This window comes from Microtus oregoni, unplaced genomic scaffold, assembly GCF_018167655.1.
Source record: "Microtus oregoni isolate MIOR12 unplaced genomic scaffold, Mior012 000026F_ref0000081, whole genome shotgun sequence".
Lineage (NCBI taxonomy): Eukaryota > Metazoa > Chordata > Mammalia > Rodentia > Cricetidae > Microtus > Microtus oregoni.
The window spans coordinates 3,183,049-3,327,227 of record NW_024543085.1 but is presented as its reverse complement, the minus strand read 5'-3'; the positions used below and the strand labels follow the sequence as shown (position 1 = coordinate 3,327,227).

General features: G+C 41.6%; 3 protein-coding genes across 3 annotated transcripts in view; 2 read left to right on the top strand and 1 right to left on the bottom strand.

The window, feature by feature from the left end:
- Asb4 (ankyrin repeat and SOCS box containing 4) overlaps positions 1–6,717 on the bottom strand; it is a 42,981-nt gene extending 36,264 nt beyond the window's left edge. The window contains exon 1 of the mRNA XM_041675652.1: positions 6,386–6,717. Within this exon, the coding sequence (XP_041531586.1) occupies positions 6,386–6,584 (199 nt within the window). The 5' untranslated portion in view covers positions 6,585–6,717. The remainder of the gene's footprint in view (positions 1–6,385) is intronic.
- A 63,483-nt stretch (positions 6,718–70,200) lies between these two features.
- Positions 70,201–101,733, top strand: Pon2 (paraoxonase 2). The gene is made up of 9 exons (XM_041675548.1): positions 70,201–70,379; positions 82,952–83,022; positions 91,743–91,798; positions 94,710–94,875; positions 95,572–95,698; positions 98,597–98,797; positions 99,401–99,482; positions 100,203–100,331; positions 100,952–101,733. The coding sequence occupies exons 1-9, from the start codon at positions 70,306–70,308 to the stop codon at positions 101,108–101,110; spliced, it is 1,065 nt and encodes a 354-aa protein (XP_041531482.1). The 5' UTR covers positions 70,201–70,305; the 3' UTR covers positions 101,111–101,733.
- A 5,160-nt stretch (positions 101,734–106,893) lies between these two features.
- Positions 106,894–139,470, top strand: Pon3 (paraoxonase 3). Its single transcript, XM_041675664.1, has 9 exons — positions 106,894–107,030; positions 108,509–108,579; positions 116,041–116,096; positions 121,597–121,762; positions 130,357–130,483; positions 132,557–132,757; positions 134,294–134,375; positions 134,600–134,728; positions 139,165–139,470. The coding sequence occupies exons 1-9, from the start codon at positions 106,957–106,959 to the stop codon at positions 139,321–139,323; spliced, it is 1,065 nt and encodes a 354-aa protein (XP_041531598.1). The 5' UTR covers positions 106,894–106,956; the 3' UTR covers positions 139,324–139,470.
- Positions 139,471–144,179: the final 4,709 nt, after the last annotated feature.

Here is a 144,179-nt window from a genome sequence, read left to right as displayed (position 1 = left end):
CTCACTCACTAAAAGGAAGCTGCTCTAGACTGCATCTGTAGCATGTCACATTGCTGGCGTGGAAAAGCATAGGTTTGCCTATGGTGTTTCTTCTTCCTAAATTCCCAGCAGCGCGAACAGAACTTTCCTTGCCCATTTATCACATGGACTAGTCAGTCATCTTGGCTTTTGAAAAGAAAGTCTCATCTGTCTCCTATAATCATAACTGTTAATTGGGGAGTCAGTCTCACAGACCGCGGGATCCTGGAATTTCACCAAGCCTAAAGAGGAACTGTTTCTAAAAATCCACTTTTTCTACACGGCATCATTGGGGACTGACTGTGGGGACAGGTGACTGCAGGCTCAGGCTCTGCTTATGTCTGCCTTTAATCTATCTGCACTTCAGAACTTTGGTGGTAGAGTTTGAGATGGGGTTGGGAGAGTCTGGACAACTCAGCATGCAGCAAAACAGGAAAGCCAGCTGGGCTGAGCAGAGAACAGAACAGCCCTTAGCAAGGAGTCCACCCTGACAACCAGGCTGGCACGGAGGTCCTCTATAGGAAAGAAGCACACTTATCCTCGCGGAGCCCCAGATCTGAGGTCACATGCACTTCTGAAACCGAAGATGAGCTGTGCCAATCCATGTGCTATTGTTAATGCCATGCGCACGTGCCTGCGTGTGCAGGCACACACACAAGCACACAACCACCAATAGTCACAGCATGCCACAAAAGAAAGGGGAGTGAATTCACTGCGTACACTAGGCTTTTCTCTCACCGCACACCATTCCTGGGCCATTCAAACCTAGAATGCGAATTTCTCCTGGTGTTTATCTTTGGAAGGCCCCACTCTGGGCACTTGTGCAGAGACCTGTGGCCACTGAACTGTATTCTCAGACTGCACAGAGGGGCAAGCTGGAGGGGAAGAAGAAGAGGAAGACTAAGCCATTGGGGGAAGTGTGTGAAGAAGGTGCTGCCTCCCTCTGGGGAAAGTCACTCATATTCCCTTGTGTACAAGTTGTAGGTATAGGTACCTGTTCAGGAATGCTAGACTTCAGCAAAGGGTTCAACTGCAAAGGGGCTGAGACAGGAACAAGGCCCTTCCCTAAACAGACTGCACTCTGAACCCCCTGTACAAGCCGTTGACACAGCGACCTGTAGCATTCAGTGCCGTTGCTCCCCTTCCTCACACCGCGATATGCCATCTGCTTACTCAGTCCGTCTGCAGTGCACCTCATGCCAGAGTCCTGGCAGAGCCTGCACGGAGGATACTTAGTGTGGGTGGAGACAGAATGGTGGGACACACTGTGTTCACACAACCACTAGTGGCAGGGGCCATGCTCTCTGAGTCTGCTGTTGGGCACCTATGCTGGCTCCGTAGCTCAGGAGTAGCACATGGTGCTGGGATCCATAGGGCGTTGCAGTGATAGACTGGCTTGTGCCAAACGCAGGAGAGTTGGTGAGGAAAATGCGATCTTTTTTGTAGATACCATGGAGCTTTCTTTAAGCCATAAAAGCGAATAAAGTTATATTGTTTGCAGAAAATAGACAAGACTGGAACGTGTTCACAGTAAGCTGTTCTCAGAAAGGACGTACTCTCTCATCGTGTTCCTGGATGTCATGTAGTGTATGGACGTATGTGTGCAGACTTAATGATGTGGATATGACATTGTCCAGGGGAAGAAAATAGGGTGGGGACAGAAGAGAATATGGTTGGTTGCATATCATCATATATGTATGTGTGTATATATATATATATATATATATATATATATATATATATTACACACACACCTGTAAGAAAGAAACAAGTTTAAAATGTAACAAAAAAGTCTTTTTTAACTATCAAACTCCAGTCTCCCCTCCCTATCAAAATCTGCCGGAAACTGCCTCTGATCTTCAGTTCTCCCGACACACCTAAAAATTCTAAAGAAATTTTAGAAGTTTCACACGTACAAAAATATGCAGACCTAACCCTCATGTACACTTCTGAGTGATTCATTTAAAACTGAAGATGGAGTCATAGTCCGCAGAGCTAGGCAGAAAGCCCCTCACTCAAGAAACTTGGTGAGGAAGGAAGGTCTACAGCCCACTTTAGAAAGAGGACATAGTTTCGGCTCACTTGGAGAGGACACACATCTCTGGTTAAACTAAAGCTGGGCCCAGGCTCTGCGACAGTTATCAGCGCTAATGTTATCAACAGAAAACCAGCCCCATGCTGGAGAAGCCTCTGGCTGACACCAAGCTCGCACACACTGCTGTGGCTGGATTACAGACATTTACTCTGACCGTGTCCGCGTATTTACACAGCCCTGAAGGAATATAGACCCAAGCGCAATTCCAGGCTGCTGTTTTGCTAGCTAATGTTTTCGGGATAATTCGCAGAGACTCCTTAGAGAATGGGAGAAGCAAACAAGCTAGAAACATAAAGTTTTGAAGAGAGAAAGTTTTCTAGCAACTAGGAAAGAGGAAGCTTCTGGGCCGTAACAGAAAAATAGGAAAGCTAACTTTGTGAAAACAGGAGGAAAAGGGGTGAGAAGGAGATCATTTGTTAACAATAAGAAGCTCCCACGATAACTTTGGACATCAGCTGCTACTTAAGAAACTAGATAGAATGTCTGCCAGAAACTTTCCAAGTGAAAACAAATTCATTGGTTATTTTAATTAAAAATATGATTACCATGCCAGGCACCGGAAGAAGGTGTAGGTCATAAACAAAGCACTTAAAGTGCATTGTTACACGGATTAATAAAGGGTGTTCATTAGCCTTGCTGACTAGGGAGTTCCCTACCAGAGATTTGTTGTCCCGTATGTCTCAGGAGGAAGCCAAAGCACACAACTGTAGCATGCAGAAGAACCAGAGTGTATAGCTGGGAAAAGGTTGAAAAACAGCCGTTTTGACATCCATCCATGGCTCTGGTAGAGAAGCTAACAGTGGGAACCAGCGTGATGAGGTGAGACCTTACAGACCTCTCATTTCACGTTGTCCTGAAGAGTTTTGACTTGTCTCAGAATGAAGGATGTCAGGACAGCCCTTAAAGAGTAGCCTGCTGGTCGCATGCAGTAGTGAAAAATTCACTGGGTATTCATGTGTCATTGTATTTTAAAAGGGTGACCTGGGGCCTGGGGCCATCGAGGTGGCTGAGCTAGGGCTCCTTGTCAGGCTTGAGCACCTGAGTGTGAACTTACTCACGACTCACGTGGTGACATGGTGGAAGGAGAGAACCACCAAGCGTCTTCCCACCTCCACATTCACACAGTGAATGAATGATCAAAAGTGAAATGATGGTCCAGTAGGTTCTATTTTGATTTTTTTGTTGTTGTTGTTGTTGCTCTCAAAACTGCCCGTCTCTGCCTGCTCTTCCCTGGGAGTTTCCCCAAAGGCAGGCCAGCCCTTTTTGATTGTTAGCTTTGCAAAGTGAGAACAGTGGACTTTTTAAGTGAGCAAACTGAGATTTTTCTCTGAAGATTCCATGGTAAAGCTGAGGACGGCAGGGTGCTGGGGAGAGAGTAACCTTTGACTGGAAGAATGAGTGCTAAGGTAAACCCCAGCACAGCACAGACTGAGCATTGCTGTGGGCACTGAATTAAGTGTGGCCTTCACTGGGTGAAACTTTTTCAAGAAGAAAAGAGCCCTCCGACCGACTACCTCCACTCTCCAATCCTTGCAAAATACACAGTCTCTTAGGGGAGTCATTCTTTAATGACTGGTACACTTAATCCACTTTAGCCTAGAATTTGGGGATATTTACATCCTACGTCCATTTCTTTGCCAGTGGCGCTCTGAGTTCTGCGTCCATCACTCACACAGTGACCTCGACGTTAGAGGCACATGCTGTATTTAGGAACAAATTCAACCACTCTTTGAAATCCCGTGGAAAAGAATATAACATGATTCAAAGGAAACTAAGATTACCTAAAGGTTAATTGCAGACCAGCTAACTCCCTGACGATAATCAACTTTTGAATAAAGAATAATTTTCTCAGCTGTGTAAGAAAGTTTAAAGGTGACCATATCTGTCGCCCGGATTTCATGTTGCTTCATTTATTCTGCGAAGATACCTGAGCAGGAGGTACCCACTCTTTGAGAATAAACCACTATGTCCCCTTTCTGAGAGTGGGTGTGAGTGGCGGGGCTTTCCCCCCTCTTTTATAAACATGAATCAAACTCACAGGGGGGTCTTGTGACGTTTTCTCTTTCACTTTTAGGAGTACAGCCTTCCCTTGTACTTAAAAAAAAAAATCAAAGAATAACATGTAGCCTTTCAATGTCCTAAAAGTCTGCTTTTACTTAATGAAAAAAAAAAGTATCAGAAACAGTAACCCAGCCACACATCTTTCAAAGCCACAGAGGTGGTTCACGTCCTTTAGACAAACCCCAGAGGAGCTGACTGAATAACTAACTACCCAGTTGTAGACCGCCCAGTCCCTCACTGTTCTGAGAATTCCTTTGTGAGGTGAGACACTGATATCAGCACTTAGGCCCACTTTACTGGGCCAGCAGCTAGCGTTCTATTTACCGCTTCCATGCCTACCCTTAGGAGTGAAAGGGCTGGCGTGAAGCCTGGCGGCACCTAAAACAAGTTCCCAGTAACTTTGGAGAAAGTGGGAATTTTACCCTAAGGCGTACGACTGGAGGCAGAGCCTTACTCTTCATGATAAACAGAGAGTAAAGTTATTTCTATACACACTGTGTGCCCGCATGCACGCTGCTTTCATGGACGGTCCCAAAGCTATAAATTTCTGACAGACACCTCTGGAAGACTGGGACTCCCTCTTTTCTTTGGGGGACAGTTTAAATTTCTGCCCCTGATTGAAAGCCACATTCCAAGACCTGAATGCTAGAAAAACAGTCATCACCATCAATAAAAAGTTAACTCCATAAGAACCACAGGAATTCGCTTATTTTGACAATGGAAACACAGTTTCTTCCCATCTGGGGGCTATGACACCGTGAGAAATGTCAGAATCGCTGTCTGCTGGCCAAGAGTACACACCTCCAAGTTCCCTTCTCAGAACTTGTGAGTCTTTGGGCTGTCTGCAGGTTTACCTACTCTGGAAATAAGAGAAGGTGGTCTATGCAGCTCAGTGTCAAGGAGATTATCCCCTGCCTCGAATCTAGGTCTAACTCTGTGTGACAAACATAGACTTTTTAAAATCTCTTCAAATATCCTTATCATTTAGATAGTATCATTAAAGTCACAAGACGCAAGCCATCTAATTATGTAGCATATAAGTTTTTTCCTTCAGCAGAATCCCTTCAACTTTGCACAAAAGAAAATTAGACGCCTTCATTTTTCAGACAAAACATCCATGACAATTAATCATGAAGCACAAATCAAAAACGCAGCAACTGGTCCCCGCTGTTTTATGCTTCCTCCAGAACTGCAGAGAATTAGGTAGAAATAAATGCTGCTAGCATTTGTATCTGGAAATTGGTGCCTCTAATGATTGTGTATGAATAGAAAACAGATTTATATTGGGCATAAACATATACCCCCACCTCCATTCCCAAGATTTTCCCACCTCTTTTCTTAGGCAAAAATGAGGGTGAGCAGATTATTTCTTTGCTCACCAGATGGCCTAACTACTTAAGTTTTCCAATTAACTAGTTGATTTGAGAAATCAGAATGAGTTTGTTAATCTATTTCTTATTTATTAAGCAGGAATTCCAGAAAGTAAAAAGAAACCTTAATAAAAAAAAATTCTGTTCTAATTGTCATTTCCCTATTTTTTTTCTTTATGTACAAAGCAGAGATTCTGAACTGAGCCCTTGAAATTTTTTGAACTATTATTGTAGTACAGCGGAAAGGAAAAGGAAAAGTTAACTTTGTGATATTTTGACTTCAGCGTTTGTTTCTGCACTGAAACCCACAAAAATGACGCAGACCATGGAGGTGCCTGTGGCCCGGCTTTCTCCATTCATTAACTCTCTAGGTGGGAAAGAATTCCCCGTTTTCATTCACACGGACATAGAGATGGTGTATCTGTAACTGACTGTTAGCAAAGACTCAGCAGCCTGACCCCCAACAGCCGTATTGTCACACGCGAAGACCTCAGCAGTCTTTAACGAGAGTCAGAGATGTTTTCTTTATTCTATACCACTACAGTCACAAGAGAAGACCTAACACGCCGTGCATGACAAATGCAGCCACCCAGGGTCCCGAATTCCAGGCACGAGAATGGAAAAGAGCAGTCAACAGAAATGTGCACAGACAGCGATGTACATAATACATAAAACAGCCCAAATGCATTCTAGTTTTAAAAGGAAGGAAAGATTAAAAATTAGAAACAATGTCTAAACAAGCACTAATGTTAAGAACAAATGCTTTGAAGACAAAAACTGACCTACTGACCTAAAAATCCATTTTATAACAATTTCACAATTACACCTCTACAATTTTTACCTTGTTTGTAAGATGCCAAAATCATATTCTCATCTTCAACTTCAAACACTGTGTCCACATCTAATTGCCTCTGGATTAAAATAGTCTCCAGTTTTCTGAAGTCATTTGACTTTATTGCCTCCAAGAAATTTTTCTTAACTAACTTGGCAGCTCCAGCTTTGCTGCTAGGGGTGTTGATGCCGTCCGTCCTCTGCGCCATGTGGAAGCTGAGCCGAGATTTACCAGGAGAGCAGCACCCAGCACACAGGCAAGCCCGCAGAGTCCACAAACTGCCGGCTAATTTTATCCCAAAGTTATGCTGATCCGTTCTATTTATATAGGGATCATTTCAAACTTCAAAATATCCTCCCAGGCTGTCACTGAGTTTTCAGGTCGTTTGAACTGCAGATGCGTAAGCAAGTCCCTTCCGCAGTGCGTGGTGTCGATGTGAGGGAAGGCTCCTGTGACACATTTGCGAGCCTGAGTTGTCACAATTAGTTCTTATAAGACCAAAGTGAAAGTGTAAGGTTTTAAAAGCTCTACAGCGCTTTATGTTTCCCCCTCACCAACAACATCTGGTGCCTGGCTGGAGCGCTGCTTTCTTATTCTGACTAACTAATAGCCCCAAATGAGGATTTGGTTCAGTTGTTGATACACGTGCTCCTGAAAACCTTTAATGATTTTGTGAAATGAGCCTGTAAAATTGAGCCGAATTATGCACATCTAAAAACAAACAGAAGGGTTGCCAGTAACCCAGAGTTGAAAATTTTCAATATTATGAAAAAGCAGGGTAGGCTGGTGAAGGGAGTGGGGGAGGGTCAACACTTTAGGGTGGGGGGGAAGAAGCTGAAGAAACAGGACAAACAGGCGCAACAAGTGGGCTGAGCGAGTGTCCCTGAATGCTGATTTTTTATTTCTCAAGCCAGTGAGGAAAAGCTATGTTTGTTTAGACAAATTACAAATACAAATACAGACTTGATGCTACTTTTTTATGCGAGGGGGTGGATTTGAAAATGTGTGAATCGGGTATGCAGATTGTGTGAAAAAAATAGTGTTGGTGCTCAAATAATACAATGCATAATCAATTGACACTGTCTAACACATCCTCCTTTGTCTGGTGTGTGTGTGTGTGTGTGTGTGTGTGTGTGTGTGTGTGTGTGTGTGTTGCTGGGGATCAAACCCAGGGTGTCTCACATAGTCTTTTTTTCTACTAAGCTAGCAGCATCCAATATCTCTAAAACTTTTGTTTTAAAACAGTTCAGACATAGAAAGAGGAGCTAGATCAAGAGACAAGAGACAGAAAGAACAATGGAGCCAAATGAGCACAAAGTAAGTAGATGGAAAATGAACCTGGGAAATTAACACTATGTAGTTACCTGGTAGATTTAAGTTTTTGTTTTTTTTTTTTCAGCTCCTCTGTGTTAGTTTTTCAACAGAAAAAGTTGAAGAGAAAGATATTTAATTCTATTTACTGACCATCATTAAAATTAGAGAACTAATAGGAAGTTCTAACTAGACTAAAAATTAGCTGTAATTTATATATTGTGAATGGATTCAGAAAATCCTTGCAGAAAAAAAAAATAGCAATGTGAACTTTTTACATTTTCTAATGGTGCAGAAGTCTATGAACGGCATACCTTTTCACTGGACATGCCCATATGTAACATAAATACGCAAAACTGCCCAGTCCTGAGCACACAGCTTATCAAATCATAATGACTTGAGCATTCAATACCCTGACCCACCAAAGAATAAACCAAGCCCACCAGAAATCCCCATCACCCACTCCTGAAGTCAGAACACTCACACCAGCTATACCCACTGCCATGACTTCTAACACTGTCCATTAGTTTTCCGTAGTTTTTACTTTTATTTGAATTTTTAAAAGCTTGTTAGTTTAAGCTTTTGCTGTGTGTTTTCAAGTGGTGATGGCAGCAAAACTGTGTGTTTGGGAGCAGGAGACCTGGAAACTGCAGGGAGCAGGAGTGAAGAGACTGGAAGGACTTGCTCAGCCTTGGGTTTAGTCCCCAGGGGACCGGTAACATCACTTTCTGCTTCTGATGAACTTACATTGAGACTCTTATGGAAGAGCTGCCTGAACTTAGCATTTCTTCAGCACACGCCTACTGAGTGCTAACTGTATGACCGTGACTTATCCAGGGCACTGGAAATACAGCCATGAGAGAAACAGACGAGTCACCACTGACGTAGATTCTTGTGTGCTAAAGGCCTGGGTGGTGCTGTGGCCTATGACTCTCCGCTGCCTGCCCAATGGATTTTTTTTTTTCACAAAGTTGGAAACTTTCAAAATTTTATACAGAATCCCTGGTTCGTGACAATTAAATAGATCTGATACCCTCTCACCTTTATCCCCCATTTTACTTGTCAGTAATATAAAGAGCAATTTAATTTTATTCCAGACAAAATACGGTCAATCTGAGCCAGATACGTAGCAGCCTCTTTAGATGAGTAGTTATCACCCTAGGAATTAACTGTGTCTTTAAGAGTTCTGACTTTCCCTGGAAAGGGACTTCCAGGAAGAAGTGGTATGCGCAGAAACAATATTTAAAACACCAATATTTAACACCTAGCATAGACATTAGCATAGACGCGATGCCATAAATTACCAGTATGACCAGACCCTTGTGAGGCTGGGGGAGTAAAGGAGGCCTGAATGGGCTCATTGTCTTCCGGCCCCTCATTCCTGAACTCTATGCAGTGTCTCCCGTTAACTGGGTCTTATTTGGTTTTATTCCCATTATAGCTTCCTCTGGTCGTAGAATATGTGGTTCCAGTATTTGCCTCTAGTGATGAGGTCCTCATCCACGGTAGCCACATGGCTACAACCAATTCAGAAGCTGTGTGGCTTTTATCCAGAAACACCATTGATTCTGCAACCTCTCATCCCCAACCCATATCCGGGGATCATGAAGAATGAGGCTAGCACACTGAGGAATGTGAGCAGGAATCATTAACCCCTGGATCAACTGGTATCTCTGCTCATAATCCAGCAAGACTCCAGTCTTCCTGGCTAGAAAAAGCCACACTGAGACTGTTAATTCCTCTGTTACTTCTGCTTTTTCTCTCGGGGTTAACTAGCCCATTGATCTCCCTCCAAAGATAGCGGGATTAGCATTGCATTGTAGAAGAAAGTCTATCATTTGACATCCTTCCCCCGCCCCCAGTTCTTGTTTGGCTTTAAAAAAAAAAATGCAAGTTCCTTTGGTAAAATAACTCAAAAAAAAAAAAGTTGTTTTCTTATTGCTTCTGCTGCTGTGGCCACTCACTGTCTTTTAGCTCAGTTTGGTTTGGCGCTGAGGACAGAATGCACAGCCTCAAGCATGCGAGACCACCTGAACTACACATGGCCTGCTCTCCAAACCCTTGTTCTCTTAATACCCGATTTGTAACATTTGTCTTTTTCAAACTTCAGTTTCATAGCTGTACAAGGTGAGTGTGTCTTTGTGAATTATTTTGAGAAAGCAAAGTTCATGTGAAGAAATACACAAAATTAAGAAAATTATTTCTACCCTACCGCTAAAAGCAAATTATTGACCGCTTTATCCAAAAACCAAAGAATAAAATTTAGAGATTATTTCAATTAAAAAAACAAATGATTTAATTAAATTACCCATCTAAGTCATTGTAACGTATCTGAAATATTGTGACTGATGAATGAAAGAAAGAAAGAAAGAAAGAAAGACCAACATAAGTCTTGTTATTATCATCTAGACTTAGCTTCAAACAGCCACCCATCCCTTCAGTGACAGGAGGCCACCCTATAAAATGGCCGTGTTTTACGGCATCTAGTCTGGCCTGTCAGGAACCCCCCCTCTCTTTGGCTCTGAAAATGAAAACTCACAGACAATGTATTCTTTTGTTAATGTTTCATAACATGCCTCAGATAGTGTCCTCTGGTCTTGATCGTAGAAAGAACTCCAACACATCAATAATGTTTAGGCAAGTGGACCCAAGGAGCCCCTTGCACTCCCTGGGGTGCTAAAGCAGCAGGCACAAAGACCTGGTTGCTTGTTTTTTCAATGACTGTATATAACACAAGCTACCCACTGTGTGTCATCTTTGGAACACAAATGACCCCGTGGTTTATTGTGACCTCTTAAAGCATGGATTTCAAACACTAGGAGGCTGCAATTGTTAAGTGCAACTACAGGGAAGAAATAAGACGCCAGACTCCTAAAACATATTTTCCAAAGCTAGAATTCCTGTGAAAAGAGAATTCCCTGGGCCCCTCTGACTTTCCAGCCGATGAATCAGGGTACCCTTGCTATGGGCTCACCGACACGCATTCTGAGATTGCCCGATAATCCCATTCTTATCTGTAATACTTAACGGGCTGCTATGTAATCTCTCAGGACACACTGCATTGTTTTTGTGTCTGGCATTGTTTCATATATGTTTCAGATTAAATCTTTGTATTGACAAACGCAGTGGAAAATTCCGGTTGTAGGATGGGTTTCAGCAGAGATCAAATCCAAAGTTTTCTATATCAACAGGCAAGTGGTTTAGTACTGTAATTGAAATTATTGTCACCAATACAATACAGTGCAGAAACCAGGAAAACTGAGGACCCACAGTTATATGGAACTTTGCAAGGACAAATGGCAAAGGAACCGCAGGTTCGTGGTTATTTTTTTTCCTAGCTAACAAACAGTCCAAAAATTTTTTGGTTTGACACAACCTTGTAATCATTTATAATCTTGCATGGCAAGGCTTGTCGTGGCCCTGTGCTGTCTGAGCCCTCAGGTGAAAGATTTGCAGGCTAGGGGTTAGCTGGTAGCTTCTCAACCTGACTTGGTCAGTTAACTAACAAGTTAGAGTTGGTTTCTGTCCACACAGTCTCCCCAGGAGCCTATCTGAAATCCTCCCAACATGGTGGTTAGCTTCTCCTAGAATGAAGGAAAACGGAGGTGAGAGAGTGAGTCTTGTTGGCTCTTTAGGGGGCAGAGCTTTCTGGGCCAAATCAACAGGTTCTGAGCCCCTAAGGTCTGGACAAGATGATGGACAATCTCCATGTCTCCAAGGATGTCTTTCTGCAGTCAATGAGAGGCGTGGGGCTGAGAGGCACGTGTTTTGTTTCCTCTCTTCTATTTCTCGAACCCAAGCTCAGTTCTCACCAGGCTGCCTGGACCAGCACCTCGAAAGTTACTGTCTCACAGCTTAATGCACACTAGCCTTTCCAATTTAGGGAATAGTGATGGATTCTCTTTTTCCATAGAGAAACAATAAAGTACAGAAGAACCCCTTCCCCATCCGTCACCCACATTAAATATAAAAATAAACAAACAATACCAAAATTTCAAACTATTTTGGGATTTCAATGGGCTATTCTGGGAGGTCACTGGCCAAGGATGACATTCCCTGAACTGGAGGCCGACTGGTCGAGTTGCAACTAAACTTTGTAACAAGACTTACCAGTTTCTTCTACAGAACACAGCAGCTCATAGGAATAATTCCTACACTTGTAATAAACAAATGACTCGAAGCGCAGCGGGGATTTTGGACACGGACAAGCACTACAAAAGACTGTGCCTGTCCCCAAGCTCACACAACAGCGTTGACTGTCCTGAGAAAGAGATGCTGGTCAGAGTGGGGGCCCAGACAATGACCCTGGCTCATGTACTTGAAATATTCAAAACACGAAATTCAAAACTTTACTCTTTGCTATGTTTTAAAATGCTTTCTCCTCCCTGGATATAGTATTTTAAGCATTGGCAAAGGTTGGTATTACTTTACAAAGGCGGGAGGCCTTGCCTGCGTTTCTGAAAACCTTCGACAAGGCAGCCAGCTCCTTTACAGACCGCGCTTGTCCACAAGCTGCGTCAGGTACCGCCTTCTGCCAGTTGGGGGCGCTAGAAGAACTTCTAAGCCGCCTCCAGCTCTCAAGTTCGGTGCATCTCTACGGTCTAAATTACAAACTGGAAGGCTGTGTGTTTCTCATAAAAGTCTGTTAAACGGTTCCCACAAATGACTGAGATGGTTGTTTTGTAAACGGCAAGATCTAAAGTCCCGCTCGCGCCTCTCCTCTTAGAACTCTGTTTGTGGACTGGCGGTCCCCTCTTCGGAATACTGAAGTGATCACTTAGCTGCTTCTCGGAACTGGTTTGCAGACCATCTGCCTTTCATAGAAGAGTATTCAAACTGCATTTGTAACTAATTCCCTTGAGCGTTTCCGGAGGCCCTTGGTTCCTGGCACAATGCTACATTTTCCCTTTCAAAGCCCATCTTTCATGGATGATGGACGTCAGAATAGCTAGATTGACACAAGCAATAACCAAGCACTGGTCCACCTGAATTTTTCCTCCACCTAAATTTTGACAGACTATACATTTAATGTCCTCTTTGACTACAAAAGGGCCGGGTTCTTGAGACAAAGCCCGAGCCGGCAGTGGGGGCATCAGCTGTGTGCGGGGTCTCCTAGCAACTGCCCTTCCAGCCTTGTTTAAACACCAGAGCTCGCTTGTTTTTCCACCTTCACGCCAGCACACACTTCACAAAATCAACCCATGGGAATAATTCGCCATAATTCCGTCTCAATCCAAACACTGACCCCACAGCTGTATTCCAGGCAGAATTTTCATTCTCTCTTTACTTTTGACAAAATTTTGAGGCCAAAGGATAGTTAGGGAAGAAAACTGCGCTCCCTTCTCATGCGGTAAAGAAATCGGGCAGGTTTCTAAACTGTCTTTCCTAAGATTCCGGGACGCCCTTTAACACCAGATTTCACATAAGCTGAGAAGATGTTCTCAAAGATCCATCGATTTGACTTTACATTTTGGAATAATGCTTAACATATTTCCCTGAATATAAAGTAAAATCCACATTCTTGAAGGGAGATTTGTTGGGGAGGGGGTGGGGGTGGGGTGGGGGGATGAGGGTGGGGTGGGGGTTGGCTCATGCAAATATAACTGCAGGGCTGGGGGACCAGTGGGGAGAAGAGATTCATGGTTTTCTGTCTGTATACAGATTTTCTTGCTATGGGGCAGCTGAATTGGAACTGAAAAACGGCAGGTCAGTCCTCCTCTGTTAAGAAAATACAGAACCCACATCATCTGTTTGTTTATTCGAAGATGTTAATTACCAAGTGGAGTCCAATTTCACTTGTTTGGGCGTTTTCAGCACCATAATAACTCCCTCTAAGAGTTCATGTTTTGTTCTCTCTGCCTCTGCGTCATAACAAAAAGTCGGCAGCTCCATGAAAGTGGCATTCTGCTGCCTTTAAGTGGGGAACATGGGAGGCTTAGCAAGTTTGTGAGGTGGCCAAAGGCTGTTTTTTTCTGCATGTTAGGATTGATATAGTAACTAGATAATTGAGTCAGAATCTGGACCAGAGTTCAGCCTTTGGCAAGTATTTGAAGAATTCATCTTTTGGAAAGGAATCTACAGATACAACCTCAAGCAGCAAAGCTCTTCTCAAAGCCACAAAGAGTATTCTGGAGGGAATCAGAATATGAGCTGTCTTGTCACACGAGACCGCATGATGGCAGTATTCCTTGAAAAATGAACCTGGGAAGACCAGCTGCTGTAGCTCAAAAAGGAGGTTAAAAAGAAAAAGGAAAGAGCCAGTGCAGATTAAAAAAAAGAAGAAGAAGAAGAAGAAGAAGAAGAAGAAGAAGAAGAAAAAGAAAAAAAAAGAAGTCTAGATTAAACCACAAATGCAGTTAAAAATTTAAAAATCCATACATATGAACTATTTCTTTGCTGATCAAATTTTCCTTCAATGAATTTCACTGCTGAAACTCTGTCATTGGTTTATATAATGAATAATCATTTCAAGGTGTGCATCTAGCAAACACGTAAAGTACAAAGGGAACAGTAACAGTCCGTTTGCTCTTTGTCCTGCTGAGCTTCTGTGAAGAACTGAGCTGCAAATGAATCGGATGTGTTTTCTCCTAATGTCTTCAGTAGTTTCAAGACTCACGATCTTATAAGTCTGGTTAGGGCTCTCGGGAAGCAAGACAAGCTTGTTTCCCATGCTCAGAATTGTCCTTTTAGGTTGATAATATTCCCCATAACACTAGAGTGAGATTTCCCGAGTCCCTTCTGAAATGACATGAAGCCACAGAACGAGTTAAAACAGCAGCTTCTGGCCGTCAAGGCCCCAGGCAAGACTGTGAAATCAAAGATCTGTCCTCCTCTCCCTGTCCTGTACCTTTCTAATGTCTAAAGCTGACCCTCAATAGCTCCAAAAAAAAAAAAAAAAAAAAAAAAGAGCTGTTTTTCTCCAGAACATTTGCATTTCTCCATTCATTCTGGGTGGGTTTCTTCCTTACACACGACTACGAGTATTCTGTAAATGTTAGAAGAACGTATGACAGCCACCTGCACAGGCATTCTTAGGAACAAACACCACGTATATGCCTCTGTACAGTAAGTGGCCTTGCTGAAAGCTATCTGATGGGTTTCTGGCTCGGCTGGAAGCCCTGCCCTCCGCACACCACGATTCAAAAGCTACTGGGTGTTACTGGAATCGAAAAGGCAGAAGCCAAACAATAGTAAGAAGGATGCAGTCCAAACCCCAACACTTATTGGTAGACAAAAGAAAGTACAGCACTAACTCATACAACACAAGTCTGATCTACAGAGATCCAAACCAGAGTTGGAGAGACATGGGGCATTTTAAAAGCGAGAAGTTGTATCACCTTGTTTGATGGCTCAAGAAAGACTTTAATGAAGAAATGGTATTTGAGATAGGGATTTGATAAATAGAAGCTAAGAGGCTAGCCTGTTTCTAGAGACACAAGCCCCCTCCAAGACACTTTCTTTCTAGCCTTCACGAAGATGCCATGATGGTTAAATACAAGGAGAGAAGACCGGGGGAAGCATGCAACCCCCTATGCCAGAAAAGAATTAGCTCTCTACAGGAGCGATGGAAGATAGCGCTGGGAAGACAACTTGGATTTATAAATACTCCAGTAGAATTTTAGTCCTGCTGTGAACAGCTCGCATAAGGGAAATGCCACACGGAGCGCATGCTGTGCCTTCAGGCATCGTTTCTGTTTCCGGTGGGCATAGCTAGGGACTGTGTAGGCAATGAGTCACTGCTTATGACGCACGACCACACACTGTCCTGTTGACAGTCTACATGACAGTGGACTGTCACGTGTGGAGGTGCTTTAGAACCAATATTTGAAGATACTGTTATAATAGCTCACCAGGCTGATAGTCTGGTACCTAGAACTTGCCAAGTGTCAGTGATGCTGATCTGGAAACCACAGAAGCTCCAAAGAGTATTATAAAAGCTCTACTGGGGAGTAGTCCATGTTGCAGAAAGCCAACCTCAGAATCATCCCCAGAAGTACCTTCCGAACCCCACTTCCTCTATTGGGGAGTAGTTCGTGCTGCAAAAAGCTAATCTCAGAATCACCCCCAGAAGTACCTTCTGAACCCCACTTCCTTTATTATTCTGTAATTCAGCGAGTGACCGCAAACTTCCTGCGGTTTGTTTGTTTGTTTGTTTGTTTAATATTAGGCTTATGCCTTTGGCATACAGAACATTTTACTATTTGAAAACACTGTGCCCCTAATGACACAAAAATCAATTTTTAAGAATTTGTTTCATTCCCATCAGTTGTACACTCAGCTCAGCAGGCATAAGCAGTATTTAGAATAAGTTGAAGTGTCTAAGCAACAGCCATGTGTGATAGTGGATGGAGTCCTGTGTATTCGAATGTTCCAGCACTGGGGAGGCTCAGACAGAAGTGACCAATAGAGTGCACGGTCAGCCTAGACTACCTCAAGATAAGCCTGGCTACATAGTGAGACCTTTTCTTAAAAACTAAATAAGACGCCGGATAGTGGTAATGCACGCCTTTAATGCACTCGGGAGGCAGAGGCAGGTGGATTTCTGTGAGTTCGAGGCCTACCTGGTCTACAAGAGCTAGCTCCAGGACAGACTCCACAGCTACAGAGAAAACCTGTCTTGAAAATCCAAACAGAAAAAAGAAAGAAAAAAAAAACTAAACAAACAAACAAATAATAAATAAATGTTTAAAACATATACAAGGATAAAGAAGAGAAAAATATTAACTGATAACAAGCAAGATGTCTAAGTATTCCGTTTGGTAAAGTTATTTCTTTGAAAAATCAAACCAGTCAAGTTATTAAGTTCTGTAGCTCATGGATACTATAATTTCATATTTAGACCCAGAAAAGGAAATGCAAACAAGTAAGAGACAGTGAAGGCATAATGTTACCAGCATCATTATTAGATTAGTTGCCAAGCAAACTAAACAGGAAGACTGGCATTTGTATGCACTCGGGAGCTCACAGAGGAAACTGTAGCAGTCTGGCATGTGAGCTGGGGTCTGGGTGTATCGGTTAGCAGGGCATCTGACTTGTAATCAATACCACACGCAAAAATCTTACTTGCATAAAAGATCCAGACTCGTTTGTATGTGAAAGCTGGAAAATGTCTTGAAGATAATTTATGTCTTCATTTTCAGCTCAGGAAAGTAAGGTCTGAGGCTTAGGAGAGGCATCAGCACCGTCCTCTTTCTCTTTTTACATCCCCCTTCCAGCCCCAGTGCCTGCCTTGTTCTGTTTCACACACCATTCACAAGCAGACTGCAGTGCTGTTTGCCTACACCAGGCCTTGAGTCTCTCCCCATTGTTCCCCATCTGTTGGCTCTGCCTCACCAACAATGACTGCAAATGCCTCAAAAACAGAAGCGGCTTCTTCATTCCTTCCCTGAATTCCCTATGGATACATTAAGAAGTTGATTATTCTATTTATTTTTTTTTTAAAAAAAAGAGGGAGGGGGGCTCCAGATTACAAAAGCGTTCACAATAGCATCTGTATTCTATAGGCTCTTTCAGGTTGCCGGAACAAGGAAGCCCAATCGTGCTCCCCTCATTAATGGGGCTTATTGTGAGGACAAACAGGAGGCAGGCTCTGCAGCTGCATACCCAGCCAGGCCCCGCTAGGAACTCATCAGCGCTTGTTATTGTCCTGGACAAACCTGTAGCTCCGGCAGCCAGGCAGCTGCTCTCCTGACTTAAACGCTTACCCTCTCTCTGAGCTTCCCGCCCCTTCAGACCTTTCAAATGTGGATCATAATAATATGTACCTCGTTGAGCTGTTGTGAGGATTAACATGTTGACATGTGTAAAGCCCTTCCAAGAGCGTCTGGGGTGCAGTAAATGCTAGAAGATGTTAGTCCTCATTATTAATTCAGAGTAACGCGCCAGCTCTCCTTGAGTCTGCCTGCTCTGACCCTTCTGACTGAGAGAAAAAGGTGCAAAACTTCCTGTCTTCTCTGAGAACCTGACCTCCTCCTCCCCACGGCAGAGTTTCTGCTCACTGATCCCAAAGCTGTGCTGATGGGGACATTCATTCCGCTCAGTACCCTTCACTTCAGAGAAAGCTGAGCTGCCACAGCAAGCGACTCCATGGAAACTCACCGCTGGTGAGCCTGCATTTATCCTGGCACCAAATTTCTCAAGCATCATCAGAGGAAACTGGGTGCTTAGCAGACTGGCTTCTTGTGCTGTGTCTGTTTTGTTTTCTCTATGAGTTTTGGTAAATCTTGACTTTGCTGTAGCATGCCTAAACTATGCAAACGTGGCTGGATGAGACACGTGAACTTCCAGGAGGAGAAAACCAAAGTTTTGTACACGGACCTGAGTTTTCTGCAGATGCTGCATGGGGCCAGCTGCACATCTAACTGTGGTGAAGCATGTTTTATCATTCTGCAAGGCGCTCCATCTGTGGTTAACACTGTTGTTGAATTCAAAGCTCTCCCTGAGCTTTGTGGCTCGAGGCTGTGCACATGGACCATTAGGACCCCTATCAGTGAGAGCTGACTGCTTTCTCCTGTGAGGAAGAGTATTACACTGCAGCAAAATGCAAATCTACTCCCAGCCAACTGCACATTCTTAGCAGTGCAGCTCCAAGGAATGGCGGGAAAGCAATCCTTAGTGCGTCTGTGAGTTGTCCAGCATCTCACACAGCAAATGAGAGTCTACATTAAAAACCGCTGGACAATCACTCTGGCCCTGGGTTCTGGCAAATTAGAGCTGACTCAATACCAGGCCTGACTTCTGTGGAGCAAACAGGGCAGTTGAAGGGACCATGTGCCTTCCTTGGTCACAGGATGCTAGAGGTCCAAGGGATGGGAATACAGAGAACACTAGGTTTGAGATAACAGGGAAAGGTTCTAAGGCATGATCCGGGGCTTAATCAAAATCATACCAATGCTGAAAAAATACTGAATAAAATCTGTTAAATCGAAGACTCTAAAATAAATTACCCTACGAGTTTAGCTTATTTTGAAAAGGAATTGCCACTCAGGCAATTAAAAAGGACTTTTCAATAAAACTTGCAAGGATCTCTCCTAATATAGGAAAGAAGAAAGGTCCCCCCCCTCTCCGAGTTTCCTGTGAATTAACAGATGGAGCAGGGCCTTGGCAGTCCTATTCCCTAGGTGAGGCCCAGCATTGCCAGCCTTTCTCCTTCCATCCAGTCTCACAGCTGCACGGCCTGTCCAAATGGCAAACAGGACAGGCTGTTGCAGCAGCCTCAGCCTTAGCCAGCGGTTAAGGACCTCCTGGAGGGCTGGGGGTGGCCCGGAGACTGGGAGCAGGCCTGTGAGGTCTCCGCTTTATTGGTTAAAGAAAACACTGGTTGTCTCACAATTGTTTATGAATGTGGGGCTCGCAACAAGTGTTTTCTCGTTTTTTTTTTTAAAGAAGATGTTTAAAAAACTACATTTTTTTTTTTGCTTGTATCTATGGATTTTAGAAGTCTTCACAATAAGCATAGAAGTTCTCCGGGCAACACAAAGAAGGAAGAAGCCGATTTCCTCCCGTGACTGTCCATGCTCATGCTTTCCATTCTGAAAGGTTATTTTCTTCTTTCCAAAATGGTTCCAGGATGAAAAAGCAATCTCTATTTAAATTTTTATATTCTGTTCCCTTTGTTATTCAAGAAATTGTGTGTGCCCAGGCATTTAGTAGTTACATTATGCCTACAAGAAAACTAGAACAAATAGTCGGAAATTGTATAGCTGTAATTTGGGAGAATGTGTTAGAGCTAAATAAATAAATAAATAAAACTTTTTTTCCGGGAAGAAGCTCGATGCAGAGTGTTCAGAGTGTTTGGATGGGCTACTTCATTCAGAATCCGTTGCCATGGTGACCAACCTGGGAGCCTTGTGGGCTCTGTACTGGAGGCATGTGTGGTAATTATATAAGCTGAAGTGCTGTTGTTGAAAAGCCCCAGGAAGGCAGGACTACCCACAGTGCAATTTCTCAGAAACCACTATTTTAAAATTCATACATCATAATGCCCTCTTCTTTTATATGGAAATCCACCATTTAGGTGTTTTTCATCTATAAATCTGATGAGGCTGACATATCGGGAAGCCAAACTTACTACATCCTGAGCATCAGAGGTGTGTCAAGCGAGCCATGTTACAGAGCGGTGGATTTATTTCCACAGACTCCGGAGGGCTTTGGAGGAGCAATGAACCAACTGAAAGGCCTGACTATTTCTCATAATTAGCCACCTGCGACTGAGTCGTTTTCTTTAGCGTGTAAAGAAAACACAGTAAGCATAGTTGTCTAAGTAAGCAATGGGGTTGGCATGATAAATCAATACCACTTTTTAACCAAGTAAGCAAGCTAGGCAGGCACGGTCATCTCAGAAGAGTCAGGAGTTCAAGTCTGGAGGCCAGTCTAGGTGACCAGAGGTCCTGTACACTCAAAACAAACAGACACAGAAAATGCCAGTTAAACTGAAGTGTAAAGTGCACTCATATTTAAAACAACAACAACAACGCTCTATTTCAGATGACGAACTCACACTTTTCCTCATTCTTCCCACGGTTCCTTTCTCCATGCCCCATGGTCACAGACCGTGCTTACAGGGACTAGATCATGTTTGCCCAGGAAGTTTGCTTCTGGTGGTGATAAATGCTACCATTCTTCCATTCAGAAAATGGCCACTGAGTGAACTGTTATGCCCAAATCTGCAAAATCCCCTCAAAAGCCAACAAGGAGACCAAGTCCCGTATGCAAAAGCAAAGAGCTTTTATTTTAAGCAAGTTTGCAAATTCAGTCTCTCCGCAGGTCTAACATATCGGAATAAACGGAGAGCCCCGAGCTCAGTTAAAATAGGGCTTTATAGTAGTAAAGGTGGGGGTGAGGGTTTCTGAGGTTTAGGACCCCTGATTGGCTGACATTTGTCTAGGGGTGTCCTGGTGAATGTGTGCTGGCAGGTGATCCTATCTACAGTGGTTGGAATGCTAGGCATTTCCTTTGGATGGTCTGTTCTTGGGTGGTGCTAGGTAATCTCAGTTTGTGGTTCTTCCTGCAGCCAGATATTGCTTCAGGGTAAACTACTGAGACTCGGGCCTCTTATTAAATTTATCGAAGACTGAGTCCAACTCTAGCAGGTGCTGATGGTTGGAAGTAAAGAACTTCCTTAGGGTGACCCTGCCCATAATTAGCTTGTCATGGCTGGCTCCCTCACAAAGAAACCGTGCAGATCTTGGTCATACCCTTTTCCTTTCCAAGCCTCCATTTTCCATATCTGGTGACTTTTCCTGCTCACCAAGTTCACCATTGTAAAATTCACAAGATAAAACTGTGTAGACGTTGGTCACTCCTACCCCGATCTCAAGAAAATGACTAACTTAGTCTTGACGAAATGAAAAAACATAGTGCTTGGTTGGGGGCATCACCCCAGCCCCTGGCACCCATCTTTGGAATACGGGGCAGAAAGTTCCATTTCAAGCCCCCTTCCCTGGGAGTTGCCTCAGTCCTAACTCTACCTCCAAGAAAGCCCGCCAAAGGTGACCCCCTCCCCCAGGGAGGGCCACAACCACTCCCACAGGCTACTTAAACTGCCCCCCCCCAGAGACTGAACACTTGGTTTTTCTGGTTCTCCTTTTGCCTCTCCATGGTTTCTTGGTCTTCCTCCTGGGGGAGAGGGACTGAAGGGCCGCCCGGGAGTGCTGGTATCCATTAAACCTGGGCCCTTTCCCAGTTCGGTTTAATCTGGTCTGGTTTGGATTACTGCATTGGCAGAAAGGCTTATCGGGGGGGGGGGTGGAAAAAGAAAAAAAAAACTTTACAAAAAGGAAAGACATGACTATTCCTAAGTGTGGTGGAGGAAAAATTTTAGAGAAATCTGGGTGAGTCCAGAGTAGACAAGACCCTGAGCCGTGTGAGGAGAAGGGGAAAGTCCACTTTGCCCAACTCCTGTTGAATGTAAGTGTGTGTATGGGTATATGTGTGTGCATATATGTGATTTAAATGCACGTATGTTTACTGTTAAATGTTATAACTATCCATTATATCTCATTCCAGACTAAAAAACCTGTAAGTCTCATGTATTAAATTGGTATGTACTTTCATGTTTCTTAGAAAAATACAGTATATTTAATCCAACCCTGCTTTAAAATATATTAAACTGTTCTCTACTATTGTCAGTTCTGCCATTATCCTTCTATTGCAAGCAATTTTTATTCTTTCTGTCCTTTATAAGTATAAATCTTACCTGTTAGGTTGAGAGTCCATACAGTAAACCTTGGGCCCAGCTCTACAAGTGGACCCTACGCTGTAGTTATAACTTATCTATACCTAATAAGCAGAACTCATCTGCTCAGAGATCTGGGGAATATGGTATTTAAATATTTAGTTATTAAAAATTTTTCATAACAAGAAGAGACAGGTTGGCTCCTAGTAGCAGCACTCTGCTTCCTCCAAAGAAGACAGAAGACAGGTGGGCACAGAACAACGGACATCCGCGATTCACTTCAACTGCCAAACACTGACCACTGGGAAAAACGGCCTTTTGTCCAAACTGAAGATTTCCAGACAGTGGACAGAATCACTAGAATCAACAGCGTGGCTGCTTAGGTCAAGGTAGGCTTGTCTTCCTATAGATTTCTAAGCCCACAGGATCTTCTGGAGACTGGTAGGCCCTGCATTAAACAGCAAAAGGCAAATATGATCCTCAGCAACCATGGAGGACCCTGAGAAGTAGCTCTAGGTGCCAACCAAGTAAGTTCTCTGTCATTTTTAATCAATAACTGAAGTAAATTTTATCCTTCTCAAAGATCTCTGATGCAATTTGACAGCTGAGCGATTTTATCACTTAAAAGGACAGCCTCACCAAGCAAATTTCGGGTAAGCCACAAGTTAACAAAATTCTCTCTCACACTGCCTTTCATAGTTTTAAAGATACTTTTTATTATGCAAAAATATCTGTCACAGTCATTCTGATACAAATATGTTGCTGTTTGAAACTTATGTTTTCACAAACCCAAAAAATTCTTGTGAGTTCCAGGGAGCCAAATTAAAGGATCCACCTGAAACAGGTCAGATACACCCCTCTCAATTCCCTGGCCCTAATTTTTTTTTTTCCTAAACTTAACTTTGTCCTCTGTTCTGCCAGTACCTTAAACAGGTCTAAGAGACACCAGACATTTCCATACCATAAATGCCAGACAGGAGTAAAGAGACCAGCTACCCCAGGATGTGACTAGCACCCAGCTTTCTCAGGTTCCCCCCCCCCCCAAGACGATGCCCACAAATAAGCAAGAAACAGTCTTGAGAATCTGCCATCCCAATTCCTTTAACCTGTTGTACCTGTTGTGCCTAACCTCATAAAAAAGAGATGGGAACTTAATGGTCTATCTAGTCCATTTAAGACACAAGCCCCGCCCACTCCCCCTTTCCACCAAGACAAGCGAGCAGATCTTCCTTCTGCTTCCCTGTGTTCTCTCTCTGTCTCTCTCTGTCTCTCTCTCTCTCTCTCTGTCTCTCTCTCTGTCTGTCTCTCTCTCTCTCTCTCTCTCTCTCTCTCTCTCTCTCTCTCTCTCTCTCTCTCTCCTCTTTCTCCCCCATCTCCTCATTGGAAAAGGTGGTTGTGGCCTCTTCCCCCCCCTCCTCTTCCTCCTCCCTGTCCCCACTTCCCTTTTCCTTCCATAACCCACTAAATAAACTATACCCACTTTGTCTGCATGGTGTCTGTCTCTCACCAGCCGTGGCTCCTCATGGGACCTGCCACCTTGCCATTCCGCTGAGATCTCTTACCCACCACGACCACCCACCTGGGACCCACAGAGGCCTCGGGTGGTGGGACCGGCTGCCCCTCGTGGTCTGATGCCCACTACCACTCCTTGGGAACTGCACCTCAGCATTTTATCTTAACCATTACAGTGTCCCTGTCTCCAAAACAGTAAGGCCTGTGCCTGAAGAGCCGGCGTGACATCATAGACTGGCCTCTGGCCTCCACACACATGGATAGACGTACATGTGCACCTACAAACGTGCGAATCCCTCTTCCCCCCACACAAAGGAAACAGGAAGCAAAATGGCACGACACACTGAAATGCCAAGGGCTCTGATTCTTTCAAACTATTAGAGAACTCTGGAAAGGGAGTAATAAAAGACTAAATTGAACCGTCCTAAATAGTGACTTCCAGCATCATCTAAAGGCACCGGGAGTCAGCAAGCGGAGGTCGCTCACTGCAAAGACAGTAGTAAAAATGGGACCTCGGCATCTGCTTACTTTTCATCAGAATCCATTTGTGCCTGCTCTTATTCGAGTGATTAATTGTGGCTCTAGGTCTGATCAATTGGATTCTGTACAAAATTAAATGCCAGTTAAAAATAATCATTGTCCTGAGCACTTAAAAAGACAGCTATGACTTAGTGCAGACTCTCTTCATTAACCTGAGTGTTTTTCCTGCGCCGCTGAAAGCTTTCTGGCTCTCTCTGTACTTGAAGATGGAGCTGATAATGATGTTCCCATTCAGGTATCCACATTTATTTATGAAAGCACCATGCTGGACACGCGCTCCCTCCATTACGGCAATGTTCTTCAGTTCAGTACTTTTATGTACTTTTGAGTGAAGAGCATCAGGCCCTTTCCTGTCTAATATATAAAGGATGCCCCCCTTCTTTATCCCCCTCCTCCACTCCCCACTGCTACTGCTCCCCCCACCATCCTCCTGCATTCTATCCTTGGTGAATGCAATTCTGCCTCTTTAGCTTGGAGGGTTTTTTTTTTTCTTTTCTTTCCTTTTTTTTTTTTTTTTTGTGCCTGCATCTCTAATGTTAGGTCCCATCTTGGCGTTTTTGTTGAGTGAAGAAGTGTTCTGATGACAGATCTCATTTTCCAGAATTTATTACCTATTGTGTATATTGCAGTTCATTCACGGTGACCCCATCTGCATTTGCGTTGAATGGTAGCCCCGCCCTGACCCAATTTAATAAAAAAATAATGAGGCCACTCAAAGCTCATAGATGCATCAGCACTCTGAAAAGGAGCTATAAGCATTGCAAATGGGATGTCTTCTTGCTTTGTGGAGCACAGAGGTTTGACATCCATCCATTGCTGGACCAAATCAGCTGCTCTCTGCTTTGAGGGTCTAATAAAAGGTATGGACTCTCTTCCTCCCTTAAAAACAAAAACAAAATGAACGTGGCTGGATAATTTATTGAGATGTTAATTGGTAAGTTGAGGCCCTGCTCTATTTTTCTCTTCCCTCCTGTTCTGAGAATGTGGTCAATTCTCTTGAGATGCAAATGGAACTCCTGAGGTTGAGAAGAAGACAAACTGCATATCCAATTATAGGAGTCCCAACCCCCCCCCCCAAAAGCTCAGGGACCTTTGTGTTGCCTGAGGGTTGGGTTGGGAAAGTATCAGTAATAACTGACTTTAGATTTTCTGTCATCTACGGCAGAATGAGAACCTGAGGCCAAGTATGATTTGACATACTGGATATTAAAAATCATGATATTTGGACATTACTAGTTGTGGGTCTAAGTTCACATCCTGGTGATAATACCATGCATATCCAGGTATATACATGATTTTGTAATGTGTCCAAGAATTTGTGACCAGTACATCCAAATCTCACTCCCTGAAGTCAATAGTTCAGTAAGTGTATGTTGTGTTCTAGAAAGAATCTGTATAAGGCTGAGATGTTAACATCCTTCAACTTACACCTACTATTGGGAGAATCAGAATAATCTTTACACCATTGTAAAGAACTAAAGTCAGGACTAAATTTGGTTTATTTCATCTGCCTAAGCATGGTGCACATCAGGAGTTGGATAAATGGCACTAAATGTAACGGCTAAACTGTGCTGTTCCGTTGTGAAGATGTCTCTCAGTTACTGGTTTTATAAAAGGAATGAGGCCATAGGACTTGGAAGACAACCTAACACTTGTGAGCTCATCCATTGCACTATCATAGAAAGATCTCTAGCGTTTTGTTGATGCACGTGTGCACACGTGTACGTGTGTACATGTGTGTGTGTGTGTGTGCATGTGTGAGTGTATGTGTGTGTGTTTCATGAAAAACACCCTTCATGTTTCGAAAACCAGACTGCAAGCATCCTACTGAACTATGACACCTTAGTCTCTCCCCTAGGAGAAAGCACAGGAGCCTGCAACTCCAGGAAAACTGTTCATATTGTCTCAGTAAAGAAGACAAAAGTAAGAGTCCCTGTAACTCTTATTGTGCTTGCTGAGCACCACGTATACTCAGAATAAAATATGACTCTTATTATAACAGTGATTAAATTGGTTGAAAAATGAGGTTTAATGTTACTTTTATAAAGTAATGCAAAAAAATCAAGTGCTGTTATATTTTAAAATACTTTTCCACCAGCATTAATATTTTTCTAAATTGTATTCTTTAATTTTTCTGCTATAATAGATAATTTAAAATTTACCTAGTTGTAAATTGAGTTGAGAACTGGTTTATATAATTCTTCTGGAATTTAATTTAAATTCAGTATTGAGAAAAATAAGTTATCACTGACAATAAACATAAAATGTCTTACCTTCCCCTAGTTTATATAAATTGAAATCATTATAAAGCAAGATTGGTAACATAAAATATCTTCAGAGCTGCAATGGAGACTTCTTACACCAATCACTGAAATTAGCTCTCAAAGAAGGAAAACAAAATGAAGAGAACCAGATTCTCTCAATTTACTGTTGATGCATCTCACAAAAAAAACAAAGGTCAACTATTAACGAAATGGACTTGAGGGAGGTTTTCGAAGAGAAGAGTTGACATTTAAGAGAGAGCAACCTTTAGTTTCAGGAAAGAATGCAAAGTGTTCAAGATAAATTTCAATTTTAGATCATTTCATTGAATGCACTAAAGCTGCCCTGATCTGGTCTGGGAAGGAGAACTTTGCTGATGAATAATTACAGAATATATGAGGTGTTTGAGGCATCGTTCTCCCGAGAATAGGAGCATCCTTTACTCACTAGCTCTTAGTTGACGCCTTTATTTATTGATCCCAACCCCACAGGCTATCTAGTTGTGTTTATCAGTCATTACTAGTGTGAGAACATACACATTTATGTTCAAATAATAGACATCAGAATTTTTAAGGTAATTAGAGTACCTGTTAGCCCAGGCCATGTTGTTTGCATTCAGTGAACTCAGGAACAAACTTCTATGAAGAAAGGAAAAAATGAAGCCCATGGATATGTTGGAAGCCTGTCAGAATTACTCTTTCTTTTAAAAAAAAAATATGTTATTTTATTTTATATGCATTGGTGTTTTGCCATGGGGGTCAGGTCCCCTGGAAGTTGAGTTACAGACAATTGTGAGCTGCCATGTGGGTGTTAGAATTGAACCCAGGTCCTGTGGAAGAGCAATCAGTGCTCTTAACCACTGAGCCATCTCTCCAACCCCCAGAATTACTCTTTTTAAGGCTTGACAATTAAAATTTTTATTCCAAATGTGTAGCGCTAAAATAAGACAAAAATTTATTAGGAACAGTGGTAGAAGATGAATTTATACTTCAGCTTCCATTTGTTAGATCAAGTTAATAATAATAGAACCAGTTGATAGGAGGATAACTTAAGTATATAACTGAGCGATTATATATGTGTGTGCAAATATATATGTATATATACACATACAAATATATAAAGACATATTTGAGACAAGGTCTCACTATGTAGGTCTGGATAGCTTGGAAGTTGCTATGGAGACCAGGCTAGCCTCTAGCTTACAGAGAACTGACTGTCTTGACTTTCCTAGTTGTAGGACTAAAGGCATTCACTAATACTTCCAAAGAGAAATGTCAATACTGTATCTTTTTGCAGCATACCTTCTCATCCTCTGGCTCTTCCATTCTGGGATGTTTCCTGTGCCTTGGAAGAAGTGATGAAGATGACTCCCTAATCCTGGGCCTCGTATCACCCCAGATTCTTGGTACTTCAATCAGTTATGAGTCCCCACATCAATCATCACCACTACAATAAGAAACTTATCTCACAGAAGCTGAGAGCAGCACTAATCTATGGATATAAGCATGCATGATAATAAGCATTGCATAAGAATGCAATATGACCACATGTCCATTTAGCAATCCTAGTGGCTTGTCTCCTAACTGCAAACTTTGTTGTCCAGTAATATCCATCTAATAAAAGAGCAGCTTATTTCCTACTTTAATTTAAATCTTTACATTTCATAATTAATTTATTCTTTTGTTAAAAGTATGCCCACTTTACTTCCAATGATAAATAATAAGTAATAGTGATTATTCAAATAAATGATTAGGTTGACGACTTAAATCAGCCTGTAACACCTTTCAGAATGATCTTATTTTCAACTACCTACATAAAGACAGAGATGCCACTGTCTTTAGTTTTCTGATAAGTCATTTTATTTATTTTTTCACTAATAACTTTTTTAAATTTTATTTTATTACTTTAAAAAATACTAATCTAAATTCCCATTTCCTCCCCTTCTCCCACTTCCCTTCCACTCCCTCCATACACCCTCCCCCCAAACCCCTCTAATCTTAAGAGAGGGCAAGGCACCCTGCCCTGTGGGAAGTCCAAGGCCCTCCCCATTACATCCAGGTTGAGCAAGGTATACATCCAAAGAGAATAGGCTCCCAAAAAGCCAGTACACACAGTAGAGACAAATCCCAGTGCCATTGTCATTGGCCCCTCAGTTGGCCCCAACTGTCAACCACATTCAGAAGGACTAGTTTGATCTTATGCTTGATCATCCCCAGTCCAGTTGAAGTTGATGAGCTCCCATTAGCTCAAGCACATTGTCTCAGTGGACTAACCCCTCACGGTCTTGACTTCCTTGCTCATACTCTCACTCCTGGCTTTAGAAAAAGTCCCAGGAATCCACAAGGATGACCGCACCTAAGACCCTAAGCAATAGAGAGGGTGCCTGAACTGGCCTTGCCCTGTATTCAGACTGATGATTATCTTAAATATCACCATAGGACCTTTGTTCAACAACAGATGGAAACAAAGGCAGAGACCCACATCAGAGCACTGGACTGAGCTGACAAGTTATTTTAAAAGCTAGTTCTCTTTTCCCTGGATTCTTTTTAGGTTCTTACCCATTTTCTTTTCCTTGTTAATTGATTTTTGAGTAATTAAAGCTGTGTAGTCTATGAAGTCAGTCATAATTATTCCTAAAAATTAAGTTAGTGTTGATTTCTCACAAATCATTGAGTCTAAAACTGATACACGAGAAATCAGGCACCTTCTGGATTTCCTAGTCTCATTAATAAAATAATTTGCTAATAGACTCCAACTGGGGAAACTCAAGGTGTTAAAGGAAACATTACTAGAAGTGAGATAGAAGAAAAGAAGACACTGTATTTTTCTGAGTTGCCTGGTGACTAGGGGCAAGTATTTTGAAAAAGATTCTACTCTCTTGACCAGAAGAGAATTTAGGTAGGGTTTTTGTTTGTCTGTTCTATAAATCTGACATTACATTAATTTGATTTTTAAATCTTTCTTTATATAAATAAAGCAAAAATAATCCTGGTTGAATTATTCAAACGCTATACTAATTGATAAACATATTTTTGTTGAAATTTCTTTGCATATTGTTTTGGGTGTTTTGACAAGCATAATCTTAAATGAGTCTTTAAATAATTTGATTTTCACATATTTAACAACTTCTACATATAAATAAGTGCACAGAAAGAATTTTTGGCTTCTCATTCTTGTTGAAACTAAGTCCATGTATAAACCTGCTTCTTTGACAATGAAATACCAGAAACAGCAAACAAAATGTGTGTCACTGAAAAATCTGCTATCACAGATGAAAGCATACCTAGCGACTCTAAGAAGAGTCCTGGAAAGACAAAAGTACCTTCAAAAGTGAGGATAGCAGGAAAGAAGCTGAGAAAACAAATGTAGGAACAAGGAAGGCAGTGATGCTGACACCCAAGGGAGGCAGAGATGACAACTTTGAGTTCAAGTTTATCTGGGCTGAAAATAAGACCCAGTCTCAATAAAGCAACAAACCAACCAACTAACTAACTAAGCACACACACGCACACACACAACACACACACACACACACACACAGAGAGAGAGAGAGAGAGAGAGCCCTACGAATTCTTCATAAATGGTAACAATAACAATAAATACTAAACAGAGAATGGAAAACGTAGAATAGTAGGACCTCAAAGCTTTGGGGACAACCTGTCAGTGAGTTTCTAGAATTTTTTTTCCTGCATCATGAGAACCTTGGTCTGTTTGTGAAAGATAATGATCTAGAAATAGCAACAGTCACAAACAGAAAAGAGCCTCCATCAAACTCTGCTTTCTGGACCTGTGAGATGGCTCATTAGGTTTAAACACTTGCTGCGAGCCTTGAAAATCCAATATAATTCCCAGAATCCATATGGTAGAAGGAGAGAGTGAATTCCTGGATGGTATTTTCTGAACTTTACATCTGTCCCCTTCATAGAACGCAAGTGAGTATATGTAATAAAAGCTTTTTTTTTTTGAGGTTGAATGTTTATTCAGGGGGTTATGGAGGAGGAAGGGTGAAGGGGGGGACAGAGAGAGGGAGAGAGAGAGAAAGAGAGAGAGAGAGAGAGAGAGAGAGAGAGAGAGAGGAGAAAGAGTCAGAGAAGGGGGGAAGCAGAAAAGTGGGGAGAGAGGCAGAAGCAAAGCTGCCTCTCTGAGAGGAAGATGGAAAAGAGCGTAATAAAAGCTTTTAAATAAAATCTGAGTCCTCCTATCTTTTGGTGACAACAGATAAGGAGTCCATATGAAAGGCACAAAAGAAAAATGTCTTTATCTAGAGAAAGAGATATACAACTAGGCATAAGTGCTCTACTGACCACCTAATGGACAAAAACAGAAAATAAATTTTTCTGAAACATATTATAGTCAAAATATTAAAAATAAAAAAGGATATTGAGCGCTACAAGAGAGAGAGAGATCAATTCATTTGTTTATAAAGGCAAGTCCATCAGAATAACACCTGATTTTTTGACAGAGACCTTTAAAGCCTGAAGCAGTTGGGAAAATGTATTCCATGATCTGAAAGAGCATAACTGTCAACCCAGATTAACATACCCAGTGAAATTATCTGTTAAAATTAGAGGGAAAACTAATTCCATGCTAAAAAAAATTATGAGAAGAATTTTTGATTGCTAAGTCAGATCTACAGAGGATAAGGAATATTTTAGTCTGAGACGGATAAGCACACTCAAGAGTCATGGGGAATAAATAAACAAAACCATGACAACTGGTCAGAAGAGGTGTGAGAGAAGAGCATAAAATCAACAAATGACAGCAATAGATTTGGATGCCAATAGTTTCAACTCTTCAACACAAAGGTACAGACCAGCAGATAGTATGAGGAAACAGTTCCTTCCTGTTTGTTGCCTCCAAGAAAGATTCCATACCATCAATGATAGAAATAATTTTAGCATAAAAGGATGAAAAAAAGGAATTCAGAAAAATGACACTTGGGAATTGTCAGTTGGCCAAACAGTCTTCAAAACAAAACAACTCAAAAGAGAGAAGGGATTCTTCACACTTACCAAAAGAACAATGCACTAAGAAAATATTATAATCCTAAACATATATGCATTGAACAAATGTGCACATGGTTTCATGAAATAAGTACTATTAGGTCTAAAACCTCTGACCAACTTCAACAAAGTGATAGTGGATGAATTCAGTATCCTGCTCTCATCAATATAGAGGTCATCTGTTCAAAAATTAAATTTAAAAACTGCTGTGAGATAATGCTCTTTTACACTGTAAAAATTTATCACTCATATTGGTTTAATAAAATGCTGATTGGCCAGGCAAGAAGCATAGGCAGGGCATTTAGACTGGGCGAATTCTAGGAAAAGGAAAGGCAGAGAGTCAGACAACAGTCAGACATTGAGAAAGCAAGACGAGAATGCCTTGCTGAAAAACATACCAAGCCACATGGATAAACGTAGGCAAGAGTTATGAGTTAATTTAAGTCATAAGAAATAGCTAGTACCTCACTCAGGATAGTGTTTTCTATTTCCATCCATTTGCATGCAAAATTCGAGAAGTCATTGTTTTTTACCGCTGAGTAGTACTCTAATGTGTAGATATTCCATACTTTCTTCATCCATTCTTCCATTGAAGGGCATCTAGGTTGTTTCCAGGTTCTGACTATTACAAATAATATTGCTATGAACATAGTTGAACAAATGCTTTTGTCATATGATAGGGCATTTCTTGGGTATATTCCCAAGAGTGGTATTGCTGGGTCCAGGGGTAGGTTGATCCCGAATTTCCTAAGAAACCGAAACACTGACTTCCATAGTGGTTGCACAAGTTTGCATTCCCACCAGCAATGGATGAGGGTACCCCTTCCTCCACAACCTCTCCAGCAAAGGTTATCGTTGGTGTTTTTGACTTTAGCCATTCTCACAGGTGTAAGATGATATCTCAAAGTTGTTTTGATTTGCATTTCCCTGATTGCTGAAAAAGCATGGGATAAAACTGGACTCTCTGAACATGGTGAACTATGAGGGCTGATGAGACGCAAAGGACAATGGCACGGGGGTTTGATCCTACGTAATGTGATGGCTTTGTGGGAGCCCAGCCAGTTTGGATGTTCACCTTCCTAGATATGGACAGAGGTGGGAGGTCCTAGGTCTTACCACAGGGCAGAAAACCCTGACTGCTCTTTGGACTGGAGAGGGAGGGGGAAAGGAGTGGGGGGAGGGGGAGAAGGGTGGGAGGAGGGGGCGTAGGGGGGGAGGAGGGTGAGGGAAATGGGAGGCTGGGAGGAGGTGGAAACTTGTTTGTTTTTTTTTCTCCTTTTCTCAATAAAAAAAAATAAAAAAAAAGAAATAGCTAGTAATAAACCTGAGAAATATAGGCCAAACACTTTATAATTAACATAAGCCTCTGTGTGTTTCTTTGGGATGAATGGCTGCAGGACTGAGAGGAACAGAAACTTCTGTCTACAAGAAACTTTGGAGTTTAATGACATAATCAATTGAAAATAGTAGACATCTACAGAAAATTCCATCCAAACACTTCAGAACATGCATTCTTCTCAGCCTGTGGAGCCATGTCCAAAATCAGTCATATGTTAAGACAAAAAGCAAGTCAACAAATATGAGAAAACTGAAGTAACATCCTGTACACTATCTTACCACAACGACATAAAATATTATATATTAATAGTGACAGAACCTATAGAAAGCACATAAACTTTGGGGGCCTAAATAATACTCTTGAATGATACCAAGTTCAAAGAATAAAAATAATTTTCTAGAATGTAATGAAAATGGAAAGACAGCATGCCAAAAGCCACGTGACACAACAAAGACTGTTAAGGGGAGCATTTGATAACTATAGAGCTAAGGCTTTGTAACTCAACCTCCGGGAGGACTTGGGACTGGAAAAAAAACGGCTTCACAGTTAAGAGCACTCATTGTTCCTTTGAGGACCACAGTTAGATTGATTCTCTGCTGACAACTGTTTGTAACTCCAGTCACAGGGAGTTGCATCATGTGACTTTATGGTGCTCCTTAGCTCTAACCTGCCAAGGCCACTTCCGATGCTACACATACAGCATACCAAACTTAAGCCATGGTGAATGAAATAATTTTAAAAAATCCAAAAATAGAGATTGAAACAGCAATTAAAAAGTTTCTCAACTAAAAAAAGGCCAGGAGCAGATGGATTCACAGCAGAACATTATTAGAACCTCAAAGAAAATTAACACTACAACTATTCAAATTATTTCAGTGAAATACAAAATAAAGGAAGACTTCCAAACTCTTTATGAAGTTATTATTTCCCTTTTGTACTGTTTGAGTGACAAAGGCCTGCGATTTGAACTGTCCATACCTGGCGGTGCCTCCTGGGAAGGTAATAGAAGTGTTGAGAAACAGAACCTTCCAAAGGAAGCGTATCACTGGAGACAGGCTTTGAGGGTGTATGTCCTGGCTGCTCATCCACTATGCTCCCTCTGATTCCCCTTCCAAAGGAAGCGTATCACTGGAGACAGGCTTTGAGGGTGTATGTCCTGACTGCTCATCCACTATGCTCCCTCTGATTCCCCTTCCAAAGGAAGCGTATCACTGGAGACAGGCTTTGAGGGTGTATGTCCTGGCTGCTCATCCACTATGCTCCCTCTGATTCCTGTTGGGGCAGAGATGTGATCTTCAGTTTCCTTTTCCTGCTGCTTGCTGTCATGCTACCCTGTCACAGCAAACTTTATCCTTTGGAATATAAGCCAGAACAAACATTTTTGTCTATAGGTTGCTTTTGGTATCTTTTTCCGAGACAGGGTTTCTCTGTAGCTTTGGAGCCTTTCCTGGAACTAGCTCTTGTAGAACAGGCTGGCCTCGAACTCACAGAGATCCACCTGCCTCTGCCTCCTGAGTGCTGGGATTAAAGGAGTGCACCACCACCGCCCGGCTGCTTTTGGTATCTTTTTCACAGCAAAAGAGTAGGAACAAATATACCCTGAAACCAAAACAAGATAAAGATACAAATCACAATAACAACAAAAGTTCTTAATGAACATAAATGTTGTCTGAGGTTTCAGTCTTGCCCAATTTCCACAGTCATTAAGTTTTAAAGAAATCACACAGAGGTCTACATTAGTTATAAACTGATTGCCCTATTAGCTCAGGCTTCTTATTAACTAATTCTTATAAATTACATTAGCCCATAATTCTTGTCTATGTTAGCCACATGGCTTGGTACCTTTTTTGGCGAAGCAGTCACATCTTGTTTCCTTTGAGGCTGGGTCACAACTGTAGAATGAGCTTTCCTCTTCCCAGGATTCTCCTGTTTTCATCGCTCCATCTCTACTTCCTGCCTGGTTGTCCTGCCTATACCTTCTGCCTGGCTACTGGCCAATCAGCATTTTATTAAAATATTATTGTCAGGGTACAAACCATTGTCCTACAGCACTTTCCCCTTCTTTTTTTTAAAAAATACAAGAACTCTAAATCTAATCTCCTTTGTTTAGCTTTTCTCCTGACCATTATTCATAACAACTTGTAACCAACATTCTAAACAAAGAAAAATATCCATAGTCCATTTTTTTGAAATGTGGGTGTAGTTTTCCAGGCTACGTCCTGCTGGTTGGGGGCATTGATAATCTTACGGTGACCTAAAGAAAATTTAGAATTATGATCAAGTCATGATTGGAGTATCCTATAAAGCTTGATAATCTCAGGCAGCAGTCTTGAATCTGTTGTGGATGTAGAACTCAAACATCTGGGCCATCTGTTCCTATTAGAGATTTCTCAGGTGGTCTTCCTTGATCAAACCAGATTTTCCTTAACTCAGAATGAATCCACAGCCTCTCATTTTCTGTAGAAACAAAAGCAAAAACTCTTCTACAAAGTAACATACCTTTTGACTTCAATTTTGAATTCAAGGTGTTTTGAAAATATTTATGTTTTATTAATCTAGCAGCATTGATATTTAAATGTCTTTTAGCAGCTGTTGTTCATTCCTCAGCTGTCAAGAAATTCAAAGACTACATAATAATATACAGTATCCAGACTCTGTGTATTTTACATCTTTATGTGGCTTTATTTCAACCTCTATTTATTTTTATTTTTAATTTTTGGCTTTTTGAGACAGGGTTTCCCTGTGTATCTTTGCCTGTCCTGTAACTCCCTCAGTAGACCAGGCCGTCCTTGAACTCACAGAGATACGTCTGCCTCTGCCTCCAAGTGCTGGGATTAAAAGTGTGTGTGCTACCACCACCTTGAGCTCACAGAGATCTATCTGCCTCTCAAGTGTTGGGATTAAAAGTGTGTGTGACCACACCTTGAATTCACAGAGGTCTGCCTGCCTCTGTCTCCTAAGTGTTGGGATCAAAGGTGTGTGCCTCCACACCCAACTACTCTCTGTCGTTTTTATTTCAAGGACTTTAACCTTTTTTTCTCTCCAAAGTCTGCATATATTTTTTAACACACTGTAAACCATTTAGAGTTTTCTTCATCTGTGAATCTCTCTTAACTGTATATCTCTCTCTTTTTCTGACCTCACAAGTCTTTAATTTGCTAAGCAATATAGCTAGGATTAAAGCCATGGCTTTGATGGCTGAATCCAGCCCATTCATTAGCTTTCTGAGATTTTAGCCTTATGGTGGAGGTGTCGGTCAGAGCCATGTTTATTGCCACAACTCTATGGCATTTCAAGGTCCCGGTCACCGCTAAAAAGCATGCAGTCAGCTTTTCATCAACACCATTTAAGCGTTTCATGGCAGAACCTCTTAAAAGGGCTGCAAGGTTTTGCATCTAAAACTGAGTCAGAAAGCATCTCTTAAATGAAGGCACTTGTCTCTAGCAAGCACAACCCTCCCTGAGAAAATGCTGCTATCAATAAGCCATGCTTTACTCTATTCTTTTCTGTCTAGAATTTCTTCTCAAGCTCTCTAAAGCTTTATATGAATGCAGTTGTCCATGTGGGTGCCATTCTGTTGTCTGTGGTTTCTGTCCTGCCCAGTTTCCACAGTCATTAAGTCCTAAAGAAATAACACAGAGGTCTACATTAGTTATAAACGGATTGGCCCATTAGCTCAGGCTTCTTATTAACTAATTCTTATAACTTACATTAGCCCATTATTTTTGTCTATGTTAGCCATGTGGCTTGGTACTTTTTGGCATAAAAAACCTCCAACCTGCAATTTGTCCCTCCTGCAAGATGATGTGCTGGGGTAATAATGGTGTGGCAGAACTTGTGGGAGTGCCAACCAAGGACTGGTCTAACTTAAGGTTCACGCCATGAGAAGCAGTCTATACCTGACACTGCCTGGATGGCCGGGAATCAGAAGCTGGAAATACAGAGACTTAGGATAAAACAAAAAAAAAATAATCAGCCAAAAAGAAAATAAAAAGTCAATGAAGTAATTCCTAATGATATTCTGCTATACTCATAGATCAGTGCCTAGCCCAATCGTAATAAGAGAGTCTTCATTCAGCAATTGATGGAAACAGATGCAGAGATCCACAGCCAGACATTTGGCAGAGCTTGGGGAAGTCCATGAATAAGTAGGAGTCAGAGAGGTCAAGGACACCAGGAAAATAATGATCATGAAATCAGCTGAAAAAGCTTTTAGGAGCTCACAGAGATAGAAGTGACAGTCACAGAGCCTTCATGGGTCTGCTCTCGGTGTTTTGAATATACACTATAGTTGTGCAGCTTGTTCTTGAGAGTAATGGGTATCTGAGTCTTTTTCCTGCTCTTGGGACCCATTTCCTCTTATAGGGTCCCCATGTCTAGACTTGATGTGAGAGTTTGTGCCTAGTGTTATTGTAACCTGTCATGCCCTCTTTTCTTTCACTTATCCATAACTATATATTATATTTCCCTTTCCTAGGAAGATACACCTCTCCCCATTATTCCCTAATTTTATACCTAACTTCTATGCTTATAAGGATTTAGCTTCCTAATCTAAGACTTAGCAGCTAAGATCCACATAGAATGAATGCATTCCATTTAAGCGTTTCATGGCAGAACCTCTTAAAAGAGCTGCAAGATTTTGCATCTAAAACTGAGTCAGAAAGCATCTCTTAAATGAAATCACTTGTCTCTAGCAAGCACAACCCTCCCTGAGAAAGCCCTGCTTTTTTCTGAAGGGAAACAGAGGAGAAGTGGATCTGGGGGAGAATGGAGGTGTTGCCGGGGAATAGAAAGAGTGGAGGGAGGAGAAAATGCAATTGATATGTATAATATAAAAGAAGAATAAACTAAAAAAACTAAAAAAAAACAAGAAAAAAGAGTCAAAACAGAGATGAAAATCTTTTTATAATCGAATGAAAATGAATACACAGCACACCCAAACTTATGGGATACAATGAAGGCTGTTCTAAGAGCCAAAGTCATAGCAATAAATGACTACATAAATGGTGGTGGTCAAACTAGATAGCTGCATGTGGAAGAATACAAATAGGTCCATACTCATCAACCTGACTACAACTCAACAGACCTCAACGTTAGATCAGACATTGAATGTGATAGAAGAGAAAGTGGGGACATGTCTTGAATTCATTGACACAGGAAATGACTTTTTGAACAGAATACCATTACCACAGTTACTAAGAACAACAATTAACAGATGGGACCTCATGAAATTGAAAAGCTTCTCTATGGTAAAGGACAAAGTGGCAGCCTACAGAATGAGGAAAGATTTATTATGTTTTAATAAACTATACAAATGATAGAGGGCTAATATCTAATATATGCAAAGAACTAAAAAAATCTGGCCATCATAAAAACCAAACAATGTAAATACAAAATGGGATACAGATCTGAACAGGTAATTCTCAGAAAAAAGAAATACAAATGGCTGAGAAAATTTTAAAAGAAATGTTCAACATCCTTAGTCATTAGGGAAATGTAAATCAATACCACTTTGAGATTTTACCTTACAACTGCCCAGAATGGTCAAGATCAATTAAACAAGTGAAAACTCATGCTGGAGAGAATGTGGAGTAAGGGAAACATTAATGCAGTGCTGGGGGTGGGAATGGTTTGCAAACTGGTAAAACCACTGTGGAAATTAGTGTGGTAGTTCATCGGGAAGCTGGGAATAGATCTGCCTCAAGATCCAGCTATACCACTCTTGGTCCTATACCAAAGGAGGCTTCATTCTGGCCCAAGATACTTGCTCAATCATGTTTATTGGAGCTTTATCATAATAGCCAAAAACTGAAACCAACCTAGAGGTCCCTCAACCAACGAATGGTTAAGAAAAATGTGGTACATTTATACAATGGAATATTGCTTAGCTGTTAAAATTAGAAATCAAGAAATTTGCAGGCAAATGGATGGAGAAAAAAAGCATCTTCACTGAGGTAACTCCAACCCAGAAAGGCAATATGGAATGCATTCATTCTATGTGGATCTTAGCTGCTAAGTCTTAGCTAAGGAAGCTAAATCCTTATAAGCATAGAAGTTAGGTATAAAATAAGGGAATAATGGGGAGAGGTGTATCTTCCTAGGAAAGGGAAATATAATATATAGTTATGGATAAGTGAAAGGAAGTAAACAGGAGAAACAAATGGGGAGGAGAAAGAAAGAGGGAGTAAATGAAGAAATAAAAGGAGAGCCATCTAAAACTAAAGGCCATTTGAAGGGTAAAATGGAAAACAAATATGGTATAAACTTCCTAAAATATATAATGTATGAAGATGATGTAAATAAAATTGTCAAATAATGGAGGAGATAGAGCTCCAACTAGACATCGCTTATCACCAAATGAAGATTCCAGTACAGGGTTTGGGTTACATCTAATCAAATTGTTGGACAGCAGGACACCATAAAACCCCCAAACAACCTGGGCCATTTGATGCTCTCCCTAAACTGATGGTAACTCCCTATTGATGAAGACAATACCTAAACAACTCATTCGACAGAGAAGTTGAGCTGTTAGAGACTTCACCCTAGCAAATAGTATTCATGGTCTGAAAATAAAAATCAAAAAATAGCATTAAAATGATTCCTAGTAGCAATATATATAATAAATGAATTTAATTTAATTTATGAATATAATATGCACAAATATTCATAAATAAGTGCCTTTTTCAGCCATTATCAGATGGAGATTCTTTGTCTCATGTTTTGTCAGGGCTTTTTTTAACCTTACAAGTTCTTTGTGTTCTTATTAAATTCCTGTGTGTGGAAATAGGTGTTTCTATATGTGTTTCTCATGTTTTTCTTTGGCTATTTTTCTTTTGTCTGTTTGTTAATTTTGTCCTATTCTGATTTGTTTATTTTTGTTTTACTTATTTTATTGTTATTCCTTAGATGCCTGATTGTTTTCTAGGGAGAGACAGAAAAAGGTTTATCTGCAGATGGGAGGGGAAGTGGAGGATCCTAAAAGAGTTTGGGGGGGGGGAACATTAATCAGAATATATTATTTTAAAAAGCATTTTCATTAAAACAAACAAAAAAGAGGTATGACCTCTGATATACTGGTCGTCCTCCAGTGAATGGCCATACATGTGTGAGTCCACAGGTAAAGCAGACTGGATTTGGTGGGTTCTTAAAAACACAAGTCAGGAATTGAGAGTAATGGAGAAGTAAGAGGTAGACTAGGGAGGAGTTAGAGAGAGGAGTAGGGCGTGAATGTGATCAAACTTAATAAAAATACATTTAAAATTGCGCATAGAAAGTCCTCTATAGATAGTTGCTATAGAGATTTGCATTGGTGTGGATCTTGGTTTATTGATACAAATTTAAGGTCAATTTTGTTATACTGTGTATATATATTTCTGCTCTTGATTAAGGAATTGTGTTTGTGCAGCTCATTTAAAAATGTGATATATATTTAATTAAGAAGCAAGTTAATAGATAGTCATCTATAATAATCAAGCTTATAGTCATCGTAGATTTTCTAGATGTACAGAGATGTATTTCAGATATATAGGCATTCTTCAAACCTTTCAAAGGCTACAAAATATGGCATTTAAAATGTGGTAAAAATTTAGGATTCATCATGACAATGAGATACATCTGCTCCTGGCAGCACCAATTACTTTCAGAAAAAGATGGGCATCGAAGAGGCTCCTTATGGAGTCGGTTAGCCATTTGTAGGGGATCAGCCTCGATAAAAATACCCTATCCAGATTGGAGGCATGGGAATTTAGAAGTATAATAAAGAATACAAAGATGCAAATGAAAAAATAAAATGCAAAAAAATATGGATAGTATCGGGAGGGAATTTTTCAGTGAGTACAGAAAATTCACCCGTGTTTGATTTCCAACTGGTTAATACACCCCTGACCTTAAACAGTAGGAATAAAATAAAAGACTGCATTAACATACAAATTGAAAGTCACAGGCTACATTCATACCTCATGCCCTAGACCAAGCACTCTCTAGGCAAACCACTCCCTGGGTGGAATCCCAAGTTATTTCCATAAAGGGGACTGGAACTTAGTTGGATCCTTAGACTTTTGTTTTAGGTAGGAACCAGCTACTTCCCTATTTCAGAACACAGGTCTAGCCACTTGCCACACCTGTTGGCAACAGCCTTGAGAGAGCAGAACTCTGATTTACAACTGGGTGGGACCTTTCTTTGTTGGAGTTAGAAGTGCAATAGTCTTGAATGAACTAAAAATAAGTCCCAAACTCTCTGACCTTTGGTCTTTTGGGGCCTCCACAGCCATTTGGGCAAAAAAACTGCCTTTGCCTGGACTGCTTAATGAACTGGACATGCAGGACCCACAGAAAAATGACTGCTAAATTTGCCTAAAGGTGAGACAATCCTTTGGGGTTCCTGCTTCATGAAAGAGTCTGCAAGACATTCTGCAGTACACAGAAAAAAAGTGACTGACAAGCTGCCAATATAGGTAGAAATGTCTTTGAAATTTCCTGCTTCATGGAAAACTTCTGGTGGGTACTATGGGCCTGTAGGCTGAATATGGATGCTTCAACAATACAGATCATCTTTGGGTGACTGTCCAGGCAGCAAGATGTCTCTGTTAATTCTAGAGTTTTGGAAGTTGCTTACAATGTACTTCCCGTTTATTTAGGTAATATTATATCCTTCTGGAGTCTATGGCGGAGTTGAAGAATTTGTAGTTATAGTTTTCCTTAGTTATGGTAAAAGATAAAGTAGATATAAATATTGTAACTATAATTCTTGCTTGATATCTGATTTGTTATACATAATTTTACTTTGTTAAAGTTAAAACCTTCCTTTTTATTTAAACAGAAATGGGGAGGTAATGTGGGATTTCCCTCTGTATGCTGTGATTACTATTGATAAAGAACCTGCTCTGAGCCTATAGCAGAGCTATAGGGTAACAGAGCTTGGCAGGGAAAACTAAGCTGAATGCTGGGAGAAAGGAGGCGGAGTTAGAGAGAAGCCATGGAGCCTCTGCTGGAGAGAGATGTGCTGAAACTTTTCTGGTAGGCCATGACCTTGTGGTGATGCAGATTAATGGAGATGCGTTAAATTAATAATGTAAGAGTTAACCAATAAGAAGCTAGAGCAAATGCGCCAAACAGTGAATCTCTGTGAATTTTCCATTTTATGTGGCTTATTTTTCTTTATTCCTTTTGATCTATGACTGTCTGCACTCTATTTAAAGACTTTACTTTTTTAACCATTTACTTCTTTTTATAACTATCTATATTCTTTTCTCTTTCTCCCAAGCCTAGTACATTTATCCAACAGTGTGACCCATTTAGAGGTCTTTTCTATGTGAATTTGTCTTTATTGTGTATCTGCAATTCTTTACTGTCCAGGAGTGCTTCTTAAAATGCTAAGTGTTTCTTTAAAAAAAAAAATCTAAGCTGTACCATTGCTAGGGTATATATGGTTCTTCCTACAGCCCATCATGGTGGAGCTGCTTGAACCATGCACAGTGCCCCATCTCTAGGCACACAGCAGGTCCATGTTGCTACCAAGCAAGCCATAGCATGTTGCTCACAAATCCCATTCAAATGCTCTGTAGCCAGACTTCCAGAAGAGTCAGAGTTTGCGCTAGCAGCAAGGCCCAGAAAGCCAGCATTTAAAATGGCATGACTTTTTTTTTCCCCCACTGAGTCCGGAAAACCTCTCTTAAAGGAGCTGCAGCAAGCTGTCAGCTGAAAAAAAAAATGAGGCTAAACTTTGTTTTTTAGTGTCTAGAATTTCATTTAAGCCCTCTCAGGTTTTATGTGGATTTAGTCCACCTCGTTGGTGTGCCAATTTGTAGTAAGGGTGCTGCTTGTTCATCTCAGCTGCCCAGAACAGAAATAAGAAGCTAGAGCTAATGGGGCAAACAGTAACTTAATTAATCACACAGTTTCTGTGTGATTATTTTGGGCTAAGTGGTCAGGAACCAACAAGTGGCCTCTCTCCCTCCAACAAATCATGTCATGAGATAGATCATAAATTTTAGTAATTTTGAAGTGATTGGGATCATAAGAACAATGTTGTCTTGTCATAGTAGAATTAAACATCAGAAAGAAATTTTCAAACATTTAGTAATTGAGCATTTTACTTCCAAACAGAAGTGGTTTCAAAGAAACCTTTTCAAAATAAACTGAACAAAATAAATATTTAGTGTGCGAATCTCAGGAAAACCACAATGAGATGTAACCATAAAATTTTCAGGATGGCTAAAACTTTTTAAAATACAGTGATAATACCAAATATGGGTAGTTACGTAGGAAAATAGTACTCTCATACATCTTTGGTAAAGTATAATATGGTAACAGTACTTCAGGAAATAGTTTTTACTTTTTCTTTAAAAAAGTAAAATCTTTTATGTATGCATGTGCATCTCCCTTTCTCTTCTCTGTCTCTCTCTCTGTCTCTGTCTCTCTCTCTGTCTCTCTGTCTCTCTCTCTCTCTCTCTCTCTCTCTCTCTGTGTGTGTGTGTGTGTGTGTGTGTGTGTGTGTGTAGATACCTGCAGACCAATCACAGACAATAGTAAAAACAACAGAACTGACAACTACAGACAGGTACAGTAACTTTTAGAAATTCTCAAAGGACTATGCTGAACAACAGGTCATAAAAATCAACCCATGATTATATACCATGTTATTCTACTCATAAAAATTTGAAAAAACAACATTTTAGGGTACTCAGGGCTATGGACACAGAATCTGTAAGGAAGGTAGTTGTGGTTATGCTTGGAGGCAGGAAGGATCTGTGACTTGTTGGAGCTGATTAGCAAATTGTCTGTGAGGGTGGATATGGAAACCTTCAAAGCAGCAATATCATTCAATACATATGCACAATAAAGCTAATTTTTTTATCAATGCAAAAATCCTGAAGGTGATATTTTTACTATAATTTGCTAAATATTATCTTCTGATGGAGACTAAGCAAACTGTACAGCAGGTCCATGTCATTTAAATATGTGTGGAATAACTAGAGCAGTACATAGAGGGAATTTATTATAATAAATAGCTGAGGCTTAGGTCAAGTTGTAAATTTTGCTCAGAAAGTCCTGATGACATTAAAGCCTGCAAAAACTAGTGTTATCCTCTACAAAAGGATTATAGATTTGGGTATAAAATGTAACTGAGGGCTTTTAGCAGAAATCATAGTATCTATGATCTAGGGTAAAAATTACTTAGACAGGACAATAAAGACATGAATTCTTAAAGAGAACAGTCAGTGAATCGTAGTTATTCTAAATTGCAGATATCTGCTCTTCAAGATACCCTATCATTAAAGTAAACAAAACAGGCTGGGGCTGGATGTGTGCTAATCATACAGCTAATAAAACAGGGAAAACCCAGTACCCGCATATCCAAAACAAGTGATTTGCTAAACTCAGCAGCAATCCAATAAGTCAATTTCAACCACATAAGAGATTTGAAGAAACACTTCACCAAAGTTGGTAAGTCGCTGGTAATGAGTGCAAGAAAGGTACTTGTGATAGCTAGTCTTCGTTGTCAGCTTCCTGCATTTGGAGTCAGCTAAAACCTAAGCAGCTAGGAAGACTTGCGAAGAATTTTTTTGGCTGAGTCATTGGAAGGGAGCAGACTCACTCTAAGTCTAGTTCACACCTTCTAGTGGCAGCCCACGTAAAAGGATATGGAAGAGTAAAACCTTTGCGTTGTGCCTGCTTACTCTCGTTGTTACTGTCAAGTTCATCTATCTATTGCTGGGGCGTTCCTTCACTGGTGTGAGAACCTGCTTCTTTGGGATTCCAACATAGACGGAAAAGAGGCAGCTCTCAAGGACTTCCCTGGGACTACAGAACATAATAAGAACTGTTGAGACATCCGGGCCACGAACCAAAAACAATCCTCTGGATCCTTGACCCTTACAGTCAGGAGACAGCCATTGTAGAATTGCTCAGGCCACAGTCCACAGCCTCAGTATGCATGTGTATATGTATGAAAACACACAAACACACACACATATGTACGCATGCACTCACCTGCATGCATGTGCCAAACACATATGCACATTCTATCAGTTCCTTTTGAGAACTTTAACTAATAGACTATTCGTTAGTGTCTGCATGGTGAGTTGAACAGTGGTCCACATTCATATCTCTGAAGGCTGGGAATATGCTGTCTTACTGGCAGAAGTGACACTGTATGACTGGTGTGAAGGAGTTTGACAGAGTAGAGTTCCTAGATTGTCTATGGGGAGGTCCAATTTCACTAAATGAATCCTTAAACGGTGACGAGTGTGCCTGGCTGCAGTCAGGGATCTGTGACAGCAGAATAGTCAGAAAAATCAACATTGCAGATTTTCAAAATGGGATTTAGTACAAAGGCTGAAAAAGCCAGAAAGGGCGAGTACGTAGGGTCCCTCCTGTGTGGACCCTCCAGAAAGGGCAGCCTGTTAACACCAGGAGACCTCTACTAGACTTCTTATCTGACCTAGAACCTAGCAAATTCGTATTCTTATTTATCATGACGATAATGAAAAACTAAAACAATTAGCCATCCAGTGTGTAGTAAGAGGTAGACATTGTAGTGCTTGCCTATCAACCCCGCACTGGGAGGCTGAGGCAGAAGGACTGTTGAGACTTGAAATCAGCCTAGGTTTCACAGTGAGCAGCAGACTGATAAGCCAGGACTGCATGGTACCATCCATCCTGTGTCAAAAAACAAAGAACAATGAAGGCATGAAATAGTGAGCTAATGCAATACTTCCTTTAGAACAAATAGTTCAGAATTCTTTCACAGAACCAAGCACTAGAGAAGACAAGAAGAAACCTTATCTTAAACCTGTAAAGCTACCAGAACAGTTTTGTTAGTTTTGGAAGAACCAGACATTGAACAAACACTTAACAATTATGGAACAAAACAGTCACAGGGAGACCTGTAAAGGACTATTCACAGCAGCTGCCTCTCTTTGTCACCATTAACAACTGGCACCTATCCCAGTGTCCTTTATGTGACTAAACAGTGATCTGTCCATACTGTGGAATGCTTCTCAGAAGTAAACAGAAGCAAATTTCAGATGCATGCATCATTGTAGATGGATATCAAGACTCTCATGTCGAATGAAAGTTCCTCTCAAAAGAGTTGGGTGCTGTTTGATTCCATATGCGAATCATCTCAAAGTTTCCTATATTTGCAGAAAATGACTCAGTGGCTGGTGAAGTTAGTCTGTGGTAATGTAAATGACTATTAAGAGGCAGGTGGACTCTTTATTTGTAGGGTGACATAGCCCTGAATCCCTGTCACCGTAACAGTAAATTAATCTAAGTTGAACCATGAGACATTTTACAATGTTCCTCCATAGAAGTTCACCCAATATTCATCAAAATATGTAAGTAGTGGGAGCAACACCTCCACCTCCATGTCCACCTGATGAAGAGAGGATGTACCACAGGTCATCCAAGCTACAGCAAAATGCTATCTGACAATAAAAGGGATGAAGAAATGGTGTTTGCTTTGCCACGGATAAAAAGACAGGAAAATCCATAGAAGAAAAAATGAAATTGTGTTTGCAGAGGGTTGGCGGGGCATAAAAAGTTATCTCAGGTGAGTAACACTTTTCTTTGGGGAAACATTAAAATAATTTCAAAGTCTGTTAACAAATCACTCTGTTAATGAACTAGAAATCATTGAATTGTACCTTTTCATGCACCATTTTATGGTGTATGAAGGGAATGTCATAAACATACACTACATGAATCCTATCTCAATAGAACTGTTTTAAAACTAAAACATATAAACACTGAAAGTGTCTGGGTGATTCTGTCCTGGGTTTATAGAGTTGGACCACCATGGTTTCATAGAAAGTACATAGGAATTCCTGGCAGTACTATTCTGTGACTTCTTGAGAATCTTAACCACCTAAAGAAAAAAAAAAGTTAATTTTTTAAAAAAGGATACTGTTTCATGCACACAGATGAAAGATAGCTAAAGTAAATCTCTGTCTAAATAAAATGCAATGAAATTAAATAATATCAGTATTTCTTAAATAGGAACAAGGCACTAAGGAAAACCATTATGTTTTTCTTGCAGTGAAAAACCAAGAAGGTCATGTATTCCATGCTTCCTTCGATGTGAGGAAAGAAACACCCATGCCATCCATTTATGGGTAGCAGTGATACATGCTGAGTCACAAGTGATATACGCCCATTCCAGTGACCAGCCCTTGGGAGACCCAAACCAGAAGAGTATTCTGCTATTCCCCCAAAGCCAGTCCCCTCTCAGTATCCCTTCATCCACAGAAGGCTAGGGAAAATAAATGGGGGTTGACAATAAAGCATCACAGATGCAAATGTACATACCAACCCTCGGATGAAGTTCCCAGAATCTTGAGAAAGAGCACTTATTATGGACTAAGAAGCACATAAAGAAACAGCTTATAGAACCAGTGGAAATACTTTGAAAATCCCTGCATAACCAGGGTATCCCCTACCAAGACAGCAGAGCCGTGGGACAGTAAAGGGTGTGGAGATATACTCCCGAGTTGGTTTCAGGGAACAGTGTCTTCTTTATGGAAATAAGCAACCTCTTATACAGAGGAAGCCTGTCGACTGTGGTTGGTTAGCACATTACCTCGGATGGGACAGCGAGCACTCACATCACCAGGGTCTCTATATGAAGCAGCACATTAAAGATGACATGCAGAGTCATCCTAAGGCCAGCTACAGGCTACTCAGCCTACTTCACAATTCAGTTTTCTGACTTTGGGAGCATGCTGTGTTGGTAGAGACTGTTTGTTTGTTTCTTGGCTGCCCAGACTCAAATAATAACATAGAAACTATATCATTACAACACTGTATAGCCAATAGCTTAGGCATACTATTAGCTAACTCTTACATCTTAAATTAACCCATAATTCTTGTCTTGTTTATCAGTGAGGCATTCTCATCTTGCTTCCTCTGCGTCTGAGTGATGACTGCAGACTGATCCTTTCTCCTCTTTCCAGAATTCTCCTAGTCTGGTCACCCCACCTATACATCCTGCCTGCCATTTTATTGTTTTATTAAATCAATACAAGTGACAAAACTTTACAGGGTACAAGACCATTGTCCCATAGTAATGGTGTATCATGTTTCTTCTTTAGGAGCACAGGGTGCCACGGAGGCTGGCCACCAAGTCATACCCACATTTTCTCCAACACACTACTCACATAAAATGTTTCTTAAGTCTCTCTTATGTGTACCAGATGTCCTTTATCATCTACTGTGATAAAAAAAAATGTGCATGGGCCATTTCAGGCTCCTTCTCCTCAGCTGCACAAGGAACTAGCTGGGGACATCTCCATGGACACCTGGGAACCCCTCTAGAGTCAAGTCTCTTGCCAACCCTAAAATGACTCCCTTAATTAAGATATATACTTCCCTGCTCCCATATCCACCCTTCCTCCATCCTAACCATCCCATTCCCCCAAGCTCTCCCCATCCTCCTCTTCTCACTTTTCTCTCCCCATCTCCCCTTAACCCTATCCCACCTCCCCACAAGTTCCCAATTTTTGCCTGGCAATCTTGTCTACTTCCAATATTCAGGAGGATAACTATATGTTTTTCTTTGGGTTCACCTGATGGAGGAAGGTCATTGGCTAATAAGGGAACTTCCCTGGCCCATTTTATTGGTTAGAGGATAGGTGGGAGGAGTAAACAGAACAGAACGCTGGGAGGAAGAGGAAGTGAGCTCAGAGTCTCGACAGCACTCCTCTCGGGAGCAGACGCCAGAGAGACGCCATGCCCCGCTCCCGGGCAGACACTCGCCATGAAGCTCCGACCCAGGATGGACATAGGCTAGAATCTCCCCAGTAAGCACACCTTGGGGTGCTACATACAGATGATTAGAAATGGGCTAAATTAATATGTGAGAATTAGCCTAGAAGAGAATGGGCCAAGCATGTTTAAAAGAATACAGTGTCCGTGTAATTATTTCGGGGCATAAGCTAGCCGGGCAGGCGGCTGGGGTGTTGGGGACACATCCCCGCCGCCGCCCTTATTACTTCATATGGCAGTACCGTATTACCCATACATGGTGCAACTTAAGTTTTTAAGAAGTGCTTAACATTTTAAGAAATGCTCCTGGATAGTAAAAAAAATCTTACAGATTCACAATAAAACAGATTCAGACATAAAAGACCACACTGTTGGATGAATGTACGTAGGCTTGAGAGACAGAAGAAAAAGAATATAGAGAATAAAATTAATGGTTAAAAAAAAAAGGTAAAGTCTTTAAAGAGACAGAGTACAGATAATTATAGATTAAGAGAAATAAAGTAAAAATAAGCCACGTAAAAATGAAAAATTCACAGAGAGTCTGGATTATGTACATTGTGTTTTCTTTAAAATTTTTGACTGTGAAGGAGCTAAGTACAGAGAGACATTTCATTATATGGGCTGCCAAGTGGAACCAGAACGGATATCATGAGCGTATGATTTCAGAATTTGGATCTAAGGATATGATACTTTGGAAAAGAGATTCTTCTTTTGTTTTCACAGAGGATCAGACCTTGTGGATTACATTTATCCCGATATGGTATGATGGACCACGCCCTCCTGAAGGGTTGTTGTGAACATCTCCAGAAAATTGCTTCGCTCAACTGCCAACTGAGATGAAACTAGCACACAGGTTGTACCGTGAAGGACCTGGTTAACGACGCCCCCATTCAGCAGGAAGCAGTTTGGAGAGAAATAACTACGCCCATATTCCCAAAAAATGTTTATAAATGTTCTTTTACATTTAAAGGGGGATATGATATAGATATGAATAATTTGCATTAGTATAGATTTTGCTTTATTGATAGAGATTTAAGATCAATTTTGTTATATGTATAAGTGTTTCTGATTTTGATTAAGGTATTGTGATTGTGTAGTTCATTTAAATATGTACTGTATAATTAAGAAATATAGGTTGTTAATGGAGAATCATCGAAATAGTAAAGCTTGTAGTCATGTTAGTTAGATTTTCTAGATATATAGAGATATATTTTAGATAGACATTCTTCATGTCTTTCAAAGATTACAGAATAGGACATTTGATGTTTTAATAACTGAGGACTTTTCATGACAACGAGACACTATGCTCCTGGCAGCACCAATCTACTTCAAGAGGAAGATGGGCATCGAAGAGGCACCTGATGGAGTTTGATAGCCATTTGGGCAAGAAACTGCTCTTGCCTGGACTACTGCATAAACTGGACACAGAGAACCCACAGAGAGAGGACTACTGAACTTGCCTAAGGTGAGATGATCTTTCGGGGTTCCTGATTCATGAAAGAGTCTGCGAGACATTCTGCAGGACACAACAGATAGTGACTGAACTGACTTTGAATTTTCCTGCTTTATGGAAATGTCTGCTGGATACCATGGGCCTGAAGGCTGAAGATGGATGCCCCAACGGTACAAAAGAACTTTGGGTGACTGTCCAGGCAGCGAGATGTCTTTGTCATTTCTACAGTTTGAAGTTTCTTAGTTCTTGTTTACTTAGGTAATACTATATTTTTCTGGAGTCTTTGATGGAGTTAAGAATAGTTAGTTATAGTTATAGTTTTCCTTAGTTATGATAAAGATTATTGTAACTTTTACTTGATAACTCTTTTGTTATATGTAATTTTGCTATGTTAAAGTTAAAGCCTTTTTTTTGTTTAAACCAAAAAAGGGGAAATGATGGAGGAAGGTCATTGGCTAATAAGGGAACTGCCCTGGCCCATTTTATTGGTTAGAGGATAGGTGGGAGGAGTAAACAGAACAGAACGCTGGGAGGAAGAGGAAGTGAGCTCAGAGTCTCGACAGCACTCCTCTCGGGAGCAGACGCCAGAGAGAGACGCCATGCCCCGCTCCCGGGCAGACACACGCCATGAAGCTCCGACCCAGGATGGACATAGGCTAGAATCTCCCCAGTAAGCACACCTTGGGGTGCTACATACAGATGATTAGAAATGGGCTAAATTAATATGTGAGAATTAGCCTAGAAGAGAATGGGCCAAGCATGTTTAAAAGAATACAGTGTCCGTGTAATTATTTCGGGGCATAAGCTAGCCGGGCAGGCGGCTGGGGTGTTGGGGACACATCCCCGCCGCCGCCCTTATTACTTCATTCACCTTCTTATTTTGATTCTCTAGTATCACGAATTATAGGTTCAATGTTTTTTATTTATGTCTAGAAACCACTTATGAGGGAGTATATACCATGTTCATCTTTTTGGGTCTGAGTTAGTGTTTGGGTCAGGATAGTGTTTTCTATTTCCATCCATGAATATCTTGCATATCACCACAGAACCTTCATCTGGTGATGGATGGAGATAGAGACAGAGACCCACATTGGAGCACTGGACTGAGCTCCCAAGGTCCAAATGAGGAGCAGAAGGAGGGAAAACATGAGCAAGGAAGTCAGGACCGCAAGGGGTGCGCGCACCCACTGAGACGATGGGGCTGATCTAATGGGAGCTCACCAAGGCCAGCTGGACTGGGACTGATGGAGAATGTGATCAAACTGGACTCTCTGAATGTGGTGGACAATGAGGGCTGACTGAGAAGCCAAGTACAATGGCAATGGGTTTTGATCCTACTGCATGTACTGGCTTTGTGGGATCCTAGTCTGTTTGGATGCTTACCTTCCTAGACCTAGATGGAGGGGGGAGGACCTTGGACTTCCCACAGGGCAGGGAACCTTGACTGCTCTTTGGACTGGAGAGGGATGGGGAGGGGAGTGGGGGAGGGGGAGGAAAATGGGAGGTGGGGAGGAGGTGTAAATTTTTAAAAAAAAATGAAAAAGAATGTGAAAAAAATAAGTGCATTGTTTCTACCATCATGGACATTTGCAATTTACAGATGGATCCAAGGCAAAAATAAAAACACAAGCAATAGGTGTTTAGGACAAAAAATAGCATAAAAAGGAATGGGAGGGGCAATGCACATGAGTGTTCCTTGTGTTTTTGCACAGATGGCCAGGGATTCTTTTTCTGATAGGCAGACATTTCAGAATGGAGGTCTGAATGAGGGGAGAAAGCAAGTTTCCTAATATTCAAGGAAGAACATCGCAAGGAAATGGTGGAATTGAAACGCTTAGAGATTCAACAATGTTGTCAACAGCAGAGAAATAAAAATACTGAGAGCAGAATAGACAGGGAAAGGTGTCAAGAATCTACTGGAGGCTTTGTCAACTAGGACAGTAGTGGAGATTAAGAGAATTGTTTAAGGTGTTCTATTCTGTTTCAAGACTTGATCTCACTCAGTCCTCAGCCTCATCTTGAATTTGCAGCAAGTCTCCTGCCTCAGTGTCATGGGTGCTGGGATTGCAGACAAAAGTCACTCAAGCCTAGAGAAGAAAGTGTTGGTTTGTTGTGTTTCCTTGATATAGTGTGTTCAAAGAAATGCAAGCATGTGCTTTGCAAAAGTCAGACAGCAACCACATGAGCTAAAGACTCCATCCTTGAAACCATAGCCATCCTTGAGGGCCACAATATGACTATTTTACAAAACAATAATACTAGCCACCCCCTAGTGCCTAAGACCTCCCAAGCCACAGTTTTTCTGATCATCTTTACGGTACCAAGCATGCTTTCCTTCCTATTTGAGTGGCCCTCAAATCAAATCAAAATTTTAAAAAAGACTGCCAGTTACTATACTAATTGTTGTACTGTCACTGTGATAAAATACCATGACCAAAGACAACCTAAGAAAGAGTTTGCCTTGGCTTGTGATTCTGCAGGGCTGGATGTCCCTAACGGTGATGAAAGCATGGAAGCAGGTGTAGGGACCTGAGAAATCACATCTCAACCACACATGGAAACAGAGAGCAAACTGGAAGTGAGACAAAGCCTTTCCATACGGACATCCTTCCTTCAGCATGTCTACACTTTCTGGAGTTTCCATATTTTCTCAAACAGCCACAACCCACAAAGGAACAAATACATGAGGCTTTGGAGGAATGTTTCTTATTTAAACTACAAGCTACTTTATGCCATAAGTGCACCACTGGGTGTAGGCAACTTTTCTTTCCCAGTGGCCTGTCTCAAGTCCCACACAGAGGCTTGTGTTAATTACAAATACTCCGGAAATAGCTCAGACTTACTACTAGATAACTCTTACATTATAAATTAACCCATATTTCTTAGCTATGCTTTGTGATATGGCTTGGTACCTTTCCTCAGGACAGCATCCCCATCTTGTTTCTCTCTGTCTCTGCTCAATACTCCCCAGCCCATCCATTTTTCTACCAGTATTTTCAGTTTTCCTTTACTGTTTAGCTATTGTCCAGTCAGCATCTTTATTAAACCAATCCAAGGGACAAATCTCCACAGTGTGCAAAAGGATTATTCCATAGAAAGTGGACAGATCTATTCTGGTAGATCAGTAGTGTAGAACACAGGATCTATAGTTGTGTACTGTTATTGATAACACCCTTCACCCTGCCCTGCCCCAGTCAGTCCATGTAGCAGGGAGAAAACTGCCAGTTATCTCAGTTCCAATTTCCTATCTTTATGTTCTGCAACCAAAGCATGTGATCTCTTTAGTATTAAGGTCAAGATATGTAGGTCTAATCAGCAATTAGTAGCCTACATCAGTTTCAGGACCTCACAAGGATCTCTGATAACAACTCATAAGGAGGTAGCCCACCCTTAGTGTAAGTGTTCTCATTTAATAACCTGCAGCTTCTAGGAGTGTTTTATTCTTCCATACATAGTACTTCCAGACAAATTCTTATAACAAGCATTTTTAAATTTGCTTACAAAAATAGTAGGCTTACTTAAAGCTTTCTCAGAGATTTCTAGTCTTGGCTGACCCTTTCCCCAAGCCATTCCTCTCCCCATCTCCCCACTCCCATCCCCATTGAAAAGGTTCTACCCTCCAGTATTGCCATTTCAACTTTCGTATCACATATGTGTTCTGTTGTCTACCACACATGCCACCACAAGCCTTCTTTCCCTGCCTGGCAGGCTCCTTTCTTGTTTTCTGGCTCTAGACACACTCACTCCCACATAAATACACATGTATAAAAGTCAGAAGCTAGGATCTACAGATGAGAAAATTGTCTTCTAATCTTTACATGTTCACTCTGGCATGCAAGCATCCATAGTAACACATGTCATAGATACATATGCACACAATAATAATAATAATTTAAAAATTAGAAAAGTTTTGGTGGGAGAAAAAAGATTCTAGATTTTTCTGATCCAAGCATTTCCCAAGTATAGCAAAATAACCTAAAAAAAATCATGTAATGACCTTATTTTTATTTATCATCAACCCATAAGAACACTTGAAATAAATATGTAAATATCAGTAAATAACCTGCATTATCAAGAATTTTATGTTTAAAATTTGGATATGTGGGCCTGGAAAGATGGCTCAGCGATAGAGAGGACATTGCTCTTGCAAAGCTCTGGGTTCTGTTCCCAGCACTAATATTAGGTAGCTTATGGCTGATTGTAATTCCAGCTCCAGGGAATCTGACACTCTTTCTCTGAACTCCAAAGGTACCCACATTCATGTACAAAAACCTATACACAGACACATACTTTAAAAACAATAAAAATACATATTTTTAAAAACTGGACATCTGTTCTATCCCAACAATAAGTATTCATTGGTACTGTAGAATGGTACCTTACTTGAATAATAGTTTTTTGGTTTTAATTTTGAATATCTTATCAAATATTTTATTGACATCAGTGATTTTAAATGAATATGTTTGCTTCATAAATATCAAAGAATCATTGAGAGAATTTAAGAATCATATCCCTTTGGGTTCTCCTTATTTAGCTTCTCTAGGATCACTAATTATAGGCTCAATGTCCTTGGTTTATGGCTAGAAACCAAATATGAGTGAGTACATCCCATGTTCCTCTTTTTGGGTCTGGCTAACCTCACTCAGGATAGTGTTTTCTATTTCCATCCATTTGCATGCAAAATTCAAGAAGTCCTTGTTTTTTATTGCTGAGTAGTACTCTAATATGTATATATTCCATACTTTCTTCATCCATTCTTCCATTGAAGGGCATCTAGGTTGTTTCCAGGTTCTGGCAATCACAAACAATGCTGCTATGAACATAGTAGAGCATATACTTTTGTTGTATGATAAGGCCTCTCTTGGGTATATTCCCAAGAGTGGTATTGCTGGGTCCAGGGGTAAGTTGATCCCGAATTTCCTGAGAAACCGCCATACTGCTTTCCAAAGTGGTTGCACAAGTTTGCATTCCCACCAGCAATGGATGAGTGTACCCCTTTCTCCATATAGGCATCCTCCTGAATATTAACCTTCAGCAAGCGATGAAAGGAGACAGAGACCCACATTGGAGCACAGGACTGAAATCTCAAGGTCCAAATCAGGAGCAGAAGGAGAGAGAACACGAGCAAGGAACTCAGGACCGCGAGGGGTGCACCCACACACTGAGACAATGGGGATGTTCTATCGGGAACTCACCAAGACCAGCTGGCCTGGGTCTGGAAAAACCTGGGATAAAACCGGACTCTCTGAACATAGTGGACAATGAGGACTACTGAGAACTCAAGAACAATGGCAATGGGTTTCTGATCCTACTGCACGCACTGGCTTTGTGGGAGCCTAGGCAGTTTGGATGCTCAACTTAATAGACCTGGATGGAGGTGGGGGTTCCTTGGACTTCCCACAGGTCAGGGAACCCTGATTGCTTTTCAGACTGGGGGGGGACGTAATTGGGGGAGGGGGAGGGAAATGGGAGGCGGTGGCGGGGAAGAGACAGAAATCTTTAATAAATAAATAAATTAAAACAAAAGAATCATATCCCTAATATATATAATTTATTTAATATATGAACTACCTAATTACTCAGGAAAATATTGTTTGCTAAATGTAGAATTTAAAAGTGAAATATTGGTTTAGTTAATACAATTTAACACAAATCTAGATAACTATGTTTATAAATTAGACTTAATATTAATTTAAAAGGTTTTGTTTAACAATTGTTACAGTTATGATATTCTTAGTAAGAGAACTATAAGTTTTGCTATTTTTGCCTTAAATATGAAAACTAACTTTTATACTCTATAATGTTAATAAATTATTTTTAAAAAAATCAAAGATATTTTCACATGTGTTTGTAAGTATATGTGTATACATACAATTATATAAGATTTAAATGGTAATAAGAAAATAGAATGTAACACAGTAAATGATACATGTGGAATTGGGCATGGGGGCAACACTTGGTAGGTGGAGGCTGGAGTTCAAGGCACCCTCAGCCTGGGCCAAGTGAGACTGAGCCATGAAACAAAACAAAAGCCTGTGATTTACTCTAGAAAAGTTTAACAGACTTTTTTTTTTAATCAGTTGCCTTTAAAGATTCTGCAGTGTCAAAGTGTTTGTGTATTACTTGTGTAGGTAACAATGAGAAAATCCTTGTGAACTCGTGTGTGTCCATTTTGCATTCCATCAACAGGGTCAACAACCTGCTAACTCTCGCTCCTCGAAACACAGGCGTGACAGAGTTAGTCCACCTGCACTGCCATTTCTACCCCCTGTCCCGCGTGAGATCTTTGTACAAGGCAGTAAGCCAAAGGACACACTCAAGGTTCAGACTGTGATTTCCGCACCGATGGTGAGAGTTATTTGTATTTGACAGTACTATCATGGCGAAGGCTGAATCATCTGACGGTGGCTTTAGGAGCAATAAAGAGGGAAGCAAGAGCGTTCAGAGTGGGCAGTGGGGTGAGGAGCTATGCTCACACAAGACCAAATTGTCCAACGACAGTCAGAGGCAAGCTTGCACAACTCGAGGAAGTAGAGACAGAATTCCTCTTGAGAAACTACTCTCCTGCTTGCTTTCCAGAGAGAACCCGTAGGCAGATTGATTGTGAAACGCAGGCTTTGGATATGGGCTATAAGAGAAGGTCAAACCCAGAGCTGGGAAAGACTATCTGAGACTCAAACTTGGATGGTTCTTCTTGAAACAAAGTGTGATTTCCTTGCGCTTGGAAAAACAAATCAAAACAAAACAAAACCAATTGTGCTAGACACTTTATTATCTTAATAAATAAAACAACGAAGCTCATTGTTTACCCTGATAAGTAACATCTATAGGATTACCAAATTATGTGCTGCAAATACATGTAAAAACATGTTAAGCACAAGAAATAGCCTTGCAACACCCTGGAGACCAGGAACTTGGTATTTAGGATGCTGAATTTTACATTCAATATGCCAGTGCTCTTGGTTCTGAGTGACAGAACCAAGCCTGAGAAAGATAATATCTTCTCCTATGTAGTCACGATGTTAGCTATAAGGAACCTAGCCAAGGGAAGGCTAATGGAAGTATTTGTAGGTAAGCATCCTTCAGTGTTCACTGAACACCAAGAAAATGAGAAGCTTTTCAGTTTTGTACAGAATGAGTTACAGGCTAGCCAGGGCTACATAGTGAGACTCTTGTCTCAAAAACTAAAACAAACCAAACAGAAATAATGAAGGAAGAGTGCAAGGAGAAAGGAGAGAAAGAAAAAGGGAAAATAGGGAGGGGAATGGAGGAAAAAGTGGAGAGCCTAGAGTTTCCCCAAGCTAGGGAACCTTTGAGGCCATTGGGAGCTGTGATTCAGTGGAACAAGGGAGATGGGGCTTAAGCAAGATTAAATGCACGCATTAAAGAGAAAGGGACACTCAGAGCTCGGCAATTTGGGTGATATGCCAGAGGCTGCCATGCGAATTACCCTATCATGCACAGAAACTGACGAGCCAGAGGATAGCGATGTCATCCACGAGTGCTAATACATGTAAAAGGCCGTTCTCTTTAAGGGGGGAGTATTAAGTCAACACAGAGGAAAAGGACTCTGTGTGTTTGAGATAAGAAAAAAGCCTCATCTAACTCTTATGCCAAGAATGAGCTCACCTTCCTCTTAAGGCTGGTGGACAGCTTAAAGCTCCCTGGCTTCTGTGAAATACAAATATTAAAAAACAAAAACAACAAACACCAGGCTTAAAATTGAGATAGTAAATAGCAAAACACTTCTGCCGGAAAAAGCAAATGAAAGACAAACACAAACTCCAAAAATAGCGCTTCAAAGTTGCTCATGTGCAGTCTGCTAACATTGCAGAGGATGTGTGGCGGAAACAGAGCAGCTGAAAGAACAGCTTCCTGTCTTCCTATCATTGTCTTCAACCAGAGAGTCCCTGATGGTTTGGGTCCGCTGCCCCTCACCTGACCCCAGCTTCCATTCATTACAGTGCAGAGCTGGCCTTCCAGGCAACAGTCAAATGCCACCCGTCACCGGTACTGTCCACAAGCCCAGTCCCTGCTTATCTATCCATCTCACCTGTCTCTCAGCTGCTTCCTCCAGTAGGGCTTGACTCAGTCCGCAAACCCTGATACTCAGGGTCCTTTCCGCTGCATGCTGAAGCCAGCTGGGAGCCACCAAGCAGTCCATATGAGTCAGCTGTTGGTCAGAGCAAAGCAATGCTCTGGTTAGTATCCAAAGAGGGAATTAACGCATCGTGTAGACCACTCAGCTACTTAAACAAATTACCAGAAGAGTTTTTGTTTGTCTGTTTACTAATTCTTACTAGGTGAGAGTACACAGTGGTCCTTAGAATGTAAGGAAAATGCATGTACTTAGAATATTCTGCTGGCCTCATACACATCTGGCCCTCCATATCTGTGGGGTCTACATATATGAATCCTATCAACTAGAGATACAAAATATTTTTTTTCTTTATTACCCCCTGAACAATACAATACAGCTATCTGTAAACCGTTTACACTGTATTGGGCATTACCAGAAATCTGCAGGTGATTGGAAGGTACACCAAAGGATGCTTGTAGGTTGTAGGTTAAGAAAGTAGCATTTTATAGAAGGGAAATTGACTTTCAGCAGATTTAGGGTTGTGTGTATATAGAGGAAGGGTCCTGGATCGAAACTCCCCAGACATATGAAGGGACAACTTGGATATAAATGTCTTACACAAGGGCAATCCTTTGCTCTGGGACTTAAAAGCGTGGAACTGGGTGCCCTCTGGCCTGGTTCTGGAGCTCAACACACACCTAAGCAGACTTTCCCTGAAGCCCTGAAGCTTTCCCCTGTTTTTCTGACCTACATGACTAACTTAAAAGGCTAGGACCTAGAACCTTCCAGGACAGATGAGGAAGTGCCCTGGTAGTGACAACACAAAAAGTTCAAGGGAATTTAGAAATGTTAAACAGATAGGGGATTTCTGCATGGCTATGGTGTCCGGGGTATAAGGATCTTTGAAAGCTGGTGGGTGAGTGGGGGGATTAAAGCGGGAGATGAGGAAGATACTAGAATATCACTTAGTGCCAGAGCTTGCCTGACAGGCGTGGGGACCTGAGCTTAAGTCTCAGAACCAGAAAAAACAAAAAAATAAAACCACACCTTGAACAGTTAGGATAACTCAGTGATTAAAGACGCCTGACTTTAAGCCTGGCAGCCCAAATCCGGTCCTCAGGACCCAAACCGTAGAAGGAGAATAGAAGGAGAGAATGGACTCCTACAAGCTGGCTCCTGACTTTCACATGTGTGTGCACCCCCAGCTTCCCCTCCATAAACACAGATACACAAGGTTAACAAGGAATATAGATTTTGTGCCAGAGACTATGGCTCTGGACTAAACTCCTGCACTACGGCTCTAGCAGACTGGGCTAAAAGTCCAGAAGGATTTACAGGCCCAAACTCCAAGCTCCAAGATGAAACAATGGGGATTATCAGACCCTCCCAGATAAGTTAGCCTTAGAGAGAGCCAATTTCCTAAGTGTCCAGGCCAGTTTCAACTAGCCCGTCATTGAAGTTCCCTCAGCCTGCATTCTTTTCTCCCTTTTCAGACAGCATCTCACTGTTGCAAAGACCAAGCTTACCTCAGACAATCCTCCAGCTGAGCTCAGCCTCCTGAATGCTGATGTCACAGATGTGTATCATGTATTCTCTGCCTTAAATATTACACAATGGAAGAAAACCTGAAATAGCCCTGTGTTAACTGGTCAGCTACTTTCCTTACAGAGAGCTTAGCTTTGAAATGACTCCTCTTTTTGGTGAGGCTATCTTCTGTCTTTTTTTTTTCTCTCCATGAAATTAACTTTGTTATAAAATATGATAAAACAAATATTCCAGCAGTCTTTCCACATAGGAAACTGACAGAAAATTCCCTTCAGTGAGGATTAGTATAATGAAAAGGCTTCGAAGCCTTGATGGGACTTCATGGTGGGAGGGCGAGCTTTAGACAGAAACAGTGTAATCCAAAGAGATCTAATCAAAATGGGGCTTAAAGGAAGCTGGAGATGCTTCCCAGTAACCTGGAGTTTAATGAAGAATGGGAAGGGGGAGGAGAGGGAGAGAGAAGAGAGAGGGAAGGAGAGGAAGAGAATATGGGGCTGTGAAAGGGATCTCTACAGAGACAAGCCCGAAGATCCTCTTCAGAGACCCGCCTTTATCTCTTCTGGTCGAGGTTGTCTGCAGCATCGCGTAGGAATCCCCAGAACACTGGAAAGTTCTGACTCTCTAACACTCCAGGCTTGACAAGGGATTTCACACCTTGTGATTCAGTTCACTCTAACATGCATGACAAAGACCATGAAGGAGTCAGGCACCATAAATAAGAGCTCCAGTCACCGAACCACATGCTTCTTAACTCTCTGTTCCAGAGAAAACATCAGAAAGAGGACCCGATTCAAGCTGTGAGGTCAGTCCTAAAGACACACATCCTAACAAATTTTTTATTGACTCATTGAAGCTCTTACTCTTAAAAAAATTGTTTTTAAACTAACCCATAGAAGTGTAATAATTGCATATTAATGATGTACCATGTGGTTTTCTGGTATATGTACACATTTCATAACATGCACCTCAGGGCTGAGATAATCAGCTCTCAACACACACACTTCCTTAAGTGTTCTGAGTCCTATAGCGTACAACTGTTATCTACAGTCACCTTGTTGTGTAATAACACAACGGAACATCTTGCTCCTATCTAACTGTACCTTAGGACCCATGGATGGACCTTTCCCCTACTTCATAACCTCGCTTCTCCTCTCTGCACTCAGCTGCTGTAAATTTCACATCTAACACATGGAGCAATATTACTTGTCCTGCGCCTGGCTTATTTCAGTTAGCTCAATGATCTCACGTTTCATCCCGTGTCATCATCTATGATTTGTTTCTGTTTTTGTTCAGTTTTGGCAAATGGTTGTTCCAATTCCTTAAAAGTTTTGTGTAGTTTTGCATCCATGCATGTTTAAAAACCAAAACCAAAAGTCTCATTTCCTGAAATGGAAGCTGGAATGAAGCCTGACAGTCTCTCTCTCTCTCTCTCTCTCTCTCTCTCTCTCTTCTCTAATGGGAAGTCTGCTTGGAGAAACAGAACATAATAAATAGCAAGGAAATTAAGGAAAGCAGGGAGAGGAACACATAACACAGGAAGCCTAACTAGAGGATGTCTCCAGGTGCGCTGACATGAGGTCACGTTCTGCAGTTCTCGGTTCTTGCTCATTCTTGTCTGTTTTTACCACGAATAGCAAAAAAAACATAGCCATGGTAGACTAGGGTCTGAAAATTAATTTCCTTTTTGTTCTGGCTTGTTTTGTGTCAACTCAATACAAGTCAGAGTTATCAGTGAGGAGGAGAAAAAAATGTCTCCACAAGATTGGACTGTAGGCAAGTCTATAAGGCATTTTCTTAGTTAATGACTGATGCCTCCACTCTGGGTGGTGCCATCCCTGGGCTGATGGTCCTAGGTTCTATAAGAAAGTAGGCTGAGAGTGGTGTACAAGCCTATAATAATCACCTCTGCTTGGCCTCTGCATTAGCTCCTCCCTCCAGGATCCTTCCTGATTTCCTTTAATAGGCAACAGTAATGTGTAGGCAGGGACTGTTTGTTCGTTTTCTGGATTCAGGAAATTTTACCACGAGGCTCGTGGCCTATCAGCAAGTTTCCAGCAAACGGCTTGAGTCTTTCCCCTCTTACGGCTACCTGCCGCCTTCTGACTCTGCCTTCTTTCTCCCAGCATTCAATTTAGTTCCCCCCCCCCCCACCCAGCTCTACTCTGCCCTATCACAGGCTAAGGAAGTTTCTTTATTCATTAACCAATAAAAGCAACACATATACAGAAGGACTTCCTACACCAGAAATGTGGAAACCAAATAACCATTTTCCTCCCCAAATTTGGTCATGCTATTTTATTACAGGCATAGTAACCCTAACTAAGACATTTATATTGGGTCCACTGCATTCCAGGTGTATAACCCTCGTCTTTATTCTTAATATTCAGCCTCATTTCTCTCACTTAAAAATGAGAAATAGCAGAAATACCTAATTAAACAAGGTAGCGAATGAAATAGGAAGTGCTCAGTAAATAATTGTTGTAACTGTTACTTCAGTTGGTCCTGAGCTGAATCCTCATTAAAGACTTTAAAGGGAGTGTACATATTTTTATGAATGCCCATGAACTACATAGCCCTGGACAATGAAAATTGTGTTTTCTAGTTCACACTGACACATATCTATATCTCCCTCCTAGAATACAAGGATATGAAGTCTAACTCAAATGAGTTTGGGAGTTTGAAGAGCTGAAAATACTGGAAAGAGAAAAAGGTAAAGACAGACATGAAGAAATATGTTTGAGCCTCAGGGGACACATGTACTTTCTGGCCAAGCTTCAAATGCTCAAAAACCTTCAAGACTGACTTTCAAATTTCTAAATTAATTTACGAATATATATTATAAAATATATTTATCCAATGAAAATATTAGCTTGAAACTTGGGCCACTGCTTACTAGAAATAACTAATTTCAATAAATAATTATTTCACAACTAGTATATCACACTGTAGTTTATATTTATGTATGCTTTGATTTCTACAAGCAGGTTTATTTTTTTAACCTGCTATTGAAGAACTAGGAGTTAGACAGATCCTTGCTAGGCAGACAAATAGAAAGAGGGGGCCATAGATAGATTTTTTTTAAAAAAGTAGCAAACTTCCAGGTTTTTCCCTCACACCTCATGATGGAGGAAGGTCATTGGCTAATTAATAACGAAACTGCTTGGCCCTGATGGGTTAGAACATAGGTGGGTGGAGTTAACAGAACAGAATGCTGGGAGGAAAAGGAAGTGAATTCAGACGCCATGCTCCCCTCTCCCGGGCAGACGCGAGGAAGCTCCGACCTAGGATGGATGTAGGCTAGAATCTTCCTGGTAAGCGCACCTTTGGGTTCTATACACATTATTAGAAATGGACCAAGCAGTGTTTAAAAGAATACATTTGTGTGTTGTTATTTCGGAGCATAAGCTAGCCAGGCAGCCAGGAGCTGGGCAGCTGGAATGCAGCCCACAGCTCCTACAACAGAATGGCCCCCAACGTGTGGACAACCGTATCCACATAAAACCTGAGAAGGCTTGGGAAAGAATAGAGTAAAAGCATGTTTTCCTGGTAGCAGCAATTTCTTGGGTCTGCTCTGCTTGCTAGAGGCAAGCAAGCACTGAGGCTTCCTGACTCAGCTTTAGCTGCAAAACCTTGCAGCTCTTTTTATAGGTCCTGCCACGAAACACTTAAATGGTGTTGATGAAAAGCTGAACGCATGCTTTTTGGTTTACAGCCATAGCAGGAAAAAACGTTGTGTTGTTTATAAATGCCGGCTTTGTAGGCCGTCCTGCCAGGGCAAACTCTGACTCTTTGAGGCAGGAGGTCAGCTACAGAGAGAGCGTTTGAGTATTGTAACTTGTTTGCTGGCAAGGACCTTGAAACGCCATAGAGTTGTGGTGATAAACATGGCTACAGCTGGTACCTCTACCATGAGGCTGGAAAGCTAAGAAATGGGCTGGATCCAGCCGTCAAAGCCACGGCTTTAGTCTTGAGATTGCTTGGTAAATTAAAGACTCATGTGGTCAGAAAAAAAAAGAGAGAGATACAGTAAAGAGGGCGTCAAAAACAAAGAAAACTTTGAAATGATTTACAGTGTGTTAAAATATATGCAGGCGCCGGGCGGTGGTGGCGCACGCCTTTAATCCCAGCACTCGGGAGGCAGAGGCAGGCGGATCTCTGTGAGTTCGAGGCCAGCCTGGTCTACAAGAGCTAGTTCCAGGACAGGAACCAAAAGCTACGGAGAAACCCTGTCTCGAAAAATTAAAAAAAAAAAAAAAAAAAAAATATATGCAGGCTAAAAGTTAAAGTTCTTAAAGTAAAAAACAAAAAAAAAAGGAAGAGAGTAGTTAGGTGTGGTAGTACACACCTTTAATTCCAACCTTTGGGAGGCAGAGAGAGATTGACCTCTGTGACTTCAAGGTGTGGTAGCACACACCTTTAATCCCAATGCCTGGGAGGCAGAGACAGGCAGATCTCTGAGGGGTCAAGGACAGTCTGGTCTACAGAGTTTTATTCCAGGTCAAAGATATACGGAGAACCTGTCTCAAAAAGCAAAAAGTAAAAATAAATGAAATAAAGGTTAAAATAAAGCCACACAAAGATGGAAAATACACAGAAAATCTTGATACTATTATGCTCTGTTTGAATTGTTTGAATGCTGAGGAAAGAGCAACAGATGCTAAAAGATATTTGTTTATAAATGCTGCTGAACTAATCCAAATAGATATTTTGAAAATACCTTGACTTCAGAATTTGGATCTAAGGATATGATACTTTGGAAAAGAGTTTCTTCTTTTGTTTTCACAGAGGATGAGACTCTATGGATTGCTTCTATCCCAATATGGTATGATGGACCACACCCTCCTGAAGGGTTGCTGTGAACACCTTCAAAAATACTTCACTCAACTGCTGACTGAGATGAACTTAACAGACAGGTCATACCATAAAAGACCTGAATAACAGTGCCCCCATTCAGCAGGAAGCAGTTTGGAGAGAAAAAACTGTACCATGTTCCCAAATATTGTTTATAACTGTTCTTTTACATTTAAAGGGGGATATGATAGAGGTATGAATAATTTGCATTGATATGGATTTTGCTTTAGTGATTTAAATTTAAAATCAATTTTGTTATGTGTATATGTATTTCTGATCTTGATTAAGGTATTGTGACTGTGTAGTTTATTTAAAAATGTAATGTAAATAGGTTGCTAATGGATAATCATTAATAATAATCAAGCTTGTAGTTATGTTAGTTAGATTTTCTAGATGTACATAGATATATTTTAGATAGACATTCTTCATATCTTTCAAAGACTACAAAATAGGACATTTAATGTTTTAATAATTTAGGGCTTTTCATGACAATGAGGCACTCTGCTCCTGGCAGCACCAATCTACTTCAAGAGGAAGATGGGCATCAAAGAGGATCCTTATGGAGTTTGATAGCCATTTGGGCAAGAAACTGCTCTTGCCTGGACTATTGCATAAACTGGACACAGAGAACCCGCAGAGAGAGGACTGCTGAACTTGCCTAAAGGTGAGATGATCTATCGGGGTTCCTGATTCATGAAAGAGTCTGTAAGACATTATGCAGGACACAGCAGATAGAGACTGAACTGCCTTTGAAATTTCCTGCTTCATTGAAATGTCTGCTGGAAACTATGGGCCTGTAGGCTGAAGATGGATGCCCCAACGGTACAGAGGAACTTTGGGTGACGGTCCAGGCAGCGAGATGTCTCTGTGATTTCTAGAGTTTTTAAAAGTTGCTTATTTCTTGTTTACTTAGTTAATATTATATCCTTCTGGAGTCCTTGATGCAGTTGAAGAATAGATAGATAGTTATAATTGTTTTCCTTTGTTATGATAAAAGATAAAATAGATATAAATATTGTAACTGTAAATATTGCTTTATAACTGTTTTGTTATATGTAATTTTGCTATGTTAAAGTTAAACCCTCCTTTTTTGTTTAAACAGAAAAAGGGGAAATGATAGAGGAAGGTCATTGGCTAATTAATAACAAAACTGCTTGGCCCTGATAGGTTAGAACATAGGTGGGTGGAGTAAACAGAACAGAATGCTGGGAGGAAGAGGAAGTGAACTCAGACGCCATGCTCCCCTCTCCTGGGCAGACGCGAGGAAACTCGGACCCAGGATGGACGTAGGCTAGAATCTTCCTGGTAAGTGCACCTAAGGGTGCTACACACATTATTAGAAATGGGCCAAGCAGTGTTTAAAAGAATACATTTGTGTGTTGTTATTTCGGAACATAAACTAGCCAGGCATCTGGGAGCTGGGCAGCTGGAATGCAGCCCACAGCTCCTACAACGCACTCATGACCAGAGATGAAGGCCTAAAGGATTGGTGGGTTTCTCTCCTGTAGGATCCCTGCCCATGCTGACAAGTTCAAGGCTAGATGACAGCATGTTTATCCCCAAATTGGGGGTCTTCCAAGTTCCCCGTGTTTATTGGAGAGAGAAAAAGACGTCCCAAACTCTTAAGTCTCCGCGTCCTCATAGAAAGAGCAGATTTGGCTCTGGAGTGAGCCCCCCCTTCTACTTTGCAGAGGAGAGGTCTTCTCCTTGTGTACCTTGCTGTGTCTGTGTGTGTTTCCTTACCCTGGATAAAAGCCCTGCTCCACCACCTGACTCTACTGCTGCCTTTGAGACTTTCTGCTGTGCTCAAAGGTTTTCCTTCCTCTTAACTCTTTAACTAGGAGAGAAGATGAACCTGATCTAGACCCCTAGACAGTAACCGTGAGTTGATTAAAAACATTTTTATGTATTTTGTGATGATCTTTATGTCTCAGTTATAACATTTCTTGTTTTCTTATTTTTTTCTAGTGCTGGGGGAAAAGCCTAAATTTCAAGCACATTAGGTTTTACTTTCTAATGTACTGGAAAATAGCCTTGCTGCAGGGAGATATCTTTTACCCTCTATGAAGCCCTGGACTAAAGTATTGAGAAGGCAAATGTTTCTCTTTCTGTAATAAGCACCTCTTTATAATATATTTTCAATGTACACACACACACACACAAAAATATGTCTCCCTTTTTGAAACATAGGCAAGAAAAGAAAAAGGAGAAGAAAGTTATAGGGTAACAAACTTCCTGTCACACATTTCATAAATGACCATAATCGTGAGGCCCTCTCCACAAACCTCTGTCAACTGTACATATAACAGTACTCTACGAAAGACCACAAAAGGCCACAATGGGACAGAACTTTGCAAGTATGGTCAGGAAAGGCAGTGTGCTACCAGGACCATTTTAGTCTGTGAACCCGTTGTTTCTGGCTCACAGTGAGATAAGCATGAAAAATTGAGGGCTAATGTTTAGGAACTATTATGGAAATGAGATAAAATAATTTATATCTGTTGTATCAACTGAAAGATTTGGGCTTATATTTTAGGTGTCTGAGATTTTACTTCATTTTCCCAGTCATTGTGTTTTACAAAGGCAAAAAAAAAAAAAAAACCTGTCCTTTCCTACACAAAAGCTGAGAAGCATTGGTAAAAGGGTATTATTATTTTTTGAAATTTTGCTTAAGGCCAACACATTTCTAGTTACAAAGCAGCCACGCCACTGGGAAACACTGTTGCAGATGGAGCAGCAGGACTCGTCCACACAGGCTAGTCCTGAAACAAGTTTGGATTATTTTGAGTAACTTGGTTATTTGGTAGTCAGAAACCACATGAAACAGGGACTACTTTCTTGGTATTGTTTTATAATCCCCAACAACTGAAAGGATAGCTAAGTTATTCCAAAAATTCAATAATTAATCAGCACTCTTACAGTGCAGAAGCTGGGTCTCTGATGTCCAAACCATAAACAACAACAACTATTGCTTATGACAAATGTTGGTGGTTATGCCTAATGGTTATGTTTACTTATGGGAACTTCTTCAAGAGAAACTGCTTCACCCTGCAGCATTCTGAAAGAGAGTGTGGTGAACAGTACTGTCCCCACGAGGAGTACAGAATGATCAGAATCAAAGCAGAGCCGGGCTGAAACGACACAATGCTTAAGAGCACTTGCTGCTTTTTTAGAGACCCAGAGCTTGGTCCCAGCAAACACAGTGGGTGCCTCCCAACCACTTGCAACTCCACTCTTGGGGATCAAATGCCCTCCCTGACTTCCATGGATATCTGCACACATACATGTCTACACAAACACATATAGCTAAAACAAGTTTTTCAAACTAAGTAGGTAAAACATGGTTTCTCTCAGAGACTCTGAGATGTGTGCCGAGCTCCAGCCAGAATGTTGTTCCCAGGGCAAGCCATCAAAGTGTTCCATGCTGACTAAAGTCAGCCAGTGGATTCCTGATTCCCAGCTGTTGTCCGGAAACATAGTGAAGGCAAATCTGGGCTTGCCGAGAGAATCTATAAGGATCTACTTATTGGTATCTCTCTAGACATTAAGAATATCACAGAAGTGGGTAAACTTCATGATCTGTGACTTTATTTTAAGGACATGTAGGAAGATGTTCTGCCAGTTCATGTCTCATATTATATGAGACATATTTTTATGTACTACCCAGGAATCTTTGAATGAACTCTCAGACTTAAGCCAAGGACTTAGGTAATAGCACCACACCTTTCTAAATACTGGTCGTGTTTGTGAGGTTCCATTCCTGATGATTCATGTCACAGATGGTAGAACTCCATACCTGTCTATCCAGTCAGCCATATGTCTCATGTCAGATTTCATCACTTACATTGATGGGTACATCAATGATTCAGAAGGATCTGGCAGTATATTTTAGAGTCAGGATGCTTGTGAGGGGAAGAAAGACACAGGGAAGGAGGGAAGGAACGAAGGAAGGAAGGAAGGAAGAAAAACGGGAAGAATTTCAGAATTTGATAATTTTGGATGAAGGGGGAAACCACCTGATTTCAAAGGAAAATTTGCATTTTCTTCATTAACGAAGGTAAAACAGCACCAGTGAAACCTTGTTACCAAAGGAAGCAGAAGCTTCGTAGCTCATTATAGTTGTTAAAAGTATCTACAAATAACATGTTTATCCTTATTTCAGTTTTTTTTCTATAAACATCTTTTTATCTAGTCTAGACTAGTTTTAAACCCAGTATTCTCCAGTCTCTGCCGCAGCCTGAGAGTGAGCTTGCGCTCAGTCACCAACCCTGGCCCTTTGTCTTCATCTGAAAGAATGCTCCTAGAACTTTCTACTTGATGTGTTAAAGATCACACCTAACACAAGGGTGTTACTAAGGGCAAAAAGTGGCTCCCATGCCAGGATGTGATGGAGTGTGGCATTACTATATCCCTGTGGCATTTAAACTCATTTTTAAAACACTTCTGTAATCACATTCAGTGCAGCTGGTCTCTTTTGCAATCCCAAGCACCTAAGTGTGTGCTTTAGCAAGCATTACTCTGCAAAGGTAACTGTGGCAGAGAGTGTGTGCAGCCTCTGCGGCTTAGGAAGGACAACTGTTCAGCTCGCCATCAGCCATTGGATGCAGCACAGGCTCCCTCAGGGCTGGCTACAGAAGCCTGGAGCAGAGAGATCTTCCTCTTTTCCCTTTGGTGAGGGCCCAGGTACAAACTGGCATCTGCTTTTCCTTAATGGTTGGTTACAAACCAGAAGATTGGCCTGTTGTGGCAGCACATGCTGAGAATCCTCCTGAGGGTAAGGCAAGAAAGCTTCAGATTCAAAGTCAGCCCAGGCTACAGTAATAAAACACGGTCAAAGAATGATATTCCTTAAGAATCACTGGTTCTAACTTCTGCATCCATATTGCGGGTAGCGATTAAATGCTGGAAAGGGCGAGAAACTGATTCCAGATGCACTTACAGTCAGCAGCTGTCCCGATCTCAGTGAGTGAGCTTCCTTTTTATTTCCTCATGAGTATAAAAAACGTATCTATAAATATGAGCATTAAAATGAAAAGGGGAGAAAGAAGAGAAAGTTTACTAATGCTCAATGAACTCTGAGTTTGTGGGAGTTTAGTCTAACATAAATCTTAATATAGAAGGATGTAATTCTACCTTTAACTCTTTGTGAAGTTAGTCCAGAACTTTTAAGTAAAAAAAGAAAACAGGAAAAGAATATTTGAAATGTCATCGCTGGAGAGATGGCTGAGTATTAAGAACACTGGCTACACTTTCTGGGGTACTGGACATCCTTTTCTGAGCTCTGTAGACACCAGGTGTGGATGTGGTACACATACGCACGTGCAAGTAAAACATCCATGTATATGAAATTAAAAAAAAAAAACAAACCAAAACATATTATTCTAGGCAGGGTCATAGCATTTGGCATATGGAGGCAAGGAGGAGCAGAAACTCACTGACAGCCTGGACTATATGAGACTTTGTCTTCAAAACAAACGAAAATAAAAAGGTATATATATATATTATATTTAATATGCAATGTTTAATAAAACAAAAAGAAAAGTACAATTTTAATATATAATGTTTAAGACATTTTCTATATTATTTGCTGTTAAATGCATTTGTATTTAAATACACACACATATCCAACAACAACAAAAAAACTATTCTATGATTGTAGATGTGGCTCAGTATTTGCCTAATTCGGACAAATGGTCCTGGGTTTGATTCCTAGCTTCTCAAAACCAAAAATAAATAAAAAAAAAAAAAAAGAGGGGGAGAATTCCCCCCAAAGGCCTAACCAAAACAACAGAACTTAACTAAACCCAGAAAACTCCACAAAGGTCACCCTAAAGTTTCTCAGGGCGCTGAGCAGGTGCAGCAGCGGCAGGGTTTGGCGGGGTGTTTGGAAAGGAGTCAGTTCAATTCAGTTGGCTTGCAGGGTGAGCATGTGCGGCTGTGCTCCGAGGTCGCGGCGCCGGGCGGAGCCTGGGCTGCAGAGCCAGCGCTCGGGGCGGGGAGCGGGCGCGGCCCTGCGCTCGGGGCGGGGAACCGGCCCAGCTTCCCCGGCAGCCCGGCCAGGCCGGAACCAGACCGCGGGCAGGTCCCGCGCCATGGGGCGATTGGTGGCTCTGAGTCTGCTGGGCATCGGACTGGCGCTGCTGGGCGAGCGGTTCCTGGCGCTCAGGTAGGTGCTGCGGAGGACCCGGGGTCGCAGGTCCTCAGGCTGGGATGGCCGAGCTGCTGGGAGGGACACCAGAGAAAGAGCTTCTGCTGCTCAGGGGAACCCGCGAGGATGGAAGAACTTTGGACCGCTACCGGTGTCCCATTCAGCCGGCTCAGCCCAAGGCCATCACAACCTAGACACTTTGTGAAAAGTTTCCCAGGCTTTGCTTGTGGCAAAGTTCTTCTGCCTAGGCGGACAAGCGAGAGCTTTGCAAATTTCCCAAGGGCAAACTCGGTGCTTTAATTTGAAAACAAAACCATTACTCATGCATGGACGCTCTAATTATACAGCTTTATTCCAGGTCACTGGTGCTGCTCTCCGCAGCCGGAACCCATCCCTCCCCAGCATAATAGTTGGGGAAACTTCAGCGCCCAGTCCTGGCGCTGGAGATCAAAGACGCTTGAGAAAGACAGCTACTGATCTTACATCATTTCCTTCTTTATTCACCAGAGCTCCAGGAGCAGGGCGAACGATTATTAGATTTTTAACTACAGCGAAAACCTTCTGGGTAGACATCATGCTTTCAAGCTACCAACTCAAACTTCATAAGCCTCTTGCAAAGGAGTTCCAGAACAGTTGAGCGCCTACTAGGTAGTAGGTACACTTTGCCCCAGGGTCCTGTAGAGAACTGGGAACCCTAAGTCAAGTCCTTTCTGATACAGGAGAAAAATATCGGAACTGGCTCTCCAAAACAGGAAAATGGAACCATTTATAGGGTTAAACAGAAAAGATGCCGCCCTCCAAAGGTGAAGCCATCTGACCACTATGGTGGGTGAAGGAGACCATCCCCCTTGGCAAGAGAGGTGTCAGCAAAGGGGCAGCAACTGAGGGGCAACATGACATCACGGAAGGGCAGGGCAAGCCTGGAGGGTGTGTTTGAGGCTGCAAATTTGGGCTCTCCTTGTTAGGCAAAATGGAAACGTTGGTGCTTATTGGTTGTTTAGTATCAAGCTGATCTAAGGAGTTCTACCTTGTATAAATAAGCAGGAAGGGCAGAGAAGTCGTACCTGGATAACAGGATCTCCCGGAGCCCTGATGTCCAAGTGGCACTACATGACAAATTCTAATTCAGTTGCTCGAGGTGGGGCCTAGGCCTTGGATTTTTGGTTTGCATTTTTTTCTTTTTTAATATGAAGTTGTACTGTGTATCCTCTGTTTTAAAGCTCAGTCTAGTCTTGAAACTCAGGATTCTTGATCTCCTGCTATTACAGGCACACACCAGTACGATACACAGGATTTTCTTTTCTTTGCGGTTTAGCTCCTTCCTAAAGATCTGCTTTGTAGCTCAGTGATAGGGCACTTGCCCAGCATGCATGAAGTTCTGGGTTCCAGCCCCAACAACATACTACAAAAGCAAAACACAGACCACATCCCTCTCCTGTGTATGGTGTGTGCATTGTATGGGAGGAGAGCTACACGGACCGCATGCCTCTCCTGTGTATGGTGTGAGCTTCAGAAGGGTGGAGAGCTACTGGACTGCATGGGGGGCAGTGGTGAAAGCATCACAGAAGGTTGGAGATGATAAAGGAGGCCCAGACTGTTTCCCCAGGAATGAGACAAGGCCAAAGTGATAATATGGCTTGAAGGACAATTCCAAAGTCCCACGGCTGCAGTTTCACTTGGCGATAAGGCAATGTGAAAAGAGTGTGGGGGTTGGAGCATTGGAATAAGGAGGATGCTTCTGCCTGTGGCAGGGAATGGCAATGTTGGCCTTCATTGCCATGCATCTGAAGGGCATTCATGCATTAGAGGGGTTTGGGCTAGGTTGTCTTTTTGGTCAATATATATAGGAAGTGTACATACTTATGAGTTACGATGTTAATATTTCAACACATGTGCACATGTGTGCACACTCACACACACACATATATATTATATAAAACCTATAATGATTAGTACAGCTATTACTTTAAGCACTTGCTCTTTTTTTTTTTTCGAGATGAGAATAGTGAAAATCCTTTCTTCCTAGTTGGAAGTATTCACCATTATTAAGAGTCTCTGCAGTTATTTAGAAGACACGGCAGAATTCATTGCCCCTGTCTTTTATCACAGTACTGTACCCTTTAGCCAGTGTCTCCACCACCTCTGGTTCATCCTTAGTCTTGGGAAACCACGGTTATACTTCAACTTCTTTTATGAATTTTCACACCTGTCTGTGAACTTTCCCATTTTCCTTCCTTGCTTTCTTCCCTTTCTTCCCTCCATCCTTCCTGACTCTTTCAGATAGCGTCTCTCTCTCTCTCTCTCTCTCTCTCTCTCTCTTTCTCTCTCTCTCTCTCTAGCCCAGACTGGCATCTGTGCCACGAAAATATTGTCTCAGCCTCCTCAGTGTTAGGATTAGTCATCCTTTTCTCTCACTGAATAGCATTCCATTGTATCCATTTTGCATGTCCACCACAGTGTCCTTTTCCACCTGTTGTTGGACTGTCAGGGAGTTTCTATTTGGGAGCCGGTACGTAGAGTTGTTAAGACACTAACAGATCACACGAGTCTCTTCAGAATGGGTCTCATTCCCTTTGGATAGATGTCCAGTACTGGGATGGCCGGATCACATATGGTCCTTCTACTTAAATAAATCTTAATGCATCTCCTTATTGTTTTCATAATGGCATAACATTTTACATTATCACCCACAGTAAAAAGGAAGTTCTCTTTCTAAACAGGGTGTGTAGCTCAGCGGTAGAATGCCAGGCAATGCGGGACCACGTGTTCAGTCTCCAGGATAGATATGTGTTCGTGCTGTGTTATCTCTTTTTAGCAGCAGTCCTTGTAACTAGAGTGATAGAATCTATCTCTTGGAGAGCTTGATTTGCATCTCCCATGATTAGTGACATTGGTTATTTCCTCATAAGCACGTTGGCCATAATTCATCTTCTTCTAAGAAATCCCTACTCAGGGCTTTTGCTTATTTGGGTTTTTGTTTGCTTGCCTTGCTTTTTTTTTTTTTAAAAAAAAACTCATGCATTATGCAAATTTCTTACAGGTTTTGGCTATTATCAAATGTATCTCAAATGCATCCTCCCATTCTGTGGGTTGTTTCTTAAATCTGTTAGTTGGTTGTTTTATTCGACAGAAGCTTTCCAGTTTTGATGGTAATCTCTTGTTTTTGTTTTCTGTGCTTTTGAGGTCTTAGGAGTTAAGTGACTTTTTTTTTTCTTGTACCGTCCATTTAGCTCTCAGAATTAAGAACATGACACAAATATTCCTGGGCTCGTCCAGTCCTTGCTAATAGTTAAATCATTGTGCTTCCATGGGCTGAAGTTTTCTCAGTCAGTAGTCAAGTTTCCCTTTTCTTACTAACCTTAAAGTCCAAAGTTGAAGTCCATTTGAGTGACAAGTATAGTTATAAATTTAAGAAGAGTGAACCGAGACCACACTGATGTGCCTGGGGAGGTGGCTAGTGGTGCCAACATGAAGAACTAAGTTGGAATCCCAAGTACTCACATGAAAATCAGACAGGGCCATGCATGCCTATCCACCCAGGCTGTCCCGAGGTGAGAAGCTGGAGAGTGCTCGAGGGAGAAACCCAGGATCTTCTTCTGGTTTCTACATATATGCACATGGGTACAGGCATCCACATCCACATGTACACAACACATACACGACACCACACACACACATGCACGCACACACACACAGTGCAGAGGGTTTGTCATTTACAACTTGGTGATAACTTTCTTTATGAACAAAACCTTGACTGAGGTGAACTTTGATGAGCAGTGGTCTTGTAGCTAGCTGGTGACTTGGTGATTTTATTGGACAGTTGAAGGTCGAAACGGTGTCGTGTAAGAATGTGGGATGGGGGTCAGTGTCATGCAGTCAAATTGTTCCCTGTTCCAAACCCCCAAAATCAATCAGATTTACCAATTGAGTTTGAATTTCAGATAAACAGAGAACCATTTTGTGTGGGAATATGCTATATGTATGTTCATACATGTATGAATTTGTATGGGGGCACACAATACACACCTGAAGGTGGGCATTGAGTGTCTTCCTCAGGTACTTTGTCATATGAGAGAAACAGGGTTTCTCATTGATCCAGGAGCTCACTGATCCTGCTAGCCTGGCTCGCCAGTAGACTCCCTGGATTCCCCTGTCTTTGCTGCCCCAGTACTCGGATTTCTCGGATTTCGGACCTGTGCTCTTACATTCAGCTTTCACACGGGTGCTAAGGTCCAAACTCGGGTCCTCATGTTGGTTCAGGAAACACCTTAGCCACGGAGCCATCTAAGCAGCCCCCGTCATTCTTAGCAATATACAAAGAACATGTTTTTAGTATAAGTGTGCAGCCTGTGACATCATTGCACAGCAGGTAGGTTTAACTAGGCACCCTGTGGTGACCATCTGATTGAAGCATTGTAGTTGGAAGCTGTTTGTTCGTCTCGGGCTGCCCAGACTCCTGAAATAACCACACAGAAACTATATCATTTACAATACTGTTTGGCCAATAGCTTAAGTATATTTCTGGCTGACTCTTATATCCTAAACTAACCCATCTCCATTAATCTGTGTATCACCACATGATTGTAGGTTACTGGGTAAAGTTCTGGCATCTGTCTCCAGAGGGGCTATGTGGCTTCTCTGACTCTGCCTTGTTTCTCCCAGCATTCACTTTAGTTTTCCCTGCCTAGCTCTACTCTGCCCATATCACACAGGCCAAGCTAGCTTCTTTATTCATTAACCAATGAAAACAACACATAGTCAGAAGGACCTCCCACATCAAAGCATAGCCCAAGTCTCCTGCCTGCAGTGTGGTGACAAGATCAAATGCAACCTGCTTTTCTCAGACCCCACTTCAAAGAATGGGGTGCTCTGACTCCCTGCTGGAAAGGCCTTTCAGAGCCAGGAGAAAGGGTGGCTGCTCTGTGCTGCTCTTTTTTGCACTAACTAGTGCCTTCTATTTGCTTAGTAAATTCTTAAACATGGAACTTTAGCTGTCAAGCTGTTTCTCTCTCCCAGGATGCCCACTTAAATTTCAACTTGCATTTTAGATAAACAATGGATAAATTTTCATTACATTTGTCCCCAGTGGATAAATGTCACTGAAGTTGTCTTTTATCCCACTGAGCTGTAGCTGGCTAAGGTTCCCCTGGGACGATGCTGCTCCATTGCCACCCCTTCTGCCCCTCCCTTCTTGAGCAACAGAGGAGAAGTAGGCCAGCACTCCCAGGCTAGTTGCTGTCTGTTGCAAAGACAGACTTGGAAAGAGTCATGAGACTTTAGTACACGAGAGAACATAGCGTGGGCAGAAACTCCAAGACACAAGTCTCAACAGTTCGCTTAAATGTTTGTGTCTTCAAAACTTAAAATACTTTGATTGTTGTCATGTTGCCATTAGTGTGTGTGTGTGTGTGTGTGTGTGTGTGTGTGTGTGTGTGTGTGGAGTACACCCGGGAGTTGGCTCTCTCTCTCTACTCTATCTCTATTAGGATTGGAAATGAGACTCAGGTGAAGATTGAGTAACAACACTTCTACCCACTGAGCCATCTTAGCAGATGCCAGATGTCTTTTAACATAGCTCTGACAGGAAGTTCCATAGTTTCCTTCAGACCACTTCAGATGGGGTAGTCTTTTTGTTTCTGTGTCTGCCATCCTCCTCCTTATCATTTATTGTGTGACTGCGTTGTGCTCCTTACTTTGTCCGAAGTCAAGAATTTCTTGGATAGGGAGATGGCTCACTGGGCCATCATGAAGACTTGAGCGTCGATGTGGGATTCCCCTCTGTATGCTGCAGATACCATTGGTTAATAAAGGAACTGTCTTGGGCCTGCACAGGAAATAGAGGTAGGCAGGGAAAATTAACTGAATGTGGGAGAAAGAAGGAGGCGTTAGTGGAAAGCCATGGGGCCACCGCCAGAAATAGATACACTGAAACCTTGCCGGTAGGCCATGAGCCTCGTGGTAAAATATAAAGTAATAGAGATGGGTTAATTCTAGATGTAAGAAGTTAGCTAGCTATACACTTAACTAATTGGCCAAGCAGTGATTTAATTAGTATAGTTTCTGTATGATTATTTTGGGTCTGAACTGCCAGGAGGCCAAAAAAAAAAAAACAAACAAGTGGTCTCCCTTCAACAAATTGGCACCCAACATGGTTGACTAAATCTACATGAATCCTGAGAGGGCTTGGAAAGGAATTCGAGACACTAAAAAAGAGTTTAGCCACATTTACTATCCTGAATGGGCTTTGCTTGCTGGTGGCATGCTGCAGCTCCTTTAAGAGAGGTTTTCCTGATTCAGCAGTAGTAGAAAAAAAAGCTGTGGTTTTGAAAGGCTGGCTTTCTGGGCTATGCTGTCAGCACAAACTCTGACTCTTTCTGGAGGTCTGGCTATGGAGCATTTAAATGGGGTTTGGGAACAGAGTGCTACAACTTGCTTAATGCCTAAAAATAGGGCTGTGAGCATGGCTCTCAGAAGCAGCAAACAGTTCTGCCATGCTGGATGGGTGGGGTGAACAGATGGTGCCATATTTCCCCTAACAATAGTGTCACTTAAGTTCGTAAGAAGGGCTTAGCATTTTAAGAAGAGCTTCTGGTCAGAAAATAATTATAGATACACAATTAAAGACAGATTCAGATTTTAAAAAAAAACTCTAAATGGGTCACAGTGTTGGTTAAATGTACATAGGATTGGGAAAGAAATGAAAAAGAGTATAGACAGTTATAAAAAGATGTAAATGGTTTTTTTAAAAGAGGTAAAGTCTTTAAAGAGTACAGTCATTGATTAAAAGGAGTAAAGAATAGATTTAAAACAAATAAGCCACATAAAGATGGAAAAACAGAGAGTCTGGATTATGTATACTATTGTGTTTTCTTTAATTTTTTTTACTGTGAAGAAGCTAAGTCCAGAGAGACATTTCATTGTAAAAACTGTTAAACTTAACTAACATATATTCTCTAAAGGTATCTTGACTTCAAAATTTGGGTCTAAGGATTTGTTGCTTTGAAAAAGAGGTTCTGCTTTTGCTTCCACAGAAGATGAGAACCAGTGGAATCCTTCCAGACTAATGTGGTTTGATGGATCATGATTCCCTGAGAGGTCACCATAAACACTGTCCAAAAATTCCTTTGCCCAATAAAAAGCAGGAAGGAGTTTGGAGAGAACTACACCCATATTCCCAAATATTGTTTATAATTGTTTATTTACATTTAAAGGAGGATATGCTATAGATATGAATACTTCACGATGGTATGAATCTTGCTCTATTGATACAAAGGTCAATATATATATATATATATATATATATATATGCTCTTGATTAAGGTATTGTGTTTGTACAGCTAATTTAAAAATGTATGTATAACTAAGAAATATAGGTTAATAAATAATCATCTATAATAGTCAAGCTTGTAGTCATGTTATTTAGGTTTTCTATATATTGATAGATGTATTTCAATTAGATAGGTATTCTTCAAACCTTTCAAAGACCTTCACAATATGGCATTTAAAATGCTTTAACAATTTAGGACTTTTCATAACAATGAGACACATCAGCTCCTGGCAGCACCAATTACTTCAAGAAGAAGAGGGGCACCAAAGATGCTCCTCATGGAATTTGTTAGCCATTTGGGCAAGAAACTGCTCTTGCCTGCACTGCTTATTGCTATTCTGTGTGAATTGGACATGCAGGATCCACAGAGAAATGACTGCTGAACTTGCCTAAAGGTGAAACCATCCTTCAGGGTTCCTACTTCATGAAAGAGTTTGCTAGACATTCTGCAGGACACAGAAAAAAGTGACTGACAAAACTCAATATTGGCAGAAATGTCTTTGAAATTTCCTGCTTCATGGAAAAATCTGCCAGATACTTTGGGCCAGTAGGTTGAAGATGGATGTCCCAATGGTACAGAAGAACTTTGGGTGACTGTCCAGGCAGCAAGATGTCTCTGTCATTTCTAGAGTTTTGGAAGTTGCTTACAATGAACTTTCTGTTTTCTTAAGTAATATCATATCCTTCAGGAGTCTTTGATAGAGTTGAAGAATTTATAGTTATAGTTTTCCTTAGTCATGATAAAAGATAAAGTAGGTATAAATATTGTAACTGTAATTCGTGCTTGATACCTCTTTTGTTATATCTAATTATACAATGTTGAAGTTAAAACCTTCCTTTTTTTTAACAGAAAAGGGGAGGTGATGTGGGATTCCCCTCTGTATGCTGTGAATAGCATTGGTTAGTAAAGGAACTGTCTTGGGCCTGCACAGGGAATAGAGGTAGGTGGGGCGAGGGGGATAAACTGAATGCTAGGAGAAAGAAGGAGGCATTAGAGAGAAGCCATGGAGCCACCGCCAGAGACAGACATGCTGAAACCTTGCTGGTAGGCCATGAGCCTTGTGGTAAAATATAAAATACTGGAGATAGGTTAATTATAGATGTAAGAGCTAGCTAGCAATATACTTAAGTAATTGGTCAAGCAGTGATTTAATTAATATAGTTTCTGTGTGATTATTTCGGGGCTGAGAAGCCAGGAACTAACAAATGGCTCCTTACTACAGAGTGCAAAGCCCCCAAATCACATAAAAGCCTCGTTTATGCCAAGCTAGGGACCAAAATCAGGACTTTGCACATGCTAGGCAAGCCCTCCACCAGGTGATCTATGCACATGAAAGGTACATTTATTGACACCTGGGGAGAATGCCCTTTTGTTTTTTGCCTTCACTGCCTTCTTAGATAGATACCTTCCTTGCCCTAATTCACATGTAAATAGCTGACTTACCAGAGATTAGCTGGGGGTCCAACGGGCATTCCTCAGGACTGATCCAGACTCCAGTTTCTAGCACCCTTCAGCCCAGTTCTCATACAGCTTGTGGGCTCCTCTGTGACTGAACAAAATTCCCCAGGTTTACATGCCTAAGCCCAAATTTCAGCTACGAGTGTAAGCATTGCAGGGGCCATGGGGTGAATTCCAAACGGTTTTCAAATCTGTGTATAGAAGATAAAGCTCCCTTTCTATATACATGTGTACACAGAAGATAAAGTCCTGCCAACATTTTAAAATTCAAAGTCAGTAAGATATGGTGAAGAGGAAGGTCTGGCGGGTAGTTCAGTGTCGCCCTTGCTCAGAGCCTGTCGCACTGTTGTGTTGCTTGCCTTCTTGCTACTTGTCTTCAGGTGAGATGGCAGCTAACAGTCCTCTGTCCAGATGCAGTCTGGGTGGGGACCGATGTCTCCAGAATTAAAAAATTGATTTCCTGTTGATGACTGTCAGTTAACAGTTCCTGGTGTGTAGCCAGATGGCCCAAATCCACTGAAAACGCTATTTACCCTACACCCTGGACTAGTAATTTCACTTCTCCATTAGAGAATCACATGGGAATCAAATAAGTAGATTATTTCTATATTTGTACAGTTCAGCCCTTCACTCTTCATATCCTCACCCTCTCAAGAGTGCAGAATGTCTGCAGCTGTGCCCGTCATTGTGCCCGTGTTCCAGATGTAGAGGAGGAAGGATGGCAGCTGTGCCCGTCATTGTGCCCGTGTTCCAGATGTAGAGGAGGAAGGATGGCAGCTGGCTCTCTTTCTGTGTTTTCCCCAGTAGGACTATTTTTTTTTTCAAAACTTAACTCCTTCAAATACACCTGGATACAAAAAGGTCAGGGGTCCTCTTGCCTCTGCCGTGGGAAGACAGTGGAAGAAGGACGAGAAGTGGAGTTGGTTCTGGGAAGCATGGCACCTGGGATCTAGGATAGGTATTCCCCTAGCTAGCAGAGGCAGAGAGCCCTTCCAGGAAAAAAGGCACCTCTCGGGGCAACGAGGCCACACAAGATTTAAGCAAATCCCCCTTTCCTTTTATAATAAAGGAGAGCCAGGTGTAAATTACTCAGTTAACTAAAAGTCACACAGCTCTCATGTAACTTAGCAATTAGATCACATCTGTCAGGAGGCCCTTCTTAGTAGCGGTCCATCAGAACCTGCTACCCGGATTAGATTGCATTCAATTACACAGTTTACTGATTTGCTAGTCCTCCAGCCCTCCTTTGAGAAGGCTGCTGAGCATGGTCATTGCTGCTAGTGGTGTTGAGCAGGCTTCATAGGTCAGTTGTGTGAAATCAGCATCTATGACAACAGGAGACGCTTCCTAGAACCCACGGATTAGCTGTACCTGTGCATTTGGGATGCTATGACAACCCGCTGATTAGCTGTACCTGTGCATTTGGGATGCTACTACAACCTGCAGCTTAGCTGTACCTGTGCATCTGGAGTCACAAGACGTCAACAAGATCTGGAAGTTTTCTAGGTTCCTCCTTACTGTCTGTGAAGAAGACTGAGACCTGCGGGAGCCCCTGACCTGCTAGGGGTTGTGGCTGGGGAACTGATAACCCTAGAACCCAGATATTTTCACTCTTGTCTGAAGAAAGGACCAACAGAAGAGACGAAACTGTCAAACAGCTGTAAGGAAGCTTGCTTCCGTCTCTCTGAGTTGGTTTTATCAAATATAAGATGGGACCGATGGTGTCCAGTTCACCAGGTTAGTTGAAGAATTAAATGAATTCACTGAGATATATCAGATAAAAGAAGGACCACTTAGACTCATGGCAAATTATAGATATTTTTGCTATTCCTTCCTTTGATCACTATGGCCGCTGGCATCATTTTTATTAGTACCGCTCTTGCTACAGCTGCTTCAATTATTTATACTTCTTGTTGTTATTTGCTTCTTAAATTGCTCTAGGAATATGTGGAACTGAAATTAATTACATTCTGTTACATTCATTTTAACACTTTTATTCATCTAATGTATTTTTATTGCATTTACATACTCACATAGTATTTATGTCTTTATGGCCATATTTCAAGGAATGCAATACTATTCGATTGTATTATTTTTATTTTGGCACCAGAAAGATGGCTCAGAGGGTAAAGTGCTTACTGTACACGTTTGACCTGTGAATTCCATCCCAAGAACCCATGTAAAACTGGAAGAAGAAAACCAAATCCATGACGTCGTCCTCTGACCTCACACATATTGTAAGACCTGCTTGTACCTCTCTCCCAACACACACATTATCCTCACATCCAATAATAATAAATTTAAAACATTTTTATGTAAACTTTACATATTCCATGAACAACTACAACGTGTATTTGGCATCGTCCCATAAATTCTGGGTTATGTAGGCCCAAGCATCCCTCCTTTTTGCTAAACCCGGTCTTCAGGTCTGGCAGGCAGATGCTGTCAGAGACAGGGACAGAGGCGCACAAAGCAAATTGCTACTTTAAGTCTTAAATGTATGGCTTGTGGAAACCACATTGGGGGTGTAACTTTCCCCAGCCCACGTGTCAGTTTGGGGACTACAGAACCAACACGGAGCACAGGAGGGAGGAGCAGAAAGCCTGCAGTGTGTGGCTGGCAAAATAAAAGACGGGTCTTCTGCACTGGCCCAGACTGCCTGGCAGGCGTCAGAGGTGGCCGGAAGTAGGAGATAATCCACCAGTCCCCAGCATTCTTTGTTACTACTTTAGGGTCTTCCTTAAACAACCACAATTCACATACACACTTGAGCAAGTAATTCTGTTAGTTACAAATGTTTCTGTTGATGGTTCCCCAAACCTTTAACTCCAGCACTTGGGAGGCAGAGGCAGGTGGATCTCTGTGAGTTCGGGGCCAAAATAGACAAACAAAAAAAGAAAACAAAAATCAAAACAAACAAACAAAACAAATGTTACAAACTTCAAATCTCTAAAAATATTGCTAAGGATGGTAACTTTCCAAATTCCTTAATGACTATTTAGAGCCCCCGCTATGTGCCGGTCTCTGAAGAATTGCTAGTTTCTTTCAAAATGTTTAATACCGGGGACGTACATGTGTCCCAGGCTGGCGGACTCTGAATTCTGAGCATCCTTCCTCCACCGACCGAGTACTGGATGGAAGCCATGTGACACCACACTGAGGAGCCAGCTCAAGGCGCTGCGCCAATCAGGAAAGGGCCCTACCAGTGGGTCCACATCTTCAGCCCTTTCTTTCTTTGTTTTTAAAATTACGTTCATATTTTTACTTTGTATGCGTGCCAGATGAGAAGGGTACCAACACAGAGGCAAAGGACAGCTCACGGCCATGCTTTCTCCTTCCACCACGAGAGTCCTGCGGATGAAACTCAGCTTGCCAGGCTTGGCAGCAGGCACCTCTACCCACTGAGCCACCTCACTGGGCACCCCACCTCCCAGCCCTTCGCTTCTCCTCGCAGTGGGAGGCTCGTTGTCATTTTTCTTCATTCGGATCCTCAGGAGAACGCTGGGCTTCGGACTGATCACCTACCCTCCCTTTCTAGTACAGAGCCATGAGACTACAGGGCTGGGGCTCTGTTTCTATTTGCTCAGGAAATTGCGAGCAAGTGTGTGTTATTTACTGAGTCCACAGCTCTGTCTTTCAGCCCTGCCTATGCAGTTAATATTTCTTGTGCTTTGTATGTCCCTACACGTGCTTCCACTCCCTCTCTCTCGACTTTTTTTTGGCTTGCTTTATATCACTTAAAAACTTTTTCTGAGATGAGTCGAGAAATGCATACACAAATAGTTTCCTTTTGTTTTCCACCAGGAATCGACTTAAAGCCTCCAGAGAGGTAGAATCTGTGGACCTTCCAAACTGCCACTTGATTAAAGGAATCGGTACGTATGGGAAGACTCTTGCTGGCGGTGGTGCTGGTGCCTTTGCTGCCCATCAGCAATGATTAGGACAGCTAATCCAATCAATAGGGACCCCGTACCTATTCCTTTTGATCTTAGATTTTTTTTGTATTTCTTCTTTCTTAGACTATTATGAATATGCTTATAGATTGATTTCTGGTTCCTTCTTTAAATTGCGTTGGTACAGTTAAAACTTACATGCCCTCTGCAGTCTATGTTCTGATATCTCAATGGTAAACCAGTGGTGGGAATTTGGAAGGAAGTTATATTCTACTTAGGTAGGAGTACTATTGATCTTGTTCCCCATCCTGTCACCAGCATCGGGTCTTCTCCCTGGTGACAGCTGATGCTTGCTACTATTTAGTGGAAACAACACCAGCAACAGTGCTAGTTTCTTCTCTGTTGCTGTGAAGAGACATCGTGACCTAGGCAACCCATAAGAGAAAACATCTAATTAGGGGCTTGCTTACAGTTTCAAAACATTAGTTTGTGGCCACTATGGGTCAGGAGTGCAGAAGCAGGCAGACAGACATGTCCCTGCAGCAGTAGCTGAGAACTCACATCTCCTCTACAGTTTGCAGGCAGAAAGCCTGGACCTGCTTCTGAAACCTCAAAACCCACCCTTAGTGACACACCTCCTCCAACCAAACCACACCTCAAACTCCTTCTCCAACTGGCAAACCTGTGGGAGCCGTTCTCATTCAGGCCACCAGAAGCAGGAACAACAAACCCTTGTTATTTAATCTTCCTAGCTGTGAACACAGAAGGGAGAGCAAGTAATCAGGGTGAGTCCTGCCCTCCTGACATTTTGTAGGGTGTGGCATGGTGTCTCAGGGGCAGCTTGTGTCATCAGCAGACAACGAGGGACCTGCACAGACAGGGTGGGCCTCTCCGCCTTCTCTGTAGTTTCTTCCAGGGCACAGTCCCTGTGTTGTTGGTTTTTACCTTTGCCATCTACCAAAGTCCCCAGCAGTTAGTAGATTCTTAGTAATTGCTATTAACTTATCAACAGGTGATAAAAATGCTGGGTTTTCTAAAAGGTGCGATTAGAGGTAGGGAGATGTCAGGAGACCTGGCTTCCGCTCTGGTCCTGCTACTCTGCAGCATGAGCATGGGAAGCTTGACCTTCCTGTTAGCTACTTATAAAGTTGAAGGTTTTTAGACTTTAAAACTTTTTTTTTTTTGAATACACTAAGAGCATGGAAGTCAGTAACATGGTTTCCTTTCCAGCCTTTATAAGACAGCTTTAACCATGGGAGACACAGTTGGATTTTTTAAATGCAAATTAAAATCTATCTTACACAAAGCCAATAACACCATTAAATAAGTTCTGAATATTTCCAAGTGAGAGTTTTTCACTCAACACTATGCTGTGACGACTTCTATCCACTCAATCGCCTCCCTTTTCAGCAGCTGAACACTACTGTCTGTGAGAAGTTCACATAAACATTACATGTTCAAACGCAATCTAAAATGGCAAATAAATCTACAACAAACTTCATTTTTTTTCCCACAGAGGTAGCCCTAGACTTAGACTTTTTATTCTCCCATAGACTTAGCGCACAGACAGGCAAATATATACATGACTATCGTCACAAATGGCATCTTAATGAGCTGCCGTCCTTCCTGCTTTACTCTACTTGTTCCTGAATGGTGTGAGCCATGAACCGGAACGTGTACGTCTATCTCTCAGGTGTGCGCAGGTGTCTACGTGTGCAGGTGTGTGTGTGTGTGTTCCTTCTCACGCTTGGCACTCCCCTTCACAGGTGCCTGCGTGTGCAGATGCAGGTGGGCATTTGTATGTAGAGTACAGGACAACTCAGCTAATATTTCTCAGATTCTGTCCACCTTGTGTGTCTGCACTTTGTCTGGAGACAGGATCCCTCATTTGCCCAGCCAGGATCAAACTCAGATCTTTTTGTCTGCAAGGCAGGCACCTTCTCCACTGAGCTACCATCCCAGTCCTACCTCAGCATTTCTCTTGTTGTTGCTGTTTTGTTGATTTGGTTTTGTGGGTTTTTTTTTTTTGTTGTTGTTGTTGTTCGTTTTTGTTTAAGATATAGTCACTATAGGCCTGGCTAGCTTGGAACACACCGGATAGACCAGGCTGGCCTCTTGTTTGAGTATTTCCATGTCTATGATTTATTTGATTCTCCTTTTAAATGTACATTTGGCATATTGTAAAACTTTTTGTTTCTTTAAAATTTTAAAAGATATGTGTAGTAAAATGTAGAGTTCATCATTCTTGATATCTGCAGTGTAAAATTCAGTAATGTCAAATATATTTTCATTACTAGCAAGCTTATTCTGTATGCCAGGCTAAGCTGGAACTGACTTTGTAGCTCAGGCTGACCTTAAATTCATAAAAATCTTTCTGGACTGCGTAGTTGTGGTACACGCCTTTTATCCCAGGACTTGGGAGGCAGAGGCAGGTGGATCTCAGTGAGTTCAAGGCCATCTTGGTCTACAGAGCAAGTTCCAGGACAAAAAAAAATCCTTCTGCTTCTGCCTCAAAAGCGCTGGTATGGGTTCCCATATTGAACGTTAAGGTTAAAAATTGGTCTATTGTATTGGTTGCTAATTATAATCTCTTACCTATAAGTTCCTGTCCAGATTATAGAGCGTTTCCTAGGGGAATCCCGTCTTAATTTAACAAAGGAATTCCCCAGACTTCTTCAGGAACAGGAAAGGGCTTCCCCATCTTTAGAATCTATCTTCCTGCAGCTTTGGCTTGTACCTCCTAATAAAAATATGTTCAGCTTTTTTCTCGGCTCTTTGTATGTCTTCTTCTTTTGATAAATGTTTATCAAAAAATTGCCCATTTTTCAGTTGGATTTTGCATTTTGGTGTTTGGTTTGGTCTCGGTTTTCTGAGTTCTTTATGCACTCTGCATGCTAACTCTTTTTTTTTTTTTGGATGAACACCTGATGCACATGTCCTCCTTTTCTTTGGATTTTCTCTTCACCCTACCTTGAAGGGTTCCCTGCACAAATCAGTGATCACTGTTGCTCTTGTGTTTGTATATCTGTGAAAATATACTTAACAGAAAGACTTCTGTCTTTAGGAAATGTTTCAAGTTCTGGTAATCATCACTGAATTACCATCAAGTTGACAAAATTAATAATGCTACAGATTTATAACCACACTAAGTCCAAACAGCATTTATAGTAAGTTCACATTCTCCATGTCACCAAAGAGTTTCTCAGCAGGTGTGCTGCTGCTGGCCCCGTGTTCTTGATTCTTTCCCATGACTTCCGGCCCCCTTTCCTCATTGCTGTCTTTGTATTTTCCTAGTCCTACTTCCTTCTCCCTGCACTGGATAGTTTTCATGGGACTTCTTCTTCTTACTATCACCGAGACAGACTTAGAATCAGAAGCAAGGCTGACTTGATTTCTCCTAGATAATACAGCCAGTTTTGGAACTGAAGGTTTTGTGGAGTTTCAAATAATCCAGCAACTTACTTTATTTTGCCTGACAAGAATGAGAGAGGGGGAGAGGGGAGGGGAGGAGAGGAGAGAAGAGAGAGAGGCTCAGAATTGGTCTGGCAAGAGCCAAGAGACATCTATGAAGAGTGTTGGACAGGAGCGGAAGGCTGGATCACTGAACTCTTTGGTTATTTTTGCTCTTGAGTTAATAATTGTCACATTATTAAACAGCCCTTGGCTCTGTGAAGGCCACCTTCTGTGATTTTCAGTCTCAGAAAAGATAATAGGGCACAATCAGACACATTACTGGACAAACTGCCAAGTATGTTCGTGTTACAGCTCGCTGAAACGAAGCGTGACTCTGAGGAAAACAAGCCAGTAGCATTTGTATTCCGAATAGGCGTCTGTCTGTGTGTTGTGACCTTTATGTTGTGATGTGTGTGAGCTGCTGTCTGGAACCGGAGAAAAGGGGGAAGTATGTCACCTATGCCCCGCTCCTGAAGTGTTTAATGCCTCCGAGGCTCTTCAGAAGCCAGCAGAGCGGAGACGATAAGCAGTTAGAAGCGCATTTGGGATACATTTTTGGATCTAATTACAATTGTGCTTTTTTTTCTCCATTCTGTTTTGCTCTTGCCCTGTAGTTAGAACACACCATATGAACATTTGCTGAGTGCCATGTTAGCAATGTGTGATGGTTACTAAAACTTCTGTGTATAAATATTGACAGCAGTTGTTTATCCAGTAATCTTTGATTACAAGGAATAAATGTGCTGGACCAAGATCCCCATGTACACAAAAGCACTTTTAGTGGTAGGCACAAGGGTAAGGATGAACTATCTGGGGAAACATTAGTAGTTGTGCACTTGACACTAATCTGTTCAAGTGGAAACTCCTTCCTGCTAATGCTCTATCCCCATAACACACACACACACACACACACACACACACACACACACACACACTACAATGTTACCTTCATCATCACTGGAAATGAACTCTTTGTAACTCTTAAGTGTTTTGGATGTATATCTATCATATATCTTATCATAATGTCTTTTTGTCGTAGTAATAGGTGTTGACTATGAACCATGCCAGACGCACATCTCACTGCATTTTAAATTCCTCCTGGTCTGTCTTATAGGCAAGCTTCCACATACTGACAATTTAGTGCAATTCCAGTATCTACATAGTAAAAGATAATGCCAGGAACTGGTTAGGTTGAGCTTAGATTAAGATTCGAAACAATTAGCCGGGCGGTGGTGGCACACACCTTTAATCCCATCCCAGCACTCCCAGAGGCAGGCAGATCTCTGTGAGTTCGAGACCAGCCTGGTCTACAGAGCTAGTTCCAGGACAGGCTCCAAAGCCACAGAGAAACCCTGTCTCGAAAATCCAAAAAAAAAAAAAAAAAAGATTCAAAACAATTTTATTTTGCAAAAACTAGACATTCAGAGTTATAAACTAAGACAAAATTTTTTTCTTGTTTAAAAAAAATTGTTTATTTTTATTTCATGTACATTGATGTCTTGCCATGTGTGTTGGGTTCCCTAGAACTGGAATTACAGATAGTTGTTAACCGCCATGTGGATGCTGGGAATTGAACCCAAGTCCTCTGGAAGAGCAGTCAGTGCTCTTAACCACGGAGCCAACTCTCTAACTCAAGACAAAGTTTCTAATCTCTCAATTACCGCACCTCCTTCTCTTCCATTTTGGGTTTAGAGCTTTTACCATCTACTCCACAATCTACATATGTAAAAATTAGACAAGTAAGTCCAAGCCAATGAAACGCAGATTTATGTTTCCTTTTTTCTTTAGTATGACACCTAAGAACCTGAGAGCCAAGGAGTCTAGATAATTATGCAGATATTGTAAATTCTGTTTTTGATGTATTATATTTTTTTCTGAGGGATTGGCATTTTGTACCAGAGTATTGAATCAAAAATTTAGAAAGAGGGAGGCTGTGGTACATAGGCCTGTCATTCTGAAACTTGCGAAGCGAGACAGGAGGAACACCATAAATGTAAGGCTACCTTGGTTTAGTTTGAAAAGTTCAGACTAAATTGAGTTACAAAAGTGGAACATAATAATGATAATAACAATAATACTAGGCAGGCTACAGTAATACAGATATACCCTTTTTGTTTTATTAAGGCCTATGTAGCTGTCAGAAAGTTACAGTGACTAAAGAGGTTTGTTTTGATTTTTCTATTACATTGTCTAGGAAAGGGCTTGGAGTGATCAGGTGGCTGCTTTTCATGTCAACATTCAGGAGCAAATGTTAATGATGTAATAAAACTGTCCCCAACATATCACCTACATTTTTGTACAAGATTACAAACTAACTCCTTTGTTGGCATTTCAATTCGGGAAAGGGTAGGAAAGAAGAATGTACACAGATTGTTTTAAATCTCATTTTGCCCAATAGCTGTGGATATCCTTTATCCTTGTGCCCTGCTGATTTGAACTTAAACACGTGGTCTTCAATGCCAGCAAACAGTTGTGGAGCTGTGTTGCAGGTGTCTGTTGCTAAGAGGGGAGCAGGAGAGAGTGTGGGATCCTAACACCAGCGGCCTTCTCTGACACAGGTAAACAGTGGCCGTAGGAAGAGGGATCCAAAGCCAGATGTGCTGATTGAGAGGAACCCCTAGACAAAGGCCTTTAAAGGGGGCTTTAATGAAAGCTTCAAGATTTGAAATTGATGATGATTTCAGTAAAAGACATGAAAGCAAACACCCAAATATGGTGTTGTCCGTGACTGAATTTACAAAGTGAAATCTATTTTATTTATTTATTTACTTCTTTATTATTAATTGATCACTGTGTGGAAGTCAGAGGACAACTTTGGGTCCCAGGACTAAAACTCAGATAGTTAGGTTGTGTGGCAAGCTCTGCCCTTTGAGTGATCTTGCTGCCCAAGTGTGTTTAGGGGAAACCAGCCTATGGTTCTAACGGAAAGTTTACTCACTAATAAGCTGCTTCTTGTAGGTCATACCAAAGGACTCCAATCCCACCTTCCCAGTTGGAGACACTGATTGATTGATTTATAATTTGCTTAACCTTTCACAGGCTCCTTCTTCTTATAGAAAATATGAGAAAGTGATACTGCTTCTCCGTGTTCTGAAATTATGGAAATGACTTACAAAGAGCGCATCGTTCGTAAGCACTGAATTACATTAGCGGCTATCACTGCAGAAAGGAGAAAGCTCTTTCCCGCGGCAATGATTTCACTTGGAGTCACGGAAGGGGTGATGGGAGCTGATAAAAACTCCTGAGATATTAGCTATAGACATGAGCATGGGCAAGATGATCTCGAAAATATTCCCAAAAAACAAGACACAAAATTCAGTTTCCTCACTGGAGTGAGACCATAGGATTAAACGCAGGGGGAAAGGTACAATGTGGCTAAATGGAAGTATCTTTTAAATTTGTCTTATTAGTTATTAATACATTACTGGTATTTGTAGAAAATTGTATCCTTATCTTGTTATTGAATTATTTGTTCTTTTCCTTATATGTGCATTTAGTTTGGGGGTTGGTGGTTGAACAGCCCCCCCGAATTCCAGGCATGAATCTTTTTACAAGGCTCTATCTGTAGCCTTTAGAAAGTTTGAAAGGCAGGAGTAAAGTAGGAAACAAAACTTGCTCATCCTTCTTCCACTCAGGCAACAGTGGTGATGTTCTTGTCATCCTTTTTATAAGTGTGAATATGTACACGAAATTAAATTTTCTTAAATGACTTTCAGGGGGGAAATTAATTGAATTTCTTCTACCTGGTCCCAGAAAAAAAATCCTTAGACTGGAATTGTGTGCATGTATGTGTTTGTCTCTGTGCACCTTTGTGGACCACCTTTGGGCAATGATAGATAACTCCCAAACTGAATTAAACATGTTAGAGTCTCTTTTCTTTCTTTCAACTCCAGCATGGGCTTCCTAGATAACAGTTAGAACATAGCATGTCATGTCAGAGATGAACATAGCAGAATGTCTGGTGATTCTTAGATATCGGGGCTTATCACAGACCCTTGCATGGATCTTCTGCAAAACCAGGGTCGGCTTGTTACAGACCAGTTCTCATCTGCAATGTAAACATGACTTTTTTTTTCAATGCACAGAACTTAAGCAGGTTCATAGACTCTCTGGAGCCCATCTGTGGCCCTCAGGGACCCAGGATCCCCTCCTCACAGCTAGAACATGCTTAAGCATCTTTTTCTAAGACTTCCTTCTGAGGACCCAACAGGGGGTCCCTGTTATAAACGTGCTCCGTGTTCTCAATTATGTTTTCCTTTCCTGTTCTATGATCAAGTAAGGGATACTAGGGGGGAAAAAACCAACCTATGGGCAGAGTCATGAATCAAAACCAGGATGGTGGCATAAATGCTTTTGGTTTCAACAGCCTAGAAATTTTCTCAGGAATAAATAACCTTTGGAGTGGTCTTCAGGAGGAAGATTGGATCTTGTAGACTGAAAGAATGTGTCATGATTTGGCTTAATAAAAGGAGTTTTTAAACCTTTTCTTGTGTTTAGATCTCTATTGTCTATCTGCGAAATGTGTATAAGTAGGCAGTGAGGATTGTCTTCTGGCTAATTCTTTGCTGTGCTGTGTGGAGGATACTGTACACATTCAATAGCAATCAATAGTAACTGTAGCCTGGCCCAGAGACTCAAGTCAGAAGCTGGAGTGGGCATGGGTCCATGGTACTTTTCATTAATTTTATTTTGCTAGTTTTTCTTTAAATTTTAAGATTAAATTGAAAGTTCTATTGCTTATGAAAACAAATAACCACAGTCTCTTTTCCATTTTTTTTTTTGAGAGGGAATATGTAATCCCAGGTGTTTTCTCTCTGTTAATGAGAAAAATGTCTTTTTGCTTCAGACTGAATGAGCAGAGAGGGGAACAGGAGATTTGCATGGTTAAATGACTGTGGGTTCTTCCTTGTGGAAGTAATATTCCCCTGTTGTCAATTACTTCTATTCAGACATCTGGATGTTTACCCTACAAGTGTGCAGATGTCAACTTGTTCTGTATCGAACTAGGAAATGTGGTGATAACTTGACTTTGATTTGAGTAAACATAAAATATCTAGCATTTAAAGTCAGAAGTTCACTGTGAGAGAGGGTTTAGACTGACATTTATTAAAAACAATAGTGCCTTGGAAAAGAAATTAGAACCATCCCTGAAGAAATAGACACTCGGAGAAAGTAAACAAAGCCACAGTTCTGCTATCTCAAGTCAACGGCAGTGTTTGGTGATGGCATTTATCTTCTTGAACTTGCAGAAACTGGAGCTGAGGACATTGATGTTCTTCCCAATGGGCTGGCTTTCTTTAGTGTGGTGAGTACCATCTTCTCGTCCCAATGGGCTGGCTTTCTTTAGTGTGGTGAGTACCATCTTCTCGTCCCAATGGGCTGGCTTTCTTTAGTGTGGTGAGTACCATCTTCTCGTCCCACACACCGTTGGGGACAGACTGGGTCAATCATTTCCGCCCATAGACTAAAAACAGATGTTAAATTCCTTACCTCCCAAAGTAAATCCTGATAAAAAGACAGGTCAGTCTGGGCTGAAAAAAGTCCTTAAGCTTTTCTGAGTGTAGAGTTGAAGACCTTGTTAACTGACCAATTGCCTTTTGTCTCCCTGATGCACAGCCTGGTCTACAGAGCGAGCTCCAGAATGGCCGTGGCTACACAGAGAAACCCTTCCTTGAAAAAATAAAAATAAAACCTATCTTTAAAGCAGAGGAATACTGGAGTAGTTGAAGGCATTCCTGTAGTTACAAAAAGATATCACCCTCTCGCAGTGCTGTGGCTGCTGGAGGCACATTACTGTTGAGAGGCATAAGTGAAGGGAGAGGATTATTAACTGCTGACATAGGCTTGGTGTAAAGTCCTACACAGCTGTGGATTATTCTGCTTATTAGGCCAGCCAGTGTGAAACTAGGCAATCATGGACAGATGTCAAAAATTAAGAATTTCTTCTGATGTCCGTTTTTGTGTGTAACATGAGTCTTTGTGTTTTCATTGTGCCCTTTAATTTACATAAAATATAACCACACTGCATGATAATCTGAGCACAATAGTGAATTCACATATGGTTTATTATCACAGTAAGGCTTCCTTTAAGAATAGGACTCTGCATTTTATACTTAGCCAGATAACCCAGATAATATCTGCAAACTCGTAAAAGCTGTTAATACAATAGTCACTCAATTAAAAGTTTCAAGTGAACTGAAAACAAGAGGAGTCCCCAGAAATCAACAGCAAGCACCATTCTTTTTTGAGGTGAGTGGGGGGAATGTCTTGGAACTCACTCTGTGGACCAGGATGGCCTCACACTCACAGAGATCCACCTGCCTCTGCCTTCCCAGCCCTGGGATTAACAATGTGCACTACCATAGTCCCTAGCAAGCACCACTCCTAACAGTAAAATATGAACCACGTTCCTATTAATGTTCAAGAGGGTAGAAAACTGTTGTGCCCCCAAACTATCACCAGTCACCTGGGACACCTAATGACCTAATACAATAAGAAGAAGAAATGAGAAGTGGACCGAAAATCCAAACATGGTCATGATTTTCAGATAATTTGAGGCTCTGTTTTTTATTTAAATGACCCAGAGAGTCAACTAACAAGACTGCCAGTAATTGTAGAAGAATTAGGCTCAAAATGAATAAATAAAATGCCAAGTCTTTCTCCATACTATACCAAAGACCAAGTCATTAACTGTACTCCACCAAGACACAGGTACTCACGGGGTGATTAAGGGTTGGTGTGTTAGGTGGGGGACGTTGGTACCAGAATACATAAGAGCCATCAAAAGAACAAACTAGAGAGTGCACTAACAGACCAGTATAAAAATGGTGGTCCAGGACAGGGCAAAGGAGACACTATGGATTGATTGATTTGCCATGCTTCAGGTGCTGGGATCCAGCAGGAAATAGGAGAGAGTCCTGGCTTACGTTTCTACCATTCTGGTCAAGACGAGACAAAGAGATGGGGCAGTGGAGGGTGATGGTTCTGGTGCATTTGGCATCACGCTGGCATTTGGGGTTGGAGATGAGCTATGTCCTGTTAAGGACACTGCCCAGAATTCAGGTAGATTAGAGTGCTAATCTCGCCCATCTGGTGAGAAGAGACTTGTTCACGGCAAGAACAGTACACAAGACCTGAGAACTGGGTGCCCAATCCGTGTGGAGGACAGTGGTAATCACTTCACCTCCTATATACTTCTCTCTGGCCCCATGCAATGCGACCTATTACGTAGTACTTACATCAGCTTTAAAATGTATGCATGCTGGTGACACCAGGAGGGGGAATGGAGGAAAGTGAGCTAGGGGGAGGGGGAGGCCAATACTGTACTTGGAGGCTGCCTCGCTAGAAATGTGACCTCTGGGACAGATATAAAAAAACTGAGGGGTGGAGCCCTGCATCTTGGAAGGAAGCATTCTCAGGCAGTGAGTCTGGGAGTAAACTCTAAGTGAGAACATCCTTGCTTGTTAACGAGGGTCAGGAAGCCTGGATGAGATGAGAGATGGTCATGGGAGCCTGGGAGGGTGAGATAGGCCTGCCATACAAGGCCTTCAAACCATTCTAAGATCCTTTCTTGGAACCAGACTGAGGTAGGAAGCATTTCGACTGAAGGTTTGTCATAGTCCGCCACAGTATAGATGCAGAGGGAACACAGATGTCAGGGAAGCAAAGGCAGAGGCAAAAGAGCTATTTTCCTGATTCTGAAATGTCAGTGGGGTAGCCATGGAAAGCAGAGTAAACTACCAATCTCTGCATGAAGGGTTGTCCTTTAAAGGTAATGCCAACAGGTTACCTTTTCGTAACCTTTTGTTTTGCTGACCTATGGTCTGCTCTGCTCAAACCTTCCCGCCTCCTGCAGAGAGCAGGCCTGGGCTGTGATGGGTTTCACAGTTTGTATCTGCTCTCCTGACCCTCAGTTCTGCCTGGAATGGCTTAGTCCATCGCCCGTTTTATGGCTCTTCAAGAGAACAGAACTGAAGTATCTGTCCGAGCTCAACAAAATTGCTTGTTGTTCACCTCTCCAGCCCCCATTATCATTTGTCCTTTTGTTCTGTTTCCTTTGTGCTCCTAACTGTCCACCCCACCTTTTTCGTGTATCTGTGACTCTATGCCACCAACCTTAGCTAAGGGTTCTGCTCGCCATCCATGTGCGGTACATACCTAATTCAGGGAGGTGCCTACGCCTTTTTGTTTTATTCTTCCTCCCACTCTTTCCAAAGGGCCTCAAGTTTCCTGGGCTCCACAGTTTTGCACCAGATAAGCCCGGAGGAATACTGATGATGGATCTCAAGGAAGAAAAACCCAGGGCACTGGAATTAAGAATCAGCTGGGGCTTCGATTTGGCTTCATTTAACCCGCATGGCATTAGCACTTTCATAGATGATGGTAAGAGCTATGAACTACCAAGGTGAAGAAACACACACTGCTTCATCGAAGCTGTGAAAATAACTTTGAAGTACACACACACACACACACACACACACCACATATGCACACACACCACAATACACATACACACACACCACACACATATAAACACACAAATATAATAAATATAATAACCCCCCCCCACACACATACACACACATATAATAGCACACACACACACACACACACACAAACACACCACACACGAAGGGGACAATGCTCTAACGAAACAAGCCCATGTCTCCCTAGCAGCTCCTTGTTCACAAGTCTCTTAAGTTGTCAGTACATCATGCTGCGTTTTGAAATGTCTAGCAGTTAACAACCAAAAGAATGTTTAGATTTCCTGACCTTTTCATATACCTGTGACCACTGAATTAAAAAGAGCTGTATTTCCGATTGAGCCTATGAACACATTATGCATGAATTCTGTATATAGAGTGGGGACCCCCTCCTTCTTAAAGATCAGGAGACCAGTGATCAGAATTAAGGCCAGGCCAATGTCAGAAGGACAGCAAGGAAAATGATCCAGTAGGGTAACGGAAATCTTGTGCCTTCAACCTTCCCATGCCCACGGTATTCAAGTGTCACTGCCTGCCCATGGGTCCTATGTCTATGTCTTCCAAACTAACTAGTTCTGCTCCTTCCATCCTTTAGATGACACAGTTTATCTCTTTGTTGTGAACCACCCAGAATTCAAGAATACAGTGGAAATTTTTAAATTTGAAGAAGAAGAAAATTCTCTGTTGCACCTGAAGACAATTAAACATGAGCTCCTTCCAAGGTGCTTTCCTTTTGTCCTTCTCATTTGTCTGTTTATCTCTGATGTGTGTGTGTGTGTGTGTGTGTGTGTGTGTGCCTGCACGCGCATGCGAGGACCAGAGGACAGCCTTGGGTGTCATTTCACAGGAGTTATCTGCCTTGTTTTTGAGACAGTCTTTCATTGCCCGTGGTTTATGCCTAGTAAAATAAGCTGGGTGGCCAGGGAGCCCCAGGGATGCTGTTTCCACCCACCCTGGAACTGTAAGCATGTGCTACAACATCTGGCTTTTCTCCATGACTTGTGAGGATTGAGCTCATCTCCTCAAGCAATCATGGCAGTGTCTCTGCTCCCTGCTATCTTCTCATCCCCTATTGCTGACATTTCCAGACACTCATTATTTTGGGTGATTTGTCTTTTGTAAGGGCTCGTCTACATTAGCTAATACACAATATAGAATCTAACATATGATATCTTATATGTAGTTTGGGAGTTTATAAATGTTGATGTGTATTAAGAAGGTTAAGCATTTCCAAACTGAAATCCAAAGTCTGGGATGCCCTGTGGTTTGACTCTTTTTGAGCCATGATGCTACAGGCAGAAATTCCACAACATGACATTTTCTTCCATATATATGTTAAAGCATTGTGTGGTTCCGCGTCCAAAACCCGCACAGTATCAGGCAGTTAGCATTCTAGCCTGGAAGGTAATAGATTCAAGAGACCTCAGCCCTTGCTGAGAATCTATTGGCAGTTAGTCCTTGGGGGAGGGGTGTGACCCCTCATAGATTGACCATGCTCCAGTGGATGGTCCCACACTCCTGGCATACAGACAGCACTAATTGGCTTCAGTGGGTTTTAAAAAATAAAATAAATAAGAGAACATATATTTTGGGAGAGAGACATTGTGGGGATTGAGGTCCAAGAAGGAGATAGTAAGCATTGATATAATCAACATAGACTGTAAAAATATATGCCATTCTCAAAGAAAGAAACTAATATAGATAGAGGGTTAGAGGGGAGGGGAGCAGAGAAAACATGCATAGCTCAATAAAATCAATAGAAAGATGAAAAAAGAAACTAATATATATATATAATATTATAAAATTAAGGTCTATGTGAAATGTAAATGAATTTCATGTTTAGACTTGGGTGTCATCCACAAGAGAGATCTCATTATGTCTGCAAATATCAAAAAATCAGAAATACTTCTAGTCTCCCAAGGATTTTAGATAAAGGCCCCTCAACATCTCTGTCTCCGTCTCTTTCCCTACCTCTCTGTCTCCGTCGTGCGTGCGTGCTTGTCTGTGTGTGTCTGTCTGTGTGTGTGTGTGTATGTGTGTGTGCACGAATGTTTCCATGTAGGTAAGGGAAAGTATAGCCGATGCCACCTTTTAGAATGATTAGTGTTCCGAATGAACTCCCTGGAGAAATGATGAAACTCCAGACTTCAGGTGTCTCTCTTCAAGCCCAGTCTGAGAACAGAAGATAAACCCTGCCACTTTTCAAGACTGTCACCCTCATCTCAAATCCTGTCCTTCCCCTGAGTAGTCTGCTTCTCTTCAGTGGGACTCACATGCTTTCTACAAGGCACACTCAGGGGGTTCGTGGTTGGTGTGGGCTAATGCCTCTGCAGAATTGAGTGTCCGAGTTGGGAGTGGTGACTCCCAAAATGACACTGATGGAGAGTGTGAAGGAAGGGGACCCGTGAACTCCTGCTCAGCTTGCACTAGACTCCTGATTTAAATTTAAACATGATAGATATTTCTTAATCTTTACTTCCCTTTCTAGGTTATAAGCACGCAGCATCCAGCCATTCTTCCGCAAACGCACACCATATAAACAGGAGTATGATTACTAGTCAGGCTGGGTCTAATTTTTTTTCAAAAACGAAAAGAAAAGATACCTTCCTTGTAGCTCTGTATTTTTCATTTGACAGAGAAGAAAGCAGCTTTTCCAGAAATTTTTGCATAAGATAATTGGAATTTCAATTTAATGACGCCCATGCCTAACTGGTTGGAAACGGTAATTGTTTTTAGCATATCAATCTCCCTCCTGAGGCACTGTTCTCTGACTAGTTCCTCATCTGTCCCTCTGCAAGTGTTTATTGGATGTCTGTTCATTGCCGGCTTGGCAGCTTTGCGAGGCAGGTAGAAATTGAACAGTCAACCTTAGTTTGACTAATGACTAAACAAGGGGCCTCGGGAAAGTCCAGCAGCGGAAGAAATGAGGGTGGGATAGATGTGACTGACAGCCTACTGACAGTCCCGGCCTGTGCAGCTCTGTCTTCATAGGCAGTTGCTAAAACTGTAATGTTCGTGTCAGAAAACATGCACACACCTGTAATACTAGGAACCCAAGGTTTTTCTCAGCTACACTGTGAGTTCCAAGCCAGCCTGACCTACCGGGGAAGAACACTTCCTTCCTTCCTTCCTTCCTTCCTTCCTTCCTTCCTTCCTTCCTCCCATCCCCTCCCTCCCCTCCCTTCTTCCTCTTCCTCTTCCTCTTCTTCTCCTTCTCCTTTTCCTCCTCCTTCTCCTTGTCCTCCTCTTCCTCCTTCTTTTTTTTGAAATAGAGTCTCAGTGTGTGGGGGGGGGGGCTGAGCTTGAACTCAAGTTCCTTTTTCTTCTACTTCTCAAGTTCTGAGATTACGTGTGTGCCCCTGCACCTGGCTAGATATTTTCCTTCTATAAAGCATCCTGCCATTACTGCCAAAGGGCTTGTCCTCTCGTTGCCGTGTACTGTATGGTATTGCTCCCTTGTCGTCACCATAGCGCATTGCCTGTGGCTCTAGATCACATCTACTGGACCATCGCCCTGTGATTATAGCTTTCCTTCTCTTAGGAAACCCCTCCCCCAATTGTAGGACAGCCCTCTCATCTGTGCTTTTGGTTTCCTCCCCCATGCTATTTTTCTCTTTCAGTGTGAATGACATCATAGCGGTTGGGCCAGCCCACTTCTATGCCACCAATGACCACTATTTCTCCGATCCTTTCTTGAAGTATTTGGAGACATACTTGAACCTACACTGGGCAAATGTTGTCTACTACAGTCCCGATGAAGTGAAATTGGTGGCAGAAGGATTCGACTCAGCCAATGGGATCAATATTTCACCTGACAAAAAGTACAGCTCCTTCCGCAGTATCCTCACTTCTCCTAAATAAACTGTCCTGATAAACCAATCCCTTAGGTTCCAATATATCCTTTTTAATTTTATACGTAGCAATATAGTTTTCATATTAAATAACACTAGAGAAGAATGACTTGATGTTTTAAATAGAAGACAAAAGGAAAATTTTCAGGTTTTAAAACTCCTTCAAAACAAACTTTCTAACTAATTAATGTCATTCTACTGACTATATTATTCTATCATAAGGACAATTCTAAACTGGTTTAACCATTTTCTTGTTGATGGATACTTGCTTTTTCTTATACAACCATTTTTTTGTTATTTCAGTGGCAAATATTGTGAAATATATATTCAATTAATATGTTTTCTTATGAACCTCTTGAAAACTAATTTAATACCCCATGATTGCTATAGCACCACTAAGCTGATTTTGAAAGCCTTTTTTCTTTTAAAAAGAAAAATAAAAGTTGACCTTTATCAAGCATTTCTCTTGCGTATCCCAGTGAAACCCTCAGCAGGTTTCAGGACTTTCTCTTTCCTGCTGCATTAAGACATCTCTGTTAGCAGGAAGTGTTAACCAGTATCTTTTCTAAACAGGTATGTCTACGTTGCTGACATACTAGCTCATGAAATCCATGTTTTGGAAAAACAACCTAATATGAATTTAACTCAAATAAAGGTAAGTATTTAGTTTTCTGTGTAGATGTTAATTGATTGTTCTATGTGCTATTCTAGCTGGGCTAACTGTAACAACATCACACTGAAACACAGCATGGGTACGGACAGGGGAGTCATCTATGTTTTTCAATATTCCCTCCAGCAAGACAAATCTGTTGGGAGCTGCCACTAGGACAGACAGTGATTGCAGCCAGCAGTGGATTGAGTGATATTGGCATCAGGTTTAGGACTGTCCCTTGAGGTATTGACAGCATCTAATGAATCCCAATAAGACTTTTCACAGTTGAAAGAAATAGTTGAGTTTTCAAATGAAGATTTATGTGCATTCAGTTTTTTCAATAATAAATGAAGGTAGAAATTGATTTTCCCACCATTATTATTTTCAATAAACACATATTTTAGGTTGATTAAGAATTTCCTGTCTTGCTTTGATAGTTGTCCTTAAGCTAACTGATCATTGTGTATCTTTTAAAACAAAAGTTCGTTATTTTTATTTTTTGGACAGATGGACTATCACCCTAGGTTTTGTATTTTCAGAGAAGATGAAGAATGGCTTTAAGCCAGTTCATTAAATTTATTTTAAGTGATATCCTTGTTAGAAGGGCAGGAGCAGGGAAACGTGTTTAATGCCCCCACATCCATAGAAACAGGAAAGGTTAGCTCTAAATTATTTAATCAGGTTGTTTGCATCAATTAGATATTGACATTATTTCTTTTTAAGGTTCTGCAGTTGGGCACACTGGTGGACAATTTATCTATTGATCCTTCGTCGGGTGACATCTGGGTTGGCTGTCACCCTAATGGCCAGAAGCTCTTCGTGTATGACCCAAACCATCCTCCATCGTCAGAGGTTTTTATATTTTGAGCTTTTCAACCTTAATTATTCAAGTCCTCTGAACTAATAATGCAATAAACTGTCACCAGGATGATTTGTTAGTTCTTTTAAACCAATAACACAATAAACCTGGGAGGTAGTTTTGTAATTGCTTTAAGCCAATAATTGGCAGAATGTTACATTGTTCAAATGCTTTGAGAAAAGTAATCTTTTGATGAATTAAATTATGGTGGAAACTAGTCAAAAGTCATTTCTGTAAAGATACAGGTTCTACTCATGTGGTATACTGGCAGTTTTAAAAATATCTGGTTTATTGTCAACACGCCACATGACGTGAGCTTTGTGGAAGTAGTGTCAAAGCGAGCACAGTGGTTGGCGTCTATTTCCATCAATGCTGAATCGCTCTAACGACACAAAATCCCGTGTTGGCATGGCATGACTAGGTGCTTTAAAAAGTCCTTTCTTTGGAGGCACGACAAAGTACATTAATTTAAGCATTAAGGAGATTGGTCACTGCTGTTTGCAGCAGCATGCCTTCCTAATCATGTGTCTTTGGGGAAGACAAGGGATTATTGGTGTTTGAGTGGCGTGGCTGTGTGGGGTTCTTTATTAATACTTTGGTATCTCCTGCGTAGGTTCTCCGCATCCAGAACATTCTATCCGAGAAGCCATCTGTGTCTACAGTGTATATCAACAATGGATCTGTCCTCCAGGGAAGTTCTGTGGCGACCATATATGATAGAAAACTTCTTGTAGGCACTTTATACCAGAGAGCCTTGTACTGTGAACTCTAAATTGTAATTTTGGCATGCAAGTGCCATAAGTTGTAGCAAAACAATCTTTTAATGAACTGCTAATTCTGAGGGAATTTAACCAACAGTACCAACCTAGGACTATACCACATACATAGTTCATTTTTTTCAATAAGGAAAGGCCCACAATTCTGATGCACTTTTGACATCAAAAGAAAATGACCGTTATTTTTTTTTAATATTATTGTATTTTTTTTTAAATGCCAATACAAGAACAAAGCTGCTTTTGAATAAAGTGAATGTGTTTTGCACAGAGGGACGTCACTTCCCACCCTGTAGTAGCCCACTGGAACAGGATGTATTGTAAAGTCAGCGGCCCCGGTCCCCATGCTGGGACCGTTGTACACGCTCAGGACTACTGATAAGTAACAATATGATGATCTCTACTTACAGGTCTGTTTATTGGCTTACAAGTTAGAATTGCAGTCAAGACTAACCAAAATCCAGGTTTTGTTTCTGTTTCATTCCTGAAGTAGACTCTCAGGAGAACAGGAAGGAAGGGACTTTCAAGGGATTTGGTTGGACAAGAGTGGCCATATTAGTTTCTCACGAAAGCTGAATGTAATGGAGCTCTTCTATGGAAAAAATAAAATAAATCAACTGAATGCTGTACCTCAGAGTTTTATTCCGTCACCCTTTCTTTGAAGCAGAATCTCATCCCATAGCTCTGGCTGCCCTGGAAATTGTTGTGCAGACCAAGGTGGATTCAAACTCACAAAGACCCACTAACCCGGTCCACAGATTGTCAATTCTTAAGGCATCTCCTGTAGGTTCTCTTCCTAAATAGAAGCCTACTTTCAATAAAAAGAGGAGATAAAGGCTTGGAGTTGACATCTTAGATCTTACCTATTCAGTGAACAGAACTATGACAGAAGCCAGGAGAGGTGAGATCGGCTGTCCAAGCCTGCTTGGGTAGGTAGCACTATACTACATGAGGACTAAGGGTGCCAAAATCACAGGAGGAACATTTTTTCCCCTCTAGCTCCAAAAAGAGTCCTAAAGAGACTTTAATATGCTTCTTTCACTTACACTTATTAAAACCTTATTATAAAGGACTTTCACATAAATCACCATTGTCACCTACAAAGTCATTTGCTTCACTTCCCCATCTTCCTCATTATCAAGACTCTTGACAGTTCTCAGATGCCCAGCCACTGGGAAGCGGCTAGTTCTCAGATGCCCAGCCACTGGGGAGCGGCTAGTTCTCAGATGCCCAGCCACTGGGGAGCGGCTAGTTCTCAGATGCCCAGCCACTGGGGAGCGGCTAGTTCTCAGATGCCCAGCCACTGGGAAGCGGCTAGTTCTCAGATGCCCAGCCACTGGGAAGCGGCTAGTTCTCAGATGCCCAGCCACTGGGAAGCACTACTCTCATTATTCCACTTAATCCTAATTGCAGCCTAGAGGGAATAGATGTCGATATTGTATCATTGTTAACCTTTCACAGCCGGTCAAGGTCACACACCTCCTGAGGGTGAATATCAATCTGCTTCTAATGCCAGACCCTGTGCCATTAGCAATTAGATGGAGCTACTGCCATAGAACTTGTGCTTCAGAGTTACCCAGTCCCTTGTGTATATAGTGCGTTCTGTCGTGAGTTCTGTGCTGTGTTAAATGATTTAACGGCTTTAGGATGAAAATTGCAGAAGTATTCTTAAACTTGGTCTGTGGTTCATTTAGCCTGTAATTTGTATTTATATATTTCTGTTATTTATTATTTTCTATTTATTCTGTCAAGAATAAATTGGGGGTGTATTTCAGGCCTAGGAAGTGAATACTTCTTGCTGCTTCTATTATGGGGGGAGGGGAGTGTTCACAGACGAATAAGGAGAGATTAAATATTGTTTATCTAAGGGCACAACCCAAGAAAGGAATGTTTGCGATTTTAGGAGATGTTAGCAATGGCTCTGTATCTAACAGGACACATTAATAGGAAATGCCAGCGTGCGAGAGATAACAAGCAAAGTGCTTTCCACTTAAATTATTCAAAGTCTCATTAGTACAAACGTGGGTGTGCGTTAATGAGCACGTGCCTTGTCCATCTTAGGCGGACACGAAAGGTTTGAGTAAATCCTGATTTGGGCTATCAATGGGTATGAGGGATTACTTTATCAAGCTGTAACTATAATGTATATTAATTTACGATGACCTTTTTATGATCATATTCTGAGGGACACGATGTGGCGATTAAGTCATCATTATCCAACGGGAACGGCAGCGGTGATAGGACACTACTAGGGGATACATTTGGGGCACAGGTTTTCTCTGTCTGTTTGTCTCCTCCCCTGCGCGCCCCCCTCCCCCCCGCCATGTTTGTTTGTGTGTGTGTGTGTGGAGGCTAGAGGAGGACAATCACACATCTTCTTCCATTGTTCTCCTTTTTATTGCCTTAATACAGGTGTCTTCACGAACCTAAACGTTTCTGTGTGAACTAGCACTGGTGTTCCAGGTAAATCAGCTATGCCCGGCTTCTGTGTGGGTTTGGAGATTCCGACTCAGGACCTCTTGCAGATCACCTGACCCACCCAGCCACCTCTCAGCCTTCGCTGACACTCTTCTCTCTTTTTGATGAAGCCTCAGGTCTTTTAGGAAACCGACATGAGTGTGTACTGTAAGGAGCAAGGAAACTTAGATAAGCTATGTGAATCCTCTTCGTTTTCTGCACGGGTGGTTCACTCCTGGCAACTGCTCTGAAGACATCCTTTCCCTAGGTCTTGACTGCTCTGAAGATATCCTTTCCCTAGGTCTTGACTGCTCTGAAGACATCCTTTCCCTAGGTCTTGACTGCTCTGAAGACATCCTTTCCCTAGGTCTTGACTGCTCTGAAGATATCCTTTCCCTAGGTCTTGACTGCTCTGAAGACATCCTTTCCCTAGGTCTTGACTGCTCTGAAGACATCCTTTCCCTAGGTCTTGACTGCTCCGTTCCAGTGTGTGTTGAAGCGAGCAGACTGACTGGTGACCGCTGTGCAGGGAAGCAGGGGAGGAGTCACAGCACCAACCCAGCTCATAGGCCTTCCTGCAGCTTCTTGCACTTCTCATTCAGACACAATTTTCAAGAAAGAATCTCTACATGTGAGAAGAAAAGGCCCGGGAGATCACGTTAATGTTCTTTTAGCTTTTTTGCTCTTGCTCTTCACAAGTTTTCTTTCAATGTGTTTAATTTTCATTCTCTTGTTACAAGAAGCTAGATGTGATTATGCACTCAGAGTCTCAGAACTCTGAAGGCAGACTCGGGTGGATCTCTGAGAGTTCCAGGCCACCGGGGGCTATACAGTGAGACCTTATCTGAATGAATAAATGAATGGATGGATGGATGAATAAAATATGCCCTGTTAGGTATATAAGGAGAATTACATTTCACTGAATTTTCTTGTCTTTAGTTTTCTTTAAAGGCATTGGCCTTTTCCTATAGATGAGAATTCTTTTTGTTTTAAAATGTATTAGTGTTTTTCATGCATGTATATTTGCGCACCACACGCATGCAGTGTCCAAGGAGACCACTAAAAACATCAGACACCCTGCGTCTGGAGAGACAGAAGGCTACAAGCTGCCATTTGGTGCTGGGGATTGGGCCTGGGTCCTCTACAAGAGCAGCCAGTGCTCTTGACTGCTGAACCACGACTCTGGCCAGTCCTGTATAAAACAGAAAAAAATTCCACTGCTGACTTCTAATAATAATTTTTTCAGATCTTTTTAGTCTTAAGTTTTGTAGTATTAGAGATCAAACTCGGGGCCCCATAATGCTAGGCAAATGCTCCGTTAGCTACCCATGCTCCCAGACCTGCTATTCTCTTTTTTATTAAGATTTTTTTAATACAATCCTTCTCTTCATTTTACATCGCTATCCGTATTCCTACTCCCTTCCCTCCTCCTGCTCCATGCCCCCATCCACTCCTCAGAAGAGGTAGGGCTTCCCATGGGTTAGAACTTGATATTTCAAGAAATTGTGCCTCTGGTTAGAACAGAAAACAAAATAAAATTTTAAACATTCAAAATATCGAGAGGATGGTATCCATGGGAAATGCCATTGCTCCCCTCAAATCCCCCAGCTTCACTTAAAACAAAACCAGACCCAGTATCTCACTAGACTATCTAGCCCCAGCTTGGCTTTGGACATTTGGTCTTCCTGTCCTAGCCTCCTGAGTGCTCAAGTTGATGCTCCTAACCACTAGTATTGAAAACTATACAACTGCTTATTAGTCTCCTAGTAATATTTTTGTAGGTGACAACTTGGATGAGTGGATAATGAAAATGGTTGCCCTAATTACTTTTCTGGGAGTTGAATGCCAAGTCTTCCGAACTTTTAACACTGGGGCCCCTACACTTTACACCCAGACCTCCTAAAGACTGAATGGTCATGTGATCCATTAAGGGTCATGAAGACAGATACATTGACTATTGGTGGTCTTACTTCCAAGTCGCTCTCACCTGCTTCTTTAAACCCTAAACATCCTCGTGTCCTCCCCCCAGGGCAGGCTCAATACCTGGGTCTGTTTGCTCTTTGGTTAGCTAGAGAATAAACTCTTGAAAGGCGTAAGCGATTAGCACAGTGTATTGGGCATACTGAGCTGCCTGGTGCCAAGACACCTCCTCAGGAAGAACTAATGTCGTAACATTTTTCCTGAACCCAGGTCCTCTGCAGGAGCGGTAATTGGTCTTTACACTGCTGAGCCATTGTCCATCTGTCCATCACCCAATATCATGCACAGGTATTCTATATGACAAGGGCTACCTTCTTCTTGATATCTTTAGTCCTATAAAATCTTCACACTTAAAAAAATGTTATTTTTAAAACTGAATTCTACTGCTGCTACCTCCTGTTAGAAAATAAAAATAGATGACGTTTGAAGGTGCAGTGTTCCCTAAACCCCTCAAGTGTCCCGCCATCTTCAGAATCTCTGGCAATATTGTTTATATGAGAGGAAAGTGTGCTCTTCACCAGAAAGACCTGAAGTCCACAGGAAAGAATAGCAAGAATCTCCCACGGAAACTAGGTCCTTTTTATTGTATTCCGGCCATCCTCCAGGTATCCAGACAGATAGACTCACCATGTACAGCATCCTGATGGCAAAGGTCCGGAGACAAAAAGTCCAGAGCTCCATTTCCTGGAGAAGGGCTTGGCTTTCAGTATTTCCTCCCCTTTAGAGGATTTCAGGATCAGTTTCTCCTCGTATATCTTGCCTGCCAGAACCCACAAGCTCTGTCTATGAACTCTGGACTTCCAAGCAGCTCGCTCCACCTTCGTCCACAGGTGGAGCTGAGGCAATTAGGTTCTGTGGCTTTAAGAAACAAACGCCACCCTGCACGGACTCCGTGAGAGCCACCAAGAGCTTGGCTGCTCTTAACCAGAGGTCACCAACTCGCGACCTCCGACTACAGTCTTCTGAGTCCCGAATTCCACGCAGAAAAGTGTCCTTGAACTCTGAACACGAGGAGTAGTTGACTTGGACCCTGTGCCTGAAAGTGGCCTTGGACCGGAGTTCAAAGATGACTTTGCAGCTCGCTTGCAAAGGTGACCTTGAATCCCAAGAACAAAAGTTTCCTTGAAACTCAAGCAGGGAAGTGGCTTGTAGCCCCGCCACGCAAATGTAGCCTTGAGCCTTGGAGCAAGAGACTGCAAACACCCAGCAACTTCTGACCAACCTCCAGGGGATTAGCAAACCTGCAGGTAGGAGCAGGCGGGGCACAAGGGAAAGAGCAGTGGGCGGGGCCACATCGTGTCCGCCCGCCCCCCCCCCCCCCATTCCCATCCCCACCCCTCCATCCCTGCTCCTCCCCTCCCGGAGCAGCTCCTGGAATAGGTTCGTTGCTGCTAGGCACCCAGACACCATGGGGAAGCTAGTGGTGCTGACCTTGCTGGGGGCCAGCTTGGCCTTAATAGGGGAGAGGATTCTGACCTTTAGGTGAGTGGACACCTCCACGGAGACGTCTTCTGATTTTTTTTTTTTTCTGGTCCAAGTTAGGTCAAGGACTACCTGCTTCCAACTTCCTAGCGGGTGCAAAAGAACAGTTTGGGAAACAGTCCTCACTGCCACCGCCTCAACTTCTTGAAAATGACTCATTATAAAAGCGGACTGCTTCTTGCCTTTCGAGGCTGCCGGGGTAGGAAAGCCCACACTGGATTGCTAAAGGTTAGGTACCTGTTCCAAGTCTTCTGCTACATTGTCCGGGTGAAACACTGAAGTCCTTCAGAAGTGCTGAACTTGGGGGAGGAGACCATCCTTGCAGCTCGATGTTTCTAGCTGACTCAGACCCTGAAAGTGCAGGCTTAGGGATCCCATTCCACACTAGAGGAAGAGAGCTGAACCCTGTGGAGGGACCTGGCTTGGAGGTTGGTGGACATTTTGAAGCAGCAGGTTCAGCTGAAACAGCCATTCCAGAATCATCTTAAGCAAAGTCAGTTTGGTCTGAAAGAATTTTTTTTTTTAAGTTTTTTAAAGCCTTATTCCTAGGTGGGGCTAAGGCCTTTGCTTGTCATCCTGCTTCTATTCTTTCCGTAAGGAGAGACTGGTCTCAGTTCACTGCTGCAATCTGTTCAGACACCCGATGTCTGCTGGCAACACTTCCCAGCCCAGCTTGGGAGAGCTTCTTGTTTCTCTCGCTCCCCAAACAACAAGTGACAGGATCGTCAAATGGTAAATTTAAGGGTCGGAAGTCCACACACCTGTGTCTAGTATAGCTCGGGTCACACCCGCGCCTCCACAGAGTTCCAGCCCATCTCTTAGAGCACTTTTTATAAGCGATTGAAAGAGAGATCTAACTTTGGTCTTCTTGAATGTAACTTAGTGAATATTTCAAGTTATACCTAATATTTAGAAGGGCGTTTCACTGCAAAACAAAAAAAAAAAAAAAAAAAAAGGAACATGGCTGGAAAGTCGGTTGGTTAAGAGTTTTATGGTTTGTCAGGTCCATAAAAGTCAGCATAAGCTGTTGAAAAGGACAAAGGGTAAACTAGAGTTACAGGTTTAGCTCCTTGGAGACCTCACAGAAATAACGAGGGCAAAGGAGGCGAGAGGAGGCGAGAGGGGGGAAGTGCAGATTTATAATCAATAATACCTAGGAAAATGATGCAATGCTGTTTTGTTTATTTAAATGAACAATACTGATCATTTCTGCCTAACATCAAGTGGGGTCTTATATTTGGTATAGAACTATGCTTTATTCTTTCAGGGATAGTTGGGAAGTTAGCTTCTGTGGGCACAGTGCTTATGAAAGAGGTATTACGTAAGTAGGAACCAAAGGCGTTGCCTGCTTATCTCTTATGCTGTCCATAAAAAGAGGAAAGGGACTGGAGGGCTTCCATGTCTGTTCTGACACTGACCTGGGATGCCGTGCTCTGACCTCTGACCTGGTTTCTCATGTTCATTTCCATTCTCTGCAGAGAAAGAATTAGTTCAACACGGGAGATCAAGTCCACAGAACCTCAGCACTGCCACCTGATTGAAGGCCTCGGTAAGCACGCAACAGAACCGAGAGAAGGCAGCAGCATTTCTCCATCATTTCCCTAGGGCTGGGAAATGATTTAATTCCGAATCACTCGGTGGCGGGCGGCATGACTTCTGCACATGATGGTTCCTAGACTACCTCATGCCAAGGGCGTTTCTCAATCTTCTGATGAATTTCACTGCTTCTTGGCTGCTGCTCCCCCATCCCCCCCTTTTTAGTTCTCCCTTTCTTGACAATCTTGGCTTCAGGTATCCTTTCCTCCCATGTTTTCTGGCAAGCACTTCTCGTATGTATTCAGGCTTTCAGCCTGCCTAGATGTCATTCAAAAATACTAATCTCAACTCTGCAGTGACATCTCCAGCCTCTCAAATTGAAGGCTTCCTTTCTCCATCACTAAGGCCAGTGTTGTTTATTTAGAATCAGACTTAACTGATGTCAGCGTCACACTCCTGCCATTCCCTCCATGGTTCCTCAACCCACAGCAGGCCCATTATCCCCTGGAGGTTCCATTAAAATTCTTGGGAGCATTGGCTTCCTCTTTGTCCCTCCTGCTTCCACAGGAGACCAGTGGGCAGCAGCCTCCTCTGCTCCCACTGGCCTCACCTATTTGGCTCTGCTCCCATGTTTACCTGGGCTGCAAGCCTCCAGTTTTGCTCCCGGAAAATAAAACTAAAAGGCAGCCAGATTCTACTCACTGTCCACCAAAAGTGCCCTGTGCCTTTTTTACCTGTGCTGTGGCATTTTCTCTCCCATGGCTGCTCACTGAAGTCAGCCGCAGCCTCTTCTTCTTCTCTTACTCCTTCTTACTCTTACAACACTCTGGGACTCAGCTGACTCCACGCCTACTCCTTGGTTTATTTCTGAGCTGGTGTTCTCTTTCATTATCAGATTGCAAACTCCCTAGGGCCAAAGACTGTGACTGATTTATTGGTATGAGTTAAAACAGCTTATTTTGTGGTGTGAATTTGTGTTTTCTTTTTTTTTCTTTGTATTTATATTTAAAAAAACAAAACAGAAAAAGAAGCCCTTTTGGTTTTGGTTTCCTATTCTTTTTACCTCTTCCCAGTTTCTAATCCTTTGTTTTTATTTTGGAAACTGTTTCTCAAGTATCACAGGCTGCCTTTGAACACAATACATAACCAAACACGACTTGGACTTCTCACCCTCTTGCCTCCACCTCCCAAGTGCTGGGGTCAAAGGGCTGCCCTAGAGCATCTAGTTTGCGTGGTAGGGGGATAGGAGCCATGGCTTCGGCCAGCGTGGCAAGTGCTGTATCACTTGAAACTCCCTCTTTAGCCCTGTTCCAGGCTCTTAGAAATGGTTTATGCTGCCAGGTGGAAACTAGGTGACCTTGGTGTTTTAGAAACCAAAGTCAAGAGGCTCTGCTGGGGAGGGTGAGCGTGTGCAGCATACATGAGTCTCTGAGACTGGTGGGCCCTGTCCCCCAGCTTCCAGAGTTTGGGGAAGGAGCAAACACGAGGTGGAAGCTCGCAAGGTGTCTTCAGAGCAGTTTGACCTGTGCCCTGTGTGTCTCAGCCTAAACAAGGGCCGTGCGCATGACACTCAAGTTACAGAATTGAAAGGGGCTACAGAGGACTTGAGGTGCTGCGTTCTGCTTGATTTTAAGACATACCTCCTCAGCTCATAAGGAAAGTCTTCAGACACTCAATAGTGACTCAGTTCAGTTTCTTTTCAGTCTTATAAAATGAGGCCCTGAGTTCAAGCCCCAATAAATGACAAAAGAAACACACACACACACACACACACACACACACGCACAGAGTTCCTCATGGTGTGGTGGCCCCCCAAGCATAAAAATTATTTTTGTTGCTACTTCATAACTGTAATTTTGCTACTGTTATGACTCATAATGTGAACAGTGCTGGAGATAGAGGTTTGCCCAAGAGGTCTTGTCCCACAGGTTGAGAAGCAATATTGAGAGTAATATTCTCTCTCACCATGCATATATCTCACAACATGAGCATGCCAAGCATTTTAGAGGGAGAATTAGGTTAGAGGGTTTTTTTCTGTCTGCTCTAATTCTCAAATTATAAAAGTCTTGAGTTTGAGAAAGTAAAGCTAGAGTTGACATTGTAGCCAGAGGTCGATGCCCTGATGGCCCTAACAGCTTTAGTATTTGGAAGCTGGCTCAGGAGAGATGAAGAAAATCATACCATGCCATGCTTTGCATCTGTCACGCCTTTATATCTTAACTTTGAAGATCTGAGCATGTTAAGATGATTACAGGCCATTTGATAATAGGACAATACTGATGATTATTAGGAAAAACAGAACACCAAAGTTCCCATTTCAAAGGTGTGTGGCGCCTTTGCAAGCACATACCTTATTCCCAGTGCAGATCTACAGAGCAAATGTGGCTATCAGTGCTGTGTGGAAGAAATGACACACAGAGGGATTGCGTTAGTTGCCTGATGGTCCAGATGTTCACCTAGATTAGGGCTGAGATGGTTTTTTCTTTCATGCTTTGAAGTCTTTGTTGTCTAATGCTGATATGATATATAATGTCTTATCTACTGACAAGACATTGTTTTTATTCTAAGCATTCCAGAGAAGTCTTATTACAACAGAAAGTGTAAATAGCTAGAATATTACTAAATGGAAACTGAGCAAGAGAAGGCAAGTAGGTATTTAAACAGAGATAGCTAAGAAGACATTAGTCTGGAGTCCAAACTGTTCCACGGCAGAGGGTTTCATGCAACACTGTAGGCACAATGGAGGACCTCTAGCAGGGCGTAGCAGGCACACAGCTAAAGGAAGCTCTGCTTTGCTTTGCTTTACAATCAGGTGGATTTTGTTTGTTACTTAACTTATTTTTAACTTGTTTGTGTGTGTGTGTGTGTGTGTGTGTGTGTGTGTGTGTTTGTTTTACTGGGGCTTGGGCCCAAAACCTACTCCTAGGTTGCATCTGCAACTCAGAGTCTTGTTCAGTTGTTCAGGCTAGCCTTGGACTTGTTGTATAGCTCAGTCATACCTTATGTTTGTAATCTGCCTGCCTGGACCCTGCAAGTAGCTGGGATTACAGCCGTGCCACCAGCCTCAGCTAAGAGCAAATTTACAAAATTAATTTATCCTTTGTTTTTGTATGGTTATTTTCCCCTTCCCTCCTTTACGGCTCCTCCTTCTTTTTGCATCCTCTGATTTTATTCATATGCAGTCTTCTATGTAACCATCCCTATGGAATCCTTCTCCCTTGGATTCCCAAATACTGGGATTGTAAGTGTGCTCAGTTTTCTTACAGGAAGGTTTGGAAGGTCGAATAATTCTTCCTTCAGTAAACGCTACCTCTATTCTTTCCTTTTGCATTAACTTTGTCTTGTTTTCCAAGCCTATGAGGGTGAGGATGCCTTCAACAAGGAAGTTATGTGGCATCTCTTGGCATCTCACCAAAGCTACACTTGAAACATGAGTTCCCTGCCTCAGAGTTCTCTGTGGGTAGGATTCTCACATTTTCGGGTTTGTATGCAGTGCCTCTCTGCCTTGCATCCCTCCTGCACCTTCTTGGTCTCCAAGATTGCCGCTACTCCATAGTGAATTCCATTTGTTTACTTAGCTGGCATTTCCCCAAGGTGTGAAATGGTAAAATTATATAAATAGCATATAATTTTACATAAAATATATTATTTATATATACAACTTATATAAACTATATAAAATAATAAAATTGCATGTAGTAAACTGGTGGAATGACACTCTCTTGGGGAACTATGGGGAATATTGAAGAAAGAAAGAAATTACTGAAGTGGTGGCGACTCATGGTAGGACTGAAAGATAATAGTTACTTCTTCAAGAGCTTTGTGACGGAGGGGTTTGACCATAGCTGTGTACCGAAAGGTACGAGGAGAACCCAGAGGACAGGGCCCTGCAGCTCCACTCCAACTTGCTTCCCTGCTGATGAGATTCCTGGGACTCGTCTTGTCGGTTCCGTGTAGACAAAGGTGTGTGGGAAGTGGGAGTGGAAATGCTGTCAGTCCAGCTGACGCTGCTTTCCCTCCTTGGAGTGAAATAGTATCCATGCTCTGGGGGAAGCAATAAAGAACAGAGCCCCCTGGATGCTGCTACGTTAGGCCAGGGTGATGCTATCGTGGGAGATATAGAAAACTGCATTTGGGAAAGAAAAGGAGCCAAGTCAGAGATCACACAACTCAGAAAATCTTGTATAACCATTAATTAAGCAAGAAGCTAAATTGCAATGTAGGTTTTGAATTGATAAATGCCTTCAAGTTGAAAATACTGTAAGTAAAAATGCATTGCATGCCCCTAACTCACCGAGCATTCCCAGACGGGCTGTGCCGTAGGATCTCTGTAGAGCCCGTCATTTCCCTCCTGAATGAGAGCAGCCTCTGCTGATATGGCTCAGACTCCAGGGAGAACTGGCAAGATCAGAATTCAGAACGAAGGGTAATATTTCCCCTGAATGGGTTTCGTTTTCATGTCTTTGGGGAGTTGAAATCTCCTAATCAAATCGCGATAAACCGGGACACCTGTACTCAGAGATAACATCCATATCATTTAACTCCGAAACGAGAGAAAGTCCAAATTACTAATCTGCTTACTTATTAAGTGAAAGAGCTTGCCTCAAGGGCATGCACAATAAAAAAAGGCAGGTGTTATGTAGAATACACAGATACGACACGGAATTAAACCCCGGCCTTGTTTCCAAAAAGCTTTCAGTCAAATAGGATATTAACAAGCAGACATGGGACACAGTGTGAAAAATGTCATAATAAAGGTGCCACAGGCAGCAATGTTTGCATATAAAGATGGATGCTAAAGCCAGGAAAGCTTTGGAAAGCTGAAGCAGTGCCCCCATGCCTTGCAGACCACTAGGGGCAAGGCAGGGGCAAGGAAGGGTAAACCAGGAGGAAGACGTGTGTGTGTGCATGTGTACAAATGAATGACTCTAATGTCATTCATAAACTACTCAAGGAAGCATCCCATAGCTAGAATTGATCCAGAAAGGCAGGATCAATGAGAACTGAGCCTAGGCCAAGGTGTGGATGGATTTGAATCTCCGCCAAGGGACATGGGATTTATAGTGCTAGCTCCCGCAGGCCTTTAGAAGGCTTTAGACAAAGGAATGATAGGGTCAACTTGGCAGTTGAGAAAGATGGATATCAGTACAGGCAATAGGCTAGGGGAACAAAGTTGACCTATTAAGAAACTATTGTAGAAACTTGAGAGTACATACATGACAAACAAGAGTACATACATGACAAACAAGAGTACATACATGACAAACAAGGGTACATACATGACAAACAAGGGTACATATATGACAACCAAGAGTACATACATGACAAACAAGTGATGTCTGGGGGATGAAAGAGAAAGGAGGGGGTAAAGATAGCTCCAAGTTCCCTGCTCTGGGTACCTGAGGATAGACACCATTCATTGTCATTGAAAGATGGAAAATTAGAAGGGAAGAAACTTCTAGCTCTGCTTGGAAGCTGTTGTACATGAGGAACCAGTGGAGTGTTTAGCATCAGGTGATGGCAGAAGTCTGAACTTGCAAGAATAACTTATGCAGATTAGAGAATCAAGAGCACAGGGGTGGCACCTGAGAGCACAAGACTGAGCTGTTGCTTGCTGTGCCTGGAGAGACAGGCAAGGGCAGACAGACCTTATTCTCTATTCAGAACAGACTGAGAGATAAAGGCAACAGGAAATCACGAAGGACCGAGCAGAGAGATGGAAGAGTCCTCAGAGAAGTAGCCAACCTGTGGTGTTGAAAATTGCTTTATTCGATGTGTGGGTTTTCCCAGTGTGCATTTCACTCCATATGGAAAGAGCATCAAGTTTTTCAAGCCATCTGGGCACCAGAGATGGGTAAATCTTGACCAACCCAAATGCTTAGGAAATGGGAAGCTCTGGATAGTTTTACCAGTTGGGGGTAGTTTCTCCCGTCTCTGGTTGTCAGCACTTGCTGCTCACCATCCTATCAGTTCAAATTTATTTTTCTTCAGCTTTATTCTCATTTTCTTGTCCTCATCCACCCATGCTCTCTCCCAGTTGCCTAGTGACAACCTAGTAATCCGTTTCCCCAGATACCTATTTCCCGTGTGTTCCAATTAGTGTGGCTGCATAACAGACCACCCCACACTTAGTGAGTTTGAACAACAAGGCTGGACATAGTAACACATAGCTGTAATTCTAGAGCTTGGGAGGTTGAGACAGGAGGATCATGTGGTCAAGACCATCCTGGACTACGTAGGGAGACCCTGTCTCAAAACAAACCTAGAAAATCCTAGCTAATTTTCTTATGATATTGGCAGGGCTTCGTGAAGAAAGTCCAATTGTTCCATTTGCATTAGCAAAGGTGACTCAAAGTTGGGAACAAGGCACCTGGGATCCTCTGGCTTTTCTCCCCATCTTTCTGTTCTCTACATACATTGCTCTGTGGTTTTGAAAAACCAGACTTTTGTGTTTCACTTCAGGGCATGCAAGGTACATTCTGGAGAGAGGGGATGGGGGCTAGATGGGATAGAAGAAAAAGAGGGAGGAAGAGAAAGGAAGAAGGAACATAAGGACGAAGAGGAGGGAGAGATTGCACCAGGGCATCTAGGGCTCACATTTAGCCTTGGAAGTTACATGGCATTACACTCACCCCATCCCATTTGTCAGGACAGCTTCTGAGTTCCCTCAGGCTCAAGGGGAGAGAATACAATGAAATAGTGTGACTGTCTCATCTTCACAGAAGCATTTGACTAAACTCCGATTCTGCAGAATAGAGTTAGATGTATCAGACAGTCATCACATCCAGAATCAGCCCCTCCCCCAAGTCTTATGAGGTCTTTTCTCTACTAGAACCCATCCTCCCCTCCATCCCACTCACACATTGCATACTCCTTTCCACAGAAAATGCTCAAGGCTCCGAAGGAGGAAGTGAACTTACCCAACTCCTCCTAATAAATCTCCTGCCACAACCTGTCCCAAGAAGGACCATTATCACACGGATCACCTGTTGGCTAATTTCTCATTGTGGTTGCGTATGCTTCAATCTGACAGGCTGTAGAATGGGGGACATGGTAGGGAGACTTCTCTGGAAGCTTCTCCGTGATACCTGAATTCTCTCATTCCGTATGTGAGGAGCAGCCTATTATAGGGAACAGCACAGACTTTCTCAGGACACCTCCTGCAAGTTGTAACTTAAAGAATCAACCTAGGACATGAATTTCATTTTATAGGGTAGTTTGATTTACACTTTCCTTCAGAAAAAAATGGAATTGTAAAGAGGAGTTTAATGCTCGTGGAGATGAACTCAGGGGTTCTAATAGAACAGCAGCTCCATCAGTTGGATTCCTGAACATTACAGTAGTTTCCCAAGTAAATGGGTGAAACCATCAATGCGCTTTTGAAAATTACTCAAAAGCTTAGGCCATTGAACTTTTTCTTTGAAGGCTCCACATATGCATTTTTGTGATTATTTTCTGTTTTGTGTTTTTGCAGAGAATGGCTCTGAAGATATTGATATACTTCCTAGTGGACTGGCTTTTATCTCAACTGTGAGTATTTGCCAACCAGTCCAATGCTCACATCAATAGCAGCATAGACAGGGCATTAAAGTTTCCAGCTTGAGATGCCAGATGGACCCCTACATGTTCATCCCACCTCTGGGTAGAACAGTCAGCTACAAAAGCCAAAGTGCAATCTGGAAGGCTAATTAGAACACCGCAGGCACACCTGACTCTGGCTGCCCCCTGTGGTAGCTTCCTGTGTGCAGCTGCATGCTTGCCTACGGTCTCTGGAAAAGAGCATTGATGTCCGTTGGAGTCTCAGGCTGGTCTTCAGCTCTGTCTAGTTGCTTCTCAGTTTCATCGCTGCCTTATTGGGTGGTACCTCAGTGTCTGATAGTCATCTTTGCATTAACCAGTGTTCTTGTCATGCTTGCTTATGTATGGAGTGCTGTAAGTTAAAGAGTTTAACATCAATACTTGGACTCCTTGCTATTCCTTCAATGAGTTTCCATGAGTAGAGATGAAAGTGTATTTTGTTCTCAATACCACTTTGACAAATGTTAAATGACCAGGAAGCTATGCTAGGGGATGGGGGAAAAATCAGTAAATAAAAGAACAGTGTGTTTATTAGATGTTGAAGATTGTCCTGGATCTACCAAGCTAATAGCACATTGGAATAGGGTCTGAGGTTTTGCTTGCTGGTGTTGTTCATATGGGTTTGTTAGAGATTGAAGCCAGGGATGTGTGCATGTCAGTCATAAACTCTATTTCCTAAATAAATCCACAGTTTGGTTCCAATATTTTGAAAAATTGGATTTACCACACTTTTAGTGTGAATTAATTTCTGTGTCTATAATTGCATATGGAAACATTCAATTTTCCCCAAACCACTAACTTACATAAATTCTAAATTTAAATACTTTTGGCTCGAAGTAAGGCATCCTAGGGAAGCATGACCCAAGTTTCCAGATTCTTAAGTAGGCAGATAAACTACAGAGAAGGGCACAATTTTAGATGGTGGGAGGCAGGATTCTGTTTCTTCACTTTTCCTCCATACTCAAAGACAAAACTATCTGGAAAGGCTCCTTTTTATTGGCCTCAGTTTTCTACTGTCAAGTTTGATTTTCAGGGCTATGCTGGACAGACCTGCAAAAGTGATTATCATAGAGTTAGGAGCTGTGTTTGCTGTTAGGAAATGCTTGTTCCTGCCGTATGCCTCCCCGGCAGCAGAGCTGCATAGCTCTTGCTCAGCAGAAAGGGAGCATTCTCATCCCAAACAGTGCATGAGAGATGGCAGCACCCTTCTCTTTGCATTGCTCTGCAAATCAGCAACTCCTACTTGAAGCTTAGGATTTAAGCTCTTTGCTCTTTTTCCTCTTCCTGCATTCAATATCTTGTTCTCCTGGGTCTCTCCTATGACCTTCTTGCCTCTCTTGGCAATGTTCAGATTCAGAGTTATTCTGTGCAAATACATATTCCTAGCCTTTCTAGAGTGACAAGGATTACTCCCATCCTCCCACTTTGCCAGTTAGCCTCTGTTTCTCAGTAAACCGCTGTGGAGGTATGTGGCTTCCTCAGCAAGCCTTCTCTGGTTCTGCTGTTGGATGTGGATGGACCACATTATCCTGATATGTTCTTGTGACATCATGTGATTTTAAGTTCCTTGAAGCTGGGACTTGGATGTGTTTGTTAATACTCTGTTGTCGGGGTTTTCTGTCTTGCCCAGTTACCACAGTCGTTAAGTCCCATAGAAATCACACAGAGGTCTACATTAGTTATAAACTGATTGGTCCATTAGCTCAGGCTTCTTACTAACTCTTAGAACTTATATTAGCCCATTATTCTTGTTTATGCTAGCCATGTGGCTCAGTACCTTATTTAGTGAGGCAGTCACATCTTACTTCTTCTGTGGATGGGACAGGACTGCAGAGGGATGGACTTCCTTCTTCCCAGGATTCTCCTGTTCTCCTCACCCCACTTCTACTTCCTGCCTGGTTGTCCCACCTATACTTCCTGCCTGGCTACTGACCAATCAGCGTTTATTTAAAATATAATCAACAGAATACAGACAATTGTCCCAATCCCCCAGGCACCCAGCAAAATACTAGACATATGAGGTCTGATGATGAATAATGACAAAGGAAGGTTTCAGTGAGTCTTCACAAATACCTTCAGTACATTCTGGGAAATCAGAAGCCGATACCTCAGAGTGACTGTCGTTATTTTCAGCGATATGTAGTAGGAGTGGAATTGTGTGGTGTTACTGGCATACAGCAGGATGGCTGCCACCAATTCTAACCAACAGAATGTCATGAAACTAACCCTCAGCCTCCTCTGAGAGTGTTTCCTTAACACTCTTATTCCAGGCGAAGTTTATGTGCAGTGCCTTCCTCCTGTTTCTATCAAATATTTTTCATTCTGGTCTCTTTGTTTAGACGATAGATGACATTAAGGTACTTGTAGAGATCATTTTTGTATTTATGGTGTGGCAGAAGGAGGCTGTACATGAATGGCAGCCATATGGCTAGATGTCCTTAACATCTCCTCTTTTGTGTTGCCAGTCTCTGAGCCGAAGAACTTACTGATGGATTAGCTGTAGAGAGGGCAGCTGAGAAGTGAATTCTATGGTGTGACAGAACAGTGACATTCTTAGCTGAGAAGAACAGACGTCCTGAGAGGGAGGGGCTGCAGGGATGACTTTCACTTTGGTTTTTAACAAGTTGGTTGAAAGCTGACCTTAGAAGGGAGTCAGGGTGGGGGTGGAGGCTGGAGGTGGGGGGTAAGCTACAGCACGAGGGACAGGCTGTGGGCAAACATACGTCAAAATCACTGAGGGACACGAAATAACTGAAGCTTTATGAACGAAACTATAAGGAGAGAACACAGTGGAGGAAGGGTTATGAGAACAGAAGGAAGACAAGTCTAAGAGGCAGAAATCAAGACAGAAATTCTATTTCAGAACTCTGCTTCTGACTTTTGGTCATGAAGGAAGGAGGCATTCTGTAGTGTCCAGGTCCCCGGTGCTGCGGACAGGGAAAGAGGAAATGCAGTCAAGGAAGACACTTGGAGACTTCTGCACCACCTGGAGATTAGCTTCTCCACAATACAGGAGGTAGAATGTTCATTCCAGGGAAAGGAGAGTGGGTAATGAGGTTGCGCGATCTTTCTGAGAAACCTCAGGGGAAACAAGGAGATAAATACATAGTTGAAGAAAGTTAGGGAAAGATTTGTTTCCAGGAATGAGAAACGGGAACAAAATTCCAGGCCACAGATTAAGTCACTAATGAAAAATAAGGAATAAAGCAAGAGGGGGTGGTGTCCTACAGAGTAGCGGATCAGGAAAGCAGTGAAAGACCTGACAGGAGAGCAGGAGGGTGTCTCTTCCTCAAGAAATGGGGCAGAAGTGCTGACGGCCATTCGCAGAAAGGAGTCAGAGGCAGCTGACATGAATTGCCATAGTCCTTCCAGAGAAGTGTGCGCTCAACCACCACTCAAAGTGGCGCAGAATGGGCTGTGGGCTTCAGAGCGGGTTGTCTGTGAGGGTGACATAGAAATCAGAGTGACAATGTTGACTGCAGGTGATGCTGGGATGCACCGTCTTCAAAGTGGCTGCGGATGTCTCCCTCTTCTCATCATAGGCATAGCATAAGTGACGGTGTTTCACTAGTCTTTGATCAGATTCATTTCCACTCTTCTCCCTAATTCTTCCCAGATCTATGCATGGTACCCATATCCACACCTTTCTCAACTTTCCACCTCTCCCTCTTTTCAGTAGCACACAGACTTCAGTGTATGATGCCCATATGCTCACTGGAGCTTGGTTGACCCACCAGAGGCCAGAGTCCTAAAGGAAATTGACTTTTCATCTCCCAGCAGCCACCGAGTGTCAATAGCTTCTCACAAGCTCCTCCATGCTCCCTGCTAGAATGTTGACTGGCTTGATCCTCTGACATAGCTGTCCCATTTGTGGCTGAATGTGTGTCCTCTTTCTTAAGGACTGGGCCAGTATAAGAAAGAGCAGAGAGAGGACCCACCATAGAAGCAAGTGACGTGGCTTTATTAGAGAGGTTCTTTACTTGGTGTGGACAGAATCTGGCCCAGAAACAGAATCTGAGAGTAAGGCCCTGCTTATCCCTCCTTCGGGCATGGTGAAGAATGGTCTTTCAGGAATGGAGAGCACTGCTCTGGTAGCTTCAGAGACCTCCTTCCAACAATACTGAGGTTCAAGCCTTGGATGACAAGGAGGATTCTAAGAAACACTTGGAGGATGAAGTGACGGCTAAACGGTTAAGATCACTTAATGCTTTTACACCAGCGTGGCAGTTCACATCTATCTAAAAACTTTAGTTTCATGGAATCCCACGACTGCCAAGGGCACACATGTGGAACACATACATGCATATACTCAAACATGCATATACACAAAATAAGAATGACTAAATCTTTTCAAAACACTTGAAGATATGGATGGGGACATGCAGAGATTCCCACCTGCTCCAAAGTGAGAGGGCAACGGAAGGACCAATAAGTAAGTACATGTGTTTGCAAGGGTAGGAGCAGAAAGAGAGACAGAGAGAGGCTGTGGATTAGAAAGGAGAATATTTAGATTAGCGATTGAGGGGGAAGAAAGAAGCTGGTCAATTTTGGGTTAAATCAGAGTGATGAGGAGATATGTGACCATGAAATAACTGTTTAGTTCTTGGTATAGAATAAACCAACCTCAAGGTTTGACACAAGGAACTGGGGTATGTTAAAGGTTCGGTACCTTGTGGGTGTCTATTGTTGGTGATAAATACTTAGTTCCGTGGGTCTAAAGGGTCACTGTCCAAAGTATTAGAATAAACTTTGTGTACTCATTGGAGTAAATATTCAAATTAGAATTTTCAGAATTCCTATAGGAACAAAATAAACCAGAAATCATTTATGATGCTAGCACCCCGCACTGAATTGTGGCTGGTGTCATTTATACTACATTTATACTGCATTTATACATTTATACTACATAGTATAAATAGTGGAGAGAAAAGAACAATAGAATTAAGCCACACACCTTGTAGCTATGCTTCGGGAAAGAAAAAATTCAGATATCAAGATTGGAAAGATCTTAGCCATCAAAGTTTCAGTTGTTTCATTTTATAGATGAGTACCCCAAGACCTAGGCAGACTCTGAAAAAGTAACACAGCTTGGTCCCTGGCATTGTAATCTGTGGTTTAACTCTTCCTAAACTGAAAATGGTTTGTTATCTCAAATATGACTCTTCCTGTATTCATAGCCAAGGTTGGAATGACATTGCTGACCCCCTTCCCCCAGATCAGATAATGGCTACAGCTGACCGAGTGAAAAATCCTCAAACTCTAAATGAAGTGCAGAACCTGGAACATTTTTGTTTGGCTTTGAGATTCTGACTTCCCTATGAAAATGTCATTTAAATAAGAGTGTGTGTGTAGACTGTTTCATTTAAATGTGTGTGTGTGTGTGTGTGTGTGTGTGTGTAAACTGACTCTTTAAATATGCATATCAGTGTAGACTCACTCTCTGTTTCTAAAGGGGTTAAAATATCCAGGCATGCCAAATTTTGCACCAGACAAACCAGGAAGAATTTTTCTGATGGATTTGAATGAACAAAACCCAAAGGCACAAGCGCTGAAAATCAGTGATGGATTTGACAAAGAATCACTGAACCCACATGGGATCAGTACCTTCGTTGACAAAGGTAAAACCAAGTGACAAAGAACAGGGGGGTGGAGGGACAGATGCCATAGATCCCTTCTCAGCATCTGGGTTACGGGTAGAGAGCAGGTGCTACTCCACCAAAGAAATGTGCACAATCTTTGCAGAAATCTGAATATGCACAAAAAGCATAGAAATCTTAATATGCACAAAAAGCATAGAAATCTTAATATGCACAAAAAGCATTTAAAAAATTTTTTTTTCTGAAAAAGAGTGGATAGGAGAGATCGGAGGAAGTCACTCTTTTTCTTATTTGACTAACATAACCTGCTTGAATACTGTTCAGAGAAATCAATATACAAACTTTTGAAAATAGTAATATAACACTCAAAATCATAGTATAAGGGCAAGCATAGATATACGTCATTCGTGAAAACTGAAACCATGATTTTTGTACCTAAAAATATTGCAAAGAAAGTGAATAAAACCTAAAGAATGACAGATAATATCTGCAAAATAATATGTCTGGTTAAGAGAGCATAATACATATGTATATATTTTACTGTGAGGAGACACCATGACCAAGGCAAGCTAAGGAGGAAAGGATTTGACTTACAATTCCATATCTCTGTTCATCACTAGAGAAAGAACTCAGTGTAGGAACCAGGATGTAGGAGCTGATGCTGAGGCCATAGAGGAGTGCTACTCACTGTCCTGCTCATCATAGCTTGATCAGTCTGCTTTTCTGTAGAACCTAGGACCACCAGCCTGTGTTTGGTACCACTCACAAGGGGCTTCCACATAAATTACTAATTAAGAAAATGCCTTATAGCTGGAACTTATGGGGGCATTTTCTCAATTGAAGTGCCTTCATTTTCAATGAATCTAACTTGTGGCAAGTTGACATAAAACTATTCACACACAACTTCAAATAGCCCAATTTAAACATGGGCAGGTATCTGAACAGAAGAATAGACTAGGAAAGTCTACAAATGCTCATTAAGAAGTTAGGAGGTGTTTGACATTTTCAGCCTTTTGAGAAATGCAAATAAACTCAAAATAAGTCACTTCTTCTATCCACAAGGATGACAATAATAAAAGAGACAAGAGGCTGGGTACATAGGTCAGTGGGTAACAGCACTTGGTCTTCAAGAAAAGACACCCTAGTTTGAATCCTCAGCACCTACCTAAAAAGCCAAGTATGGTTGTTTATTTCTGAAACCTCAGTATTGAGAGAGGAGACCAGTGGGTCCTCAGAGTTCACCAGCCAACTGTTGTAGCCAAAATAGTGAGCTTCCAGTTCAGCCAGAGACCCTGTTTCAAAGCAATATGGCAGGGAGCAATAGAGGAAGATACCCAGTGTCCTGTTTTAGACTTGATATCTATTCATGTGCAAACAGCCCACATATATGCATGAACACATGCACATGCATGAGCATACACATGCACACACACTTACCTGTGTTGTAGGACAAGTGGCAGGCTGTGTCCCACCACCCAGCTAACTTAGCCCCCCAAAATAACAACACAGAAATTATATTAATTAAATTATTGCCTGGCCTATTATATCTAGCCTCTTCTTGGCTAATTCTTACATCTTGATTCAACCCATTTCTAATAATCTGTATAGAACTATGAGGTCGTGGCTTACCAGGAAAGATTTAGCATGTCTGACCTGGCAGCAGTCTCCATGGCGGCTCTCTCCCTGCTTCCTTTCTCCCAGCATTCAGTTCTCCTTTCCCCTCCTACCTAAGCTTCTGCCCTATCAAAAGGCCAAGGCAGTTTTCTTTATTCAACCAATGAAAGCAACACCAATATCAAAGGACCTCCTATACCATTTCCCCCTTTTCTGTTTAAACAAAAGAAAGGCTTTAACTTTAACATAGTAAAAGTAAAATTACATATAACAAAACAGTTATCAGGCAAGAATTACAGTTACAATATTTATAACTATTTTATCTTTTATCATAACAATGGAAAAACTATAACTATGACTATCCATTCTTCAACTCCATCAAAGACTCCAGAAGGATATAGTATTACCTAAGTAAACAAGAAGTAAGCAATTTCCAAAACTCTAGAAATGACAGAGACATCTCTCTTCCTGGACAGTCACCCAAAGTTATTCTGTACCGTTGGGGCATCCATCTTCAGGCAACAGGCCCATAGTATCCAGCAGGCATTTTCATGAAGCAGGAAAATTCAAAGACAGTTCAGTCACTTTCTTTTGTATCCTGCAGAATGTCTTGCAGACTCTTTCATGAATCAGGAACCCCGAAGGATCATCTCACCTTTAGGGAAGTTCTGCAGTCCTCTCTCTGTGGGTTCTCTGTGTCCAGTTTATGCAATAGTCCAGGCAAGAGCAGTTTCTTGCCCAAATGGCTATCAAGCTCCATAAGGAACCCATCTTCCTCAGGAAGTAGCTTGGTGCTGCCAGGAGCAGATGTGTCTCATTGTCACAAAAGCCCTAAGTTGTTAAAACATTTTAAATGCCATATTCTATAGTCTTTGAAAGATATAAGAATGCCTATCCATCTGAAATATATCTATGCACATCTAGAAAATCTAATTAACATGACTACAAGCTTGACTATTATTGATGATTATCCATTAACAACCTATATTTCCTAATTATGCATTACATTTTTAAATGAATTACACAATCACAATACCTTAATCAAGATCAGAAATACATATACATATAACATAATTGACCTTAAATTTATATCAACAAAGCAAAATTCATACCAATGTAAATTATTCATTTCTACATCATATCCCCCTTTAAATGTAAAAAAATTATAAACAATATTTGGGAATATGGGCACAGTTTTTTCTCTCCAAACTGCTTCGTGCCCTATGGGGGCACAGTTAATTAGGTCTTTCATGGTATATCCTGTTTGCTAGGTTCATCTCAGTCGGCAGTTGAGCAAAGTAAGTTTTTGAGAGTATTTACAGCAACCTTTCAGGAGGGCATGGTCTATAATACCACATTGGTCTAGAAGCAATCCACAGAGTCTCACCTTCTGTGAAAACAAAAGAAGAACCTCTTTTCCAAAGCATCATATCCTTAGACCCAAATTTTGAAGTCAAGATACCTTTGTAATATATGTCCTGCTTTATCTTAGCAGTCCACACAATGAGATGTGCCTCTGTACTTAGCACCTTTACAGTCAAAAAACTCAAAGAAAATACAATAATATACATAATCCAGATTCTCTGTGAATTTTCCATTTTTATGTGGCTCATTTTTATTTATTTCTTTTAATCTATACCTATCTGCATCCTGTCTCTTTAAAGACTTTACTTTATGCCTTTTTAATACTCTTTTTCTTCTTTCTCACAAGCCTACATATGTCTATCTAACACTATGACCCATTTAGAGGTCTTTTATGCCTGAATATGTCCTATTGCATTGTCTTTAATTCTCTACTGTCTTGAAGAGCTTTTCAAATGCTAAACTCTTAAGAATCTAAGCTGCAACAATACCAGGTCAAATACAGGTACTGTCCGCCTGCCCCACCCAGTCCAACATGGCAGAGCCACTTGTGCCTCTGAGCCATGTGCACTGTACTGCTAGCATGGAGGAGCTGCTCTGGATGTTGGCTCCACCTCTCTCTAGTTTCAAAATGGTGAATGTACCATTTCTGCTAGCTCTGGGGCCACCAGGTAGGAGCCACACTCAGCACTTTAACTCTGAGACTGAACATGAGACACATAAACTCTTTCTTTCTTCCAGCCAAATCTGCCATGCAGAGCACTGTATGGCCTGGAAACATCTCTGTGTATGGTGGCAGGACTCCACCATGCTTTTCCACCTGCCTAAGTCTGTCCATGCAGGAAGAGCTGAGCCACAGGCATACTCTCAAATACTTTGTTCCTGTCCCTAAGTGGACACACAAACATCCAGGCCCACAAATGCCATTTAAATGCTTAATAGCTGGCGTTTGTACCAGCCGCGCAGCCCAGGAAGCCACGTTTTAAAATGGCGCAGCTTTTTTCCTGCTGCTATTGCTGAGTCAGGAAAATTTCTCTGTGGTACCCCACCAGCACACAGCAAAAAGATGTGTTAAACTCTATATTTGTGTCTAGAATTCCTTTTAAAGCCCTCTCAGGTTTTACGTGGAGTTTGTTACAACGTTGGAGTGCCAATCTGTAGTAAGGAGAAGCGGGCTGCGTCCTACCACCTGACTGGCTTACGCCAGGGCCGGCAGGCTGCTTATCCTTCTGGCTACCTGGCTAGCTTATGCCCGAAATAATCACATGGAAATATGCATCAATTAAATCACTACCTGTTCTGTAACATGAGGTCTGCTTGCCAGGGATTCCGTCCTGCCTGATACCCCAGAGCCAGCAAGTCCCAAAGAAAATCACCCAAAGGTCGCCATAAGATTCTAAACTGATTGGCCCATTATTATTGGCTTCCTATTAGCTCTTGTAACTTATATTAACCCATTATCCTTATCTATGTTAGCCACATGGCTCAGTACCTTTTTCAACGATCACATCCTGCTTCTTTGGTGATCTGGGCAGGACTGTGGGGAATGGGCTTCCACCTTCCTAGAATTCTCCTGTTCTCATCACCCCCTCTACTTCCTGTCTGGTTGACCCACCTATACTTCCTGCCTGGCCAATCAGCATTTATTTAAAATATGATTGACAGAATACAGACAATTCTTCCACACCACTTTCCCCCCCCCCTTTTTTTTTAACAAAGGAAAATATCCATAGTCCATTTTTTGGAAATGTTGGCATACTATTCCAGGCTACTTCCAGCTGGTTGGGGGCACTATAATCTTATGGGGACCTAAAGAAAATTTAGAATTATGATCAAGTCCTGACTGAAGTTTCCTGTGAGTCTTGATCATCTCAGGCAGCAGTCTTGAACCTGTTCTGGAAGAAGAACTCAGACATCTGAGTCATCTATTCCTACAGGAGATTTCTCAGGTGGTCTTCCTTGATCAAACCAGGATTATTCTTAACTCAGAATGAATCCATAGCCTCTCATTTCCTGTGGAAACAAAAACAAAATCTCTTCTCCAAAGTAACATACCTTTTGACTTTAATTTTGAAGTCAAGGTATTTTTAAAATATATATCTTGGATTAATTCTGCAGCATTATAAGCAATTATCTTTTAGAAGCTGTTGCTCCTTCCTCAGCATTCAAACAATTCAAAGAGAGCATAATAGCATACAATATCAAGATTCTCTGTTTATTTTCCATCTTTACGCAGCTTTATTTTAACCTCTATTTCTTTTATTTTTAGTTTTCGTTTTTGAGACATGGTTTCTGTGTATCTTTGTCCTGGAAGTTACTCTGTAGACTAGGCTGTCCTTGAACTCACAGAAATCCACTTGCCTCTGCCTTCCCAGTGCTGGGATTAAAGGTGTGTGTTACCATACCTTGAAGTCACAGTGGTCAATTTACCTCTGCCCGTTGAAGTCACAGTGGTCAAGCTCTACTTCCCATGAGTTGGGATTAAAGGTGTGTACCACCACACCCAACTACTCTCTTTTTACTTTAAAAACTTTAATCTTTAGCCTGCATATATTTTTAACACACTGTAAACCATTTAGAGGTTTTCTTTGACTTTGAATCTTTCTTTTACTGCATATCTCTTTTTTTCTCACTATATGAATCTCTAATTTGCTAAAGAGTATGGAGAGGATTAAATCCATGGCTTTGATAGCTAGATCCAGCCCATTTCTTAGGTTTCTGAGATTTCAGCCTCATGGCTGAGGTACTGGCTGTAGCCATGTTTTATGCCACAACTCTATGGTGTCTCAAGGTCCCTGCCAGCAAGCAAGCTGCAGCATTCTGCTCACAGACCACAGTCAAATGCTCTGTAGTCAGACTGCCTGCCTGAAAGAGTTAGAGTTTGCCTTGGCAGGACAGCCCAGAAAGCTGGCATTTTAAAATGGCGCAGCTTTTTTCCTGGTATGGCTGAAAACTGAAAAGCACATGGCCAGCTTTTCATCAACATCATTTAAGTGTTTCATGGCAGGACCTCTTAAAGAGCTGCACATATGCACACACATGCAGCACACACACACACACACACACACACACACACACACACACACACACATTACAAGCCAAGATGCTGAGAAATTGGGCCCCATTTTGAAACGATGTGACTTCCTTGGCAAAGGTCAGTTCTGAGTGTGATGTTATCACGTGACATGGCAGCTTCACTCTGTGGCGTGTGAGCAACAGAACTGGAAACACTTCCACACAAATGTGACTACACAAATGTCATAGCAGCATTCCTCCTAACACCCACATGCCCACTAGCTGATGAACAGGCCACATGATATCTCCAGTAGAGCACCATATTACAATAGAAAGAATGAGTTGGGGGTTAGGTGCTACAACACAGATGTACCTGGAAATGCTATGCTACATGGAAGAATTCAGTCACTAAAGGTCACTAATTGATTAATTCCATTTACATGAAAGATCCAGTAGGCAAAATTATACGGACAAAATGTAGACCAGTAGTGGACAGAGGCTGGGAAGAGGGGGAAATGGAGAGAAACAGCTAAACAATGAGGGATTGCTTTGGGGCTCATGCAGATATTCTGGAATTAGGCAGTGGTTATTAATGCGCAACTCTATGAATACACTGAAGCTCCCTGAATTTTACATGGCCAATTTTAATGACATATGACTTATATCTCCAGAAACTCCCCCCAAACAAGCCACACATTATCCACTCTGAAAAAAGCAATCTCTGATACATTTTGCTTGTTCATAGCCCTTAATACCAAACTAATTTAAATTTGCTGCATGTGTGAGTCCCTTGAGCGTGCAGATGCCATTGTATAGAGAGGTGTCTTCCTTCTCTAGTGTTCTTTGTTTCTACTTTACTCACTAGGTTTTCCTCTTTTGTCTTCTCTGGGTATGTTCACCATAAAAGTGTATGTCACACATTTATTACTGGAATCTGAGGGTCAAGAACAGTGACTGAGACAGACTAGGAACCGAGCAAGCAGGTGTTCAGTGACATGTGAATATGGATGTGGGGCAGGCAGCTTTTAAACACTCCACTTAATACTTCTTAAAACTTCTCCACAGAGAAGCTGGAGTGCAGAGAAACGCAGCCCAGCGTTGGCTTGGCTGAGCAAATGGCTGCTTCAAAGTGAGAAGCCAGGTGGTTTTACTTACCTTGTGTCTTTTACGGGGTAAAACTAGGGAACCATATTGTACTTAATCCCCCACATCAAACCTTCTTTGCCTGACACTGTGCTGCATAGGATGTTAGAGTTATCAGCAGCTGGTATTCTAAGATGGGAATGATTTGTGGATTAACTGCCAGACTTATATGTGGACTTCCAGAATTTGAATGTAGTAAGATTGACAGCCCATTTTATTCATTTATTCACCTTTCTTAATTAAGGCACTAATTCACCAGACCAAAACATTACACAAAAAACAGTCAGGATAGAGTGAGGAGATTAAAACACAATTATCTATGGAAGGAAGATCCAGTAGATGCATAAGAATGGGTAAAGTCAGGGCAGAGTGAATAATTATGACACTCCATCTCTCAAAAATGTCTGCTTAGGACCTGAAACCCAACCCATGTTCTGTCGCCAACGGCTGGACTCTGTAACACAGTAAGATCAGAACAAAGGAGAGATTTCCCTGTGGGGAAGCAGCTCTCCATATTTTACACAGAACAGACCGGTGTACTCAGGGGTTTTGAGTCTAGTAGAGTTTGCATGTGAGGACTCAGACTTGTCCCATTACATGTTTGGTGTCTACATGAAGGAAAGGAAAAGGGACAAACATAGAACAAGTTTCACAGCTAGAGGATGGGGCCAGTCCCTCAAAAACTCAGACCCACGCCTTGTAATAAGTCAGTAAAGGCCACTACTCTAAGTCTCACAGCATTTGACATCCCAGAAGGAAAACAGCAAGGCGGGGACATTTTTGAGGCCAGTGATATGCAGAATTAGCTCATTTGCTTCCTTTGGCATATTGACTTTTCATGTCCACTAAGTTGTTACTGAACCTCAGGCATTTGACTAGTGCTAGAAGTTCATTGTGTAACTGTAGAACAATTATGTTTGCTTTAACACAGTCACGTGCCCTGTGATTTCCTGAACTTCTGTTGAAATGTCAATGTTTGTGACCTGTCCTAAACATTCTCAGTAGAGATTAGCTTGTTTTCAGTCATGTATTGGAAGGTCATCCGGGGATATTAAAGGTGTTCACCTCCCATTGTGATGCTGTAGCCTCTCCATAGAGAGGCTCTAGTGGTGAGGCCGGAGACCATTGCACAAACACTCGTGTCTGCTCTGTTCCTTGGTGTTGGTAAAAATCAGTGGGTTACCCCCCAGTTTGAGTTTCAGTTTCTTCAAAAACAGAAGGAGCTAGCATTGGTGTTATTGATCCATCTAATGGACATGCAAGATACCTAAAGGTAGTGCAGGTCTATGTAGTCCCAGCCACTCTGGACTGGAGCCTAAAACTTCGAGATAAGTCTGTGAAACACAACAAGACCCCATCTCAAGATAAAACCAAAGCCTTGGGAGATGATCAGATTTTTAAAGAAGTCTATTAATGGTTGCAAGAAAAGTAAAATTGGAAATTCCATCTTCCTTTGAAATTATACCCACCTACCCCTTTAGACAACACTGTGTATCTTTATGTTGTGAACCATCCTCACATGGATTCTACTGTGGAAATATTTAAATTTGAAGAACAACAGCGTTCTCTCATCCACCTGAAGACTATAACACACGAACTTCTCAAGAGGTAAGGCATTAAAGCCTTGCGCGCTGTACTTCTATTTACTTTCCACTGACTGGGGGTGTTGTTTGTTTGTTTTTTGTTTATTGGCTCAGTGGACATTCATTAACTTCTATTTTGCAGTAGTTTTTCCTCTGGAGTTTTCTAGAGCTTCCCATGGTGGGACTTCACTAGAAATTGCTGTGTTCAGTATTGAATGTCTCTCTATTTTCCAACTTTTTGAAAGCTTTTTAATCCTATAAAGATGCTTGATTAGATTCCCAGCTCTAATTTCAATGTCTTTGGCACAGCAACTCAATATTGTGTTCTCCTTAAACACCTACTCCCTCTTGTAGTTTTCTGTGTAGGTGGCATTCTCAGAGCCTTACCCACAAGGTGTTAGAAACAACCTCCACACGGCTTAGTTCTTTGTACCCAGTTTTAAAAGAAAAATTTGATAAAAAATCAAACAAACCAACCTGCAGGCACTAATAAAAATAACCTTTATTAAATGTTGATTGTGTACCAAGTGTTACGTCAAAATACTTAAACTGAATTTTCACGTAGCATTTAGTAACAAACAAGAGTAAGATGAGTCTTGTGGAAGCAGTGGGCCAGGTGGGGTCTCTGAATCAGTTTGTGCCTCGCATAATCATCATGTCAGCCTGGGTCCCTCAGGGCTCCATGCTGGATTTTCAATTTGCAATGATCAACATTCTTACTGAATTTAAAATTTTTAGTGGCTAGCCCATTTCAGCTCATAAATAACAAAGGATTTTTCTTTTATGAAGGAAGCACGTCACTAGGTACTGAGCCACAGTGGACCAGAACCTCACAGGATTTCTGGGGAAGAAAACATTACTTACATTGTGCCCCAGTCTCACAGTAAAGTGAGCTTTTCTCGTTGAGCAGGCTTACCTCATTGGTGGGTTATGAGGAGCATATGACCTCACAGGAGGAGTACTAGAAAACGCCCCTGTAGGAAGATGTTCTGAGGGTTTCAGTCCTAGAACACTTAAGTCAGAGATCTGTCTGAAGTACAGAATGGAAAATGTTATTAGTTGAACTATGTCCTGAAAAACTGTAAAAAAATTTCCCATCATCCAAATTTCATATGTCTAAAATTTTATATAAAAATATGTGTCTAAATTCCTACCACATATACCTCAGAATGTGACCTTACTTAAAAAAATATCTGCAGAGGTAATTACAAACAAAGTCTTACTATAGTGCCTATGATATATTGTTAGTCAGTTAGAAGGCAGACGGATACAAAAGACTGGCGTACAATGATAGATACCATACCGACACCGGAGTGAGAGATCTCCAACTCAGTGAATGCTGCCTCAGTCTGGAAAAGTCTGAAAAAAGGTCTTCCCACAGAAACTTGGGTCCTAGGAGAACCACAATAGTATGCCCTCAGAAAGATTGCTTGTTTCTATTAAAATGATCTCTTATGGTTCCCCAAGTCTTTCATTAAGAAGCCTGGGGAGATGGCTCAGGCAGTTAAAAAGCTTATCTTAGAAGTGTGAGGACTGGAATTTGATTCTCAAAACTCATGTAAAAAAATGGCTACACATGGTAACATGTGCTTATAATCCTGGTGTTACAGAGGCAGAGATAGGTAGATGCCTAGGGCTTACTGGTCGAGCAGCTCAGTCTATTTGGGGGAGTTCCAGGCCAACAAGAAACTTCAATAACCAACCAACATATATATATATATATATGATATATATTATATATATATATATATATCAAAAAAGTCATATGACAGTGCTTAACTTTAATAATCAAACCTCATTTTAAAGGAAAACAAAGATTTTATATCTGTCACAGAAAATCATCATTAATATCTACAAGTCTAGAGTTTGTTAGTATTCGTATTTATTTTTTACTTAAAATCATAAATATCCAAAGAAATATCCAAAGTAAAGCATGTTGAAGTAAAGTCAGAATGTTTTATGGGATTAGTTAATTCATCTTAATTCAAGTCTGTCATTTAAAACTGGTAAACATGGTAATCTAGGTATGTGTTAGTGTCTTTGTCAATAATCAAGATGTTCAAGTATCTTATGAGTTTCTCTCTGTTTTTCTTTGCAGTGTGAATGACATTGTGGTGCTTGGACCAGAGCAGTTTTATGCTACAAGAGACCACTACTTTACCAGCTACTTCTTGGTCCTTCTGGAGATGTTCATGGACTTTCAGTGGACTTACGTTCTTTTCTACAGCCCACGAGAGGTCAAAGTTGTGACCCAAGGATTCAGTTCTGCCAATGGAATCACAGTCTCACTAGATCAAAAGTACGTGCTTCCAGAATAGTTCTGCCCTTTGTCCTGGTCACTTTGAACAGCTCCTTGCCTCAAGAGCTCCCCTAAGTTCAAGCAGTCGGTGTGTGAGTGGAGTGCTCAGGTGTGCCCAGAGTTCACAGGAAATATGTGACCCTAAACACTATTTGTTTTCTTCAATTTCAAGTCCCCTCCAGGAAAAAAAGAGACTTAAAAAATATAAACTTTGTTCAAAATTCTTGCACAATTAAATGCACTTTTTCCAATTTTTTTCCAAAAACAGGATGAATATGCAATATCTTTGCCCCTTATAAGTGCAGAAAGAAGGCATTTAACCACATCTATAAGACATATTAACTAAAAAGCTCTATTACAGAGAGAAACCTGCCTTAAACATGTGATGGTGCAGTTAGCAGACTTATGATAATCCCATGACTGCTTCTAAGAAACAGGAAAATGTTGTGGGATAATTTTCTTTGTACACTATGAGGATATGTATTTGCCAAGGCACCTTCTGATTGGTTTACTAAAGAGCTGAATGGCCAATAGCTCGCAGAAGAAAATAAGTGGGATTTCCTGGGCAAGAGAGGAAGAGGAAGGAGGAGGCATCTAGCCCTGGATTTCACCAGCCAACTAGTGAACTAGTACCATACTGAAGAGCAGTAATGGAGTCATGTGGCAGAATATAGATTTAAAAATGTGGGTTCATATAAGTTATAAGAGCTAGTTAGAAACTACCCTAAGCTGAAGGCCAAGCTGCCATAATTAATAATAAGTCTCCATGTAGTTATTTGGAAACTAGTGAATCAAAGACAGTCTGACAAGAATGCTTGCTATATGAAATTTTAGATGAGAACATTCCAGGCAAAGAATTAAGACTTAAAAGTTTCTAAAACCACAGATATACTATGGATAACAAAATTTAGATTTGAGATCATAAGTGGGGATGATCTTTGTATAAAATGCCTTTGGACTGGATGTAGTGGTGCATGCCTTGGGAGGCAAAAGCAGGAAAAAAATCTATGATTTTGAGGTCAGCCTGGTCTACATAGTGAGTTCCAAGACACCCAAAGCTACATAGTAGAACCCTTTCTCGAAAAGCAAAAATAAATAAATAATAAAACAAAAACAAACCAACAACAACAACAAAAGAAAATGCTTCTGTGCATTTTCCCTGTTTGGAAGACACAGTGCACTTGAGCTCCAGGGCCACACCATTGTTCTTTCAAGCTCTAAGTGTGCTAGTATGGGCTCTTTAGCCTTGGAAGGATGTTCCTACCTCATTCAATTGAGAAAAAAAAATAGAGATTGACCCTATATGTCATCTACAATATTACTTTTTACTTCATGGTCACATTTCACACTAAAAGCCTATAGAACATTTCAATAACATTGAAAGTACCACTCTGTTATCTACTTTTATAGCACTGTAGAAAAACATCCCTGTAGTACTTCAAACCAATGTGAATTTGTATATTTGTTCTCCAAAAAGGAGACAATGTCATATTTTGTTACTGCTTGCTTAAACATTAAGTGTTACGTGCTTTACAGGTATGTCTATGTAGCTGATGTAATGGCTAAGAACATTCATGTATTGAAAAAACATGATAATTGGAATTTAACTCAAGAGAAGGTAAGAGTTCCCCAGCTACACCATACAGCAAGGCCCCACATATAAGTCTCCTACTTGATCCAGGGATGCTTTTAAGGATCCATGGCCATTGATACTTTTAGAGTGCAATCACAACACCCCCTAAAAATACCAGTGTCCAGTACCAGGAAGAACTGTTAGGAGGGAGGGAGGGGGATGGCAGAGAACATTGAGATAATATCCTCACTGCTTCCTCTTTGTTGAAGGTAATTCAATTAGGAACATTGGTGGATAACTTAACTGTTGACCCTGCCACAGGAGACATTTTGGCAGGATGCCATCCTAACCCCTCAAAGATATTGGTTTACAACCCTGAGGATCCTCCAGGGTCAGAAGTAAGTACTGATTCTGGAACTCATAGGCATCTCTGCAAGAGTGAAAATTTGCTGAGGTGATGTTGAGGGCATTTATGTGGGTCACATTTACATTCTAGAACTGAATAAACATTATATATATTAGAGATACTGGCAGTTTAAAGAGATGGAGTCCCTAAATTTTTTTAAACCACAAGGGGCTGATGTAGTATCTTTGCCAGACAGCAGGTCCTTGTTGCTGGAGGCCACTTGTTCGTTCCAGCCACCCAGACTCCAGAAATAATCACAAAGAAATCTGTATTAATTGCAATATTGTTTGGCTTATTAGCTGTATTGCTGACTAACTCTTATACCTTAAATTAATCCATTTCTATTAATTTGTGTATTGCATGTGGCTGTGGCTTACGGGCAAGGTTTTGGTGCGTTTGTCTTCTGCCGGTGGCTACATGGTTTCTCACTGCCTTTGATGTCTTTCTCCCAGAATTCAGTTTAGTCCCCCCCACCCCTCAGCCCACCCTTAACCCCACCCCACCCCTTCTGCCTAGCTCTGTTCTGCCCCACCATAGGCTCAAAGAAGCTTCTTTATTAACTAATGGTATACAGAGGGGAATCCCACATCAGGTCCTAACTTGGCAAGTGCTTTGCTCTTGAGAGTAACGAGGAAAGATGAGCTTGATGGGCTTTATTGACATAGATGGCCCTACTGTGTTTCCCCTAGAAGGCAAGCTCTGAGAAGCTGCTACAGTGGGGCAGAGAAAGAGGCATGCCTAAAACCATCTCTGTTCATACCCTTGAGCACGCAGCCTGCACCAAGACATGCCTAGAACCATCTCTGTTCATACCACTGAGCACGGAGCCTGCACCAAGACATGCCTAGAACCATCTCTGTTCATACCACTGAGCACCAAGCCTGCACCAAGACATGCCTAGAACCATCTCTGTTCATACCACTGAGGACGCAGCCTGCACCAAGACATGCCTAGAACCATCTCTGTTCTTACCCCTGAATACACAGCCTGCACCAAGGCTTCAAATGACTTGAGTCTCTAAAGTAGATAAACTTTTGTTCTCAAGTTCTAATAGATATGACAGTGTTCAAACATGTTTCCTTTTAAAAGATTTTTTTAATTTTAAAAATATATCTTCTAAAGTAAAAACCATGAATTATCTACAGCATTTAAACCAGTTGCATAACTCTGCATTTTCTATGACAGTGAGTTGAAGAGTAATAATAAATTTTAAAACTTTGTTGAATTTAACCACTACAAATTCTTTCACACATTCTTGAAATAACTTATTTTTGACACTTACATTTTGTCAGATATTGTTCTAATGTTTGGGCTATCTCAGAAATCAAAATATATAAGGCTGGTAAGATGGTATAAAGCCCTTGCCATGGAAGCCCTTGGCTCTACCATGGGAGGAGAGAACCAACTCCTAAAAGTTATCTTTTGACCTCTACAAGCGTTGTGGCATGTACGCCTGTACTTGTATGTCCATCTGCTCAACACACATGCTTACAAAAAAACAAACAAAAACAATAAAATAAAACTTAAACAATCATAAAAAATCCATACCAAGACCCCAATCTTAGAGCAGAGAAGGACAAATAATACTAAATGAACGTGTAAGTTCATGAACATATAAGTTCATTTATAAAAGGAACATATAAGTTGCACAGATGGTAAGTTGTGCAGGAAGAAACAACACGGTTAGGCAGAGGGTGAAGATTGCTGAAAGGCATGGGCAGGTCTTGGCTTGAAGACAGAAAGAGACTCGAAGCTGTGGCCTGAAGAAAGGTGTGACTGGTCTGTGAAGTTGCAAGACTGAAATTCAAATTTTCTTAGCTTCTTCATTGACACAGGAGGGGTTATTTCTATCAAAGAATATGACTCTTTTTAAATTATTTTTTTATTTGAAATTAACACATCAGTCGTGAAATCTTTAAGAGAGCATCAAGAAATATTTTAAAGCAATCATATTATTGAGATCTTATGGGTGTAGTTTCCCAGTCATGTCCAGAAGACATTACAAATAAGAGCCATGCGATGACAAAAGCCATTGGCATGCCCGTGCGGATGGCGAAAAGGGCACAGAGTTCTACCTCTGAATGAAGAGCTGCAGCCAATCAGTGGCTGCTGAGAGAGGGAGAATCAGGTTTTTCCAGGTGTGAACCTTCTGATAGGTTATCCAGTCCCAAGTGGTCAGTCAGCACTAAACACATGTACATCCACAGTACACAGGCTCAGCAGAGTGCGTGTGCCTTTAACAGTACCAACTGAAGAAGAGGTCGTGGGTTTCAGAGGGATGTGAGAGGAGTTGGGCTGGGGACAGTGGGAGTAGAAATGATGGAAATACAGTATCCATGTGGGAAATTCTCAGAAAATTCACTAAGAAGTTTCAACAAAGTAGACCAACTTTTGCTCTGTGATTACAAACTGAAAAAAGGTGTGAACACAAGCTTCCAACCACTCACTTGCTATCTACCCAGCAGCCTTTTTACATCGCTGATGCCTATTATATGGAGAGATCTAAAGTATGGCATATGTTTATGTATTTTCATTATTAATTTTTTCACATCTGCACTTATATAAAATACATTTAAAACACAACAACTTCGGAAGCGGTAGCTTTCCCCTTTACACCTTTTGTTTTTTAAGATTTATAACAACCCAATTACATGCCTGAAGAAATTCTAGGTTCTATCTTGCAGTAATTGAAATAAGAGATACAATGTTCATCGAGAGCATAAAAGTCATGCAGTTGACTCCTGCCTTCCCACGACATGGAAGCTCTCAATGGACAGAAATTTATTCCTTGGACTTTGAGATTTAGTTAGTCAGCATATTCTGAATTAATCCTAGGTTCTTTTATAATAAACTATAATTAATATGTATACACATATATATGCATTTGATTGATATATATATTTATTTAGATATATATATTTAGTCTTAGAAGTACAAACTAGCCTAAAAGAAGAAGAATTGTTATCCCAGCTAGCAAGTCAGCTGCCCTTTTTCAGATATACACCCTGCTGCCTTCCTAGTCACAGACAGAGCTTCCCTACAAGTGCCTGGCCAAAGCCTCTGCTTTAAGTGTGTCCTAGTTAGGGTCACCACCGCTGTGATGAAACACCACAACCAAAGCAACTCGGGGAGGAAAGGGTTTTTTGACTTGCATTTCCACATCACTGTTCATCATTGAAAGAAGTCAGGACAGGAACTCCAACAGGGCAGGATCCTGAAGGCAGAAGCTGATGTTGAGGCCATAGGGAGAGGGTGCTTGCTCAACATGCCTGCTCACCCTGTTTTCTTATTGATCCCAAGACCTCTTGCCTGGGGTTGGCACCACTCACAATGGACTGGGACCTCCCCATCAGTCAGTAATTAAGGCAATGCCCTATAGTATGATATTATGAAGGCCTTGTCTCTATAGAGGTTCCCTCCTTTCAGATAATTCTAGCTTGCGTCAAGTTAACATAAAACTAACCAGCCCAAAGGGAAGGCAAACATTACTGTGAGATAATCGAGAACTTGTTAAAGATCTGTTTCTCTGGTCCTCATTTTCAAGGTTGAACACCCGTTCGTGCTAAATCAGCCTTACCTCTCCACAGTTGCTGACCCCTCCACTTAGTTGCCTTGTGCTTTCTGTATGAGATCCAAGCTCCATTATTTTCATGTAGCAAACTCGAAACAAAGTTTTTGGAGCTTGGAATGAAAGTAAAAATGAAAGGAAACAAAGAAAACAACCTGGAGCTTCATTCTATTGCAAGAGATCAATAAGGGGAACCTTTGCTTCATGGCTAGTTGTTTTCCTTTGATTCCTGTCTTTGCCATCCCCCACCGCAACCCTGTCCAGTGAACTTCAGCCAGGCTTCTTTGAAACCTGAGAGCTTATGTTTGCTGATTAGCAAAGCTAGATGTGCTAAGCCTGGGGATCAATAACAGCCCTAGGCAGAGGCAGCTCCAAACTCCTGCACCTTCTTCCTGTTCCTTAGCTGCTTCACAGATATGGGGTCCTTCAGCAGTGGAAACTGCCACCATCTTGAATAGCGGGTTGGGCTAGCTGACTGGGTGCCCCTTAGTCATCTTCTCCTGGGATTCTGTCCTCATATTATAGGCTCAGTCAAAGGCACATTCGCAGGCAGAGAATTACTGACAACTCAGGAGTTAGACAAGTGTTTATGGGACCCACGTTTCTTTTTCAGAGATGCTAAATTATCAACCTGCTGAAGGTCTCTATAGGAATTTGACTAATGTTGACAGCTAATCCATCATCTCGCAGAGATGTTGTTAGGACATTAGTACCGTTGTAGAAGAAAACTTAATTCACATATACTTCCAAGTGTTAGCTTATTGGTTTCTGAAAGTATTCATTTGTCCCAGAATTCTCGGAAAGGGAAATCTCTCTAGATGGCTTTTCTTGGATACTAACGAGTGACCTTCTCTTGACAGGTACTACGCATCCAGGATATTTTGTCAGACAAGCCCAGGGTGAGCACACTCTATGCCAACAATGGCTCTGTGCTTCAGGGGAGCTCTGTGGCGTCTGTGTACCATGGGAAAATGCTCATAGGCACTGTGTTTCACAATGCTCTGTACTGTGAACTCTAGATCTTCTTCAAAAGTCTTCAAACTTTTCATATTTAGCCAAAGTAAAATTACAGGTGTATGCTAAATGGAACTATAATTATTTGCAATTACCAGGAAAAATGTGTATGGCTTTTCTTATGGAGAAAATAAAAGGAGTACAGAAACTTACACCTACGAAATCAAGAGTCAAGTTAGTGTTGAGCAAACCAGAAACCAATATATTCTGCTTTGTTGAGTTTCCCCAATGTTCTGTTTAGAGAGGATTTACAGGCTGTGACCACTAAAGTATCCTATTCACTTAGGCTTGTATCGCTTGGTGACTGTTCAGCACGGTAACAGCTGCCATATTCCGAGTCGCTGCAGTTCAGACTAGTGAAAAGAGCTAATGTATAACTTCTCACCATTCTTATTCTCATTGCTTTCTTTTGTGGGATACTATCTTCCAATCAAATATCCCTACGTATAATTCTCATCTTGAGATCCCAAAGCCTGCCTTGGACTTGGTTTTGCCCCAAAATATTGTCATACAGGGAACGCGATTTTGAAATAGACAAGACAAAACAAGCCTCATCGCTTTGATATGAACGAGCCTCATCAGCTAACTTAGTGCAAACTGTGCTGATGTGTTTGAGTAAGACTTTATTTACGCTGATACTTCCATTGTGAGTGTAACTAATCTTCTTGGCTCTGAACATAAGAAGGGCCTTGAGACAGCCATCTTCAGCTTTCTCTACTGGTTAACTCAATAAACATTTAATAAGCATGTCAGCTGACTGGCACTAATAAGTCTAAAATGAATAAAATTATTATGGCTAAAGGGCATGTTGTAAGGACAAATCTAAACTTAATTTGATGGGAATAAATAAAGACATTACTTTCTTGGTTTAAAAAAATGACCTCAAAAAGGTGAACATCCAGCTGAGGTCAGAGTAAATGTAAACTAGCCCCACATGGACTCTGAGGAGCCCAAAGGCAAAGTTGGCTTGGCACCGAGAAAAAGAGAAGGAAGAGATCGGATAGGGTGAGAAATGAGGATCACATGCCTCTATCATTCAAGTTGAAGCTTAGATTCTAACTGAATGGTCAGAACAGATCTCAGGTCCTGAGAAGTTGAGCGTAGACTGGTAGTTACCAGACACCAAAAGAGTAGGGGTTTTCTGGTAATGGGGGGGTGCTATTAATTGGGTACAAAGTTATAATTAGATAGAGTGAAGAAATTTAAGGGTGCTATTACCCAAAGGGATTATTATAGATAATAAAAATATCCTCAATATTTTAAAAATCTAGGAGAGGATATCGAATGTTTTTACAACCTAGTGGAATGGCAAATGTTTAAGGAGACAGATCTATTTACATTGACTTAAATATCATACAAAGTATAATGCTTCAAAATGACACCCAGTAAATCATATATATGTACATTCTAAATTTTTATATAGCAATACATGTATCAAGTTATGTGCTCACTTATGCTATGTTAGTGAACTATTACTCACCGGCAGAAACAAATACAGGTCCTCTTGTGACTTTATACTATGTGTTAAGAAAACCCTACAAATATTTTCCCAAGGAAAAGCAATAGGCATTCATGAAAACTGAAGAGAAGGGAGACACATAAATAAGAACGGAACAGTGGAAACAAATTCAGCATAAATAGGCCCACAAAGACCTTGTATTTACTAGAATGGTGACATACAGAATTGACCATACTTAAAATGTAATAGAAATAAAAGACACTCTTAAACTCAAAGTACAGTAAAAGAACTGACCTAATGGACGAATACACACTTGGACTAGATAAAATAAAACTGAAAACATTTAACTCTTAACGATAATGAAAAAAAAATCTAAGAGCGTAACAGTTTGAAAATTGTTCAACTTTGCATTCACAAAGACTCTTGCAGTATGAAGCATACATTTTTCACTATCTGCTTTCGAAGCACCCGAAAGGTCTTTCTTTACTGGATAGTCTGGTAAGAATGACTTCTAAGATATTGATGACTCCAGGCAAGTATGTCCGTGGGTCATACTTGTCCATCAGTGAACCTCCTAAAGGCAAATAATTCGTTACCTGTTGAGGTTATGCAGGCTACAAGAAAATACAAGGTCAAAAGAAGCTCAGATAACAGAATGGATGGTTGAATGAATTACGTGTTTAGTTTCTGGAGAATAATCTAGACTAGCTTTCTAGTCTTCCAGATCAATTTTTTAGGAAGTATATGGTTGTATCGGGTACTTAGAACAAAAGGCCAAATGGGAAAGGAAGTGAGTGAGGAAAAGGGGGGGGGGGGGCGAATGGATGAATTTAACTAGAGATGGATGATCCAGAGTTGGACGGAGAAATGCAACAGAAGTGATAAGCTTCCCAGAGAAACGCAGAGAGACACAGCTAAAAGAGATAGGGTAGCTAAAGTAAGCTGAGAACATGTGACAAAATGAAATCAGAAGAAAAGGATGAAAAACGAATTTGAAAAAAATACTTAAAGTAATAATATTGCAAATTAGAAATACACACCATATCTTGATAAAACTGCAGAATATCAAATCCAAAGACTTTAAGGAGACTCAGTGGTGAAAGGAGCTGATTGTCATTAATCAAAATAAAGTTAAAAGGGGAAATATTGCCATGGACTAAAAGGAATCCCAGAAGATATAACGACTTTATAGCTTGTTGTTTTGTTTTTAACAGATTCACCTTTTATTTTTATTTCTGTGTCTATGGATACCAAGTATGTGTGGAGGTTTCAGAGTCCAGGTAGCAAATCCCTTGGGAATGGAGTTACACGTAACTGTGGGCAGACCAGTGTGAGTGCTGGGAACAGAACTTGGGTCTTGACAAGAGCAGTATACATGCTTAACCACTGAGCCCTTTCTCCAGCTCTGACAGAAACTCGGGATGGTCACCCTGCTCAGTGATGGTCACTGCTCAGTGGTGAAGAGCACTGGCTGAGGACACTGATTCCAATCCCAGCACCCACATGACAGCTCACAACTGTCTGTAGCTCCAGGGGATCCAACACCCTCGTACAGACATGTGAGCAGGCAAAACATCATTTCATATAAAATAAAAATAACTAAATCATTAAAAAAGCTTTAAAAAACTAAAAAAAAATAAATGGTCACCCTGTTTGTAATAAAATCTTGAAATAAAGGGAGACTCACAGAACTACAAGGATGAAAATATATGAACTCTAATAAAAGAGCACTAATTTTAATTGTATTTACTAGGTATCAGTTCAAAAAATTTTCAAATATGTAAGTGGAATAAAATATAAGTAAGCCTTATCCAGTAAAGTTAACATAATACAAACGTGTGCCAAACAATTGAGGGCACATATTTTTTTCTCACTCACAAAGAACATATATAAATATTGATTCTATACTGGGCAGGCAATAAAGACAACGATGTCTGCCGATTGATGACAAATCAACAGTTTGGCTCAATTTTCTAAAAACCATACAAAATTGCCTTATTTGGAAATTAAGTAACATTTGCAAATAATACATGAGCCAAAGAAGTTTTAGAAAAGAAAATGAATGTAAATTATTGGAAAATGTGGTTTGAGCTGAGCCTGCTGGCATATGCCTGCCATCCTTACATGGAGGCCCCATCAGTCCCAACTTCCCAGTGTTCGTATCTGGGCTTAGCCCCCTGCCCCACCAAAGATGGGAGACCTATGTAACTAATAGAATGTTCCAGAAATGCTGTCCGGAGACTGAAGAAGACATCATAGAAAACCTTGGCCATTCCTGCTTGCTTATGGGAACTACACATCCCCAAAATTTAACTGCGAAGCTGTGTTCTAGATTAAATTGTTAACAATAACTTGTACAACTAGAGAGGCAGAAAATCAACATATAATGAAAAAATTTAATGGCAGCTATAGAAAAATTCAACAGTAGCTTTATGTTTGTTCCTTAAGAAGAACAAAAATATCTAAAACAAAAGATAATACACACTTGATGAGATAAACAAGAAAAAATTCTCAAATGTGTAACTTCAAAACTGAAAAATAAATTGTGCAGATGTCATGAGCATTTAGAGAGACAAAAATTGATAAAACATTTTATACCAATGAAATTGAAAAATCTTTTTTTTCATTTTTTATTATTTTTTTGCTTTATAAATAATACCATTCAAAATTTCCACCTCCTCCCCTCCTCCTATTTCCTTCCCATTCCCTTCTCCCTCTCCAGACCTAAGAGCAGTAAGGGTTCCCTGCCCTGTGGGAAGTCCAAGGTCCTCCCCCCTCCATCCAGGTCTAGAAAGGTATGCATCCAAATAGACTAGGCTCCCAAAAAGCCAGTACATGCAATATAATCAAGTCCCAGTGCCATTATCATTGGCTTCTCAGTCAGCCCCATTGTCAGCCACATTCAGAGAGTCGGTTTGATCACATGCTCATTCAGTCCCAGTCCAGCTGGCCTTCGTGAGCTTCCATTAGATCAGTCCCACCGTCTCCATGGGTGGACGAACCCTTCACAGTCCTGACTTCCTTGCTCATCTTCTCCCTCTTTCTGCTCTTCAACTGAACCTTGGGAGCTCAGTCCAGTGCTCTGATGTGGGTCTCTGTCTCTATTTCCATCTGTTACTGAATGAAGGTTCTATGGTCATATTCAAGTTATTCATCAGTGTGGCGATGGGACAAGGCCAGTTCAGGCACCCTCTCCTCCACTGCCCAAGGACCTACCTGGGGACAATCCTTTGAACACCTGGGAACCCCTCTAGAGCCAAGTCTCTTGCCAACCCTAAAATGGCTCACCTAATTAAGGTATCTTCTTCCCGGCTCCCATATCCGCCCTTCAGCCATCTCAACCATCCCACTCCCCCAAGCTCTCCGCAATCCTCCCTTTCTCCCTTCTCTCTCTCTCTCTTC

Coding starts and splice junctions, on each gene's coding strand:
- Pon3 (XM_041675664.1), top strand. CDS start 106,957: ATGGGGAAGCTAGTGGTGCTGACCTTGCTGGGGGCCAGCTTGGCCTTA. Junction 116,097..121,596: donor GACTGGCTTTTATCTCAACT/GTGAGTATTTGC, acceptor CTGTTTCTAAAG/GGGTTAAAATATCCAGGCAT. Junction 121,763..130,356: donor CAGTACCTTCGTTGACAAAG/GTAAAACCAAGT, acceptor CTACCCCTTTAG/ACAACACTGTGTATCTTTAT.
- Pon2 (XM_041675548.1), top strand. CDS start 70,306: ATGGGGCGATTGGTGGCTCTGAGTCTGCTGGGCATCGGACTGGCGCTG. Junction 91,799..94,709: donor GGCTGGCTTTCTTTAGTGTG/GTGAGTACCATC, acceptor CTCTTTCCAAAG/GGCCTCAAGTTTCCTGGGCT. Junction 99,483..100,202: donor TGAATTTAACTCAAATAAAG/GTAAGTATTTAG, acceptor TTTCTTTTTAAG/GTTCTGCAGTTGGGCACACT.